This window comes from Patiria miniata, unplaced genomic scaffold, assembly GCF_015706575.1.
Source record: "Patiria miniata isolate m_02_andy unplaced genomic scaffold, ASM1570657v1 HiC_scaffold_20, whole genome shotgun sequence".
Classification (NCBI taxonomy): Eukaryota; Metazoa; Echinodermata; class Asteroidea; order Valvatida; family Asterinidae; genus Patiria; species Patiria miniata.
This window is the reverse complement of record NW_024037059.1, coordinates 26,947,160-27,067,397: the sequence shown is the minus strand read 5'-3', so window position 1 is coordinate 27,067,397 and position 120,238 is coordinate 26,947,160. Positions and strand designations below refer to the sequence as shown.

Here is a 120,238-nt window from a genome sequence, read left to right as displayed (position 1 = left end):
AAACAAAAAAGTTCAAGTAGTCTGGTTCCCAGACTCCACAAAAAGATAAAATGGATCAATTTATAGATGATGGAAAATTGTAAGGCAAGGGAACCAGTCTAGCTGGCCTGCACCCGTTCATGAACATGTAACCAATAGCAAACAAAATTTGGACTGAAAAAATGGTAAATTTGGAGCAGTAGTTGAAAAAAAGTTAGGTTTTTTTAACGGTGGTCGGCCAACCACTGTTGGAAATGTATACAAAAATACCATTTTCTTGAAAATGACTTCACACCAGGTGCCATAATTTTACAAGATGCTTGAGACTGTTATTTACCAACATCCTAGTAAGGTATTTTGTAAAAACTTGGTAGTTTTGTTTTTCGATGTTTGCAAATGTTGTATATTCCCTTTAATGTCGCTTCACACTTCTAATGGGTTAATATCAAACAAAAAAATGACAGACTGCAATGAACTAGATATCCTTCAGATATCACAATAGCAATTTTTTTTAATTTAAACAAGGTCTGATGAATACTTTTTCTAGATATGAAAACCAAGTTATTCTCAAATAAACGCATCTGTAACTGAAATATAATGGACGGATGAAAATTCTGCCCGTGAATTGTTTTCTCTCTTTTTTTAAGACAAACTTTTATTATTTATTTAAACAGTGAACAACCAAAAAGGCACTTGCTACCTTTAATTTACAGTTACAGCTTTTGTGTTAACAAAAATGTACAATTTTAGAACATTGGTGAATTGACATTCAAGTTAAAAATTATTTAATGTGTGAAATAATGAACGGATGTTAACAAATCCAGAACAGCTAACCCTTTTAAATTTACAATCACAATTTTTACAAAGCTCAGAAAAATCAGATGCTTTCTCACGGCCTCATTGAAGTATACACAGAAATGGTCTCATATTGAGGTTTGGACGGATTAATAATCAAAACTATAGAGAAACAACTGCTTAGACGTACAAGATATTTACAAGATGAACAATATTTTCCTCCATTCAGATCGGATTAAATGCATTTCATCGGAAAACAAATGGGATGTATAAAGCAAAATTGTGTCAAAATAAAGTTGTCTGAAAAATTGAAAATTTTGAGACCAACCACAGCATGTCTCTTATCAAAAACCTGAAGTTGCCTTTCATGGAAGTAGCTTGATTATGTAACCACCTTTATCGGTTTGACTGCTGGAAAAATCAAGACAAACAATCAGAGAAATCCTTTAGTATTCAAAATATCATTTTCAGAGGTTTTGAAAGATAAGTGACCCTCGGATATCAAAATATTCTGTCGTGGTTTTGTTTCCTAATTTTGTGACCTTTCTTTGAGAGCAGGATTCGGCAGTGAATGCCACACCTCCCAACCCTTCAAAATCCAACTGCATGTTTGTTGGATTCTGTTGGAGTGAGCACTGCACTAGTAAACTGATTATGCTTTACCTGGGGTCGGGCGTACCACTATAATCAGAGTCCAACAGTTTGGGTGTTGAGTTTACCATATGGTGTCGGATTTTGCAGGAGTGAGGAAGGATCCTAGTAAATCATTCAAGGGGTTAGGGTTCATATAGACCTCCCTATATGCGTTGCACTGTTCAGATTCAATCTTTCAAAATAGACGCATCTGGGGACAACAGCAGCTAATCCACCTGTGGGTTGTTCCGGAACAGATACTCCGCCTGCACAAAGGAAATTGAAACAAAGATTAATCACGGTCGGTAAATAAATCCACCGTCAAAAATAGAGAGAGGGGAAATCCTGACCCATCACCAGTATTAGCTCCAGGTATTTATGAGATACAACGCTGAAGCAGATGACTTTGACTGGAAGGATTACCAGGCATAGAGAGTTAAAGGGAATGTACATCATTGGCTTTTGCTGTAATTTTCAGAAATGGACTATTTGAGAGGTTAGTATAATAGATCAAATATTGTTACGCTGACATTTTTTAAGTTTTGTGTTCGAAAAGGTTGGAAAAACCAAGAAAAACAAAAAAATTCAAGTAGTCTGGTTCCCTGACTCCACAAAAGATAAAATGGATCAATTTATAGATGATGGAAAATATTGTAAGGCAAGGGAACCAGTCTAGCTGGCCTGCACCCGTTCATGAACATGTAACCAATAGCAAACAAAATTTGGACTGAACAAATGGTAAATTTGGAGCAGTAGTTGAAAAATAGTTAAGTTTTTCCAACGCTGGTCGGCCGACCACCGTTGGAAATGTTTACAAAAATACCATTTTCTTGAAAATGACTTCACACCAGGTGCCATAATTTTACAAGATGCTTGAGACTGTCATTTACCAACATCCTAGTAAGGTATTTCGTAAAAACTTGGTAGTTTTATTTTTCGATGTTTGCAAATGTTGTATATTCCCTTTAAGCATAAGGCTAAAACTCTTTACCCTACCAATAAAGGATTCAACTTAGCATTTTTTTAAAGTAATATCCTGAATTGACAGAAGTACTTCCAGGAAAGAGTTTTAAAATAATCCTTCTGCCAAAAAAGAACCAAATGTAATTTCATTGATGAAATATGCTGTAATATCTGTAGGAAAGATGGGAACAGGTAACTGCTGCTATATTGGATTCAAACCAGTCAGCTGACCCCAAGGTCAGTGGTTCAGTTACAAGACATCTTCAGGAGGTTGTCCCACCCACTAAACCTTGTGAAATGTTTTCTCACTAGCTCTTGGGCAGCAACGAGTATACAGTGCACTTAACATAACTCGGGTGAACGTTAACGCCCAATTTTATAACCTATTTCAGTCTAAAAGATCCCCCACCTCACGCCAACAATAACAGCGCCCTCATGCGGTCACGGGGAGGTGCCATCTTTATGCCTCACTGTCCTTTTTTAAATACCCACGGTTCCACGGTCGTACTGTTAATTACAGTACACCTTTGAATAGGGAAAGGGGTCCAAATCCATGCTACCAATTTAAGTGCTGTCTATCAATTTGGGGTGTTATAGTCAGAAAACTGTCACTTGAGCTTGCTGACAAGTCTTGTCGACAGGATGAATGATTATTCATGCCCTGCTGGCCAGCTAAACTCACTGTAAGGATTTTATTAGACAAACAACAGAGGGACTAAATTTTTTTGCTAGGATTTCAGGGTCAATAGTTCAACTCTTTTTAAAGGGGAAGGAGGAACTTGTGAAATATTATTTTTTTGGCCGAAAATGTTGGAGTAGTTAAACAAATTAAGCAAACTGGACTTTACTTTAGGGCACAATCAAACAATGGAGTGAGTGTGCTGATGTTCCACAGAGATACGCATGGCTTGACCTCTTGTGCATTCAATTTTACTGAATTAAAATAACACAAAAACACCTCGCAGTTTGCTGCCGAATGCAGAGGGTTTACATTGAGATTTCTTACCAGGAAGTCGATGGCATCATCTGGCCTGGCTTTACAGCACTCGATCAATCCCTGGGTCAAGGACGGCATGACATGCTTCATCAGGTAGTTACGCAGTGGAATGGACTGGTTCTCTAGCTGCTCTGTCTCCTGACGTTTGACCTCCTCAAGTCTCTCCGCCTGAGGGCAAAAAAAGAAGAAGTAAGAACAGAATGTTGCAATTGAAGGACTTATAATCAACAAATTAGTCACAGAGCCCGACAGCTTAAATACTGGAGCTTTGTGCATGAGTAACCCATCAACTGTGAAGAAGATAGAGAGAATAAGGGTACTAGTGGAGCACCGTTGCGTCTGTTCACCTATGCTCAGATAAAGTCTCTGATTGGTTTGTGCACATTCGAACTAGTAGTTTGTGTACTCGTTTCAAACTTTGCATGGACCAGGGTGCACATGTATTGTCCTTCCCACACTTGTCTGGATTTAATTTATGTTCCCCAAACGCAGCCAGTCCACTACAATAGCAGCTGAGCTACTTCAGCAGTAAATGCTATCGAAACTTGGATCCAAGAAATTCTGAGCATATCTCATGCATAGTGCTGAAAGTGAGCCCTCAGGTTCGGTTCGGGTTCAATTCGGGTCAGCAATTTTTATCCGAACATTAGTTCAGTTCCAGTTTGGCGGCAAATCAGAACGTCAAATTGAGTTCTTGCGGGACTATACCTCAGGTTCGGTTCGTTTCGGTTTTGCAATTTTTATCTGAACATTGGTTCAGCTCGAATTTTGCAGCAGATTAGAACATCAAATTGAGTTGCTGTGTGACGATACCTGATAATCGTCTTTGTGCGTAATAAACCTTTAGTTTACCTTAATTTGTAGGAATCATTCCCGTGCCAGAATAAACCTGGTTATGCCACACTGCCGCTGCCTTACCACGCGAAAAAAAACAAAATCATGTTTTTTACGTGCTCGAAGTGCAAAATGTTTCAGAGAGTTGAGTTCCGTATGTAAAAAACATGTCCGTATAGCCCATTTTTGTCTTACCAAAAACACATCTCAACAATTTTGACATCAAAAACCATCAGAAAATTTACCCCTTTCATATTTTTTTTCTTTCACATTGATGGAGATTAAGAGCATAAGAAGCGTTGGCAAACCAAGTCAGTACTGTTTGCCTAAAATATCCTTCTGTTTTAAGTAGAAGTAAAATTTGATAATTTTATGGTGCAAGTTTAGATTATTTTGATTGCACTGTTAAAAATACGCGACACTAAAAATTGCGTTTCTCAATATCCAAACTGAACAATTCAGTTCGGTTCGGAGTGCTATGTTCGACAAATTTTAGTTCTGTTCGGTGGTTCGGCTGTAGCTCTTCTCACACACTTGCACTGGCATGATTAAAGCATGCGTAAAGCTAAAGTATGTTCAGAATTTCATTGGCCTGAAAGCCGATATTGTCTAGGCTGGATTTGATTGGTACCCTTCACTGTCGCCGCAGTGGCTTGGCTGCACTCACCCATTCCTTCTCTCTCTGATCTCTGAGCGCTGACTCCTCTGCCTCCTGCCTCTCTCGTTCCTCTTTCTCCTCCTGCTCCTTCTTGAGTCGTTTCTCCGTCTCGGTGCGCTCCATCTCCTCGACTTCATCCGAGGTGGGGCCGTAGTTGCGGGGCTCCCCCATGATCTTGACGACCTGCTCCACGATGGTGGCGTTGTTGGGGTCCACCTCCTTGGTCATGTCTGGATTCAGGGAGGAGACATGAACAAGTTCAATCAAGGACCATTGGTCAAGTACCAGTTTATTCATGATGTTACTTACACCTGCCAATTGATAGTAACATGCAAATTTCACTAGCCAAACACTGGTCCAAACGTCACCCAAACTTCTTGGTCCTGGTTCCCTGCTGTGTGTTATGATGCACACGGCCATTGGTAACCAGCGATGCAACCATCCCCATTAGGCTGGTCACAAATAGTCAGTTAGACTAGTCCAACCATCATTGACATACCAGCATTTGATCAAAATTAAATGAATTACGGTATACAAATAAAACATGGTTTGAGGTTTGATAGTCGATATTAGCTCCCTGAGGTATTGGAAGTTGAAAACTAGTTCCCGAGGCGAAAATCCCAAACTCTAAACCATGTTTCATTTCTTTTACTATACCTCATATACATTCACAAAAATTTCATGAAGTTATGCATATGTTTCTTCTCGGCAAAATGTTGTTGTGCCCCATCTTTTCATGTAGCTGCTGCATGCTGCTAGCTAGGGCGATGTTCGCGCGTGCGCACTACCCCCGTGCGCTAGTTATACAATTGCTTCGTAAAGTGCATGCGTAGTAGACTAGCGCACTGGTAACCAATCCGTGCATATTTAACTTGTACGTGAAACATGGCCAGGGCCTATTGCACAGGGCTGCCAAGCACAGAAATTTGCGAAGTACAGACAATTCTTCCTCAGCAAAGACAGGTTACCAGCCAAAATGGCATACCATGCATATGACTGATTATCCACTGATTTTGGATAAGCAACGTTGTCTGTTTGCGAAATTGGGCCCTAAACATATTACATATAATTTCTTAGCAAAGTGCAAATACAAATGTAAATCCTTATTCCACCAATTACTAAGCAGTTACTCACCAATATGTTCAGGGTGGATCTCCAGTTCGTCAAAGTAGTTAAGCACGGTGGTGTCCTCCTCATTGACTGCCCGGTACTCCGTCAGCCGTCGGATCAAGCCTTCCTCGTTGTTGTGGGTACCAGCCACCGTATTCTCAGGGAGGTTCATGACTCGCTTCTTCAAGAAGTCGTCCGGTGCTTCCAAGGAGGCCACTAGCTCCGGCATGGTGGTCTTGTCATAGATGGGCACCTTGCTGTTCTCATCTTGCTCCTCTTCATCCTCAGCTGTTGAAAAACAAAGATGAAAAGATCAATAGTTTCATTCTTCCTTTGTAAAAGTGAACGTTGAATTTCATTGAGCACAAACAAATGTTGTGTAAGTTTCTAATAACCAGTAAACGCACGAGGACATGTAAACACGATCTGGCAATGTATATTCGCATGGCCAGGTGATGGGTTATATGATCAAGCTTTCCCAGAGTCTCCGGCGGTGGATGTGTGTGCACGTCAGTGGTTCTCATTATTTTTGTACACACCGTGTGTTGAACTTGAACTTGGCTGCTGTACACAGCCTGTCATCCTAGCAAAAATCGCTCCGTGGCGGGGCCTCAGAGTGTTGCAAAATATGAAGGTACGGTGAGAAGTATTGTACAAAAATTGCAAAGGACTCTCATGAGTTAGTGTTAGTTGTGTTTGACTTACTTTTAAAATTTGGCTGATATATCTTCTCTTTTTCAAAAATGATGTTTTTCGGCCAAAACTATTCCCAGCGTCAAGTGGTAAAAAAATGGGGCTGGACTCCCATTGGGGATCAAGTGGCTGATTATGATTGATAAAAGATGCTTCGCTGAAATTGTTTTTTTTCCTACCAAGAAATAAGGTGCCATTGCCCCTTAGTGAATTATCGCTTGCACGAAATATTGTAAAGAAAAGGTAAAGCGCTGTTGGTAGCTAACCACCAACACATTTTGTCCACATTAAGTTTTCACCCTTGCTCACCAGTTACACAAATGTATCCAGTAACAGCACGAAGAAATAAAATAATCCTCAGCACACTTGGAGGGTGTTAGGAGGGAACATTTCAAAATGATTCATGGTTCAATCAGCAGGGGTAGTAATGCTAGATTTTTAGTTGATTAACTTTTTATTATTCTAACTGGTGAAACCCCCCAACAAACTCCATGAGGTATGCTGAATCGATCAGTCACTTCCCAGTCCCCACCCCTCCCTTTTCCCCTTCCTGACATAATCCCCCTACCCCTTCCTCCCTCCTACCCCTTCCTCACCCCTTCCCCTCCCCTAGATCCTTACCAGCAAAGAGTTCCTTAGCCTGCTCCATAGTCTTAGGGAAGCCGTCAAGTATAAAGCCTTGGTTCTGGCACGGCATGGAATGAAGCTTGTCACGGTAAAAGCGAAGGATGTACTGGTCCTCGATGCGACCTAAGAAATAGTCACAAGAAAAAACCCCAGAATGATATAAATCTTGCTATTAAGTCAAACTCTGCTACAAAATTGTGTACATATCATACATCGCTTCATTCAGATCGTCTCCAGAGGGTTGAAATTCGACACAAAAACATCCAAAATAAATTTACACTAGCAATTTGTTAAAATCGTCAATTTCTTTTGACTAATTCACAAGTCTACAGTATCAAATTTGACTGTGGAAATTGCCTCTCTGTTTGGGCAAATAGAGTAAACGGTTGAAAATGTTTACAGTTTAACCATAAGTTTGCCTTCTGAGTTTCTATAATTGAAATACTTAAAAAGGGTAACCTGAAAGGGGTAATATTTCCATACAAAAAAAAATTCAAGCGCATGAGCAGATTCAGCCGTTTTGCTTGGTGTGAAAACATTCACTGGAAATACTGGACTAGTCCTTGTTTTCAAGCAAGGTTTGAATTAGACCAGTGCTTTCGAGTCCATCACAAGTACAGTAACAAGTAAATCAAAAGTCCATTCACAAGTCCAGTCACAAGTAACAAGGGATGAACAATAACAATGGAATGCCTTTGTCAAAGCTCATTTGAATAGCTTGTGATTTAAATTGGAATTGGACTACTTGTGATGGACTTGTGAGGACTTGCAGGGCCTTGTGATGGACTCGAATACAACACTAAATTAGACCGGACAAATGACCTCAAGACACATGTGTATATGAGGACAGGGAACAGCCTCGTGCTTCTGAGATCTTATGGGTTGCTGTGCACAGTGTGACAACTTTTCGTACCTGTAGATCTTATTGGTTGAGCTAACAAGCACACGCAGAATGGAGATATCCACTCCGTTCACAAGTACCCCCTCACCGGCAAAGGAAGTACAGTTGGGGGTGACCGACCGACGCCATCTTGCCTGACTGCAATTCATTTGCCGCGAAGCGCGGCCACTGCGTGTACATAGTACAAATCCCCTGGTGTACGTGCGTCACACACAAGGAAGAGTGCGCGTCAACCAGCGAAATGTCCCACCCAACGGACGTTGTTGCTAGGTAAAAGGGCGCCCTCTTTAGTCGGCGCACGGAGCCCATAGGCAATACGCACGAGTATGTATCCAAGTTGATATTTAAATTAGGTTGACCCCTTCATTAAAGGCCAACCTGACAATCCATGCATTGGCCGGTATTAGACTTTAAATGGCTGACTACAACAGTCTGCCATTTTGAGTCTGTGTTCAGACCTGGTTTGGATGAGATGCTGAGGGGAGAATGTGAAAATAGACAGGGCGTAACTAGAGGTTTCCTTAGAGGTTTTGACAATCCTGAGTTAGCCTATAGCACCCTCTTTGTTCATGCATGCACGGCTCCAAAAAAGCTTACCGTTATTGGATTCCTTGCTCTCCATGATGGCTTCCAGTAACTCCTGGTCCTCTTGTGCCTTGCCGTCATCATCTTCGTTCTCATCAGCGTCGGCTCTGGCTGCACTCTTCTCCTGTTGTTAAAATAAGTCTTAGAGGAGTGAATCTTAGAATGTTGTTTCTTAAAAAGGCCAGGGACTCAAATCCCCATCCACATGTAAGCCTAGGTGGGATTCAAACCCAGTTCACAGAGGATGGTGAGGAAGGGCCAATTTAACTTCCCAGCAAGTTGTTTCTATGAGCAGCCATGTTTTAAATAGTCAACAATTACACTTTACCTGTGATTTTTTTTTACATATTTAAATTTGATCTAATTTTCGGACTTCAAGCAAGTATTGCACATGATCAGGCACGTACACTGGGTGACAAAACAACACTCGGTGACAAGTTCCACTCAGAAGAAAAAAAAATAAAACTGATAAAGTTTTGCTTAAAAAGTCAGGGAAAGTGGCCAGGAAATGCCTCAGATTGCACCACAGAGCATCTAGAATTCAAAATGTTTCGGGGCACTTAAGCAGGCCACTCTGATGATTGAGGTATCTGCTCCCAGTTGACACTTACCAGAACTTCAATAGCTTCATCGATGACGTCTTTAATCTTGATGTGGTGCAGTTTATAATGCTTGCACAGTGCAGCCACCACACAGGTTTTGCCCACGGCAGGGGGGCCCAGGACACAACCTCGCATCGGCTGGAAAACGAAAAAATATCACCAAACGACAATTAAGAAAACTGCTTGTGGGAAAATATCTCACTGAGGAGGCAGCTACCCTGAGATAGTGCTTTGTGACAGCAAGATATTTCGCTGTAGTTATTGGTTGTTCCAAAATTAACAAAAATAACTCAACAAAGTATACAAAATCCCAGTTCGTTTATAAACAGTACTAAAAAAGTATGTAAAGTATGTCCCAAGCCAATGTGGCCCATCAGGCTGGTGTTTATCTCCGGTTTCAGTAGCATGAAACGACTGAGAATATTTATATTTCCCCTGGATTGAATGCCAGTCCATTGCAGGTTACTCCCCAGCTAATGCCGGTGCCCATTTATACTCCTGGGTGGAGAGAGGCAAGTGGGGGTGAAGTGGCTTGCCCAAGGACACAATGTATGGTCAGCAGCTGGATTTTCACAGTACCTGAGTCGGTAATTCTTGTACACTCAGAGCTATACATTAACCCTTACCCTACTAGACCCTCCAACGCATGCCAATATGTGCCTCAAGAAAATCTCCTATGTTTTTTGCATGGCCCTCCAATATCTGCCATGTCATTTCAAGGGTAACTGGACAGGCACTCCAATACATGCCACAGAGAACAATGAGAGTCCTCTGATAACAATCAAGTGCCCCCAGCTGGTCAGTATCAGGTACCCTCCAGGGCCTCCAACTCCTGCCAATTGGAGCCTTCACTGCTACAACAAAGTATCCTCCAATAAACTGCAGCTGGAGGGCATTGGCATAACCAACTGACATGCAGTAAACTACCCTCAGAGAGTAAGGGTTAAACAAATTAAAAATTAGACTGGCACATAAGACTCGCGCAAATAAGCTACTGGCTTGAGCAAATTCATACAAAAAGGTTGCCATGCAAAAAAAAAGGTTGTCCAAAAAAATAAAAAAAATAAAAAAATTAGAAGCCGATCTTGAGGTGGAACAACGTCCGCACGCATGCCGCACGCATTCTTAAAGACGATTCGCACGCACATGTTGCTAACCGTTTCGGTCAAAGGAGCCCAGAGTGCGTGCGTATTACCTGAACTTGACTCACGCCAGCCTGGTACCACCTCAGAAAACGGATGTCGCTGAATCAGTCTACAGTTAGAGTGAACACTAATAAACCCACATTGATGCATGAAAGTCTGTTCAGGACTTACCAGAAGACCCCTCGTAGCCTTAAACTCTTGGATGATCTGAGGAATGTTCTCAATGATGCCTCTCTCTGACACCCAGCGGATGTTCATGTTCTCCTTGGTGTACACGCCGTCCATCCGAAGATTGGTCAGCAGCATGTCAAAGTCTTGTTGCTAGAAATCAACAAAAAAAAACGTACATGTGTACTGCATGAATAAAATCCTAGAGGTCTTTTTACACTATCGTCTCACCTACCCGTGTTGAAATTAACACAGATCTACTGTTAGCTGAACCAGGTTGGATCGAACACCAGGCAGCTATGGCATATTGTTCACACTATTACCAATTCATACAGCAGTAATTGAATTTTTTTGCATGGTTAGAGCCTCACAACCTTATTAGTCTGGACCACAGTTGACGTTTACATCTTGTACAGTGCTGGACCAGTGTACAACCCAAGTTAGATTCCTGCCTGTGTGAAAAGGGTAGCCAAATCTCAGGGTTTGGTCAACCCAGGTTGAACACTGAGATTTTGGATAGTGTGATAAAGCAAGAGGGGAATAAATTCTTGAAAGGGGGCAATACAATACTGAATTTTATGTAAATTTGAGTAAAGAAAATGCACACCCCTCCCAGACTGTCATCAAAACCTCACTGCAAACCATATATAATGAAATGGAGGAAAAAAAACATTGCTTTTTCCAAGCCAAATTTTGAATAAAGGTGAAAAGCATGAAACAAAGTGAAATTATGACAGGTGCAAGACATATTTCCATATAATTGCCAATCAGAGTTAGAAAAATAACAAGATAAATTGTTACAATTTGATATCATTCCATGCTGTAAATGTTTTGAATCTGGAATTGTAGTGTGTGAACAACCAAGCGAAGGCACTCAAACAATATTTAGTTCACTCTGAAAGAATGTGTCACTCATGATACACATATATGGCCTGAATTAAAATTCATCCTCAACATGTTCCTGAAGATAAGTAGGAATCCATTGACAAACTCACCGAAAGCCCCTTGCTGAGCAGTGCATCCTCCTTGGTGATGTGTTTGACTTTGCCGTTACCGAGATTGGTGCTTATGCACTGGGTACACAGAAACAAAACCAGATTGTCAATTAATGATCAATTTCAACCAGTTCTTACTTTGAATTACCATTAATAATGGGTCTATGAAAGAAACTTCTAAAATAACTTAAATATGCCTTTTCCATGCATATCTGAGTTTTACCTCAAAAAATAGATTTATTTTTTCAATTGCTATTTTCTTAACAATAAATAACAGTTATTCACTTTTGAATGAGACATTGAATGAAAAACTCCACGGCCGATTAGTTAAGTTGTTTCTTCACAAAATTCACATTATTAGCTGCCAGGCAATAATTTGGTTCTCGCATGGCAAGTCTACTTGCGCACAAAATAAAAGCCGTTTTTCAGAGGGTTGCAGATGCCAAAAATCGGAATAAAGTAATTCTTTCGTTATTAAAACACAACACACAAGTTGAAAATTTGTTGAGAGAAAAAAAAAATCCATTTTCGAAGAGCACGGGGTGTGCAACTTTAAGCTTAATCTGGACTGATCATGAGGAAAAAACAGTGATTTGAGACAGGTTGACATGCCTGTGATTGACACAAATGCTCGTCCATCTACAGTCCATAAAAGACAGAGGATTTACTGTTTTAGTGGCAATTAGGCCTTTAAAACAAGAACATTCTATTAAGTTCTCCGCATGTCAACAATTATTTATTTTTTACATTAATACAGCCGTTGCAATTCAGTCACTTTCTATTATATTTGGGGCGTCTCAAAACAACTTGAAATAATGATTACATTACCTTTACAATCTCCTCCAGTGAGTTCTGAGAATCGTCTACAGCCAGTAAGTATCTGGTCTTAGGTCTTGCATCGGCAATGTTTTGGATGACACTAAACGGAGAAAATAAAGATAAAAAGACCCAATCATTCTTAGACTCCTTACCACGAACGCTAAGTATAATAAAGACCACCTCTAACTCAAGTTAAAATGTTTGTTTCTTGTCCTGCCATTTCTTTTTAAAGGCATGTGGGAACACTGGTAGTTACCTACTGATTTAAAGGGAATATACAACATTTGCAAACGTCGGAAGACAAAACTACCCTTTTTTGTACGAAAACCTTACTAGGATGTTGGTAAATGACAGTTTAAAGCATCCTGTAAAATTATGGCACCAGGTGTGAAGTCATTTTCAAGAAAATTGGTATTTTGTATAAATTTCCAACGGTGGTCGGCCGACCACCGTAGGAAAAACCTGACTATTTCTCAACTACTGCTCCAATTTACCATTTTTGTTCAGTCCAAATTTTGTTTGCTATTGGTTACATGTTCATGAACGGGTGCAGGCCAGCTAGAGTGGTTCCATTACCTTACAATTTTCTGGCATCTATAAATTGATCCATTTCATCTTTAGTGGCGTCAGGAAACCAGACTCCTCGAACGTTTTTGTTTTTCTTAGTTTTTCCAGCATTTTCGAACACAAAACTTCAATAATGTCAGTGTAACAATATTTGATCTATTATACTAACCCCTCAAATAGTTCATTTCTGAAAATTACAACAATTGCCAATGATGTACATTCCCTTTAATTAGAAAAACCTTGATCATAAGGGAAGATGGTGATGGTACCAAGTACCCTGTCGAATTATTCGCCCCAATGGTATCATTTGGAAGGAAACAATTATTATGGGAATATGGTGGTTTTAAAATCTGTGCACGCAGGCACACTTTTTTTAAAACATAAATAAGCACTGGAATCCAGCTAAGAGAACCAAAACAATTATGCATATATTTGTGTTTCTCAAAATGTATAACACATGTCCACTGAGCTTAAACTTCTTATGCACTGTACTTAAGATTTTGAGCATTTGTAGCTTCAAAGGAAAAATATGCACGGAAAGCAAATGAACCTATGTATCTTTAAAGGAGTGAATTTTCAAAGGATGAGAGAAAAAACTGCAACGAGCTATTCTTAAGTTAGGGAGCCAACATTCTGTCAGGGGAAATGTTGTTGTATTAGGTTTTTTTTTAAATGAGTTCTTGAAACGATTCATTCAAATCAATTAAAAAGTGATGTGAAATCTGCACTCACCCAGCCAGATCTTTGACATGGATAGTGGGCAGGATGTTCATGCCATTGCCAAAGCACTGAAGGGCTTCAATTTCACCGTGCCAAGCCGCCTACAAAGAAAAAAAAAAAATAACATTTGTATTTTTGGGCTAAGAATTAGTTTAATTAGAACTAAAAGTTGGTCTGCAACTAATAAATTACATAAAACAATAATTTGATTCTCATTCTATTTTTGCAGCACAAAGAGCCAAAAAAAAAAAAGAATTTAATTTACTGTATGACCCCAACAGTCTTTATTTCATTTGCTCCAGGTTAAAAAGCAATTACTTTAAAAAGTAGAATCAACTTCATTATGATTGAGATGTAAAACTTGTTTCATCAGCAACACAATTTTTGTGTGGATTACTTACGACAAACGCTGAGTGTCTTTAATATATAAGTCAGATTTGAAATTTGTAACAACTTGAAGTTACATCCGACCACTGGATTACACAACATCCACAATAAAAAAACAACACATTGACTAATGTATGTTTGACTCACCTTGTACAAATAGTGGAATATATTCTCCCCTCCGCCATAGGTAAGCCCAGAGGCGATGACGTAGGTCACAAACTTAGCTTTGTTCTGGAAGAGAAGGAAATTGAAAAATTCAGCATGGAAAGCAAGTATTCCAGATGCTACACTGTTCACTTTTCTGAATGCAAAGTTTTTATAAAATGAAGTTGACGACAACAACATCTGTATTTGTTTAATAAAAAGTCCACTATTTTATGCCTTTACCACCAACATGCAAATTAGGCAAACAGAGGATACAACTAGCTAATGAATGATTTAAAGGGAATATACATCATTGGCTTTTGCTGTAATTTTCAGAAATGAACTATTTGAGGGGTTAGTATAATAGATCAAATATTGTTACACTGACATGTTTGAAGTTTTGTGTTCGAAAATGCTGGAAAAACCAAGAAAAACAAAACTGTTTTAGTAGTCTGGTTTCCTGACTCCACTAAATATAAAATGGATCAATTTACAGATTCCGCAAAATTGTAAGGTAAGGGTACCAGTCTAGCTGGCCTGCACCCGTTCATGAACATGTAACCAATAGCGAACAAAATTTGGACTGAATTAATAGTGAATTTGGAGCAGTAGTTGAAAAATAGTTAGGTTTTTCCAACGGTGGTCAGCCGACCACCGCTGGAAATTTTTACAAAAATACCATTTTCTTGAAAATGACTTCACACCAGGTGCCATTAGTTTACAGGATGCTTTAGACTGTTATTTACCAACATCCTATTAAGGTATTTCATAAAAACTTGGTAGTTTTATTTTTCGATATTGGCAAATGTTGTATATTCCCTTTAACTTGTGGTGTAAAAAAACTAGTCTCCCAAGGTGATCCATGGAGCATTCTGTTTTCCTTGAGGTGAAGCTGAGGAAATGGAATGCTCCACGGATCACCGAGGGAGGCTAGTTTTACTTCACCACGAGATAAAGCAGTCAATATTTGTTTTATAATGTGTCATCCACAGTTTCTGCTTGATTTTAAGAGATTACTGATTAATTCAACAACAAAAAACTCCGACAAAAAATAGTACTTCTATTACTGTTTTTACAATGTGAAATAATTAGAAAATTCACTCACTTTTTTCCAAACTACCCCCTCATGAAATGTTAGAACCCAACTCTTCTGTCCATGTGAACAATACGCGCAATGCCCACACCCATATGCATGTGCATACAGACATCCGGCTGCTACATTGGTTGCCATGCGTACAGTACTTTTTCAGCCATTGTATGGTCTTTTTGGCCATTGTATAGTCTTTTTGACCATGCAAGGCAAGATGGTAAACATTGCCTATACCATGTATAGGCAATCGGCCAATCAAAATACAGAATCTGTGGGTGTGGTGTTATATGTGCTCCAGAAGTGGTCCATATGTCTAATGGTATCACCACAAAATGATTCAAGCTCTGTTGCATTGTTTGATATGACGCAAATTCAACTTATGGGCAATTCCACGGTTACTCACGTTACATTTTTGATGTACTTTTGAGTTTCCTTGGGCTGTAATTACCTTACTGAAAAGGTTTAATAACTGTTATCCCCATTGTAGATACAGTAGACCTAGACCTACCTAAGCACCAAAGATGACATCCAGAAAAATGTGTTATGTATGATAAAACAAGACGCACAAAATCGGTTACTCACGTTACATTTTCATAACGTGAGTAACCCATTTTGTGCGTCTTGTTCATCATACATAACACATTTTTCTGGATGTCATCTTTGGTGCTTAGGTAGGTCTAGGTCTACTCTATCTACCACGGAGATAACAGTTAATAAACCTTTTCAGTAAGGTAATTACAGCCCAAGGAAACTCAAAAGTACATCAAAAATGTAACGTAAGTAACCGTGGAATTGCCCTTATGACAATTGATGAGGGAACCAGATATTTTACATCAAGGGCACTCATCATCTGGCCCTCAATCACTGTTGCAAGAAAAAAAAAACCCTAAATAAACAAACAAACAAACAAACAAATGAGTTTGGCACTCACCGTCTTGCCCAACTTGATGACCAGCTTCTCAGCGCTGATGTGGGCCTTGAAGTTGGAGTGTGGCTTCCTCCGTCTGTAATCCTCCTCGGTAAATGGGATCTCGGTGTCGTCCTAGCAAAAACAAACAAAACGAAAAAGACAACAATTCAAGTTACCATTCTGTGTGAGGAGATTCCAAACTCTACAGAAGACACCTACACGTCAGACAACATTACTGCACCACATAACATGACAGTCTTTGAAAAGTTTTTAACTTCGTGAGATCTTGATGTTGGAATTTTTTTTATTAGTGTTTTTATATATTTAGTCAGTGACAAGCTGCAAACAAGTTAAATCACAGCGCTGACAGATGCGTTGAAGGCTGAGATCCACACTACTCGTAAATATTTGACAATCTGTGGCAAAAAGTTTTAAATGAGGTGGCAAACGACAAAAGATAGTGAAATCGGTCCCAATGTGGACACAACATGTCATCTTCAATTACGTAATCAGCAAGCAAAAAGGTCTCTTCTGATTGGTCACAATCTGGGGGCCGTCAGAGGTTTTTCATGTATACTTTATTGCAAGATCTGGATGCAATTGATTGACCTTCACTTACTGGATCTACTGGCTTGCTCTTGGCCCACGTCATGATGCTGGAGATCAGGACAAACATCTTGGGGGACTCAAATCGCTCCAGCTCTGCATGCAATGCTGTCAAAATACAAACATACTTTACATTTAGAAAATAGACAATCCAAAATAACCAGGGCTTAAAAAAGGGAGAAAAAAAAAACCTACCAAATCTGTACAAACAATTCCAAACTCCTTTGAATAAGGGAATAAATGTGTGCTCCGGAGGTTTTTATCACTCTGTTTAAGACCACTTAGAGTCTGGGTGCTGATAATTATCAGCACCCAGACTCTAAGTGGTCTTAAACAGAGTGATAAATACCGACGGAGCACATATTTATTCCCATTCATAAATACCTTTTCGGTAAAAAAAAATCATATAATTCGTTCAAAACATCCCGATTTTGTTCAACAAATTCACTTTATGCTTTTTGAAACATCCCTCTTGCAAAATAATGGAGTGTTCAGCTGGCGAGTAAGATGTAAACAACCCTTTTATGGAGATTGACGCGCGCGTATCATGTTCTGCGCGATGTCGCGCAGAACGCACCTGGCGCGTTGCGTTTTGAATTTAGAACTATAAAATTCTGACTCCCTGGTAGTGTTGCGCATGCCTACGTGAGGATTGTGAACGTTCAAGCAATGAAACGATAAGAGGCACTGGATTTTTAGGAGTCCACATTTTATTGTGACACTGGAAAAGTGTTTAAGACCAGCTAGCCATGTCTTTATCATCCGTTTAAGACCGGCCACGTGACGGGCTCTCGACCAATAGGAATGCATTAACTGTCTTAGGTATTTATGAATGTCTTTTAATATCTGCTGAGTTTATCCCAATGTGAAAATGGTATTGATATGCCTGCATATGCACAGTTGGAAGCCAGTTTGATATTTCAAATGTGCATGCGAACAACATCATACGACTATTTTACTTCGGGATGAACATAACAGTTGCATATGCAAGTTGTGTTTGGGACATGGTAACTGAATCCACATTCTTCAATTATTCGTGTAATCAAGAAAAAAAATGAAAACTTTCACTTCACAAAAGTTTTGAGCATAAACATGGTGCCGTCCAAAGGTTTTGAAATCCTGCACTAAAAGAAACACGTCTTTGTTTTGTTGGTACCTGCTATGATCTGCACATATAAGAACAATTTTGAAAGAAAGAAAATTGTGAAATGTTGATTTTGGAATATGCAAATGAAATGGTATCAGGTCAACTCGGACCCAAACCAAGTCGGACCCATGCCAAGTCGGACCCATGCCAACTCGGACCCACGCCAACTCGGACCCACGACCAACTCGGACCCACGACCAACTCGGACCCACGACCAACTCGGACCCACTACTAACTCGGACCCACGACCAACTCGGACCCACTACCAATTCACATGCTGGCTTTGAATTTTGTGGGTTTTTTTTACGAATCCGATTAACTTTTTATACTTTTTTGATTTAACTTTTTTGTTTAATATGGAACCTTCGTTTTTCTTGCAGTGTATGCAATGGTGTTTATGTGTTTTGTTTTTTTAAATAGAGATTAGAATAGACTTCGTTTTTATATCTTATTTATTTTATTTATTGACTTATAATGTTTACTTATATTTATTGAGTTAATAATGTTATGTTTGAAAGTGTTTATGTTTTAATGCCATACTTTCCAATTTTATTTTTCTATGAAGATCTGTTCTTAATTTGTATACTCGTTTAATACGTTGAAGTTTGGATTAAAAACGAAATAAATGCTGTTAAATTTAGCAAGATGGTGTGAACGATGTCAATTAATATGTTTTATTGAGAGTAAATAATTGGTTTAACTTTTACAGCGTAATATGTTTTAATGGAAACAATTAAAAATAATAAATAATTAATTACACTTTTAAAGCGCATTTCAATGCGCTTTACAACGACAAAAATGTTATACTGCTGCAATACAGATATGAGATAATTTACCTTACAATTACAATGAACATTTATACTAAACAGCATCACTGTCATGACTGTAATACTAATAACAGATGAGAAGTGGACAAACTTTATGAAATGAATGATTGAAAACGATGTCGAATGATTGAAAACGATGGGTCCGAGTTGGTCATGCATGGGTCCGAGTTGGTAGTGGGTCCGAGTTGGTTGTGGGTCCGAGTTGGTAGTGGGTCCGAGTTGGTCGTGGGTCCGAGTTGGTAGTGGGTCCGAGTTGGCATGGGTCCGAGTTGGTAGTGGGTCCGAGTTGGCATGGGTCCGAGTTGGCTTGGGTCCGAGTTGGTTTGGGTCCGAGTTGGATCGAAACCAATGAAATAATGAACTGGCTTTAACCAAACTGGCTGACTGTGATAATTAAGGGCCCAATGTCATGGTGTTTCGAAGCACAAGATTGTCTTCATCTGTTTTAACCCTAAAAGGGCCAGGTTATTTTGACCATCTCTCAGCCTAGGGGTGGGGGGGGGGGGTGGCGGACTCTGCCCCCCTAAGATCTCGGCCAACGAGTGATGAAAAATTTTGAAACTCGGTACATGCATAGAGCAACTCATAATTAACACACCCAAGAAATTTCATGACTATAGGTCAAAGGGTTTAGGAATTATGGCTAATTAATTATTCATATGTATGAATGGTAATTCTGCTCTGTGTACACGACATATATGGGAAAATTCAGTTTTCACGGCGCGTAGCGCCAGGAAATTTTGTGACCGTGGTCCGATTTTTATATTTTTGGTATCAAAAGATGCGCAAGGCTCGAGGCTAAAAAGTCACAACAGCTCGGGTCGCGATTTTTTTTTTAAAGCTACCGCGGAAAAAGGTGAGGGGGGGGGGGGCCGGATTCCGCCCCCCCCCGGCCTTTTTAGGGTTAAGGAGCCCGTGAGCACACTGAAAGGCACGCTTGCCTCAACCCTCAGGGTTGAAACAATAGAAATCTCCATGCGTGCCCAACCACATGCACATCAACGCTGAGAAACAATGCTTTCAAAGAGGTTAGCACAATTGTCTTCCATACTTAGCACAATTTTTCTGCTGACTGTTACCAAGCACCATGAAATTGGGCCCAGGAATCGAAATATCTTGTGATTTTGATAACGACACACTGATTAGACCTTTTACCTGAAACGGCCCAGGAGGCTTCGTCTATCTGACTAGGATCCTCATTGATGTCGTAGACTACCACGTCACATTCAGCAAGATGCTCCAACATCTGTTCTTTCTCTGGAAACTGCAGTGGAGGCGGGAGGCAAGGGGGGGGGGGGATTGAAGACATATGTTTAAAGGCTTCAGATGAAGAATGCAAATTTCTCCCCCAATAATTTTCTCACTAGATTGTAGATTTTCTAGTTATACTGGATGACAAGTCAAATCAGGAGTTTGTTCACAAAACATTTAAAAAAAAAAATCTCACTCATGTCAACAACCAAAACTAAATGTATATTTGCCTTTTATGGATCATAAACAAATGTTTAATATTAGGTTTTGCCCTTCACCGACGTATAAAACACTGTGTACTCAGTGTGTTACCTCCCGAGTGAAGTTGGAAAAAATCACTCGGGGACTCGAACCCACAACCTCCTGCTTTCTAGTGCAGACATCTTACCACTCGACCACTGAGCTTGCGGGATCTGTTGGCTGGTTCGAATCGTACGTAGCATCGGGTACCCAACATAAAAAAATGTTAGTAAACAGGACTTTACAACATATTTTGTAGGTTAGAAACTTTGATTAACTTCAGTGCAAACAAGTCAAAAAAAGTTTGTTTTGGACAATCGGACTAACAAAAACTCACACTGATGATCTCTTGCACCCAAGCAGGTTTGGGTTTGTTGGGGTTCTTGAGTGAGCCAATGATGTGGTACGTGCCCTCCTTGGGTGGGCCAACAACATCACTCTTGACTGAAGCATCATCTTCCTCCTCTTCTTCGATTTCTTCAAGTGACGCACCGACGATGCAGTTGGACAGGTACTACAAAGGAAAAAATACAGATAAGAAGTAAATAAACAAACATTTTGTTGTTACGCTCACCATTACAGAGGGAGTGAGTTCCAGCATCTAGGTCCTGCTACAGAAAAAGCTTTGTCACCTGCGTGGTGAGCCCCACTTGTGTGGCCTCAGTATTGCTCCACTGTACGTTAGGCCACATGTCTGGTCTCCCAACCTACTGAGTAGTTTAGTCCCAAACTGGCGCATATGGACTCCAGAAAGATGTCTAAATTTCTCAAAAAGTTTGAAGAAAGATTACCTAATCTACCAGGAGGGTAAAAAATGAGACATCACAGAAAACAACCGTATGCAGTGGTAAAAAAAATGCCAAAAAAAGTGCGCTAGTTTCGGACTTAACTCCTCAGTAGGTCACAAAACCAGACGGGTGGCCGAACGTACGGCGCAGCTATAGTCTTACTAACAGGCAGTGTTGTAGTACTCGGACTCGAGTACCACTCGAGTACTTTTTTGGGAGTACTCGTACTTGTACTCGAGCTCGAATGTCAAAGTACTCCTACTCGAAATGACGGTACTTGTATACGGGCAGCAAAGTACTCGTACTCGACATGTCGAAATTGTACTCGATCATCAAAGTACTCGCAGTCGAATAGCAGTACTCGGGGGGAAATGGTATAGCTTGACTTTATATACCACGGCCTTATTTTATCGATACTTTCAGTTTGAGTGGTTGATTGGCTTGTGGAGAAATGGATGTTTCCTGATTTTCCTCTGTGCTCGTCCGGACAAACACATTTAACAGCTAGCCATGAGTGGGTCTGTATATCGGTCTGACTGGGCCTGGGCCAATTACGCACAATGAAGCATTTGCCGTATGGCCGTATTCGGAAATACAAGTACTCGTACTCGTACTCGGAAGAACAGTGTTGGTACTCGTACTCGTACTCGGAAGTACGAGTACTCGTACTCAGAGACCTGTTCTTGTACTGGGAGGTACAAGTACTCGTACTCGGCAACTTAAGTACTCGGCAGAACTTGGTACTCGGAAAAAAGTACTCAACTACAACACTGCTAACTGGGGCACTAGAACTCCTTTTTTTTGACATTTAGGATGTTGGTCAGTCGTACTAGCGTCCCACTACAGAAGCATTCTTCTCAATGTTTCAATTTCCAAAGTTCACTACACAAGTTGCCAAAAATCACGCAAAATACTTGACAACAATACCTTTGAAAGCACCTACTGGCTTCTCCACATGTTAAAGACAAAGAAATGGGGCTTCAATGATACTCATGATTATTTTTTGGGTAGCATATCCGTGAAATTCAACTGCTATAGCACAGACATAACACATCGATTCATTCAAAAATGTTAGTGGCTGCGTTTTGCAACGCATTGTCTATGGACGGTCATACAAACACGAACGCGAAGCGCAGCGAACATGACCGTGACCTGCATCGATAAACAAACTCCGCATGCAGATCGGGGGATACACCAGTGACTGTTTCATGACAAGGCGTGGTACAAGAGTACGCCTGCAACATGCATAGTGCGCCTTGTCATGAAACAGACGCAGGTGTGGAGAAGCCAGTAGGTGCTTTCAAAGGTATTTTTCGTGATTTTTGGCAACTTTTGTGGTGAACTTGTGGTGAACTTGTGGTGAACTTTTGTGGTGGAAAATGAAACATTGAGAATGCTTCTGTAGTGGGGCGCTAGTACGACAGACCAACATCCGAAATGTAAAAAAAAAATGGTTCTAGCGCCCCAGTTAGTGGGACTACAGTGCAGCAACCAAGGTCGACAAGTGGGGCTACTGCGTGGTTGAATGTACGTGGTATTTTTAAGTTTTGCTCCAGTCTGAGCGGAGGCTCTGACTGTGCGGATGAAAAAAGTGGCGTCAGGATGCAACATTATTTTCTTCGGATTAGTCATCTAATGTAGAAATGAGTTGGCCAGCTAGGGCACACATGCTGGGGTGGGGGGATGACCAGCTCCCCTCCCCCCTCCACATTCAGCCATAGCCCCATACATGTGGCCAATTTACTGGACTGCCTCCGTAAATAAAGGCCACACTTCCACCATGTACAAAAACATGTCGAACTTTGTCAAATTTTGATTTTTACATTAAGGCTTAGTTTGAAGTTTATTTTTGCTTTAGAAGCATACTCATCCTCTGTAGCGCGGACGTACGTGTGCATGCACGTACTGGGCTGTTGTCTACAAGTAATGTACATGTACGTACATGTACGTACGGCGCCGCCGCACGCACGTCCAAAAATACGAGGTCATACGTCACAGACTGTTTATGCATATTCATGAGTTACAGCGCGGCCGCCATTTTGAAATCGCATGGGGGAGCATTTTCGGGACGATATTTGTGGAAGATGATGACTGAAAGTCGTCTTTTGGCCAGATGGATGAAAATATTGAGACCAAAGAACGTTTTTTCGAGTTGCTCTACGACTAAGAACCTTAACTGTGGAAATTTTTGTCCTGGATGAAAAGATAATCTCGATCAAAAGATGTAGCAAAATCGCTACATCAGTGGCCAAAAAAATTCAGTCTTTTTGGAAGCATTCAGCATCTGGCCGTACTACAGAGCTTGCGATAGTACTGTACGGCCAGACGCAGTCGGGCTAGAAGAGCAACTGTTCAACAAGAGGTCAAAAGTGTAATGACTGCATGTTTTTACTTAGTTATAAAAAAAATTTGATATTAAAGTGAAAAAGACAAGAATATTCTTTAATGATGATTTCAATTTTACCTGTTTTTGTTATATTTTATTATTTTTTAATTTAAATTAAAGAAAATAATTAAGTACAAAAACTAAAATAGTGTTCAAAAGTAAGATGTAAATTTGCGATCGAACTTGAAAATGACTGCGATCATTCTGCGCGCGTGCTCGTTTCAAGTGTTAAGATGTCTCAGTGCGGAAAGGGCATATTTTTCATCATTTTTGCCGAAAACAGACAGAATCCACCGATGTTTGTTGGGTGCACATAACGTGAGTATGTCATGAGGTATTGTACGGAGTTTAGGGGCAAACTGTGCAGCGGTTCTGTGGAAAAAAGCTTGGTTGGGATGGACGTTTTTGTACTTAATTAGTGTTTTGTGCTGACAACAATTTTGCGGGGTTCTGAACCTATGAGGCTCCACTACGTGGAGCCTCATAGTTCTAGGAGTAGACGTTGGTATGAGTCCAGTCAATCACATGAATCAGGAGGAGGTTTCGTGCTGCCTTTTTCAGATGTCTAATTTTTGTGAAATTTCATGTCGAAATTTTGATACGCAAATGGTGCAAATGAATCTGGAAATTCACGAAAAATAGACATCTGAAAAAGGCAGCACTCATTCTGATTAGCCTGAGGGTGAGTACTAAAGCAAAAGCAAACTACAAACTAAGCCTAAATGTGAAAATTTGACAAAGTTCGACATGTTTTTGTACATGGTGGAAATGTGGCCTTTATTAAAGGAGGAAATCCAGTAAATTGGCCACATTTATGGGGCTAATTCAGCCATTGCCAAGAACTCCAAACAGCAACTTGAACCTGAACTTCAGCTTTCGGTCAAAATGGAAAGCTTTTTGTGACGGTGGCACTTACTTTCCCAATATTCTTGCCGTGATAACAATCAACGTGGTTAACAAATATGCGCTTGCTGCCAATCTTTCCTGTTGTTTCTGACTCCTCTTCTGCCATTTTTCCAGCCAAAATTCGTGTTAAAATTCAACAAATTCTGCTTTCGCACGGTGGTCGTTGTGTCTTTTGCAGGTTGTGTACTTGTCGCTATGAACGTCACGTGACCATAACACGACTACGCTTTAGGCTAATGAGGGCGCTATGTATTTTTTTTGGGCTCGCTGCACTACCGTGTGCAACACATGGTGCGCAAGAACATTGTGGTACCTGTACGTCTTCAAAAAGTATTAAAAAAAATTGCCATCAATTTCACAAACTTTTATTTTAGCAAAGAGGGAATCCGGTATTTCAAGAATCAGATTCAGTGTGCCTTTTTAATGTGCTATTTAATTGTTCACCCCCTTTTAATAAAGTAGTTTTCCCATGTGCGTTCTCTGAATAAAGCAGTAGTAAAAGTTCGATCATTTTTCTCGAATTGTCAATATAAATATTCTAATTAAACTTAAAAAAACCCTTGTTTATACTTTATGTGCGTCTGCAACATCTTCAGAAGGCTTGTATTTGGATTGTTTCTGCGTCTCTGAGGCACATAATATCCGCCGGATTTGTTGGGTCGGAAAATCTCAAATTAATTCGAAATTTGTAAAATATTAATTTTAGTAAACGTGGGCGAAGTTGTTTTTTGTTTTCGTTTTTTGGGGGGTTTTTGCTCAATGACTTATTCAAATGTAAATAATTTTTTTCATTACTGGACAAAAAGTTGTATGTTGTGGGCGAACTTAAAATAGTAAAAGGAGAACAACTTAAAAATATTGAGAAAAAAATCCTGATGAGGTTTTGAATCTGATTTCAGTGACGTGTGACACAATATATGGTGACTTTATGATGCGCTCGTTGGTCATATCCGTCTTCCTCTACGCCCGATCTTCCTCCCGATCCCTTGCATGCACCGAACGTATACGCTACCATTAATCTGCACAGAAAGATTTCGATTATTCACCACACCGAGCTTTAATTCCATGTGTTGGAGATATTTTAATCTCAATAATATTTACATTACGAAACTTATACAATAAAATACACAATATGTAATTATTTACAACTATTAATACATGAATTGCTATCGTAGCAATAACAATAGAAAGCTTGCTAATTAAGCTACCATTCTCTACACAGTCATGATCTGTTCATTAAACTAAAATTCTCCAATAAAATACAGTGTCAATATCATACAATATAATCAACAATACGGTGTACTTTGTCCGCAACGGACTTGGAATCATACGAACGCCCTTTTTTTCTCATTTCACATTTATGTCCAAAGTGAATGTTTGACTTCCGACATTGATCAGTGGTGATATCCTAAAATAAACTGACCAAATTATGCTGCAAAAGGCGAACGCATTGCTAGGTCTAGCAAGTAAAGAATTTCGTTTCAAGTTCGTTCCCCGTGCTCTTCAATAAATTAGATTTTTCTTTTTATTAATAAACGTTCAAATTGTATGTTTTATTCAAACAACGAAACACCAAAACTCTTTTCCCCCTTTGTTTAAACGTCTGCAGCCCTCTGGAGGAAAAAAAAATAATGAAGAGTGCAGGTAATTGTTGATTATTTACATAAGGCTAAAAAATTAAAAAAATAGTCGGTCTCTGGTCAGACCGAAGTTCCGGAATTGATGCGGCGACGTGTTTTTTTTTTTTTTTTTTTGGGGGGGGGTGGCTTTTTTTTTCAAACTTGTATTGTACAGACAAGGTGGGTACTATTTTGCTTTTTTGTGTCCTCATTATACATTGGTGTCCTCCATAATTTGCCTTGGTGCCCTTTATCATTTGCCTTGGTGCAGTTTCCCCATTCCTTGGTGCTCCTTGGTACAAAAATTTGAGGAGGCGCGGCAATAGAGGGCGCTGTTGTAGCTTCCGAGTTAATTTGAAGGGGAAAAAAGGTTGACGCGCATAATTAAAATCGACGCGCGCGCTGACCAGAGACCGAGTATTTTTTTTTTTTTGGCCAAATGGACACCCTTAAATAATAGCATGATGCTCGTCTTTCCCAAGATGAAATGCCTTAACTGCTTTTTTCCCCTTCTTTTTCTTTAACCTCTGTTTACAGTGTACTGCAAACGGGGTGGAAACTCCGTGTAGTCAATTTCAAGAAGGAAAACAATGATGATTATTCTCGAGTAAAGTGTCTGATACAGGCTCAAACAAATGAAATGTGTTGGAACGAATTCAGCAAATCGTTTGCGCACAATTGCCTAGGAGAAAGATTTTTAAAAAATGGTGGAGGATTTCGACCGACCGCTTATGACCAGTGTTGATTGAATTTTCATTTTAAAGAAACACATTGTTCTTTGAGTGACATAAAAACTGAGAAAAGAAAACTTCAAAAGACATCAAATATTTCTTAATTTCTGATGTGTACACGGAGGTGGAAAAACAAATCAAAAGGTGAGTATCGAGTTTGTTCTAGCGGCCTCGCACCCCGTGATCCTGCGGTTTATCGCAGCGAGATGCGAAACGAAGACGCTTCAAGTCTCGAGTTCGGCACCACTAGGCCACGGCTCACCCGGCTCAAAGGGTACAAATTCACAATTATATACCTTATATCGCGCAAATGGCGCAAAAGTTGTGCAATCATTGTTTGTGAATGAATGCTGTAGAACGCCATCTATTGTTGGATTATTGCCAGTCAAAGTAATGATCGATTCGGTACAAACCAATACAGCGCCCGCTATGTAGCAAGAGTCTTGAACTTTTGACCAACCAAATTTTAACAGGGTAATAATTCGACAGTATGGCAGGGGCGGCGGAACCGCGGGGGAGGGGGGGGGGGGGGGGGGGGGGGGGGGGGGGGGGGAGGGGGGGGGGGGGGGGGCGAAGGGGCACTTGCCCCTCCCTTCCCCCGATTTTCCCAGCCAACAAAAGTGCCCCTCTCGCAGTCATTAATGTGGCCCCTGGAGATGAAAACAAAACTGCCCCTAAAATGCACGCATGAAAGCATTATGATCGCGCTTAAAAATTGTCTCCTCTCTTGTAATGCAAAAGTGCCCCTCAAGATATACACATTTACCCCTCGCGCATTAACAAGATTGTGAACCTTCTTGAGAAGGAAATCTATCACTCGAAAGCACAAACACCCCTCTCGCAATCATAAAAGTGTGCCCCTCTCGAGATAAGAAAATGACTATCAAAAACAATAGTGCTCTACTCGCCGATAACTTATCGAGATGGAAAACTGCCCCTCGAAAGCACAACTACTAGTGCCCCGCTCGCAACAAAAAACTGTGCCCCTCTCAAGATGCAAAACTGGCCTAAAAAAATAGTGCTCCTCACGCGAAAAAAATGGTCACTGAACTGTCCATCAAAAGCAACATTGCCCCTCTCGCGATAAAAAAAAATGGTCCTCTGCATAGGCCGGCCTAACTACTCAAATTCAAGGGCGGACCCAGAGAGGTTACTGCCGGGGCTGTGCCGGAGAAATGACCTGATTTGAGAACAATACGGCTATACTGCGACTATTTCCGGAATAGGCCTACACTGTAATTTTTTGAGTAAGGGAATTAAGATTTTAAAAAAGAATTGAAGCAAACTTGTTTAAAGGTGTATATCAAATTTTGTTCCGGGTAACATGTATTCCTTGCAATTTGAAAGAAAATAGTTCAACAATTGTCTCCTTTTTTACACCAACGGATGTTGCACCAACGGATGAGCAAGTGCCCCTTTTTGGTGATGCCCCCCCCCCCCCTCCGTTTGAAAAGCGTTCCGCCGCCGCTGACATATTACAAAGCGTTATCGCGATCGGCCCTTGCCTTGCAAGAACAGTCGGCGCTATGGCTAGTCAGCCATACGTACCTCACACGGGAAGTTCAGAATAGTCCCAGACGAAACGCTTATCGATTGCGCTTAAAGTACTGCTGATACGCTAAATTAAATTATGAAAACGATAAGACCGACCCTGTGGGATCCGAATCCTTGATCGATCTTAAGGTCACGGCCCCCGAGCAAGAAGCTTGAGAGTTAAGGCAAAATAAAAAAAAAACATGTTTAGCGTCCTGCCTCTTTGACAAAAAGGAAGGAGGAGGCCCTTTTTTTTTTTTTTTCTTTTCAAAATGGCCGCCCGACACATGTTTCAAGACAACGCGGCCGGGCTTTTTTCAAGATGGTTACCAGCTTTTTTCAAAATGGCCACCACTTGGACTCATTGACTATTTCCACAGCTTTATACACGGTATAAAAGTCTAAAAATACGATTTCTTTCGTCAGAGATCGTTAAAATTTATCAATTTTTGTCTTTTAAAAAAAAAAAAAAAAAAAAAAAAGGAGGCGGCCTCTAAAAAGGAAGCGGGCGGGGACGCTAAACATGTTTTTTTTTTTACTTCGCCTAACCGATGAGAAATAACAACATCTCAGCCTGGACTCACGGATGCTGGAGAATCAGCAGTCTATCAGCCGCAAGTAGGGACCAGATGTTTTAGAGTGAAAAAAAATATGCCCGGAAGAGTTCGGGAAAAAAAATTAATGCAGTAGTAACTGTCTAGGCCTATTGAATCGATTGAATAATTTCACTTTGGACGTCTTAATTCTCCTTAGGTTCTCTCGGATAAGCTGATGTACTTTGGAAACAAGAGAGGTCGGCGAGTTCATTTAATTTTTCCCGGCGTCCAATTCTCATCATACGGTAATCATCGGTTACACACGGACAATTATAGTAACCATCAGGAGCAAGAAATAGATAATGGTTATTTGTATAGAAAAATCATACCCGCCACGTCATTTTAACGGAGTTGGTAGATATCGGTTGATTTTTTTAATAATTTGTTTTAATATTTAAAATTCCGCTTCCAAAATTGTACACTTCCTTTCATCGGATTGATTTCAAGCTTTGAACAAACCAAGACAACAATGACAAAGTGCATTGACAAGTGTTGTCAAGATGACGTCATCGCAGGGCATGTGGCGTCATGTGATAATACTTTATTTTTGTTATAAGATGGATTTTTTTTTTATTAGGTTAATTTTTGTTATTATTCTAAGCATTTTGAACAACCTTTAACTTTATCAAGCACTCTAAAAGTGACTGCAAAAGGACAAACATTGGTAAAATATGCGAAAAAGCCCTATGTTCTGTTCGAACAGACATAGCTCAAGTTTTAACTCTAAGCTCTAATTTTCTGCTAAACAGCCGCTCAACTTAAGGGCGAGGGCGTCGCCCCAATGCTCAGCTGGAGGCAATCGCTAAAATATTTTCATCATTGAATGAAAAATTATCAAGGGTAAATGTTATTTTGTTCCTATCCGAACCACCCCCACCAAAAAAGAGATGGGGTAGCTAGTTGCTACATATCTCGAGTACAAGTTTTTTGGTTTAACCTCAGCTAGAGCAGCAAGGACAAGGCCGGCCGAGAAACTATATAGGCTAGGCCCTATAGTGGAGTTCCCTAACGTGGCGCACTTCGACGTTTTCCCCGACTTTCCTTATGCAGAGTTGCCAAACTTCTTTGTTGACAAACTTAAAATTCATTCAGCTAAATACTGGTACTGTTACCTTACTAAGGCTTGCTGTTTCACCTTTGTGAACAATTTCAGTGTCATGAAATTACCGTGTCCGAAATTCAAAAACGGTGGCGTCCGGAAATCGGGCACAAAATCGGCTGAGTGTTACCTAACTTGGCGCACTTCTATAAATCTCGGAAAATCCCAAGTTAACATTTAATAATTTGTTTAAAGCTGATAAATACTGATAAACCATTATTATGTCTACTTACAGACCCAACTAGAAGTCTGTCAGAAAATTATTTTCTTATTTTTGGCGCATTTTCAAAGGGTTCCTGACTGTGCACCTCGAAATAAAATCGGAAAATCACGCCAAAATACATTTCTCTGCTAACTTTGTAACGGGTAGATAAACTCACGATTTATGACCGGGAATGTTTAGAGCTTCATGGAAAAACTTTTGCTAGAGAACTTAGAGGAGCAGAATCAAAGTGCCGCGGCGCCCGGCCACGTTCGGGGCTGCCACACGTTAGGCCTATCAAGTAGACAGCTGGCAAGCAGCGCGCACGCAAATTATGAACACGTCAATTTCCTTGAATCATTGCTAGAAAAATATTTATCGTGTGTGTGACATGTCGTCGTTTCGAAATAATAAGCTAAGAATTGGAAATTGAAATAGAAACTGCTCATCCTCTGGCTGAGATTCAAGTTGTTCTGCATGCCGCACATTGTCCTGTGGGTTTAGATAGAGGTCAGGTGATGCCACGTCGTTTGATGACGTCACCTCCATCCAATGACTACACCCCCTGCGCATAAGCAATTTATTTCTTCATATTGGCAGCCATATTGGAACTTCCTGCACCTGACTACGAAATTTTCAGCCCTGAAATTCGAAGCGGCCCTACGTGAATTTTTCCGTCCACGAGTGAACGGGAAAGAGACTTATTAGATCTGGGATTACACTTGCCATGTCCACAATGAATCCCGAATAGTAAGTATGGTGAAATTGGGTTGGAAAAACGAGACTTTCTGGTGGACATTTCCGCATTCATCATCGTATGTATGTCATGTATGTGTGTGTGTGCGCGTGAATACGTGTTCAGTGGTACGTCATCATGATGGAACCGGGTCGGTACCGGTAGACCCACATGTACAAATGATGTAAAGTCAAGATACATCAAAATGTGTGGGCAAATTGCCCGGCATGATGGAACTGTTTTTGGTCGGGCACTTCGGGTGTATTTATTGGTTACAAGACCCATACCTTAATCGGAAAACATATAGGCCTATTCCTAACATTTGTATTAACTTCACCATGATCATGATTGATGATGAATGATCCATGTTCACCAGTTCACCATGTTCCTTTTGTGCTTAGCTAGTCCGAGTAACTTGGACCCAACTTATCGCCTTTTTTAACATTTGGACATGGTCTGGTGATAGTAAGGTCCAAGCTAATAGTGCGAGCTGGACAACACAATCCTGTCATTGTCCCAAAAACCAACATTTTCCAACAAAACACCATCAGATTTCACCTTCAAAACGGCCTCTAAATTACTAGATATGCCACCTGAGGTACAAGTAGACATCGATGATTAAGATGGTTGTACTGAAGTGTACTTACGATCCAGAAGAAAAGTGAAATTTCCCGTTAAATTCTGAGAGCTCCCCTCGCGATCTTGAACACGTTAAATTTCCGACTCGTGTTAATGTTTGAACGACGCGATTTCTTCTTCATGCCCAGCGTACATTCGATGGTCCCCGTATCACGAGTGCGATTCCATTACCGAGCGCGTGCGATGCATCGATTATCGAGGGGAGCTCTCGGAATTGAACGGGAAATTTCACTTTTCATCCAGATCAAAAGGAATTTGTTATTGCTTGCTTTCACTAATCTGCTCTGCATGTAGACTGGTTCCCAGTCCTTTCACTGTTTATTCTGTTAGGCACAGGAACCAGTCTACCCCTTAAGAACTATTTCATATTATTATGTTTGATTAAAAAGTGAGTAACTCTAACCCTAATCACCCTGAATCCTTCAAAATCCTCTCTGCCAAAGTGGTGGAATTTGGAGGAATGAGGTTACATGGCAAAAATGCGCTACTGATTTCGTAGGATGCACTTTGAAAAGGTCTTTGGCCAGACCTTGAGTTGTTTTTGCTCAGCCACGCATAAATATAGGCCTGGATTATGCTTGAAATCCTCCGATACTGCTCCAGGATGATTTGCTCAGCCACGCATAAATATAGGCCTGGATTATGCTTGAAATCCTCCGATACTGCTCCAGGATGTCACTGGCCGAGCCTCAACGTATTGACATTCACTGCCACAGGATTTTGCAGGATTCAGGCAGTGGTCACCCCTCCATGGACCATATTCAAGAAATAATGGAGGAATTTGCAGGATTGAGGCTGTATGCTATTTTTCCACGAGGCCAATTGGAAGATTGTGCAGGATTGAGGCTACATCCTAGCAAAAAGGCCTAGGGAGTTAGGGTTAATATTTGTACTTACAGGTACTTTACATGTTCTAACAGGTCCTCTTCTGATTGTAGGCCTCATTCATCAGATCATCATAAATACGCTTATTGAAATTAGTTGTGAACATGCTGGTGGGGTCGGCGTATCTTTGTAAATATTAGACAATAAACTAGCATTTAAACAAATTTATTTCTCAGGGTTAAATTGATAAAACTAGCACGGACAGTACATCTGAATTTCAGATGTACTTTCAGTACAACTTGTTCAAACTAACCAAATCTTCCCGTGCAAAATGAAAAGCACACATTAATTAGGTATTCTTACCAGTTCACTAACAAATGTCTTCTATGCTTGATGTGTGATGATGTCATGCATCAATAAGGTCAGTTGTCTTAAATCAACCAATTATGGTGTAGATATGTTACAGGCCTTAACTGAGACTTTGGGGTCAATTGTGACACCTGATCTGGCTTTATTGTGTGCATAATTTAATAATCACCATTAACACCGCGTATGTGCGAGGATTGCTCCTTTCAGCTTAAAAATAGTAGTACACCAGAAGTATACATAGGCCTTCATGTAGGTAATTCTCTAAATTTGGGGTCTGTTTTCTTTTTCCTGTCTCTGTTGCTGACATAGTGTGATTTTATAATTCTGATGCCCTCCTTAACGCAGTCGTCCTCCAAGAGTGATTATGAATAGCAAACCACCTGTCCAACAAATTACTCAAAGAACGTTCTTAACCCTAAACTTCCTCAATCTTCCAAAGTCATCCGGGTGGTTTTTGGAGGATTTTGGAGGATTGGGGCTGAATGCACCGTACAATTTTGGAGGATTGAGGGCACATGGGCATTCAGTACAGGTTGATTTTGGAGGATTGAGGATGAATGGTGTTTGAAGAAGAGGAGGATTTTGGAGGATTGAGGCAGTGGGTATCCTGCAAAAATGCAAAATTTTGGAGGATGTTGGAGGATTGATAATGGGGTGCAAAAAGGGCTCATAGGGTTAGGATTAATGATACTTGAAAATTACAGAGTACCAACGTAACAGGAACAATAAAAAGTCACACTTTGGACCTTAAATGTATAGAATAACTCATGTACATGTACAAGTATGTACATGTATTTAACATGTACTTAACACATGTGTATACATTCATGTGCAGGCATACACTGCGTAATGGGGAAGTTTTTTATTGTTAAGCAAATCAGGACCGAGTTACGGCACTTTCTGCTGTCCCCACAGCATTTTTGGACCCCACAAATACCTCGTTTAGACGAGTGTATGTCCCCGGAACTACGGAACAAGTACATGTATGTGTGCATTTTCATCATGCACATGTACATGTACATGTATGTAGTATTATGCATGCTTGCATACTAAAAGCCAACTTTATTATGTATGTGTGTTGTCCATCGAAAGAGCTCACAAATTGATACTGAGAATGCATATATGTGGTATGAAATGTTTGAAGTGTTCAGTGCTATAAGTCAAGTGTTTATATTGGCTTCTCTTAGGTACATATAATACCTGTACAGATGTACATGTATTTTCAACAGCTACATGTACCTGTTACTGGTTAACTTTTTTTACAAATATATCAAACCTGCTGAAAAAAATTACTGTGAAATTTATCATTTCTGCCTGGTTGTCATTCCTATTGTAGAGACTGAATTCACAGAAAAGTGGTTGGCCTTATAGCAGAGAAATCAATACCTCACGTATAAATATATTGGCAAGTTGCTTTTTTTTGCATATAAATGAAATATTAACCTCTAATTAGTGTAGGTACATTTGAAAAGATTAGTACATGTACATGAACTCAGTGAATTTACATGTAATTGGGTCCATAGGTTATGTACTGTATATTGAGTAAAAATTGACTTGTTGGTAAATTTCCAGGAATAGCTTACATACATTGTACATGTACATGTCTGCCTCTTTCAATGAACTAAAAAGCCCTACAGATTGAGATACATGTACATGTACTTTAGTGTGCTTTAGCCTGTGAGGATTGTGGTAAAATGTCATGGTCACAACTTGCCCATACATGTATGCAAAGTAGATGTAAAGCATATATGACTGCTTGAAGAGGTGTGTGTGGCTTTGGCTATGGCTCGCAGTACACACATACATGTATGTGTGTGGAAAGTGGATTCAGTCGCTTTCATAGGCGCGTGTGTAATTTTGCTATTTATAGCCAAGTTTATCAGGCACGCAACTTTTCCTCGTATCAGCCGATTTCCCCATTTTACGGCAGACAGTCTTGATCAACTTAGAATTTCCGCATTTTTTTGTGGCTTCCCAGTTCCATTCCTACATACTATTTGGAATTGAGGACTTTAAATAGATTCAAATACCGATATGTCACAAAATGTCATGAGATAAAGGAAATAGGAATTACATGTTTTCCCCACAAAATACATGTAGTTGTAGTTCCGAGTCATTCAGGCCTTGAACTTCATGTGGGATGCAGCAAGGCTGCCCCCGCTGCAACCACTGGGCTTTTTAGGCCACAGAATTTGTGTGCACACTCATACTTGATGTACTCTTTGTAGGAATTTGCCAAATCCCAAGAACAGAATCACAGTCATGCTCAATGATACATGTTTTTTTTCCTGCGAGGGAAACACATCAACATTGATATCAAGTGAACTTGTTCCTGGGAGGAATGCAGTGTCTTGAATGTCACTTTTTTATTTAACATAACTGAGTAACAGTCAATCATTGCAAACGTGCTTAACCCTTGCTAGGCATTTTTGCCAGGATGCAACCTCAATCCTGCCAAATCCTCCAATTGCCTCCATGTAAAACTTGCATACAGCCTCAATCCTGCAAAATCCTCCATTATTTCTCGAATGTGGTCCTTGGAGGAGAACCACTGCCTCAATCCTGCAAAATCCTCCAGCAATCGCTGTCAATATGTTGAGGCAGAGCCAGTGGTATCCTGGAGCAGCGCGGAGGACTTCAAGTATAATCTACAAATGTAGAGCTAAATTTAGGCATGGCTGAGCATGAACAACACAAGGTCCGGCCCAAGACCTTGGCACAGTGCATCCTCCAAACTCAGCCTCGCATTTTTGCCATATATAGGCCTACATGTACATGTAGCCTCAATCCTGCAAAATCCCCCATTTTGCATAGAGGATTTTGAAGGATTTGGGAAGGTTAGGGTTAATAACAAAATAAGTTTCAGACTGAGAAACTTTTCCAATTTTATCAGAACAGAGACAATTGACTCAACTCTCCATAGACTTTTAATACAACTGACAAAGTGGTGTCTGATTATTGGCGTTCTTCAGTGTTCTTACTATATGCCAAACCGTTCACTGCAGTCTCATCTGGTGATTGTGTTATATGGCGTTCTTATCAAAACACTTGATCTATCATGTTGCAGTATTGAGCACCTCTTATCAATCCGACACTTTTCTGGAAGGTGTCATCTCACATTGCATTACGTATTCCTTGGGAAGTCACTAGGGGATCAGGGCCATCATTGCAGTGGGATTATTAAAAGGGTTGTTTGTGAAATGTAAATTATGCGGAACTTAATTTCAATGTGGTATTGTCCTATTGAGGTTAGGTATGTACACATGTACAAAATAAGTAGTACATGTAGTTTAATCCACATACAGCTCAATTTTATAGATCATGTGCATAGCAGCCATCTTTGTGGTTCTTGTTTTAATTCCGCATGGGTAAGCACGATTACACAGTACAAATCAGAGATTAAAAAAAAATGTGGTTATCCTAATTTTCTTCAAACCGAAGAGCGGTTGACCGATTTCATCGGAAGCTTTTATTCAGTTCATAGTAATGCTGACAAAAAGTGATGGGTGAGGTGCATGCAATGCCCTCCTTGATGTGTGGGTACAGTTTGCGGGATTCAAAGACACTGAGCCTTGATAAAAAACACTCCAGAGGTGTGATGTTGAACAAAATGGGTGGGAACTCTCTATCAGTCAAATGGGCAGGCTGGTCATGAACCAAAAAGACTGGTAACAGGTGAATGCAGTTACAATCAGAGACCGTGGAGCAAATTGGAAGGAGTTCCATTAGCTTTCTTTAACTTGTGTTACCCCCAAAAATGGAAGGCTTTATTGTTTTTAAGGTTGGTTTTAAATATCCGTTTTCCAAAATCCAAAACTACATAGTGGAATTTACACCGAATAAAAAAAAAAATCAGGATTTTGATCCGAACACTAGTACACCACTTGTTTATTAATCATTACTAAATAAGAATAACAGAAACAAAAATTACCTCAACATGGCTGTTGAGTGCAAAGGGTTTATACAGACCCATGAATCATCACTGGCATCAAGATTCAGGATAATGAAAATAGAATCTGAATCAGATTTTGTTTCTGTTGGTATGTTACCATTGCTTTCATTTGACCCCATTAAAATTGATGGTTGTTGGGTGCCATTGAAAAGTTAACACACTAGACCTGTAATATGTACATTGTGAGGGCTGCTTGCATTGTCACAGGAAATCATAGACTTCGAAAAATAGAATAAAGATTGATATTTATCGTGCCACAATGTGCGTTTTGTTTTTTTAAATTTTGCAAGACACACAAGTATTGGAATAAGGCAACTTAAGATTGTTTATAGTGGAAGAAAGATCAATAATGAACCTGCTAAAAGCATTGTAAGGGTACCAGGATTTACACTGCTGTACAATAGTAATGGTACATTTTCTAATTAAAGCTGGTTCATAATCAAATGAATGCAAATCTGAGCGAATTCGACGTAGTTCAACATTCTTAGATGTATTTTATCAAAAGTTGAAAAGTGTTCAAGTCTATTGAAAAATTTACATGACATCACAAAGTCGCATTCACGTTAGACGTTTGCTAAGTATACATGGTATATGAACAAGTATATGTGTGGAGTACATGTACACGGGTATACAGTGTATCACATGACATGAGGATGCTGATCAGCCTAAGAAAGAACAGATTTAAGATACGAAAGTATAATTGTGCACATACAATAGTTGAACGTAGTCACTGCTACAATGTATCATATTCACATTTACAAACGTGTATCTTTTCTTTTGTGCTTTCTCCTCCACAGTGATTTTCTCTTCAAGCTCCTGCTGATCGGAGACTCTGGTGTTGGAAAATCCTGCTTGCTATTACGATTCGCTGTAAGTGGAATCTCTTTGACATTTTATATGAAATAGGGCTTTTCTTAACATTGACTCTAACATTGTATGTGAGGTGACTATTACGTCAATACTTTGTTGTCAATTATGTAGTTATTTTAATCTTGTCATATTTCTTTCAAGCTTTAGCTCTGATGACATTTAGCCATGGGAAAAAAAATGTGTTGTTTATTTTGGTACTTTCTAAGAACCCCATCAGCTGTGCTTCTTTAAGGCCAAAAAAAAATAAGTCGGTCTCTGGTCAGCGCGCGCGTCGATTTTAATCATGCGTGTCGATCTTTTTTTATTCCAAAATGTTCCGCGGTAGCTCCAACAGCGCCCTCTATTTCCGCACCTCCTCAATTTTGTTTACCAAAGAGCACCCAGGAATGGGCAATTGCACCAAGGCAAATGATCGAAAGCACCAAGGCAAATTATGGAGGACACCAATGTACATGAGGACACCAAAAAAGCAAAATAGTACCCACCTTGTCTGTATAATCCAAGCTTGAAGAAAAAAAAAAAGGAAAAAAAAAAAAAAAAGCCGCGTGGCCGCGTCAATTCCAGAACTTTGGTCTGACCAGAGACAGAATATTTTTTTTTTTTGGCCTAACCCTAACGTACCTGAATCCATCAAAATCCACACCCCTGTTTTGGAGGATTTGGGCGGATTCAGGATACCTCCTTATTGAAAAAGGTGGGGGATTTTGATGGATTCAGGACAGTAAGCCTAGTGGTACTGCAGGATTTTGATGGATTCAGGATACCTCCATATTGAACAGTTGGTGGACTTTGATGGATTCAGGATCTCAACAGTTTAACTCCTTGGCTATATGTTTGGTGTGTACGAGGTATACACTGGTGGATTCTGATGGACTTACTGGTGGATTCTGATAGACTCACTGGTGGATTCTGATGGGCTCAGGACACCAACATTTTTTTGCAAGACAAAATTGATGGATTTTGGCGGATTCAGGATACTTTCTAGTAAAAAGCTCAAGGGGTAGGGTTAAAGTGACTTTCGGATTGCATAACTTTCCAATTGGCCTTATTCACGAGTCAGCCATGTTGAATTGAAAGTGAAGTAAAATGTTCATTTTTGGAACTTGCGAAGAGAAATAAAAGCAAGTGCATTACTAAATAATTCAAGTCTGCTTAAATGAATAATTTAAAATTTGTAATGAAACATTACCTAGTGTTTTAAGCCAGATTTAAAAAAAAGAAAGTCAAATAAGGCTGCATAAATAGTCTGGCGCCATCCCACTCAACAGTTAACAATTTATGAAATACATTCAGGGAACACGACAAACATGGCTACCTCGTGAATAGGGTCCATTGCACTTGATAAGGCTTCACACTGGAAAAATATTTCAAAACATGGTTCACTTTTCAAATGTGGTATTGTCACATGTATTACCCATTGTCCTATGTATTTTACAGTCTGGTGAATGCAGACATTGAATATACGTGTGGTTTGTAACCAGATAAAGGAATAAAAACCGAAACACAAGAATTGAAATCTTATTGCATTATGGTCTTATTTACATTTTGGTTCATTATAATGATTATGTTGCTCTACACCTACTATCACCCAAGGATTTTTTATTTCCTGTCTGCAATGGTTTAACGTTGTACTGAAACTTACCATTCATTTCCTCCTTGTCCCTTTCCTATTACAGGATGACACTTACACAGAAAGTTACATCAGCACAATCGGTGTAGACTTTGTAAGTTTCGTTTTTATCTTGCAAGTTGCTGTATACGTGTTATGAGATATTGAAGCATTCTTTCACGCCTATTATGGTACATGTACATAAAGTGAAAGAGTGTGATGTAAACAAAATATGAGTCAATTAAGTTAAAACAGTGAAACTAATCCGTTGGAAAATTGTTAAATATACACCGTATATGCAGAAAAAGTGTTTATATTGACGCTAAATATGTGTACCATCATTTTTTTCATGTTTGAGAAGACCATCATTTTTTGTTTTGAGAGTAAACATGTGCAAGTGATAAATTTGTTGCTTGCAAATGATAAGTGATTGCATTCTAAATGTTGTTTTTTTTGTGTCAAAATTGCCATTATTCTTGACAAAGTGAAATAATTTAGTAGGCTTGGAAATGCTTGTAAATGATAAGTGATTGCATTCTAAATGTTGTTTTTTTTTGGGTCAAAATTGCAATTATTCATGACAAAGTGAAATAATTTAGTGGGCTTGGAAATGCACCAGTTATTTTAAAATCTTGGAATTCATAATAACACAAAAAGTGAGAGCGAGATACAGGAAATATATGCATCATGAGGTGTTAAAAGTCACCCTTGTTAAATGTGCTGGTACACATGGTACATTGCACATGTAAATGACCCATTTATTAATTTATTCCCGTGAAATGGTTGAAAATATTTGATGCACGTTTGGATATTGATTTTTAGTTCGATGAGAATCAAAGTGAAGACTCTTTTTTTAGTCTCCGAAAAATAGTCATTCATTCAAACATAAAGATAGGAAAACAGTTCGAAATGCGCATCGAGTCCAATGTTGCTAGCATGAAAAATATTATAGTTTGATTTTGTTGCTTGGTGCATTCATATTATGCCATGCACGATGTATGTACATTGTAACAGTTTATTATAAAACAATCTTTAGGAACATCTGTCGCATCATCATGTTGCATCATCATAATCTGATGAATTTTTGGCTTGTAGAAGAAACTGTCTGCACGTAGTGTCCCCATTCACAGCAGGTGGATTGAATTCAGAATTGAATTTACCTGTAGTATCTTGATTTGTGACCTGTTCTCTCAAAAGCAGACGATTCTGGGCAGAGGTTGAAATTGAGATAATGCCAAAAAACGCTGGGGTTGATTTTTTTTGATTTTCACATTTTTGCATATTTGTAATCCTGAACATGTCTAAAATATACTATCAAAGTTTGAAACACTAATTTGAACACTAAATATAGTATTTTTGATGATTTGTTAAGGTATATCAGTTAAAGAAATTACTGTTTTGTGACGTTTGTGGCCATTTTCTCAATTCTCTACTTTTCGACACAATGAGCTTCAAAATAGCATAATTTTTCGCAGGATTGACCCGTTTCAAAAATTAAACCACCTATTTAAAGGAAAAAGAACACATTTTAACAATATATATGCAAAAATCTCATTTTTGACCTTATGCCCAGAAAAGTATGATTTTGACAGAACAGGTCACATTTTTGAATTTCGTGTATTTAGGACACGTGTCTGGAGATATATTTGTGCGGTTTTGTCTTTCAGAGGTTTTTTTTTACCTTTCATCAATTGGAAACCAAGATATGCTTTAACAATTCAACAGTCTTACATATCTGAAATATCATGTGTTCTAATTGTGAAACAAATTGCTGTAGTCCCTTGTGCATTTGTATGCTGTGTCTGTACGCCAATTGCCTTTCCTGTGTACATGCATAAAATACCTGCTAAAGAAACTCTCTGACTTACTTTCCCCTTTCTTCTATTTGCAGAAAATCAGAACCATTGAATTAGACGGCAAAACAATCAAACTTCAAATTGTAAGTACAGATTTGCACGAAAGAGCAACAGCCATTTTAAGTCTGGATCGGCATTTGTACGATCACCATTTTGTTCTAACCGCGCTAGCAGACAACTTCTGTGCTAAACCTGTAAGCACATTATCCTTAGTGAGGGGATGTACGCATGCGCTGAAGCCAGAATTTCTCGCTAACCCGTGAAGTACGCTTATAGTAAGCACGTAATTTTCTGCTACAGTAAAGCAGGGAATTTTTGCTAACGGTAAGCCAAGCCATGAAATTGGGCCTTGATGGCACAGCCTTTCAGCTCAATCTTTCAAGGGGTGTCAAACCCAATGTAATAGTGACTACCTGGTATGCTCTACCTATCCAAAACCAGCATATCCTTTGTGATATTGAAAGATTTGTACATGATATGTGTGGATGGAGGAAGGTTCTGTAGAAATGCATTGGGAACTAAGGGTACGTTTTCACATCGTATGGTTGTGAGCACGCTTATCAATGTACATTCATGGGGGCCCACATCAGTTGTGAAAGCATTGTGCACGCTATTATTCAAAACAACTGCCACATGACAGGTTATCTGAACATAAACTGCCACAATGGTTTTGCCATTGACAGGGGCCTCCATGGATGTACAGTGTTAGCTTTTGCCATTGCGGGGGGCCTCCGTGGTTGTAAAGTGTTCGCGTATTAGAAAATTCTATACTGAAGCATGGCCCTTTCTGCCATGCTGACTGAAAAAAATGAATACAACAAGAACTTCCCACACTGTGAAAAAACTGGTGCACCCAATGAACATCTTGCCGATGCCGCTGGGAAGGCGATAGATTGTCTTCCTTTAGAACTTTTTGTCCAGCTCGCTGTACAGTATTTTGATCCTTGGGAGTGGATTTCTTCAGTTTCAACAAAAGCTGGATCAGTGGTGGTTGTCCAGCAGATAATCTCTGTGCTGTAATGGTTCATTGACGACTGCCATGCAACAGATATGCCAACTGTCCTAGTTTCATTTTGTTGTGTGTGGGACATTTTTGGGTCAATCAAATCCATCAAGAGAAGGTAGTATGTTCATCTTTTTGTGATCTAACTAATCCCTGATTATGGAAATGAATAATCAGGATTAGTTCGATGCCAAAAAAAATGATCTACCTCCTCTTAACATGCAGGATTTGTTGGGGATTTAGTGAATTTTTCTTTTAAATTTTCAAAACCGTATGGCTTCTGGATTATGGCCTGTAAGTCTGAACATACGCCAAGCTCTTCAATGACAATTTACAGTTAAACAGATAAATTTTATCCTTTGTACAAAAATATGGATAAATTAAGACACCAACAATTTCAGGGTTGATGGCTCATTTTGGTTGAGCACCAGTGTGTTCCATGGGTCCGAGTGTCAAATCCCATTTCAGTAATTTTCTGGGTTTTTTTAACCAAACTTTTGTCAAAATACAACCTTCGATTGTTTCCAACGTTTATCTCATCACCCAATAAAACAAAATATTTGATTTCAGTCACAATAGGTATGATGCGAGGAAATGTCTCAAAAAGTCGAGAGAGTTCTTCATAAAAATCAGACTTTTGTTAAATGTTGTTTGTTGTTGGTTCTGACAGTGGGATACAGCAGGCCAGGAGAGGTTCCGAACCATCACATCTAGCTACTACAGAGGTGCACATGGAATCATTGTGGTATATGATGTTACAGATCAGGTGAGAAAGACTCACACAAATGTTAATATTCAAAAAAAAAAAAACCATACTGTTAAGAGTCAGTGCTGATGGGCATTCTAGCACATGCATTAGTAATATGAGTATGGTAATTCAAATAATTTAAATTTCTAATAGTATTTTTCAGACATGTAACCAAAGAACAAAAAAGGCTAGCTAAATGACTCAACAGAAATATTCAATTGAGGTGTGCTGCATTGAGTGTGTAAATTATGGTTTAGTTTAATATCAATTTTGGTTTAGTAATCGATTTCATGCAATTAGGTGATATTGTTTTTTTTTCTCTTGTAAAGCGAAGGCACAGTTGCATGTCTGTTAGCCCTAATGATCCCCATCCAGTTAAACTCCAACACCAGAATTTGTTGGAATCTGTTGGGATGAGTACTGCACTAGTAAACTGATTATGCTTTACATGGGGTGTTGGAATTTGCAAGAGTAAGGAAGTTTCCTTGTAAATCATCCTGGGGGGTTAGGATTAATACAGCAGCAGATTTGTAATAATAACTCAAGTTAGTAAAAATAACAAGAGTTTGGGGCCACATGACATCTTCGGACTCCTAGTTGAACTAGGAATTGTACTTTCTCAATTGAAAGACAACTTTTTTTTTTTAGAAAATCCAAATCCGACCTGGGTGAAACTCAGTTTGAGTTACTGGTACACCTTGCCTACCCGTGTTCAATGAGACCCAGCTCTGCTTATGGTGTACCCTTGTTGATTTCAACACGGGTTGGCGATGCAATAGTGTAAAAAAGTCCTTGAGAATTTTCTATTTTGTGTATTGTTCTGGGTGTATTCTACTATGCAGTTTTTTTCGCCACTAGTTTAAACGTCAAAGCAACAGTGGTTGATAACTCCATTCTTTCTCCTCTCTGACCGAATCCCTTTCAGGAATCGTTCAGTAATGTGAAGCAGTGGCTACAAGAGATCGACCGCTACGCGTCAGAGAACGTCAACAAGCTACTGGTGGGCAACAAGTGTGACCTGACGACCAAGAAGGTCGTGGACTACACAACGGCAAAGGTAAGGGACTGGAGTAGACCTTGACCTAAGTCTGCTGGGTATTTTGGCTAGAACCATAGAGCTATATTAAATTACTAGAGCACTAACTCCTCATTCTTGCGCGCGGAGCACTTTGAAGCTGTCCTGTGCAACGCAACGCGCAAATAGAACATACGCAAAAAGCATCTGCAGCGGAGGGACGCGCACGCATTGCGCTGTTTGGGTAGAGCAAAATGAAATACTCATTTGCTGATCGTGCATTTCGGTTTCGGGCGTATTGGCTTCGATAATGCACCTGTATGGAATACAAATGCAGATATGCAAATAGACATACAAAATACGTACACAATTTCTAGTTCTCCATAGGTTTGTGCACAAACATGGATGCGCCCATCAGGCATCTCTTTGCACATCGAGTTAGCGCTCTAGTAATTTAAAATAGTACTATTGCTAGAACGCAACAACACATACATCGAGTGCATCAGGCTCTATCATATGACTGATCTGGATTCTCCTCAGTCCTGCAAAATCCTCCCAAGCTGCTGATTGATTTTGAAGGATACGGAGAATTAGGATATTTTTTCAGTGACATCATGTAGCATCAATCAGCTGAATGCGAATATCATGTCCCAAATGCTGTATTGTGTCATGACTCAGCAACTTTTACATGAACTTTTACACTTTTAAATTGAAATCGAGATCCAGAATGTTGTGTTTTCTCGACATATACAGTATTCACAGAGCTAACGCTTCATCGGGTTAGTTGTTAACACCAGTCTTAAGATTTTTAGTACTTTTGTTGCTTCAAAAGAAAAAAAAAATGTACCCGTGACAAATCGTCTACTCTACCTTTAAATTGGATGTGATCTGCATATCCACTAATTTAATAATTAACTTGTCTTAACTTAAGATCAGTCTGAGGGTCGTCTTATCTCATTAATGCGTGCGTAATTTGTATATCGTCTGCGAAATCGTTGCCGTTAAAGACGAGTGTCGGCCTAGAGTTATAGTTTCAAGGAAGAAAACCACTGTAAAAACAGATTTGAAAAGATTTTGATATGTGGGTAGTTTTCAACGACTGTTTCGTCAAGTGGTAAAAACAAACATGAAACAGCCATCAAATTTAGTAGTTTTGATGTGTTTTGCTTAAGATGGGTTTAGTGAAATCGGTCTTGGGACGCGTCTTGGCTAAGATCGATCTTAGAGCGGGAACTCGTCTTAAGTCCTAAGATGAGTTGCAAGAAAAGATGAGCTTCATGAAATCTGCCCCTGGTCCTTTAAATTATATTCCCGTCCACTCCTCTTGACATTGCAGGAATATGCAGATCAGCTTGACATCCCCTTCCTCGAAACAAGTGCCAAGAACGCCACGAACGTCGAGCAGGCCTTCATGACGATGGCAGCGGAGATCAAGAACCGCATGGGACCCGGCAGCGCCCCCTCCGACAGCAAACATGACAAAATCAACCCCAGCAGCACACCGGTTAAACAAGGTGGTGGGGGGTGCTGCTCTTAATTACACGAATATAGGCAGAAAACAAATAAATAAAAAACACGGGGGCTTGTACTATTATAAATAGCCTGGTTTGTCTGAGAATCATCCTAGCCTGTTGTTTTGTGTGGCACGTGCTGGAATTGTGTCCTTAAAATAGCAAACCAAAAATTGGTGATTCCTTGTTTGATGTGGCCGTCGCGTCAACTCGGATGAAATTGAGAGAATGATGTCGTCACTTATATCTTAAATTAATGTTGATTTTTTTTTTCCTTTTTCAAAGTGTACAAAAAAAATGATAAGTTCTTGTGTAAATTTGTCTTTTTACTTTTCCCGATTTGTTTTTGTTTTCTGGTCTTGGTGTATTGTTGGTACTGAGGATTTTTTGGATAATAGCTGTAGCTGCTTTTAAAGGGATTTTTTTTCAAGACTTTTTTTTGAATACATGGATTTATGCCCTGATCAAGGTGAAGTTCTTTCCTTCAAACTCTGTCTTTGTGAATAAAACCAGCTATTAATCAGACTTAATTTCATCCAAACGAGAAACTTAGAAACTACATGTATCTTAACAGAGCTAATGTGACAGACAGTTTTAAGGACACAAAACTTGCAGTGGCATTTTTAAAACGGAATGCAAATTCCCAGGTGTTTGTTTGGCATCCGGGAAGGGGGTCGTAATTTTTCTTCCCTGTCCTTTTCCTCCTGTGATACCAAATAAAAGGGATATAAATAATTGTTGCAAAGGTAAGAAGTAATTATGTCATTCCCAACCTCTGTTACTGTGCAAATCACCTGGCATTGGAACTAGCTGTAAGGAATTATTTTTTATGATTGTTGTTTGGTAGGAATTTTTGAGTGTTTGGCTTATTTTGGGGAACTCCACGTATATATCTCTATGGAAGTTGTGGCTGTCTGCATGTAATATTGTGCATTTAATATAGCAATATTTATCATTGATTGTTGAAATTTAAAATAATGGACTTGAGCTAAATGAACTATTACGTTCAGCTTAGTTCCACGTATCACCAATGAAGCTTATATCTTTTTTTTGCTTTTTTTTTGGAAATGAAAATAAGGAAGATACTTGATACTTCCATCTTTGCTGAAACTGTCAATAAATACACATTCAGCTGGCAGTGTTTGGACATGTCCAACTAATGCTTCTGAGATGATTTCAGAATATCAGCCAAAACAACAAGGATACGAATAGCACTGTGTACTGTAGGTTTATTTGCTGACTGTTGATCCCGTAAGACCATCTCTCTACGCAAAGTGAAAACTGTCCAGAAGGGAAAAAGTCTTTGGAGAGTACCTGTCGGTGGATCGGTACTCTGTCAATGTGGTCTTGGTTAATAGCATGGCTCATGGCAGTCGATCACCGGTGACTAAGCCGTAGTCTGTACAACGGGACCGGCTTGATGATGAAACGGGTCAGACAAATCTGTTCATCAGTCAGACAGTATTTGAGTCAATTTCAACTGCAGTTGTCAATAATTTTCATCGAGCATGGTCCAGCAGTTTTTTGGGGGGCAGTTGTCACTCTGATACTCCTTGGTTCCGTGGAACTCCATTGTTACTAATAATCTTGTCTTAATTTGTCTTACAGATAATAGAACTTTAGCTTAGTTTTTGGAATTAAAATGGACAGATATATCATTTATTTGCAGGTATGTTTGAACACACCCCATCTTGTCCAAATATTTTTCTTGTTGATTTTTTTTTTTGTAGAAAGTATAACGAAGTTGTATCTCATTTGTTTGTCAAAATAAACCCCAGGTTAATTATAATTTTCTCGATACCACTGAGTGTCATTTCAGTCGTCATCATTGGGCAGGCAGACCTGACTGCTGGTCACTTATAAGGGAATTGAAGGGGGAAAAAGAAAACACGTTAGGTTTGTATCAAACAGGACCAAATATAAATTGCATGGCAGTGTTTCTGAATGAGTGGACAAGTTTTAAAGAATAACATCACTATTGTCGAATGTTTGCTTCATTGAATTAACAATAACCATTTTGTTGAATCTATTGCTCTCTGTGGGTTTCTCATTTTGAAATCACAGGAATATGTTAAATTAAGTTTTACTGATTTTTTTTGTTTGGTTAATGTCTCAAAAATTATCTGATCGAATATAAAAAAAGAGAGCATGTGTTGAATTAAGAGCACAGAAGCTCTTTATTCATTATTTTATGTTAATTTGTATGAATATCTTTAAAGTATGTATTATTTAATATGTTAACCGATGTAGAACAAGTCTGTGCACTGTATGGCTGTGCAAGTCTCGTCTGGGACGTAAAAGGAGAAAAAATGCTTTCATTCCTTTTTGTATCTTTAGTATAAACAGGTTACGGGCCAGTTGATGCTTCAGGAAAATTTCAGTGTAAAGCAGATTTTTGTCAGGATAACTGCAAACTTCACGATAATTAATGACACTATCAACTTCGCTTTTGCTTTCCAGTGTAACGAGAACTTGCCTCACTACCCCTTCTCTTTGGCTCAAAAGAGAACAAGACGTTCATTTGGCCATAAAGGGTGAAGGAATACTTCTAAATGCGGACAAAAAGAGGGCAACTTTTTGTAGTGATTTGCTCTTTTTTTAACATAATAAAATTTGTCGCGGTATTCTTCCAAATAGTTTAGGATGAACATTCAGCATTTTTTAGTTACAAAAAAAGCTGGTTTCCATATCAACGTTAAGCTTCTGCAGACTACGTAGACTGCTCAGACAGTACGCGGAACTGTGCCGATCGTCTGCCAGGTAATTTGCGTCTGTCTGAGTTGTCAGCGACACTTCCGGATGAAATGTTTCCATATGTCTGCATTGCAGTTTGGGTCATGTTTGCGTTTCTTACGTCGATATGGAAACTAGGCTTAATGGTTTCCATGTTGCAGCCAGGGCTCAGGGCTCATGATTACAATAATGAAATTCCAGTACAAATCAACGACTTGGTTTTATAACCAGTGCAGGTGAATAGAATGGACTCTGCTGGTACATGTGCTGTTTTCTATACTAACTGGACTGGCTGCCACCCACTGAGTGTCCATTGCACCTTGAAGTAACACATCTACCATCTTGGATCCCCCAAATGTCATGTTCTGCAGTTGATTTTTTTTTTGTTCACTCAAAACAACTATTCCCCTAGCATTGATTATCCTTTGCATTTTGGCCAGTTCTAGGAAATAGGTTGTTTTAAATGTCAAAAGCAGGGCAGAAAATACAATGTTTATTTTCATCCCCTTAACGCTGAAGAAAAAATCCAATACCAACTACGCGTGCGTCATGGGTGTCCCAAGATGGTGGCCAGCGGCTTCAGTGTGTAGGCATTGTCAGCAAGTCCAAGGCCCAATTTCATGGCTCATGGCTCTGCTAACCACAGAATTCCGTGCTTATGATCACCATTATGTGCTAACCGCGCTTGCAGAAAAATTATGTGCTTACGCTGTCAGCACAGAATCCTTAGTTACAGGATGTACGCAAGCGCGGAAACCAAAATTCCTCGCTAACCTGTGAAACACGCTTACCATAAGCACAGAATTTTCTGCTACAGTAAGCAGGGATGAAGAACCATGAAATTAGGCCCGTATTGGTCAGTGGATGGTAACCTGTTTCAGGCAATATGAACAATGAATACACAGATTTTTTCATTCAGGCTTGGGACACATTTAAAGGGAATATACAACATTTGCAAACATTGAAAAACAAAACTACCACATTTTTAAGAAATACCTCACTAGGATGTTGGTAAATAACAGTCTAAAGCATCCTGTAAATTATGGCACCTGGTGTGAAATCATTTTCAAGAAAAGTGGTATTTTGTATAAATTTCCAACAGTGGTCGGCCGACCACCGTTGGAAAAACCTAACTATTTTTCAACTACTGCTCCAAATTTACCATTTTTTTCTCCAGTCCAAATTGTGTTTGCTATTGGTTACATGTTCGTGAATGGGTGCAGGCCAGCTAGACTGGTTTCCATACCTTACAATTTTCCGGCATCTATAAATTGATCCATTTTATCTTTAGTGGAGTCAGGGAACCAGACTACTTGTAGATTTTTGGTTTTCTTTTTTCCCCCCAGTATTTTTCGAACACAAAACTGCAAATATGTCAGTGTAACAATATTTGATCTATTATACTAACCCCCAAAATAGTTCATTTCTGAAAATTACAACAAAAGCCAATGATGTACATTCCCTTTAACATCAACAAAATTTTTTTTCTTAGATTAGTGAAGAGGAATGTGATTTTGTTTGTATTGGCGGTCAAAGCCTTTAGATTAGCCATAGCCATTCTGCTCAACCAGCTTTCAAGGATGGCACTATGGCTTACATGTTAACGTCGTCGTTCCTGTCTTGTCAGACACTTGTTGCGTGAATTTGCTGATGAAGTCCTTGTCTCGATTGTAGTGCAAGCCACATAAAAAAGAAACACAAACATGTAAATACAGAAACGCACTTTGGAAATTTTGTATCTTAGGTATTAGTGTAAGTTATGACCGTGAACTGTACTTGAATGTGGGTGGGACCAGAGGATGGGTCAAAGTTCAATTTCTTTGGTATATGGTGGTTGGGTTTTTTTTCAGGGGGGAGGGGGGGGGGGGTGGAAAAGGGGTTGGAAAACCCCTCTGGTTCTGCCCCAATTATCTACACTTGTTTACTAATTCCTGCTTAATAATTGTTTGAAATGCTCTGTTTAAACGACCCAGATTTCTTCCAAATAACATTTAACCATTTTTGGTAGCACATGGAACTACAAACAGTTGATACTTCTCCAGTTTTTAATGGGAAAAACCATTAATGCTCGGATCTATCGTCAGAGTTTATGACCGATTCCCTAGTAAGTGTGTTATTGTGCATTACTTGAAGTAATTTTTAAGCAAATTGTATTCGAGTAAATCAGCAAAACAACCAATGCGCAACTCTGTCTAGTAGTATTAAAAGGTAACAAATGGCACTTCCATACCCTTTAAACGGACTCATTATAACCATACAAGCCTGTTTTTCTTGTATTGCCTATTTCCCCAAAATGTGTTTTGTTTCGGTTCGATACCAAAGAACAAATCATAATTAACGACGAGGATAATCCTCAATTTGAAAAAATGATTTCCCAAGCACAAAGTAATAATGCTTAAAAGTCCCAGTGCATTTTTTTTTTTACATTCATGATGGTGTTGAAATTAACTGTCAAATCAAAAAGTATTTCCTCGGTCTAAGTCAATCCTAACTGTGTTTCATTCATTCCTGGCCGATTATGAATATTCATGAGGTGGTGTTTCAATATTGAACTGATGTGATATTTGTAATTCCCTACCCCCTGTAACATTGTCCATTACGTTTTGTTTTTTTGTTCACATATACCACTGGTATACATGTAGTTGTAGAAATAGTACACAGTCCCACACTAAACTATCCAACGTTCATGAGATTGTTTAATTTATATTGTGGTTAAAATTTACTGATTACAGACCTAGCTGACTGGGTTTGTCATATGTAATGCAGTCGAGTTTATATTATAATTATTATTACACTGCTGTAGTTTTGCTTTTAGTACATTAATGAATAATTGTAATAAAAAGAATTAAACGTTAGCCTTCGATCAGCGCCTGTTTGGCAGATTAAGAAAAAAAAACAAAGTAAAAATGTATGAAACCTCACATTGTAAATTAAGAAATGGTCTTGTCGAGTGGGGCTCTTAAGAACATTGCCACTTTGGAAATAAATGAGGAATGAACTTCAGAGGGGAACTAAATATCTGTCTCGGTGTATCTTTATTTTTGTAGTATTTGTTCAGTGTGAAGCTGTTGACAGCAGCCATCTTGCAGAATGTATCAACAACGTGCGAAAAATTTGCTACTTGAGTGTATCCCTTTGGAGCAAAAGCTCTGCACCTCTAAGATGGCTGCCATGAAAAGGGTCTATAGACCTATCTTTTGTTTTATAAATCTGGGGCCATCTGTTTGGCAACCATCAGTGACATAAATTTCACTTTTCAGCTGTGGTCAACAACAGATTTTGCTCCAAATGGCACTTTTACAATTACAATGAAGACAAACAAGAGATGTCATCTTCATTATCTGCTAATATTAAATTTAGTGTTGAGATTAAAGAGGTATTTTTTGTCGGAATGCTAGCTTGAAATTTCATTTTAGCAAAGTTTGGCAAAAGTATGGTTGCTATGCAGCAAAATTTAGGTCTATAAGATGAATATCTACAACGAAAGTGGCTAAGTTCTTGGATCTTCGTTGATTGAAGGGGAATACCTTGTGAGATGAACACAAGTCATTTTAAAACTACCCTCCCCCCCCTCCCCCCCACGCCTTGCAATCCTCACCCTCTTCAAAAACCCTTAACAAAACTTGTTGCTTATGTTTATGCCCAAACATTGTTTCCACCAGCCTACGGCAAAGATTTGCCCGCTCCAACTTTTCCACACTTTACCCGGTCCCCGCCCCCTCCAAATCTTGACCCAATTAGCCCATATCATGACGTGTCTTTATCACAGCCCCTCTCTCCTTTTATTATTCCATCAACTGTGTAGGGCGCCACCTTTTGACACATGTCTGGTTTCCCAACGACCATTAACGGTTTATAAACGAGGACAAGCACCATACTTATTTTCTAAAAACATACCGAGACCGGATGATTACAAAAAGTCACGTATTGCACGTCCTTGCACGTGTGTAAAAATGACATCAACATGAATATTTCCGTTATTGTTTGACAGAGAGTGAAGAGAACAACATGGTGTACGTGATGAGGCTCATGCTGCTGTGTTTTTGCTTCGTGTGTTTGCAAGATAAAGTCCTGCTCGACGCACAGAAACACAACAAAAGTGGGGCGTTGCACCGGTGTTTTTGCGAGGTGAGCCCGGTTATCCCTCCCCATTCATCAATGCAATGTTGGAAGTGTAGCCGGCTAGTTTAAAGGGCGATCGTGTATCTACGGGCCCGGTTCCTATATCCGTTTTTAAATTATTTGACAAACCAAACTAGTTAGCGACAGGTATGTCATAGATTTAAAGGGCAGGGTTTTGAATTTTTTAGGGAAATTTGGGGGTAAATTAAAAACTAGACTAAAAAGTAAAATGATGATGACAACGACAAAACGCAACACGAAAATAAAGATGGCGATCATCGCGGGGTGTACCGTGCATGCGCAAAGCGCGCTGAATCGCAAGGCACCAACTGTAATCTGCGTAGGAAAATTGTAATTTCTACCCAAGAAACTGTTCAAAAATTACAAAAAAAAGGTGTCACTATTATTAGGCATGTCAAGCTCATTGCTTAATGATAATCAGAAAGTGCTGCCTTTTTTAGATGTCTGTTTTTTGTGAAATTTCCAGATTCGTTTGCACACGTTTGCAATTTTCTGATTAGCCTATAAAGAGGGTGAGTGTGCTTCTAATTTAAGCAAAAATAAACTACAAACTAAACCTAAATGTGAAAATTAAAATTTGACAAAGTATGACATGTTTTTGTACAATGGTGGAAGTGTGGCCTTTATTTATGGAGGTAGTCCAGTAAATTGGCCACATTTATGGGGCTATAAACAGGTATGTTAATGTCATTAGAGGGCAGGGGGTTGATTGTTTTAGGGAAATTTTGGGCTAAAATGACGATGACAGCGCGGCGACAACACTCGACCCGAAAATAAAGATGGCGATCACCGCGTGATGTACCGTGAGCATGCACGGCTCGCTGAATCGCAACGCACAAACCACGCAGGAAAATCGTGATTTCTACCCAAGAATCTGTTCAAAATTGCAAAACGGGCGTCATTAGAATTGAGAAAAAGTCTGCTTTTGATTGTAAAGGTGATTTTTGAGCAATAAAAAAACATTTTTGACTCTAATTTGAGCAAAACAGGGGTCCTACACAACACGATTGCCATTTTTAATACTACATGTAAGAGAAGTCTGTTTTTTGTTGAAAGGGTAATTTTTGAGTAATAAAAACACCCTTGACTGTAATTTGATCGAAACTAAACATGGGCCTTGTACACTACACGATCGCCAGTTTTTAGCGGCTTGCTTTCAGTTTCAGTAAAAGAATATTGTTCTTTTTTTTTATTTTTAAATTGACTCCAACCATGCCAACATGTAATTACAGAGTAGTACATTTTTTTTTTGTGATTTGTGGCTCTGGAGGATTTTTTTTTTAAAGGGAAATAAAGTGCGAAATTGTAAAATGGTCTGCTTCCCATCCAGTGAATACATGTATGAAGTCACAACAGGTCGTACTATTAAGCGTCAACACAGCGTCAACACAGCGCTGCCCCTGAGGCAACATGGCTGCCGAATTCGGAGCTGCACGGAGAGCTCGAGAGCCAATTTTCTTGAACTGAAAATTGCAATTTTCAGACATTTAACCTATTGATTTTATGCCAAAATTTCGTTTTTGCCCATAGTGCACAGTTTGAACACTGCTTTTGTCAATTTAAATGCGATTTGGATTGTTGACGCTGTGTTGATGCTTCTGAAGTTCTGTGTGTGTTGATGCTGTGTTGACGCTTCTGTGTGTGTTGACACTACATGTATGTTGACTTTTTAAAGTGGGGGGGGGGGGGGGCGGATATCATATCGTTTGTTCCCTCCCTCTTTTTTTGTCCACGAATAAAAATTGTAGCCTACATAAGATTCTATAGCTCAGAATAACCAATTCAATGACTCCAAACTCAAAAATAATGTTCAAATGATAATCTTTGCTGAAAAAATGTGTAAAGTGGTCAGAAATTGTAGAATACAATTATTTTCGGGATCCCGGCACGCCATTAGGGTTTCGTGCTTCGCGCTCACATTAGTTCTGATCAAGGTATGCCCCCCCCCCCCACTTTTGAAAAGGGATTGACGCCTTTGATCATGAACAGTATGTTCAATCTTTAAAGAGCTTTTGACTTGTCAAGTGGGATGATTCTATGGTCAATTGTAGCTCGACAGGTCATTGCAAGATTTTGCAGACAAAGGGAAAAAGTACATTGTAATTTTACTGTCCAAAATTTTGGCTTTCTGTCATGTCTGTCTGTAGCAAGTAACAGAGTACCAATGTGATTTGTACACATTTTCTGCCCATTAGGGACTAATATCATTTGCGTTTTGACCTGTTAAAACCCTTTATATAGGCCTATGTCACTAATTTGCCCATATTTAAGTGTTTTACCCAGTCCAATGGGCAGAGACTATGGCACAAACTATGACCAGTTACAGTTTGTCCTCCCATCTTTAGTACCGGTTTAAACATGCACACTATGTATGTAAGAAACTAATAATAAAACAAAACAGCTCCTTTGGCATAGAATTTGAACCTTTCCCTATGCCTTAAAAGCAAAAACTCACAATAACACCTACAATTTGCAAGTTAAAACCAGGTGCCAAAATGAGTACAAAAATCAAAGATTTTAGCAACCCCCCCCCCCCCCCGTTTTTGGACCCTAAATCATGCTACATGTAAACTGCATGTACCGTACTTCCATCTCACTGTCACACCACTAAAATTAAAGATCTTGTTGTCCCCTTTAATTTGATGCCACACGTGTTGTTGTGAAACTTGTAGTTCTAAAGATATAACAAATTTCATTTTTTTAATAATTTGTCCAATTCTTCATGGAATTGCCCATGCGTAATTTTTTTTTTACTTAGTTTTCAAATATATCTGGTTTCCAAAATCCAAACTGAATTGTGGAATTCAAACCGAATTTTAAAATATCCAGATTTTAATCCCACCACTACAAAAACTACTTTTCTTTCTTTCTTTCATACAGGCGTACATTTAGTGCATTTGTATTGCAGCCTGCAACAATTTCATAGAATCTATCGTTCCACCTTTTGCAGACTTTGTGATTAACATTATGCCAATCCACCTGTAATCAAAGCAAAACACAAAACCAAACATCCCTTCTCAATTGATAAATATCATTCACATGTTTAATGAGAACTAGATTTAACATTGATTCTGTTAGAACATGTACATCTACATGTAAGCTGAGCATATTAATTAGGTAAGGTCAAAATTATATTATGGTAAAACTTTCTGAGAAAAGGCAGATTTCATTATCATTACATGTTTTTGGCTACAGGTTAATTGCTTGAACCCCCGTGTCACACAGGGTGAGTAAAAAAAACGAAACCCAAATGTCAGGACCATTTTTTAAAGTGAAGTTCTGCATGCAGCACTTTCAATATCTAGGATATGAAAGCCCAATTCGTAAGCTTTCTTTTATTTAGTACAAGAATCATTCAAATCACTCATGTACTTTTCACGTTACGGAATTTTAAACACAAACACCGTTTTAAACTTCTGTCCACCGATCACAAAAAAGGTCTCCTGACGATGACTAGAGCAGGCTAGTCAAAATGTTGAGACCAAAGACAAGTCCTGTTAGAACTTAAAGCAGGACTGTTCTTATCAGAACAAAAACTACTTAGCGAAAGTTGATAACAAGGCGGACAAGTTCTTTTCAGAACTAAATATCTTCTAAGCAGTAGTCATGGTACATGTAGTTATTACCACATGGTGTTACCGCAAACCGAAACGATACCGATACTCCACCATGCAAAGCCTCAAATCTTATAAAAAGGTAAGTGTTCTTTCAGATAACATGGCTAAACGAAAACAATTGACACACATCCCCATGTGAATTGTTTTCGTTTTGCTGAAAGAACACTTACCTTTTTTTGTGATCCGTGGACAGAACTTCAAAATGGTGTTTGTGTTTAAAATTCCGTAACGTGAAAAAGTACATGAGTGATTTGAATGATTCTTGTACTAAAAGAAAGCTTATGAATTGGGCTTCATATCCTGGAAATGCTATGCAGAACTTCACCAAAAAAAATGGTCCCGACATATGGGTTTCAATTTTTTTGACTCAACCTGTGTAGTATTGATTGAGTACAAACTGAAACTGGTTTTCCTAGGGAAACGTGGACGAATGTGATTGGACACTGATGATGATTCTATTCATTTATTTATGATTATCAAAATTTGACACTGTCCTGTCCTATGTGTAGATTGAACACGTACGTGTAGATTTAAGATTGCTTGAACAGTGCAAAATACATTTTAAGAGAGGGGCTTTGTTGCACCATTTCATTTGTGATTCGCAGAAATTAATCAACATTGATAACTTCTCAAGGATTTGTCTTTTTACAGCAGACGATATTTACTTGTCTTTTTATTTTTAGTGGAATATTGATATAAAGTTGACAGTTCTACTTGGCAGAATTTGATTGGTTGATGTAGGGTTTTTATTTGGAGCCGCTTGTCAAAAACATCTGTTCGACATTTTATTGATGAATTCAGTTTGCCCAAAGTGAAAGCTTTCATGCATTGTACTTGACAAATTGTCAATTTATCTGTTTGGTCTGCATGGTAGCTCTTTCTTTTTGAAATAAAATTGAATACATGTACATGTATAGGCCCCTATTAGTTTTACCATCTATCTGGTTTCTACAGCCTGTCCTTCGACCAAAAATATCACAATTCGGAAAAGGGAGCCCTTTGGGATTTTTAAGTTAGACCATGTCCGATTATGTTGTCTACAGCTATTATCTAGATCTTTTAACAATTGCAGGCCTGGACTTTTGTCTGAAGTCAGACTTTTTTAATCTTAGAGAAAGACATTATCAGTATAGAAAGAAATGCATCTTTCAGACCTTTCATCCAATTGTGAGAATTCTTTTTAAAATTGACAATCTCATCAATTGAATCTACCGGTATACATGTACATGTATGTGTATGCAATTGACATGAAACAAATGTCCGAACTGGTAGCTGAAGCATAAATTTGGAAGCCTGTTTCGGACATGGCCGTACTCAGAACAAAATTCTATGTGACCTTCAACACTGAACATTGGTACACATTGTACAGGTTGACCTTGCCTTTTGAATGCATTTGGGTTTGTCATATGATTTACACAGGCAGTATGAATTACCAAGATTGATCACTTTGATATTTTGAATTCATAGGCACGAAAGTGTTTCAGAAACTGTACATGTAGATGTACCGGTGCATAAAATGGATAAAATACAGCTTGTCTTTGTACACATCACAGACAGCTACACACACTTACCAGAGGCGGATCTATTAGGAAGATGTTGGGGGGGGGGGGGGGGGGGAGAGGCAGGGCTCGATTTACCCGGTGCACGCATGCACCAGTGCATGTAGATTTTTGCTTGTGCACGTAGCTTTTTTACTGAGCATGCACGACGTGCATGTAACTTTTTTAGCCACCAAAATACTCATTTCATGCATATATTTACAAATGAGTGAGAATAAGAATAAAGTTTGTTGAATACTTGACCAGATAGTGTACAAACGTGTTATTTCTTTTATATATCCATAAATTATTCCTCTCTGCAGATTCAGAGTTGGCAAGATCTCGACGTCCTGCAACCAGTCCTCCGATCATGCATGTGATTTACCACGTGATATATGCTGCGGATAAGTTGGTATCACACTGACGCTCCGGGCATTCCTTATGTCCGAATCATAAGTGTGATTCCAAATTATTAGCTGCGTTTATCACGTGGTCTCGTTATTAGCCAATCGGACGCCGCCTATCATATGCGCCACATGAAGCAGATGGGTAGCTCGGAGGGCTTCGATAACTTTGCACGCAAATGACCCTGGGTACTTGTGTCACTTGTCGGGTTAAAATCTAATTTCAACACGTTCGTATGGGTCTTCATCGACGGCAAATTTCGTCGAAATGACAATCCTGAACTCACGGGAAGGCAAATTTAGATTTCTATGTAAGTACTCAACATATGTACGAAATTATGTATGGGGGATCAATTTCGCCATGTTCGAAATGCCACAACAGCGTGGCGTTGTTTACAACGCCACGTTCACGGGTCTAGGCTTGAGCATGATTGAGTAAAAAAGGCTACATGTTTGTACTGTACTGTCTGTAGAAAGTTCGATAAATCAAAGAGAAAGAATGCCTTCAGAGAAGCAGACAGGTGTACACAGTGTAAGTCAGTTATGGTGCATGTGGGTTTTTCTTGGTGCATGTAGGTTTTTTGGTCTACTTGCACCAGTGCATGCCACTTTTTTTTTGTAAATCGAGCCCTGGGGGGGGGGGGGGGTTAACACCCCACCTTGACCCCCCTTAAAAAATCAAAATGTGCCTGCTGAACCCCCCTCTTGACAGTTTAACCCACCTCATGAGCTAAACCTGGATCCACCCTGCTGACAAGGGCGGGAAATTAGAACAAAGTTATGGGGACTTTCTCCTGTCCCCATAGCATCTTCGGTCCCCATAATACCATGGGACAACATGTGTGTAGTCCCCACAGTTACAGTTGGTTTTGTACATGACCCCAACCGCGGACGTATGCTGGGAATCGTGGACAATATTGTTCTCTTTTGTTCTCTGGTATTTTTCGTCCAAGTTTTGAAAAGATGAACACGTACACATGTGCAGGTCCTACAGTGTACAGTGTACAGATTTTGCTATTTGATGTGTGAAAAATGAATTCCATTTTTTTCCCCGTTTGAAGTTTTTGCTGACTTGTTTCATTACAACTGGATCTGAAAAGAAGATAACAGTGTTAAGTTATGGATGTCAGTGTTGATCTGCTAGTTAATTTGAGCTCTGTGGTCCAATGCTTACGGTGTTTTGACTCGCGTGCCGTGGCACGTGGGTTCGAACCCTGACGGGGAGGTGCTTTATGTGTTCTTGGGCAAGACACTTTACTACAATTGCCTCTCAGAATGCGCTGATCTCGAGCTGCAAAAACTGGTCTCATGGCCTGACGAAAAGGGGTAATAATTGTGAAATGCTTAGAGACCTTTTGTATAATGCGCTATAAGCACCATGTTATTTGTATAATTTGTTTTTTCTACAGCTGGATGGCCAAGTGGATGATTGCAATTGTAAAGTGGAATCAGTCGCCGACTTCAATAACCTCAAAATCTACGAGAGACTGCGAACCCTCCTGACCCGAAACTTCTTCAAATTCTTCAAGGTAAGAAAAATGTATTTGCTCAAGATTCAGTTGCCCTGAACTAGAAGTATATCCCATTTTTCATTGAAGGTAGGTGAAGGCCAGATGAATAGTATACAGTTTGTAGCGTGGCATGCAGGCATTATACGGTGAAGGCGCTCAGATTTCAGCTGCGATGTTCCACAATGTACAAAATGTATGTGTACATGCACCATATGTTTCCCAAAGATTTTGGAATTAGACAAAAGTATATGACAAAGTGGAATCAGTATTCCTGGAGTTTTCTCATTCAATTTAGTTGACTTATTTCTCATTCGTTTCTGTATTCCTTTCAACATTAATGCTAACTGTGCCTGCTAGTGCTACCATATGGAAAGAAAAAGTGCAGTGCGTGTACATGAATGTATATTTATGACGACAGCTTTGGTGTTGATTTGGTTATCTGCAGAGAGGGAAAAAATAGTACTATTGAATTCACCACAATTTACAAAAGGAACTCTATTATACGTGTACAAAGACACGTAACTAATGATCTTTCTGAAGTGTCTGCCAAAACAAACTATGGCTGGTGTTAAGCCATCAACAGCTGTACACGTACGTGACTTTGTCACATGACATACATGTAGTCAGCAAGTTGAGCACTTTTATAAACACACACATATCAACTCTGCGTTTACATTTAAGCAACAAAGTTGCGCGCCATTTTTGCTCATTGATTCTTGCATATTAATAAAAACATGCAACATTGCTGTGTGACAAAGTTGTTTATTTGTAAACTGACCTTTACATTGTATTTATTCCCTGATGAATCCATGAAACCCTGCAAGTGCTGGGGCGGTTTTGGGCGGTACAGGGAGTAACAGGCAGAGTGGTTTTGGGCGGTCCAGGGAGTAACAGGCAGGGCATTTTGGGGTGCTTCACTGACTAATGGGTTCATGTTATTTGATGCTCCGAGGTACATGTCATCATTTCAAAGCATAGATGTAGCATATGTGCAGATGCTATTATTAGATCATGGGACACATGTATTATAGTTAATAGTTAATAGTCTGCCATGTTACAGTTGACCAGATTCTGAATTGAACAGACCTGAGCTGCAGGCTGCAATGTAATAATGAGTTTAACCCAGCATGTAGACTGATACCACATGTATATAGTGTAATTCGCCAAACAAAATTTGAAGCCATTTTTGAGATGGTGCCACGTCTGCGTGCCCGCCGCATGCATTCTTAAAGACGAGGTGTGCATGCATTTTGGTAAACGCTATTGATTGAGGAGCCCGGAGTGGCTGCGTACTACCTGAGTGCGACTCACGTGAGCCAACTTTACCACCGCAGTGCCACCTCAGAAAATGGCTGACACTAAATTTGTCTATAGATGGGAAGAGAACACCTTAAAAAACTATGGCATCTATTGAAATTATGCATACATATGATGTAGTATCATTTTAATTATTTGTTTTTATCAAGTTAATTTAAAATGAAGTGCATTGCATTACCAGAAAAAAGAATTGACATTTTTCAATGTATACAACACTGTAGAAAAACAAAAGATCTATGCATAATTTGTTTATGTATCTGAAATAACTAAAATAAAAAATGAAAGTAAAACATCAGGAAATTATTTAAAACATAAAAAAATTGTACCAGAATTAAATGCCAGTCTCTACAATATTGTTTCTCCTCTCCTTTTGTTGAGTTGAAGAAAAATGTTGAATTGTTGCTTTTCAACAAATCTTTCTTTTTCCTGGAGTATCACAGACAGTCTGTTGTTGTCCACTGTTACAGGTGAACCTTGACAAGACGTGTCCCTTCTGGCCCGACGATGGGTCCTGTGCTCTAGAGAGCTGTGCTGTCTGCCCGTGCCCAGATGTACGTAAGCTTCTTAGTTGGAAGATTATCGATTCATCATTAGACATGTTAGAAGCTGAACTATATGTGCATAAAAATATAAACGCAGTCAAAACAATTTTAGATGATAGGGATTTGCTAAAACTGCTAAGAGTGTTTTTATATTTCATTGTTGTTTTAGAGTTTACATCCATGTATAAAACATTTATGGACTGTTTAAAATATCAACTTTCTATTAATTTGTCCATTGTTTTGTACGTTTTCCATTTTAAAATTCCCCTGAAGTTTTCACACCATTGCATCTGAGAATTTTCCTAAAACTTGTACAAAATATTGCTGTAAACCGAAATGTAATGAGGAAAGATGAAAAAAACATATGTCATGTACATTTAGTATTTAACGACAGTTAGTAGCATACAGGTTGACACTTGACAATAAGACCGTGTAATTAATACACGTCTTGTGAGATTAAATGAATGTGAAGTCATGCATTGATCATCAGAATTTAATACCCTGATACATGTATGCAGTGGTGCAGCGCGGTGAATCTTTCTTTGGAAGTGATTAAAAACCTGCCAGCAATATTCTATTATCTATTCAGTATTTAATATACAAACATGTACGTGTACATTTGAGTGTGCTTGAAAGGGTGGTTGTGAAACGAAGTGACGAAAATGTTTATTTCAGGCACGTGCATGCACTTGTTGAAATTCATTACAAAAAAAATATCTAATTGTTGGGTCACGATTTATTTATTTTATATTACACTCAGGAGTAATTCAAGTAAATCTCGTTATTTATTGACGTACAAGTATATGTACATGTACATATATGTACATGTTATTGTCTGTAAGTGGTGCAGTGCTCACTTAACAGAAGTGCTCTAAATTGCTTTCATACATGTACATGGTCTTTGCAATTAACAAATTGGTTGCTATGGTAACCAAGATACACCACCATGCAGTCAGCTTGGAGAGTGTTCTAGCATCTCTAACAAAGTAAGAACAATAAATTGGGTCTTTTTAGTAATATTTTAGAAAAGTAATATCTGTGAATACAAGTGGGTTTTTTTGTTAGCAAAATTAAATCCTTAATTAGATTCTACGTGTACAGGTCAGTAAATATTTTGTTGTAGTGGAAACTGCACGTAGGCCTACCTTTTCACTTTGCCCTATTAAGTGAGTGTACGTGTGTGTACATGTGCAATGTGCATGTATCGAATGCTTGACAGCGCACATATGTTGCACACTTAACTTTGAAATGTGCCCTAGCATAAGCCGCGTTATGGGGAAATTTCCTGTTGTCAAGAAAATGAGGACCTATTTGTGGGGACTTTTGCTGTCCCCATAGTGTCTTTGGTCCCCATAATAACTATTGCTCAACAGGTGTATGGTCCCCACAGCTATGGAACAAGATTGTGTGAACTTCGGGATGTGGACACTGTATTTCAGAGATTATCTGTTAGAAAAAGAGACACAAATGTACACATTTTCTGGGACTATGCAATTGGATATGCTGTAAACTAGCTGACATACAGGCAAACGTGCACGCTTTTTGTGTGGTATTCACGAAAGCTGTTACTGTGTCTCTAAAGATGACCCTAGGACAACCATTAAAGCTAATGTATTTATTCGTGTCAGACTTGCAAATATCGATTTTTCTTATGATGGGAATTAAGCCTACTGATGTATCATACAGGGTATCAGTTTATGCAAATAACCCTTTCTCATAGATATTCACTGGCAAAATCATATCTGACGATTAAGAATCAATAACTTGACAATAAAAGTCATGAGTTGAAGGTTTCTGTGAGGACTGCTACTCTGTGGAAATGTAGTTAAAGTGCAGTCTAAAATATATATATCCAATTATATGCTTTGAACTATTTTCCCCCTATATTTTAAAAGAATTATGATTGATCGATTATTAAGTTGACGATTTTTTTTTCTTTTTATCTTTCCCACAGGACCAAGTACCCTGTGGTCTGAAAGACAAAGAAGAAATATCTCATGGAAAAGAAAAGGTAAGTCGTGAAAAAATGATTCAGAAAAAATCTAAAACTTTATGTTTGGAGTTGAATTAAATGAAATGAATTATGTAAATAAAAAAATGAAATGAAACATGTAGATACCGTAGTACAGTGTGCTTTAGATGCCACACTTCATGAACCTGTACATGTATGTCCCATGTTTGCTTTTCCAAAATTACATGTAGTCCTCAGATTTCTGTGTTTGATTACAATACGTTATGCCCCTTTACTAGGTTTTGTTGATATATTGGTATAGTTTCAATCAGTTTTTTTCTTGTGACATGTATTGTACTGTGCACGATACCGTATACACACTCTTGACTGTTGCTACCAAACACATCCGCCTAGATATCTCAAAACAATTCCTGAGATCCCGAGAACACAATGACCAACACAAAAGAAGGGGGGAGGGGGTTCCCCTATATCACATATCTTGCTTCAAATAAGTATTATGATGTTGAATTTGCTGTAGACATATAGCACCAATGAAAATTACAAAAAAAATATTAAGAAAGGAGGCATTTCCAAGAAACTTATTCAGATCTGGTACCAAGGCTCACATGCAGTTCTTGAATATGTGAAGAAAGTCTAGGCTTGTCCTTCTGGATCACTGGTTGTCGGTCATGTGTAGTGTTTCTAGACAGATTTTTCTAACTCAGACCTGGGATCAAATAGCAAACTCAGGAATCATGGAGGCTCTCAGTTTCCCGACAAGAGAGACCCAGACTCATTATTGGGTCAATTGTTTATTACTGAACATCAAACAACAATAATATGAGGCCAAGTGTATGAGTATAAAGGCATATAGAATCATTTGCATTTATCCCAAAATCAAAAAGCTGACTTGGATTAAAGTTTGTACTGGTAATAGACACCCCGTGAAATTATTCCGTCTGGCTTTCTGTCATTCAGAAGAAATCAAGACATGTAGGTGATTTCCAAAGATCAGTAAATGGACTGATTTTTGGAAATATAGAGTGTAATCGATAAAAACGTATTTCGTCATCAAAAGGTTGTGCATGGTTTTAATTGTGCTCTTGAAATGTGAAACTTCAACAGGTTAGGTTTTCAACACTCTTCTTTGGATTTTGAGTGATGTTATTATTGTAAACGATCAAAAATGCTTGAATAAGCAAATGATCCTATATGCCATTAAGTGTGATCATTTAATTAAGGCTGTTTAATTATCATTAGCTGAGAAGGGGAGATGAATCCAACTTATATATTTGCTGCCTTGGATAAAAGTACATGTTCTGCAACCCTCTATAAACTGGTGTTCAGATGTTATTTTACTGGTATTGGCTAAACCCTGTGCAGTACTTAAAGGAGCCGGAAGCAGGGGGGAATGCTGATGGGTCATGTGACTCGCGGAGCGATGAGGAAATCCGTCTGAGTGCCCTAGACACCACCATCAGCAAGGAGAGCGAGGCTGCCTTCAAGACGTGGATGGAGCACGACGACAACTCTGCAGATTTCTGTGAGCTAGATGGTATGTCACAGTAAAGAAAAAAAACTGTAAAAATTGGCACCAGCCAAAATGTTATTATTTGTACAGCCTCGACTCCATTGGCCACGTGCGCGTTCCCTCACTAACCCTTGGCCATGTAAAATGCGTCAACAACCCTTATTGACTATTCAGAGCCTACTGTGTGCCTATTTCGAAGACTGCACGCCCGATATGCGCTCGCGTTATCTTCTGCACGTCACGTCACGTACGGACATTTTTTTTCAAGACTGCGCAATGCATGAGGATATGGATTCTGTAAATCTTGTGTTTTGCTCTCAAAAACCCTGTATCTTGTCTTGTAAAGGGACGACAGAGGTATGTACATTTAATAAAATCCTTGCTCTATAACGCGAGGTTGAAATCTCATGCTTGAAAGGATTGATTCTACCAAAAAAATTTTTCAAAATTTTAAGCACTGCGTCAAGTGTTAAACACATTGACTGCTGTCCTTATTTTAATATGCCAAATAGTGCCACATTTAAACTACACAATTCCAGGGGTTTTAGATCGCGCAATGCATGATGGGAACCAACATGGCGCAGCAAGATCGTGCTCATGGAAACAAGGTTGTGTTATGTATATTTCTTGTGACTGGTCTCAGCTTTGCTGAGCATATATAAATTGGCTTTGCAGCATTTGCTGCTAAGCACAGAAAATATTTGCTTAGTAAATACAGGTTACCAGCCACAGTGCCATAAAGTGTGTTTTGCTTGTGACTGGTTCCCAGCTGAGTTCTGCTTAGTGCATAAATTGCTAAGCAATATTTTCTGCTGAGCGGCTTGCCTGTCGATCACAAGTCCATCACAAACCAATCACAAACCAATCACAGGCAATCACAAGTCCATCACAGCATCAAATCACAAGTAAGGTAGCAAGTAACAGGGGACAAACATTGTCCTCTAAGCGGCTTGCCTGTTAATCACAAGTCCATCACAAGTCCATCACAAGCCAATCATAGGGCCATCATAAGTCATTTATAAGTTCATTACGAATCCATCACAAGTCAATCAGAAGCCAGTCACAGGTCACTCACAAGTCAACCACAAGCCAATCACAAGTCACTCACAAGTCAACCACAAGCCAATCACAAGTCACTTACAAGTCAACCGCAAGCCAATCACAAGTCACTCACAAGTCAACCGCAAGCCAATCACAAGTCACTTACAAGTCACCCACAAGCCAATCACAAGTCACTCACAAGTCAACCGCAAGCCAATCACAAGTCACTCACAAGTCATCCACAAGCCAATCACAAGTCACTCACAAGTCAATCACAAGCCAATCACAAGTCACTCACAAGTCAATCACAAGCCAATCACAAGTCACTCACAAGTCAATCACAAGTCTATCACAACATCAGATCACAAGTCAGGTAGCACGAAACAGGGGCAAATTACACTTCCAAAGGAATGCCTTTGTAAACAGCTCTTTTCAATAGCTTGACTTGAGATTGGACTTGCAAGTGACTTGTGCTGACGCATGCAGACTTGACTACAACACTCGTCCTTTATTTTGCATTTCCTGGACAAAAGCATTTAACTTTCTCGATGTTCACTTGGTGTCCACAGATGAACAGTCGGTTGGCATGCAGTACGTAGACATGACCCTAAACCCAGAGAGATATACTGGCTACAAAGGGGAGTCAGCCTGGCGGATCTGGAACAGCATTTACAATGAGAACTGTTTCAAGTAAGCACCATGACTACATTTAGGGACCACATAGCCTTGGTCAAGGCGTTCAACGATAGTGTCTGATGATGGATCGTCGGCTGCTAACATTTAAACAGTAGCCGCGCTTTGCTCTCACACATACTGTACTAAGTGCAAACAGCGACCTCACGCGGCTAGGCTACAATATGCAAAGCAGGTCATGCTGGTCCAAAGCCTAGGAGTAACGTTCGCGTTGGCCTGTCTTTTTCGGGCAATTTTTGTTATTTTGTGGCTGGATTTATATTCAGTTGTGTTTGGTCTGCGGACTCCAAACTTGTTGGAGAATGCAGCCACACTATCCAGCTCTCTGTCCATGTAACATATGAGCCTCCAAGACCAAGTAATGAATAATAATCGCATCTTTTTTCGCATATGAGGTCGTCGCTGGAAAATCAGTGACAAAATAAAGAAAAACATAAGCCAAGGAGAACGGTTGTTCCAAGGTGTTTGACCAACACCAACTGATTTGTATATTGTAGCTAAGCCACGTGAGGTCGCTGTTCGTGCTTCGTACAGTTCTCGTGTGAGTGCATAGCGTGCGTCTACAGTAATGCCGGCCATCCATCATCGGACACTATCGTTGAACGCCTTGACCAAAGCTAAAGAAACCACTTCTCAGTGCCCTTTCACACTATCCCAAATCTCTGTGCTGGACACTGGTCAAACTCAGAGATTTTTACACCCCCACCCATTTCTGGCTAGGAAGAGTACAACACGGCTTCTGCATGGGTCCAACACTCTACTCAAGAAGAATTATCAGTTGAGAGGCTTTACCTTGGTAGAAAATCAAAAATCCATGCTTGACCCCTGTTCAAGTGTATAAAGTGAAAGGTATGCCTTGCCTTTCCATTTTGATTGAAGCTGGTTCTTCCCATGTTGAATCAATGTTGATTTCAACACGGGTAGGCGAGACAATAGTGTTGAAAGGCCTGTTTTGTTGTTAGGATCCTTGATGATTAATTGTTGCACTTTTGGGTTCTGTTTCAAAAGGATGGTTCCATCTAGTAAGGAGACGTCTGTGACAGTGTTTGTGATGATGGTTATCTTAGGTCAAAATGTTGTTGATAATGGTTATTGTTGTTCAGTTTTAAAACAGCAGTCATTGATAGTACTTTTGACCTTTGGCCAAGTGTATAAAAAGAAGAGAATGCCCTAATCAATAAAATGCAGGAGTAAAGGGTGTAACCGAAATAAAAGCGAAAAATGCGCAATTTTTGTAAATGTGATCCCCTTACACCTGTCTGACTTGATAATATGGAACACTTTTAGAAGCATTATTTTTAATTCTCACTCCGTGCCCCTTCCAAAAATCCCCTTGAAGACCGGTTGACACATGCCAATTTTTGATATCACGGCAAGTATCTACAGTGTTCGTTTGTAGTTTGTACAGGTGAACACATTTCAACCGTGGTGGAGTTTGCTGTAAATGCTTTTGTGACATGCAAGCATCCTCATGAACTGTCCTAGAGAAAATGTTCATTCTGGATTTAGCTTCACTTGTCTTTTTTTCTGTCTTTGACAGACCCGACCAACCTGCCAACTCGGAGGGGTACAAGTCGCTGCTCACAGACAAGTCTGTCCGAGGTAATGGCCTCCAAGGTGCTAGCTGCATCCATCTTTATATAGTTCCCTGAAGTGTTGATTTCCAAAGGAACCCTCGTTGGTGCCAGAGTATCCATTTGCTGGCAGATGTTAGACTGCGTCTGAATTACTGCAGCCACTGCCATAGGCTGCAGCCACTGTCATAGGCGCGTGTGTAATTTTCAACTGTAGCCAAGTAATTCAGAAAAGCCTTAAAGCTACAGTCCATCATTTATAATTTGTGCATTTTGTTCGTTTGAAGCAACAAAAGAGTTCAAAATCTAATGAAGGATACTGAGCAACTAACCTAATGAAGTTTCAGCTAAGCTTCAGCTGTACATTCCGAGAAAAACAGCATTCTAAGATCTCAATTTCAAATCAAAAGTTACTGAATCATGTTTTGAATTGTTTTGAATTGCAGCTATACGCGACGTTGCGCACTGATCCGACGAATTACAACAACCGCGCGCGCGTGTGCGTCGTTCCAATACTTGTGCGCGCTGCGCTGAATAACAAAACGAACTACTAATTTAAATTTTCCTACGGTGCTTCTTAAGAATCACCGTTGGAAATGCCTTCTTTCGTTGATTAATTCAAAATGACAGCTTCCCAGAAAGAATAATTTCACAGGGAGTTTAGTTCCCTTACTATCTTTTAACCAAGTTTGTTTTTCAACAATAATTACGCCAGTTACTTTTCGGATGGCTGCAAATGATGGACTATAGCTTTAAGTCTTGCAACAATTGCCACTACTGCTATCATAGTAGGGCCTAAATCAGACAAAGAGTTACCCACACATGTTACTTGTGTTAACCTATGGCTCTGTGCACTATGTCAGGCTCCAGTGGTGGAAAATGCCAAAAAAAAAACCACCCCAAAACCCCAAAACCAATATTGTTAATAGGCTAAGCACCATGTTGATCTTGCAGTTGTGCCCATGTGTAATCTGTCTGAAGTACCAAGGCTGTGTTGAGGGTTGACTTGAGGAAAAGTCAGTAGACAGTTGTGTTTTGTCTTTTGGCGCCCGCTTGTGATGGACCTATAGTGTTTCATGTTAGTTATCGTTTGCTGGCTTTGACATGTCTAGCGACTTGACTGATAGGATTTTGGACGGATATTCATTTATGTGCTCATGAGATGCATGTGCATTACGTTTCAATGTGCTGCTAAGTCAACAAACAGAGGAGGGGGAGGGGGCCTCTTTTGGTGTTTTTTTTTCCTTACCAATTTATTCACATTTCCTCAAGCTGTACAGTTAAGGGAATTAGAATCGAGTAAACAGATAGTCATCTACATTCCTTTTCTGTTTAATTACTCAAAAAGATACTATAAAAAGACACTTCCTGGGCAAGCCGCAATTTTTTTTTTGGGGGGGGGGGGGGCACCTTGGGGAGCCCCCAGGGCCCCCCTCGGCTACGCCCCTACCCCTCTCCTCCCCATTTTTTCAACACTTCAGTTGCTGGTTGATTCCTCGGTCCTTGTCCCCAATTTTCCATTGCTAAAATTATGAAATTGTTTGACAGTTTTATGTAGTAATTTCAAGGACTAACTTTTCGTTTCAGTTACCATTTGATATTTAAAGGGAATGTACAACGTTTGCTTTTGCTGCAATTTTCAGAAATAGATGGATTTGGAGGATTAGTATGTGACTTGTTTCACGTTTTGGGCTTGTAGATGCTGGAAAAACAAAGAAAACCATTCATGTTCTTGCAGTCTGGTTCCCTGACCCCACTAAAGATGAAACAGAGAATTTATAGACTTTGGGGAATTGTAAGGTCAGAGAATCAGTCTAGCAGGCTTGTACCCCTTCACAGGTGTGTAATCAATTGTAAAGGAAACGCGGCATAACTAATTATGAAAAATTAGGAGCAGTTTTTGAAGAAGAAAAAGTTTTCTCCAACGCTGGTGGGCCGACCAGCGTTGGAAAAATACCATATTTCTTGAAAATGTCAGCACACCAGGAGCCACAATTTTACAGAATGCTTTAGACTCATTCCCTAGCAATCCAGTAAGGTATTTTCTGATAATTTGATCATTTTGTTTTGTGATGTTTGCAAATGTTGTATCTTCCCTTTAAATTAATCTGCTGCATGACTTCTTAATTTCTGATAAACTATCATTTTTGATTTGGTTCATGATTAAGCCTTTTTTTTTCAATTTTCCCATTTTTACAATTTTCTCATTTTTACAATTTTTCCCATTTTTACAATTTTCCCATTGCACGTCATAACACCATCATTTCCCCAAAGATAGTAGGTAATCACCAAAAAGAAAAACACTGCAAGTAAAAAAAAAACCCAAAAAACCAAAAAAACATACATGTAAGAAAAATCGCCAATGGTAGTTTTTGTGAAACAAACGTTTGAAGTTTCTCCCTTTAATAGCGAGCAGACCACAAGATGAAGGGCTAAATGTTTTTGAGAAATGCGTGTAGTTGAGGTCAAGTCCATCACATGTCATATCACAAGTAAGGTCACAAGTAATAGGGCTTAAAATGCCTTTGGCACAGTTGATGAGAATAGCATGTGACTTGACTTGAGATTGAGTGACTTGTGATTGACGTGTGATAACTTACGTGCGATGGAAAGAATAATTTTGTTTGGTAAAGAATAGAATGTTCCATTCCACTCCATCTGTCACCTCAGGAAATTGTTCTTATCATTGCAGTCATAAACACTCATTATTTGTACAGCTGTTGATCTGAGCCCCTGTCTAATTTACTTGGCTATGTCTAGCAGTAACACACGTGTCTGTGGGATGTGGCTTCAGCCGCTTCCATAGCCACGAGTGTGAGTGCAAACCATTGCGAAGTAATGCAGATGTGGCCCAGGTAGCAAGCCTGTGCATTCTTTCATACATGAGTGGATTAGAACCCCCCCTACTGCAAGCCCCCCCTGCTTTGGCTAAGCTTTGTTTTATTTAACCCACCTAACATTTTAATCCCCATCTTTAATTTCTCCCCTGTTGCCCTCATCTGATACCCCGCAGTTTCCAAATACTTGAAAGGTAAAAAATAGTCCCAAAACCATCGCCATCCATTGTGCTACATGTATTCAAAGATTTGTGCATTTTGCAGTAGAGCAGTTAGATGTTAGCTTGACTGGTTGCAAAGCATGCTTGTTGTAAAGTTTAAGGCTCACAAAAATAAAAAAAGAAAAAAGAAAGAAAAAAGAAAAAGAAAAGAAGATAATAATAAAAAAAAACAACCCAAGGCCCTTGTTCAGGTCTTAATGTTTTGATGGATATCTGTTTAGCTTAGCCAATAGATAACTTGAGTTGTCTAACAAAGTACGGCTGTCCACAAACAAGGTTAAGGACATGTAGATCGCCTTGAAATAACGTCATCATTTTCAAGAAGGTTTAAGGACTTCAGTGACACTTGAAGTTAAATCATGATTGGTGTTTCTTCACGGCAGATGACACTCTTTCTCTGCTGTAAAAGCTGCCCGTAAAAAGGGAAAATAATAGTATAAAAACCAGCAACTTTAGATGAGTGCTATTATGAGTGTAATTTTGTGAGCCTACTTGTTTTTAGAAAGGGTCTGAGACTTCTCCTAGTTCATATCCCTTGCATGTTATTTCCAATAATAACGCAGCCATTTTTTAGTAGGAAATTTAAGCTTGTTTTGACAAAAGCTTTCATGTGCATTGTGCTATACTGCGCTCCATGGCTACCCAGATATAATTCCATACATGGATCATGAAAAATGCAAGGCATGCAAACATGAGTTTTTTAAACTTCAGTTTTTGTTTTGTCCTGAACTATATCTTGCATCCTGTGAATGGAGGACACAAAATTAGTTAAGTACCTTGTATTTCTTTAATCTTCCAATACGTGATAGCCTGTGACATCTTGGACATGTACCCTGATGCAACACATAGACTTGCTGTGTCTCTGTAACAGGCACCAGTCTTTTTTTCGTTGATACTCCAATAAGAGGACCTTCACAGGTTTAATACATTTCTTTAATCTTCCAATACGTGATAGCCTCCGACATCTTGGACATGTACCCTGATACAACAAATAGACTTGCAGTGTCCCTGTAACAGGCACCAGTCTTTTTTTCATTGATACTCCAATAAGATGACCTTCACAGGTTTGATTTAAACAAAAAGGCTGCCGCATGATTCCAGTTTGTGAACTGTGTTTGTTGTCCATAGTACTGAAATGTAAAAATAGTGGTCTTCCCTTGTGAGGAATGTGTGCAATCTGTTGAAGTTGTCTTTAGAAAAAAAAATCTGTGTAAATGCTGAAAACTTTATAGTCTGTCATTCTTTATGTACGCTGAGGTATGTAGTTTTTAGTTTTAGTTAAATTTGTGTGTACGTAAGTCATAAACAAACCCAGTTATTGTCAGCATACTTACAGTTTGACTTCACTTTAACAGACCAGGGTCTTCGGTATATATGCATTTGCATTCCAGAAAGAAACCGTTTCAACTTGCTGTCCTAATTTCTTCTTTGATATCTTTTGACAGAAATGTGTCTGGAAAAGAGGGTGTTTTATCGGCTTGTATCAGGTCTCCATAGCAGTATCAACATACATCTCTGTGCTAATTATCTCTTATCTGGTATGTATTGTTTATAAATATGAAACAATGGAGAAACACCAAATTAAACGTAATTGGGCTGTCTGTTGGGTGATAATGAACACAGAACAGCTGATTCTTTATAATCCTAAGTGGCTGAGAGGAGACCATGCTAGGTTCACACATATAGGTTAGTGCATGAATTTTGCACTTTTGCCTGAAATAGACCCCTCCCATAGATGGCCATCTTCGTAGGAAAATTACACCTGCATGTTCAACGCTATCAGGTGTGTGTGCGCACAGTGTGCAAAATGTTCCAAACATGTGCACATGTTGCTCAAAATTTCTTCGAAATACGACGCGGCCAATGCGTGTCACAAAAATTTGACGCCCAAAATGCCGATGCACGTGGTAATCTGTAGGAAGCGCCATCAGCCGTCATCATCAGAGGGAGACCTATAGTGTGGGCCCTAATTTTTCTTGGGAATAATGCCAGACCAAGCACTATAGAATTCATAATTTTGGACTAATTTAGGAGCAGTACCCATTGCTACATCAGATTTGAACCAGACAGCCAACCCCGGCAAGCTCGGTGGTTGAGTGGTAAGACATCTCTCTGCACTGCTAAGCAGGAGGTTATGGGTTAGAGTCCTACCCTAGTAAGCTCGATTTTTTTTCTTGTAAGCATTTAGACAGCACTAAGCATACACCATATATGAAATTATATCTGGGAAGGACAAAACACACAATATTGAAGTGTCTTCTCTCTTTTTTTTTTTTATTCAAGGTGGACTATTTGGGGTGGAAACCTGGGGGCTCAACGTGAATGAGTTCAAGAAGAGATTTGACCCCGAGACCACAGACGGAGAGGGCCCGATACGACTAAAGAATCTGTACTTCACCTATCTTGTGGTACTGCGAGCTATCGCAAAGGCTGCCCCGTTGTTTGAACAAGAGACGTTTTATACTGGTTGGTGTCTATGGAAAATCTCCACAAATTCAGAAAAACTGTCAGAAAGGTTTAACAAGCTTGGAAATAAACAAGAGCATGCTTTTGTACGTAGTTGGGCTTGACCTGAAAGATTGACAGCTTTTGTCAGCACACCGGTCTTCTGGTTTGTGCCTTTAAGCTTTAATGTGTACCTCGCCAAGGTTAAAGTAATTCAGTTTTAGGCAATGTAGGGCAATGATTCAATGATTAGGTCATCTTTTTTGACAGGTGAAGATAAAGAAGATGAACGGTTACAAGATGATGTCATAGATGTCCTGCACACTATTAAACAGTTCTCCAATCACTTCAATGAGAGTACTATGTTTCAGGGAGACAAGCTGCAGGCCAAGAGGTTGAAGGTAGGTAATAGTCAATGTGCAATGAATAGCATGTGAATAGCTTGTGACTTGACTTGTGATTGTCTAATGATTAACTTGTGATTGACTTATGATTAACTTGTGATTGTTTTATGATTAAAGGGAATGTACATCATTGGCTTTTGCTGTAATTTTCAGAAATGAACTATTTGAGGGGTCAATATAATAGATCAAATATTGTTACACTGACATGTTTTGAAGTTTTGTGTTCGAAAATGCTGGAAAAACCAAGAAAAACAAAAATGTTCAAGTAGTCTGGTACCCAGACTCCACTAAAGATGAAATGGATCAATTTATAGATGCCGAAAAATTGTAAGGTAAGGGAACCAGTCCAGCTGGCCTGCACCCGTTCATGAACATATAACCAATAGCAAACACAATTTGGACTGAAACAAATGGGTAATTTGGAGCAGTAGTTGGAAAATAGTTAGGTTTTTCCTACGGTGGTCGGCCGACCACCGTTGGAAATGTATACAAAAATACAATTTTCTTGAAAATGACTTCACAACAGGTGCCATAATTTTACAGGATGCTTTAGACTGTCATTTACCAACATCCCAGTAAGGTATTTCGTAAAAACTTGGTAATTTTATTTTTCGATGTTTTCAAATGTTGTATTTTCCCTTTAACTTGTGATTGATTTATTATTGACTTGAGATCACTAATTTCATTTCTGTCATTTCATTTCATCACGTGCATATATACACAACAATGAAATTCTGAGAAATGGTGTTGTTTCATTACTGACTAATCTTGAATGACACTTTCCTCAAATTTGTTTTACTCATGATTATGATTATTTTCAAAATCACAGCTCGTTTATTGGAATACTGTCCCCTCATTTGTTTTTGTGCTAAATATGATATTGACCACACCCCCCCCCTCCACTCTCCACCCTCCACCCCAGACATTGATTACACTCTAGTATCTAGCATTGAGTGTTTTTCTTCTCCATTTGTAGGACGAATTTCGGAATCACTTCTTGAATATCTCACGCATCATGGACTGCGTCGGCTGTGACAAGTGCAAACTGTGGGGCAAACTGCAAGTAAGTATATTTTCTTCACGGTTGTTAGTTTAACTTAATGTCCTCAGGTTGCCTTTTTGTAAAAACTTACTACTTTGTGAATGAATGGTTAAGAAAATACTTCTTTCTAATAAACTGCTTAGTGCTTTTTGTCTGGACGAAAAGTGACCTTTGAAGTTTGGTTTATATGATGGGGTGAGCTAAACTTTTACATTTCACCGATTGCACTAAGAACTGTTGGTTCATTGGTAAGACCTCTGCACTGGTAGGCAGAGGTGTTGAGGTTCAAATCCCACCTGGGCTAGCTTGTGAATTCTTTCTCATAAATCTTGGGAAGGCACTTAGTATACAGTGTTTATAATAGTTATCCCATGAGAACGAGTGGAACACTGAATAACGTAGTGTGTCTGTGTCCAACATATCACGAGCCCAAATTTAATGACCGACATTTTTCGTGTTGCACAAGCGCGAGTGGGATAACGAATTTATCTTCAAGCAGACTTGATGCGCAGTAAGTTAGTTAAGATGGAATACGCACCGTGTGCTGTATAGCGGCTTCATATTACACGTGCGTGCAGCTCGGATGACGCATGCATCTTAGAATAGCGTAATACGCAGAGAGCGGTACAGACCGTGTTACATGGGATAACGTAGCACGGTTTGGTACCATGGATCAACCAATCAGCATTGAGGATTGAAGTTTTCTTGAAGATAATATGTGATGCGATCAAGCTAAATGAGTCGTTTGTCGGGAACTTTCATTTGGAGATTCAGGCCAAAATAGGGCCACTTCATCACATCACTTTATCACATCTCTGGGTGTTCCGACTTCCATGATTTTTGAACTAAAGATGGTATCAGCATGCGGTTTTCACAGCAGTAATGCTGAGATTGTGCTCTTTTCAAATCTGTAACATTTGATCGCATCACATACATGACATATATCATTGATGGTCAAAAGCCAATATTCCAAGTTTACATCATCCTTATAATCCCATAACAAGTCATGGTGCAGTGGACCAGCCAACATTTGGATAAATTCAAGATAATTACACAATTTGCATGCAACGGGTTGTAACAATTGATGTTCAATAGTGCATCATACAAAAAAGAAACATTTTCCTTTTATATAACTAACTTTTTTTCAGATCCAAGGATTAGGAACTGCTCTGAAGATTCTCTTTTCAAGTCCGGAAAGTCTCAGCTTGCGTCGTCAGGAAATTGTGGCCCTATTTAATGGATTCGGCAGGTAACTATGAGTTCTTTGCTCCTCTCTCTTCTTCAGACATCAGATCCACTCGCGTTGTGTCAGTTATTATATTGTTTGCTTGACTGTCTCCAGTGGGCGAGAACTTTCAGTGGCCGGAATTTTTTTACAAAACAAAAAAAAGTAAGATTTTTTTGAAATGCATATTTTAAGAGGCTGTGGTTACTGGAGTCAATTATCTCATAGGATTTTGGAAGAAATAATAAAAAACCAAACCATACAGGGTGTATAAAAAAAAGGAAACCCTGATGTAAATGTAAATTACAAAAAATCTGATAAATATTTTCAAACAAGTTGAAGATCATGTGAAACACCAATGTATCCTCTTTCCAATGATACCTTGATTGTGTGTCTGTGGCCACGGATGACTGAGCATTCATTGTTTAACTGACAAGGGTCAAAACCTGTTATGAGCCAAGTTTTACCTGGCTAAGATTGCTGGCTGGTTTGTTATGCAACGGTTGAAATAGACCATGCAAAGGTTTAAATGGATGTGCAGAGACTTGTGTGGAAAGAGATGGTGGCCACGTTGAAGGCATTGGGCCAGGAGGGGTCAACTTCAGCAATGAGAGTGGTTTAATCACTTTGTGTCCAAATTGAATAATTGTTTAAGAAAAGGATGTCTTTCGTGAATGAAGCCGTTCCTTGTGCCGAGAATACCAGTTACCCTTTTGCACAAACTTGGCCCAGTGCAGGTTTTGACCCTTGACAGAATAACAACGAATGCTCAGTCATCCGTGGCCACAGACACACATTCGAGGTATCATTGGAAAGAGGACACATTGGTGTTTCACATGATCTTTAACTTTTTTGAAATTATTTATTTGATTTTATGTAATTCACATTTACATCTGGGTTTCCTTTTTTGATACACCCTGTATAGTAATGGCATATAAAAAGTTTGCACTATTCTTACACTTAAATAGCAATAGACTGCTTCATTAGGGCCAGTCAACTTTGCCCAAACATGTGTGTCTCTCCAATGTCACTTACATTGTCTCTTACAATGTCAGTAAGCGTATTTCACTGCTTAGCAAGGAATTTGGCTTTTGCGCATGTGTACATCCCGTAACTAAGGATTCTGTGCTTACAGTGTTAGCGTAGCATTTTTCTGCTGTTAGCAAAAAGTGGTGATCGTAAGCGCGTAATTACGTGTTCAGCAGAGCCAAGAAATTGGGCCCTGATCCATTAGTTATTGAAGTTCTCAACTGCTTTATTCTTCCATATTTTGACAAGCTTGGCATTCAGTCAGAGGACCAGAGTTTCAGTGAAGAAAAATCCTTGCCATCAACTTTGCAAACATGGACCAATTGTGTTCTGGACAATTCAAAAGATCATATATTTAAAGGAAGAGTAGATCATTTGCAGAGATCCTAAAAGTAACTGACACAATTATTGTTGAAAAGCTTACTTGGTTTAAAGATAGTAATGGCACTAAACTCCCTGGGAAATTATTCTTTCTGCCATGCTGTCATTTTGAAGAAAAACAATAAAGAAGGTCATTTTCCAAAGACGTGTCAAGTGACGAATTTTTGGAAATTTCCGTTAGTAGTTGGTTTGTAATTTAGTGAATAGGTGTGGGCAAGTGCTATCATTTGTCAGTAGTAGCTGCAATTGGCTGAATGAGTGTCCCGGACGCTGATTTCGGGCGCAATTCAAAACTTGACTTGGCAACTTTTGATCGAAACCGAGATCCTAGAATATCGTTTTCTCGGAATATACAGCATTCACAGAGCTCAAACTTCATCAGGTTAGTTTTTAAGCACCCGTCTTGGATTTTGAGCATGTTTATTGCGTTAAACAAAACAAAAAAATGCACAAATCACAAACGATCGACTCTACCTTTAAGTGCACATAGAAATAGTTTGCATGTCTTTCCCTGCGAAGCAGGTTTGCAGAACATTTTAAATACCATCTCAGCTCCCTAGGGAGTATACCTATGGATGCTGCTTTTATCTGCACAAGGGCGCATTCAAACACTACAACAAATTTGTTCCGTATAACATGTTCCCATTAGGCTTTGTGGACACAATGGGGGGGGGAGGGGGGGGGCACTATTCGATTTAGACGAATTCTTTTATACTCGCCCGATGATGCCGGTGATGCCCTTCTTTTAGTGTCCCCCATATCTGAAAAGGGGTAATTAACCAGTAAGGTAAGCAATGAAGTGCCTTGCCCAAGGACGCATGCACCATAACCTCGTTAGCTGGTAAGCATTACATCAGCAGTTCCAGCTGCTTTGATTGCTCAATTTTCCAAAGCCGACGCAGCGAGAGGTAAAGCTATTTAGCCCAACATTTATAAGATGCATCAAGTAAATGTTCCTAGCCCAACAGACACATTTCATACAAGCAGCCAAGGTGAGGTTACCAATGCTTGGCTTTTTTATGAAACTTGAGAGACCTTTTCTGTTGTCAAGCCTTAACACAATTGAGTACACTCACGTCTTTGGTGTCAGTGTTAATTTGAAATTCTTTTTCTGGTAGGGTTGGGTGGCTGCAGATCAGAATCAAATGGATTCATTTCCAAACTCGGAATCAGAAATTTGACTCCATTATTTTTATCAGACTAGTTTAGCTCCCCAATGAATAGATTCAAGACACTGTAAATGACCTTATCTATAATAAATCAGTGCTAATATTGGTGAAGTTTTGGAGGTTCTTGGGTTGGAGACGATCCAAAATGGAATTGTAACTCCTGGAAAAAAATTGGAATCAATCCCCCGTAAAGTAAGAGTCGCCCAAGCCTATTTGCGAGCATCCACTTGAGATTTGAAAAAAAAAAAAATCTGCAGTGTAATTGAGTTGCAAGCTGCTGCCTGAGTAGGTGCCGCTTTGCGAAGTGCTTCCTTTTTGTGCATTCGCTTCTTCTCTTTAACTGTTACTGAACTGACTAAACAAAGAGTTTTTCTTTCCACCTTTCAGTTGCCTTTTCCAAGAGGACGTTGAAGAGAGTCCTTTTGAGACCTTAGAAAGCTTTGAGAGTCTTGCACTGACAGACTAATTTAAAGTTTGCTGAAAAATATTTAAGACTCTAAAAGCTTTCTAAGGTCTCAAAAGGACTTCCTTCAAGGTCCTCTCAGAAAAGGCGGTTGAAAGGTTGAAAGAAAAACTCTGTGTTTAGTCTAGCCGTTAGTAGGCATCCTTAAAATATTCTTGCATCCTAACTTCCAACGTGTCGTTCAAAATGAAAAAGCCAGTATCTAGTTAAAGGGAATATACATCATTTGCTTTTGCTGTAATTTTCAGAAATGGATGGAATTGGGGGGTTGGAAATATAAAGCAAATATAGCTACACTGACTTTTTGGAGGTTTTGGGTTCGAAAATGCTATAAAAACCAAGAAAAACGATCATTTTCCTGTAGTCTGGTTCCCTGACTCCATATAAGAAGAAACAGAGCAGTTTACATACATTGGGGAATTGTAAGGTCAGGGAACCAGTCTAGCTGGCTCGTACCCGTTCATAGGTTTGTAATCGATTGCAAACAAGTGCAATGGTCAATTGGGGCCAGTATTTGAAAAAAAGCCAGTTGTTTCCAACGCTGATCGGCCGATCAGCGTTGGAAATTGATACAAAAATACCACTTTTCTTGAAAATGACAGTATACCAGGTGCCATAATTTTACAGGATGCTTTAGACTGTCATTTACCAACATCCTGTTAAGGTATTTCGCAAAAACTTGGTAGTTTTATTTTTCGATGTTTACAAATGTTGTATATTCCCTTTAAATTACATCTGAAGATCTGCCTCATTGCAAAAATAGATTGGATCATCCTAAAATAGTTGATTTTACTGTGAGTAATAAAGAATCCAATAATGAACTGGAGAAAAGGAACACAGTGACGCAATGGATTTGTGGTGATTTGAAGGTTGAGACCATAATCTTTTTGTATGCAGGGAAGTGGGTTGCAACGATTTTGTCATTAAGATGTTCTTTTGTCATTTCTAGACCTTGTTATATAGCATGGCCTAGATAGATCAAATCCATTAATCCAGTTTTCTTTAATACAAACTCGTACAAACAAGCCAGAAGTTATGTGGGTTTGTAAAATATATTTGACAGTGCTATGCTGGCTAGGGGGAAGAACATGTTGAAACTGTATGAAACTGATTCCTGTTGAAATAAAAATAAATCAAAAAAAATCTAGAAAAGAGGATCCTTATAGTGGGGCAAATAGGGGAAATATTTGGGAAAATTGTGCCTTTGATGATACAAGCATGGCAGTTGGCAAACAGTCAGAGTATATCTTAAGAAAGATATATGGCCATAGGGCCATCGTAGATTTATCCTTTGAAAAAACATAGGTAGAATAACAAGCAATTTTCAAAATGGTTGCCATTGTTTGTTATTCTACCTTTATTTGTTTCAAAGGACAAATCTGCGATGGCCCTATAGCCAAATGTCTTTCTCATGACATACTCTGACTGTGTGCCAAATGCCATGCTTTTATAATCAAAGGCACAATCTCATCATCTATCTGCCGTACTGTTATGGATAGTTTAAGTTTATTTTGGCTTGTGAAATGGACAGTTTTGTGTCAACTTACCCTCGGGGTCATTAGGAAAATAATTGTAGTAGTAAGAAGCCTGCAGACTAATAGGGCAAAACATTTCCCATTAGTAACGACTCTTAATTGAGGTCATCAAATTAGCCGACAAGCAACTTGATCATTTGCTGTTAGCCTTATTCAAGTCATCACAGGGACCTTCTGAATCACTTTTGATGAGGAATCAAGCTGTCACGGAGGGATCAGTTAGTGACAGGACTGTAGGCCTCATAGTGTGAACGTCACTTCCAATAAAATGCTATATTGTGCTATAATGTGCCAAAGTGAATATGCTGGCAGGCATTCTCTTTCCCGACAGAAATCTAATCAAACCAAAAACAAAAAGTTAGAAACGGAACATTTTGAAAATAAATTCATCAAATTGATATATTCCAAACAATAATTACAACCCCTTTCTTGAGAGAAACAGAAATTAAATCACACCCAACTTAGAATTTACATGTACAGTGACTCGGACCTGACTCAAGTCACATTGACAGTAGGACTTAAAAGAGTAGGACTCAAGCTCAGATCTGACTAGTATGACTCAGATTTGATACCGAGTACTCCTTACAGTGAGTCGCATATTCTTTACGAACAATTAGGCCTATGTGTTAAAAATATAGAAAGCAAAATAATTCTGATGACTCGGAATTCCAACTGAGACTTGACTCAAGAAACTCAAACCCCGACTCAGATTTTGACCCTAGTCATGCTAGTGGCTTAACACTCAGACTCGACCCTAGTGGCTCAAGACCCAGACGCTGTCTCGCCACTTTGACCCAACTGCAGCTCTGGTTCTCCGTTGATATTTTGCCCGCAAGGGAGCCAGACTTATCGCTCTAACCATTTATCTTTTTTGTGTGTGATTTCCCAACACAGACTCTCAAGCAGCATTTACGAGGTTCGAGAATTCCAGGCATTGCTCAGTGGAGACACAGCAGACAAGGAAAAGATGCCCTCCTCAAAGTCTCCTTTCCTCTGATGCAAACTTCTTTGAAATACGTCACTGTGAAATTCCTTATAAAAATGAACTGTTGCAATGCGGGACATATTTTTTAACACCTAAGAGAGTCATGGCACACAGGGCAAAGGGTACCATACGTAACCTTTCCGCATTACCAATATCACATTCGCTTTTAACAAACCTAAAAGGTGACCGTTTTACTGTAAACAAAAAGTATGAAAGCTTTTGTAAAATGTTACATCCCAACTGAAGCCACCATCCCAACTATAGTTGAGACTGACCGAACTATATATTGGGGCTATTCTAACTGTAGTTGGGACAGTCCCAACTATAGTTAGGTCCATTGCTATAGTTGGGGTGTAACGCAAAACATTATTAAAGTCAGTCGGGTATTTCCATTGCGTGTGCCCACATCATCTTTGGCATTTTCCTTTTTGGGATTCGCAGTTTGCCTTATGCATGCATTTTATTATTTTATTAATCATTTCTTGCAATGAAACCCACAGGATTCCTTAAAAGCGCCCTAGGCACTGTAGCTCGCAAGCGTGAAGAAACCTGTAGAGAGGAGACAATGAGAAGAAATTACAGTTTTTAGAGGTGGGAGGAAAAGCCCAGATGAACATTCTGGGGGAAACCCACGGAATCATGTAGGGACTGAAAACACAATCCACATATTGGCCCAGGCGGGATTCGAACCCGGGTCATAGTGGTGATTCGAACCCGGGTCATAGTGGTGATTCGAACCCGGGTCATAGTGGTGGAAGGCGAGGAAAGTACCGCTACGCCAACCTGACTCCCTAATCATAGTAGCTACCAACGAACTTTGAGAAAAGTTTGAGTTCTGAAGTAATTTAGTAAATTTTAAAAACTCTGGAGCTTATTTGTTGTGATGAAATTCCCTGTGGATCCTGATAATGTCACGTACATGTACAGCATACGCTGCTGAGGTCCCTTCACTGAACACTATACATGAACTTTTTGGTGGCTCCATAGATCTTGCGATGGTATTTTTTCGATGGTCAGTGAGTTGCCCATTTGACTGCTGGGATATGCCGTTTTTCACACCTGAGGGTGCTATGCACCCCGAGGTGGTTAAAAATGGCATATCACACGTCGCAGCAGTCAACAATTGTTTTGTTATATCGTGCCACTAAGTCAAAAATATCAATTGTTGTAACTTACCATGTGAGAAATAAATGAAATCTTTGCGATGTAAACCTTTGATAACTGCAGGCTTTCCTGCCAGACATGAAACGGTTGCAGTTTTCAGTCACGAGCGCGCAGGCAGGTACGGTGCTACACGCGCGTGCTCAACACGCGCAATTTATATGCAGCGCATGTGGAACCCAGTGTATGCATTTCTACAGACTGGACTCGTGGCCGTTCTAGACCAATGAAATCACAGTAGCCAAGCACACGGAATAACAAACAACATTGTGCACCAGCTCATCTATGCTCTGAATTAATGCCAACTTTGGATTAAGTTGTAAACTATTTTTGTGTGTCTTTGCTGAGTTTCATTGAGATGGTTGTACGTCTTATGTTGTATCATTTGTTTTGGAGATTTGTGCAATTAAATTCACAACTTTCTGTTTGTTTTATGATAAACTTTTTCTGTCGTTTTTGGGGGGTTATTTTCATCTGTCCATTACAAGGCAACATTACTTTCTTTACAAAGATGAAAGTGGCTTTTTGAGTAAAAAGTCAAAGTCAAATGACATTAGTCACATTTACTCACAAATTACTCAGGATTCATGATTTTGCCCGGAGTTTGACTTGTAACTTTTAATTTTTGAGCTGATGTAGTACATCTTTTTTTTCTTTTCTTTTTTACAAAGTTATGTTTTTATTTTATACCAAAGGAATGGTACAACTGGTAGAGAAAATAAGCCAATCATAGGATCTCTTAAATAGCTCTACGTGTTTCTTTAGTTCTTTCATTTAGAGTATGTATCTGCTAAATCAATATATATCTGCTGTTAATGTTTTGGTTTCATATCTGATATTTAATGCTAGGCCTCTTTTTCTTTAGTCTATGGAATATGGCCATGCACAGCAAGGGTCTATGATATGCGTGCAGATTCGGTGATTAATTACGCAAAACAAGACTACATCTTGACCTCCAGATTCGGACCAATCAGCTGGAACCTTCTATATCGGTTTTTCGGTAACCTGTTTTGTATTACAACAAGCATGGCAGCCAAATTGACCAATCAACGGCTTAGTCCACATTTCTGATTGAAATGACATCTCAATTTCTAAAGTCGACTCGGATTGGCTGGCGGGCGGGCATAACATTGGAACGCTCACATATATCAGACATTCGTTGTGTGGCTCTGCACACATGAGTGTATGATCCTTAGACTATGTTTGTTTAAGATGGAGGAAGAACACGCCCCAGTGTTTTCTGGAGGGACAGTTTGCCAGGGCAGTCTTTTGTTCCCCCAGTGGGAGTAGGATACCAAAGTAGAACATCCCTGAAACTATCAGTGACATTATGCATTGTACAGGAATACAGTTTGTGTATATTTTTGTGTACAAGTTACTGCTTCATGTACATGTACTTACATAATTTATGTGGTATTGTTGGCCAGTGGTGGTATTTATTTATTTGGAAATGGTGTTAATATACATGCGACTCTGCATATTCCCCTAAATGCCATAAATGTGAATTTCAGGACATTTTATTATTTGAATTGTTCATCATTTGTTTGATTTTTTTTTTTAAATAAAGGATTACATTGAAGAAAACCACTGTACAGTCAGCAGTCAGAACCAACAATCAGTGATTTTGTTTTTAGCAATTGATGTCTCCATTCCTTATTTTCTATTGCAATAAAGGATGGGGACTGCCGGAAAAGTATTTTTATGAGTAGACTGAGAATAATTTATGGCTTTTTAATAGCGCCCTCGAACAAAGACATTGAAAACTGTGGATAAGGCCCCCAAAAAGTCTCCGGTTTCTGGTATGGAGCTTGCCCAAAAAGTGGTGCGGCGACGCGGCCTTTTTTTTTTACCTGACTTTTTTGCTTCAAATGTCGGCTGATGACTGCAAATGGTGCCCGACAAAGCTTAGTGCAAATATATGGGAGTCCAGAGAGACCACATAAAGCTTATTCTCGATCGTAACCCCATCTAAAAACACGTTAAAATTGTGCAGCAGCAGGATTCCAGTCAAACCAGTGAGTTTGGCGGTTTTGAGACATCATCTTTCATTGATTTTTTTTTTTTTTCATTTTGCGGACGCGCATGGCTACGGCGACGCGCGCGCATACCAGAAACCGTAGACTTTTTTTTTGGCCTGAGCCAGGATGGCACAGTTGGTAGGTGCGGTGGTCCGGAGGTTGCAGATTCAAACCCCGCTCCATTCATTTTTGTTGTTGTAAGTTTTATTAAAAATAATTAAGAGTAATATCCAAAGTCACTTGAAATCACATTATTGATATGCAGTACGTCAGTGACTGAAGACAAAAACTTGCGTAAGCAACAAATATGTCAGACCCTGAAGTCGCGGAGCTTGTTACATGGCTTGAGAAATTTCAAATTTTCCCCCTTTAAAGGGAATGTACATCATTGGCTTTTGCTGTAATTTTCAGAAACGAACTATTTGAGGGGTTGATATAATAGATCAAATATTGTTACACTGACATGTTTTGAAGTTTTGTGTTCGAAAATGCGGGAAAAACCAAATAAAACAAAAATGTTCAAGTAGTCTGCCAGACTCCACTAAAGATGAAATAAATTGTAAGGTAAGGGAACCGGTCCAGCTGGCCTGCACCCGTTCATGAACATGTAACCAATAGCAAACACAATTTGGACTGAAACAAATGGGTAATTTGGTCGACACAGACTCGTCTTTTAAAAGCACTGGCAGTGGCGTAACTAGGGGGGGGGGGAGAAACGGGGGACACGTGCCCCCCCCCCCCCCAGCGGATATTCGTGCCTCCCAGGTGCCCCCTGTTTGCAATCTTAAATTGAAAAAACATATACGTCATTTGCCTTTATTGCGCCCCCCCCGAAACTTTTATGCACCCCCTGCTCTCCCCCCCCCCCAAGATTAACCCTAGTTGCGCCACTGCATTTGAGTGAAAATTTTAATCCTTTCGCGGAGTTCCGACAAGTAGAATTTTGAACCAATTACTTGAAGTCTACATGCATGATGCAAACATAACAGTGATGAGGTAACTTTGAAAGAAGTCTGCTTGTTGCCCCTGCTGTCAATGATGCACTGTCAGTATAAACTCCCAAAAGAGCATCGATTAGAATTAGGGACAGCGTTGCCTTCTCTTTCGTTAATCAACTTTCTCTTTTCCTTCTGTTTAATATTGCACAAACCTGCGGAAGGGAAGCAATGATTAGACTATGCACTTGGTGTGCAGCACTGATTAAAAACTGTCGTTTCACTTCTTTTCATGGTTAATTATTAAGAAAAGTACTTTGATGATTACTGTGTCTATCACGCAGGAATATTGGCCATATTAGTTGGATATCGCGTGATTATATTTCTATTGCCATGACAACCACTTACATCTGTCAGCCTGGGTACTATAATCATCGCAAAGTTGGTTTTATCAGGGACTGATGTCGATCTAACATAAATTTCAAAATGTTTGAATAAACGTCGTGGTTCAATTGTTTTTTCAAACGTCGCGGTAGTTTAACTTTTCAAACGTCGTACTTTAACTTTTCTCAGACATCGTACGTCAACTTCCAAACGTCGTGGTTCAATTTTGCAAACGTCGCAGTTCAACTTCTCAAACGTCGTATTCAAGGGTCTATGATCATGCACAACAATTTTGTGTATTATTTATTGTGTATAACAAGTTAATACTTCATTGTACTTTTGTTATGTGGTATTGTTGGCCCTTAGAAGTGGTGGTGTTAATATACATGTGACTCTGCATAATCTCCTAATTGCCATACATATGAATTTCAGGACATTTTATTGTTTGAAATTTTCTTCGTTTGTTCGATTTTATTTAGTAGGGATAACATTGAAACCTCACTCACTACAGTCAGCAGTCAAAACAAGAATTATCAGTGATATTTATTTTGTCTTGGTTCCTTTTTTTGGTATTGATATTGTGATAAAGGCCGGGGGACTGCGGAATGAATTTTTTTGATGAGTAGAATGAGTAATTTATGGCGTCTGACTAGCACCCCTTAAACAAAGACATCGATTTTTTTTGATGAATAGAATGAGTAATTTATGGCGTCTGACTAGCACCCCTTGAACAAAGACATCGACAAACTGTGGTACATGCCAGCATAACTCAGTTGGTAGAGCACCGGAATCAATGGCAATTCGGAAGTCAATTTTATAATTTAATTTTCACGAGTAATGCCTTCCATTCTCCATTTTGCTGAATTCGCTATCAAATTATTGATGTGCAGTACGTCAGTAACAGAAGACAAAAACTTTTGTACATGCAACGAAACGTAAGACGCTCGATTCAACTCGAAAACTGCCTTTAAGAAGGCGCGGAGCTTGTTTAACGTGCTTGAGAAACTTGCGATTTAATGAAAAACTTCGCATGGGTTACTTAATTGCGATCCCCCCCCGTGATAAGCGCATGTCAGTCTTTGTACGCCTTGTAACCCTGACATCTACGGTGGAGCCAAGAGGAATTTCTGCTCTGCTTTTAAATAAATTATTTCCACGACAGTAGACATAATGACTTCTTCTTGCAAACGTGATCTAATTGCAGGCGTGAAAATGTCTTAACAATGTTCGACTTTTGAGGCGGGTGCGATCAGGTTCGTGCGAAAACCTGCAAGATGAAGCTATGTGTAGGCCTAGATGCGTTTGTGAGATCTCCACAAGGTCTTTTCCTAAAATGGTCTATTTTTACAATCGATTTCTGAGAAATTTTAGCCGAAGGAGGTCAGGCTTTAACAATACTTGAAGACCAAAAGTGAAAGTTGAGCCAAACTACACCGCCTACACTTCAGACTCACAAAAGTGCAGAGAGCCCAAAACAGAGATGGGTCATATCTAAAAATACCAAACTGGAACATTTTTTTTTATGAATAAAAATGCAGTTTTCACTTTCTACTACTTTCTACTAGTGACTCTGAATTTGAACATTTTGGCAACTTTCTTCAAATATTAAGCCAACATCTCAAGTCTCATAGACTAGTCTCTGTTACATTGAATGAAAGATTGCGCACTTTACGATTATTCAATGTTTCCTCACCAAGCAACTTAGAAGCTTCCTAACAATTCAGTAATTTATGCATTCAAAACAGGAATATGTACCGGTACCGGTATGTATATCTGTACATGCAAGTGGACACTGACATTTTTGCCGGAAACTGGAGATACATAAATAAAGGAAAAGTATACGATGTACACACATGGTGTCCATACATGTATGTTATTCACATTGTAAGAACAGTCTGAAATCAGGCAATTTGCAGGAGGACTTATGCTTTAACAATGCTTGAAGACCAATAATGACGTTTCGGAAACGGGTGTATGAGACTCGGTATGCTGCCTTTCACGCGCTGCAGCAAAAAAAAAAAAAAAAAAAAAAATCGGTTTCTTTCGCAAAACGGTTTATAGCATATAAACCGTTTTTGCGAAATTTCTAGCGTATAGTGTCTAGTAACTTGGGGCGAGCAAGCTTCGGCGGTAGTCTAAGACACTCCATGGTCAAATTATATGCTATGAACCGTTTTGCGAAAGAAACCGATTTTTTTTGGCTGCAGCGCGTGAAAGGCGTTATCCCGAGTCTTTCCATATACAGCCATTTCGGAAACGTCATGATTGGTCTTCAAGCATTGACGGAAAACAATCAAAAACACCTTTGCAAAATTTGGAGTTAATGGTGCTCGTCGACGCTGAGTTTCGACGACGTCTTCAAATTAAATTTTTTGTTTACCCATACTCATTCATTAGACTATATGCTATGTAAATACGTGGTCAGGTAAATTTGAGGAAGGCTGTTTTTTTCCCTGTGGTCAATAATAAAGTCCACGCACTGTCAATATAAAACTCCCGAAAGATGCATCGATCGGAAGGGACGGACGATAGGTTAATCTTTTCTGTTCTTTCGCTTGCGATTTGCAACATTTATGTTTTATTCCAATGCTTTATTGGGACGTCTGCAACACTCTGAAAAGAGGACGTTTGTTTTGGGCACAACATTTAATCAACATCCGTCTTGCGAGCAGACTGGCTCCCGGTCCGTAAATTATCGATACTGATTGTGGGGCGGGGACCAACCTACCCCGCGAGAACGGAATGATTGTCTGCAGTGGCGTAGCCAGGCATTTGTCACTGGGGGGCGCTGGGGGGGGGGGGGAGGGGGCTGGAACATTTCATGGGGGGGGGGGGAGCGTCATGTAGATCAATGATAATTTTTTTAGAAACTCAAAATCTCAGTGGGCGACTGGGGGGCGACAAGGTTTCATGGGGGCTGTGCCCCCCCCCCCGTGGCTACGCCCCTGATTGTCTGGCAGCCAATAATTCAGAATTGTAAAGTTATAATCCAATAAAATAACAATAAAATGTCTTCAGTCGATGACTCATTCAAAAATGAATAACTTCTGTATTGCTAGAACAAATGTGGAAGGAAAGGAACGAGCAGACTACAGCATCAATTTAAAAAATGGTTGATTTCATTTCTCTACTTGTTAATTATTATTATGTGAGACAGTTTATGACAAATATTGATTCGCGAGTCAATGTCCAATTTGAGAATGAAATAATAGAAAACGTAAAGGAATACAAATACTTTGGTCAATCCCTAAAGATGAAAGAAGAAAATACTCACAACAATAAATGCAGAATGGGGTCTATTCAGACGTCATAAAGAAATCTTATTTGACAGAAAACTACCAATATCATTGAAGAAGAGAGTATTCGACCATACTTCCAACGATTACTTATGGATGCCAAATATGGACAGTTACCAAGTAAATACAATGAATTGTCGACCACCCAGAGAGCACTAGCAATGCAATGAAAGATGTTGTAAATTACACTCCAAGACCGGATACCCAATAAAATAATCGGGGAAAAAAACAAAGTAAAAGACATCGCCAAAGATGTCAACACAATGAAATGGAAATGGGCAGGACATTATAGCCAGGATGACAGACAACAGATGGACAATAAGAACAACAGAATGACAACCCAGAACAGGAAAAAGATCTAGAGGCAGACCACATAAAAGATATGGAGATGACATATCAAAGTTGGTTGGGGGGGGGGGGGGGGGACATGGACAGGGACAGCAAAGGAAAGAACAACCCGGATGGGTCTTCCAGAGGGCTACATCCTGCAGTGGATAGACGACGCATATAGGTAAAGAAAAAGGAGGCAGTTTACCCATTCCTATTGGTTAGCGTTACGTGGGTGTTTCTAAACCGCCGGTAAAACACCGCCGCTGCGATCTGCGCATAGTGTTCCGTAGGCCCTAGGCCCCAGTGTTCCGTAGGACCTATACTAGCCCTATAGGCACCGGTATACCAAGTTTATATTGATGCTATAAGCTGCACTAATAGTGCTTGGCCGGTATTAAACAAGTACGTTTAAAACCGGCTAGAGGCCTGGTCACGGATAATGACCCTCGCCGAACGTAGGCCTACCTGTTTAAAAACCGGCCAAGCGCATGTGCATATTAGATTACTACGCCACTAGATATGATTATTTATAGCTTTCGCTCAAAACTTTCTAAACTTGAGCGCGCCATATAGCGCAACGTTAAAAACCACTTTTTAAAACTGTATAAAGACCTGCAAATGCCAACAAGCAAATTTATTTGTTACAGGACATTATATTCCTTTAACTTTCGTTCGGAAAAGAAAATCGAAATTTTGAAAAAGCACGTATACCATATTTAAAGAAAAGTACTTTGATGATTACTATGAATATCTATAGCACGTGGTAATATGAGCTATTAAACGATCCGACCAAGCTACGTAGTTGGATATCGTATGATACTTCTATTGCCATGGCAACCACTAACATTCTGTCCGCGGCGTGGTTGTTATAATCAGTTTTATCAGGGACTGATACCAATCTAGCATAATGCTCCAAATTAAATTACTAGAGAATAAATTCACTGCATGAAGACCACAACAACATTTACACACAATTTTACATTCGGCGAACAATTTGTAGGCTATGAAGAAAACATACATTGCCGCCAGTGCTTTCCTACATAATTTGTTTTTGTTTTAAATAAAGAACACACTTGACACAACCCCTTATTCTACAAAGATAAATATACACATTTAAGTGATTTGCTCGCATATCAAGTGCAAAGTTACAAAAATTTGATTTTGAAAACAAAGTTTTTTTTATCTTGTTTATATGCACAGGGTTTGATCATGTCAATAAGAGACTTGTTCTGCTTTTAACATTGCATCAAAATACGTTTGGTATGTTTAAAATAACTGACCATTAAAACTGCAGTCCTCGAAATTTTGTGTATGTACTAATTTAGATCCGTGCAATGAAGTCATAAACGAAAGAGCCAGTTTTCAATATGTCAGATTTAAGCAGCCCATATTAAGCATATAAGTAGTTATTTTATATTGATGGATATTGGAAATTGCGAGTTGGAGTTGTTTTTAGCCTGTGCTTGTGCGTAAAGAGTGGAATAATCATGGGTTCATCTCTGTCTCCATGGTCGCGTGGGAAGGCTCCGACTCGCGCCGAAACAGCATCTTCATGGCCCGCTTGAACTGCTTGTATTTGATGGCGTAGATGAGTGGGTTGACACACGAGTTGATGGCAACTAGAGCGACTGATACGACGTATAGGGGACTGGAGAAATCCAGTTGCCAACCAAGATTGAAGAGGAAGAAGATGACCTCGTTGGGTGTCCAGCAAACCACATAAGCCCCTGCGATGATCACCAGGGTGGCCATGGTGTTGAGCCGGGCGCGACGGAGTGGGTCGTGCGGTAGACGAGGCTCCAACACCCGGTTGGGGTCATGATTTGAGGATGTCTCCCCCGTGGTAGCCTGACTTGGCACGAAGACACCGACGCGTGCTGAGCTCCGCCTCAACTCCAGGATGATACTTACATAAGCAAAGACCATGAAGACGAAAGGGAGCGCATACTGCAGGCAGATGATGAGGAGGCCCAGCACGCTAGCCCCGGGGATGTTCACGGGGACGCAGTGGTCGTCCACCGGAGCAAAAATGGCACCGCCGTATATAGCCACCAAGACCCCGATCAGCCAAGACGCCGCGATCATCACCCCTGGCACTAGGCGCTCGTGAGCAAACATCGCCCGGTATCTGAACGGGTACACGATGGCGAAGTATCGCTCGAATGTAAGCATGACCAGGCTGAATGTAGAAGCCGAGTACGACAGCCAAAGGAGGGCATCCGAGACCCAAACCCGGCACAAGAAGGCGCCGGCCGGACCGGAAGGCAAGGGGTCCGGCACCGGGACGTTGCTGCCGAGAATCAGCAACAAACAACCGAGGAAATCCACGATGGCTTGGTTGAAGATAAACAGGTTGGTAATGGTGTGCATGGACTTGGCAAAATAAATGACAATGCAGACGAGACCATTGCCTAAGATACCAATCAGGCCCACGGTGGTCTTGGTGATACGGAGAGAAATAATCGGCTCCATGTTTGGAAAGAGTCTTCTTGGATACAATGTGGAATCAACTAAGAAACAAACACTTTTAAGCCATTATGAGCCAAAGACGAAACATCTGCAGATCGTCTGCAGAGATGAAACCAAAATGTCAATCTCCGAGTGTCATTGTCACTGACATTTTTGAGTGACATGTGTATTCCCTCACGAGTTGGTCTAGACTCAATGTTAGTCCAATTGTGATGGCTCCGTCGATTACGTTGGCCTATATATACCATCTTTAATGGAATGACTCGGAAATGTATTAGATGCGATCTTGCATAACTTTCTTAAATTACATCCAGAGACGCTTTCCAAAGAGGCAATGACATAATGTACGCATGCGTATTAAGAGTCACGGGCACATAAATATTCATTGTTTGACATTATCAAAGGAAAACCCCTCGCTCCGACCCGCCCCCAAGAGTCTTGAGAGGTTTAATATACCTTATAAATTTGCGTTGCAGGTATCCGAGAAAGTGCTTTTTTATGGCGTTCTAAAACGGACATAATGTTCCAAAACGAACACGCAAACGTCGTGGTTCAATTAATAGACTGTCAAACGTCGTGGTTCAACTTTCAAACGTCGTGTTCATTCTTCAAACGTCGTGGTTCAATTTTCAAACGTTGTGCTTATATTTTGTGTGAACCAAATCGGTCCTAACCCAACTTGGTCCGAGTTATCAACTGGGTCTCGAGTAAACTCGGCGTCGGAAAAAATGTACGTTAAAATAGACACAATGTAGCTCACATTGGAGTGATGGTCAACTCGCTCACTGACCAACTAGCTATTTTCCCGGTACTCGCCTCGGCCAATTTTATGTCCCTTACTACCTCGCCCCCGGCCAATTCGCCCCCTACAAGACCTGAACCTGAATTCAAGGTGGCGCCCTTTATTTATAACATTAATGACGTGAATAAATCGTTGTCAAGCCGAATTTCGACTTTTGAGTAAAAACAATAGGCATACACCAGCTGTTCCTGCATATCTCGAACAAAGTTTACATTTCGTTGGTTATTATAATTTTTTAAGAGAAATGTACGGTTGTGAAGTAATATCACTTGGGGCTCCTTACGATTTAGCCTACACATTTCGTTTGTCAAAGCTGGGAAAAAGAAAAGTGAAAGGGAATTAAGAAGAATTTCATCCTCGATACTTTCATATAGCCTTTACCATAAACTTCACCATGCCAAGGGCAAGCTGCCGGATGACCTTTTAATAATTCCACCAATAACACACCAGCAAATATGTCCCCTAGACAATAGCGACCGACGTGTTTTTGTACAATCCCGGGGGTTCGGGTACACTAGGTAGGCTTAAGTTGTACTGTCGGCCCACGTCTGTTTTGGTTCCGTGACTTGGAGGTAAAAAAAGCTTTGTAAGTAGGCCGATATTCACTGGTATGGTGCCGTACAACAAAGTAAAGGCCTACGGTTATAATGGCCGGACCCGCACCTGTGTGCGATAACAATAACCGTGCATTCCAGAAAGGGTTCAACGTACATCTACCGAAACAAGTTACCGAACAACAGGTACCGAGTTGTCAACTGTTAACCAATCAAATTACTTTTCTCACGGTTGAGCTGTTACAGCATTCCTCTCATCTCCCTCGTTACAGTTACAGTTCTATATTCCTGCAAAGGTGCTGTACTTTTATTTTCTGAAATCAGCCGTTAATACAAGGTGAGTTTAACCTAAATTGCGCTTTAAAAACACGAATCGTCCTATTCGATATTGATGCATTGTATTTACTTATCACATCGTACGAAACTTATAATTGAATAAAACTGTTTTTATACCGGGTATGTTGAGGTGAGCAAGGTGGAAGGCATCACATCAATTACGACTTGTTTACGAGAAATCTCGGCATTGGTATTGACAAAATGATTTGACTGACACAATCATGACAATGGCGACATTGCACGTGGGCTTATCTCACCTCGAGCTTGTGATAATTCTTTAGATGAACGTTTGTGTCTGCATGAACCAAAAGTGCGTGCATGGTGTTGCATGCTCCTATCTGCACTGTTTCGAGTTCACAGAAAGCAATTCAAGGACATTGAATTAAAACTGATGCATTCAATAATGTGTTTGTTAGTTTAAGTCTCGTACATGTGTTTTTCTACTTTTGGGCAAATGAATACATGACTTAGATGTAACGAGTTTAACATTATGTCAGGGGCTTCGTAATGAAACCAATGATGAACTAAATACTTTCCACTTCTTTTCAAACAGTAACCCCCCCCCCAAAGTTACAAAGTCCCGATTTTGTCATTTCCAACTCTGATTTGTTTCATTTTGATCATAATCCTTCAGCTTATATTGGCTATCGGTGAATCGATACTACATGGTACATGTAGTATACAAGCAACAGTATATAGGCCTACATGTTCCGGGCAGTGCGCAACAGAGTACTGCTATAGTACTGTGCCCAGGCCTTTTAATATTGCATGTACTTGTGCATTCTACCGAAACGGGAAGTATTTCTTTAACTGGCACTGATTGTACAACTTCATAATTATTGTTAACGGGGCACAAAATAAAATATGCGAACTTTTTGTTGTTGGTCAAAGCGGACTTGTTGAAGGTTCGGCTCAGTGGATACAGCACACGGGAAAAAACAGAGAAAACGTCTGCACCATTTTTAGGGGTCTCGCGAATTCCGTTGCTCAACGCGGGGCCATATCGTAAGTCCTACGCCTCATTAGTCCGAAATTTCGGAATTATGAGGCGTCGGACTTAGGCCAAAAAAAAAAGTCTCCGGTTTCTGGTATGCGCACGCGTCGCCGTAGCCATGCGCGTCGGCAAAATGAAAAAGTTTTTTTTTTCAATGAAAGATGTCTCAAAACCGCCAAACTCACTGGTTTGACTGGAATCCTGCTGCTGCACAATTTTAACGTGTTTTTAGATTGGGTTATGGTCGAGAATAAGCTTTATGTGGCCTCTCTGGACTCCCATATATTTGCACTAAGTTTAGTCGGGCACCATTTGCAGTCATCAGCCGACATTTAAAGCAAAAAAATCAGGTAAAAAAAAAAAAGCCGCGTCGCCGCACCACTTTTTGGGAAAGCTCCATACCAGAAACCGGACCCTTTTTTTTTTGGCCTTTATTTGGTTGGTGATGACATTTTGTCGGACTTGTGAGGCGTCGGACCTATGAGGCGTCGGACTTATGCGCGGACCCCGGCGCTAAGACACGTAAAAAATATGCCCATAACACGGGCACATTTTCTTAAGTCAACTTCAAGGATTGTTTCTTCAGAATGATATAATTTCAGGCGGAATAATTTCAAAGGGTTAATTGGTACAAGTCCCATGAGCAAGGATTTTCTCGTTGAAACGGTAGGTCCGTTCCGGGTAATTACCTCCGCCAAGGAGGTTATGTTTTCATCGGCGTTGGTTGGTTGGAAGTGGTCTGTTAACAAGACAACTCAAAAAATTATGGTCGCCGGCAGTGCGTGACATTTTTTTTTTACGGATGGTCCTTGGTACAAGTACAAATCGATTAGATTTTGGAAGTGATCCGGATCTGGATGCAGGATTTTTTTAAAGGATTCTTCACCATTTATGCGAGTATTTCTTTTGGGTGTACTGACAATATGGCGGGGAATTGTTAAGCCTTGGAGGAGATTTCGCTCTCTGAGTGCTTTCTAGTGCCTTTGAGACAAACAGGGTTCACAACAAAACGTTATGACTTGAATTCCGACCGAAAGGACAAGCCTCAGGATTTCGACGACAAAAAACGACCAAATAATGGAGGTGTGGTACTATCTCTGTAGCGACGCCATTATAGACTTGAATTCCGACCGAGCTAGACGAAGTAACAAAAAGGCAACGAAACTGACGTTTTAATGATGTGTGTTTTTCTGATTCCCAAATGCAGACCCAAAATGTACGGAGTTTCATCCAAATCCACGGCCGAGAAGAAGGCCGTCATCAAGAACGCAGACATGCCTGACGACATGCAGTCCGACGCCGTGGACTGCGCTACACAGGCCATGGAAAGGTTCAACATAGAGAAAGACATCGCTGCTTTCATCAAGAAAGAGTTCGACAAGAAGTACACCACCACCTGGCACTGCATCGTGGGTAAAAACTTCGGCAGTTACGTCACGCACGAGACCAAGAACTTCATCTATTTCTACATGGGACAGGTGGCCATACTGCTGTACAAATCGGGATAATTTTTAAGTTCTGGATAACATCTGATTCTGGTCTTGAGCTGCAGCTAGGCTCATCCGCCATCTTAGAACACTGACGGACACAATGCAGGTGCAATTGGGTCCACAGCAAACCAATTCAGATTGGCTTTGAAATGGAGACTATACATTCAAGGATGCAGCAAAGAGAAGCCAGGACTTGTTGAGAAATGCGCCGCTACGTCATCAGCATGCATCCCCGGAGTCCAAACATGATATAGCCTACATAATAAAGCTATCTTGCAGAAGTTATCCTTAGCTCCCTGTGCGGAATCGCAATAGTCTGGACCCCTTGCATAGAGCGCCCTCAGTGAGGACAAGTTTTTGTTCCACTGTAAAGCTTTTGCTCAGAAGTCAAAGACATTAGGATCTCCCAATCTGGGTCGTACACGCGCGCGCAACACTTATTACTAGCGCCCATTGGATAAACACTCAAGTTGCGTTAACTTCCGGTTCCAATGGTTCCAATGCTGCTTAATTTGCAGTGGGCGTGGTTTAAACTGAAGTGACGTCACACTAACGAGCTGGTTAGACCTTATGCGTTGCAGGTGTCTCAGAGGGTATTCTTTATTTCAATTAATTAATAAACAATTAATCAATGCACAATCTCATGCCTATCCTATAGCGATACAAAACAATTGCCCTTTAACCCCGCCTCAACGCGCAAGGTCTATACCAAATCGCCATCATGATGCCCTTGCATAAAGCGATCTCACTGAGGGCATTGACTTTGTTCCTTTGTTCCGCTGTGTCACAAGTAACAAAAGCTGTCCCCAGTGGGGGCGCTCTGTGCAAGGGGTCTATTGGAACGGAAACGAGGATGCACTTGGAAGACACAGACTCTCTCGCGTCGTTACTGTGAACTTGGCTCACTGATTACTTCATTTGGCTGGTCTTTTTTTTCTTCATAATGTCACTATGCAAAGCGTATAAAAAGCGTGTAAATTATGTATTTCAATGGCGGCTGGTTCGGTGAGGTAAACATGTTGGTGCTTTGTTTGAAAAATTACTTATTAAAGTTGCTCGTCATTTTTTCCTAACGATTGTTTAATTTGTATGTTTTGTTTTTAACTAAAAAAACACTTCTTTTATTCCAATTTTGGGCGTCTGCAAAATTAACCCTCTGAAAAGGCGCTTCATTTTGCGCACAAAATGAATGTGCCCTATAATGGAGCCGAATTGTTGCCTGGCAGCCAATAATTCGACTTTTGTGAAGAAATAATTCAATAACTAAACGTTTGTGGATTGTTTTTTCGTTCCATGCCTCAAAAGTGAATAACTTTCATATTGCTGGGAAAATAGCATTGAAAACAAATCTAGTTTTCGAGGTGAAACTCGAAAAAAATACGGGAACACATCTTTTAGATGGCTCACTTATTACTTCATTGTATTTGCTGGTCTTTCTTTAACTCCACGATGCCAAGGTTTTGAATATAGCGTGTAAATGATGTCATTCAATTTATAATGGCTGGGTCAGTGAGGTAAACATTTGGTCCTTTTTTTGAACAATAAATAAGTGATTAAAAACTGGAAAAGCAAAAACCGTTTCAGACAGGCGTGTCAGAGCCGCGCCGAGCTGTATTGAGAGGGACTGAAGTCGACCCAGATACAACTGGGTTTCAAACAGGTGAAATTTATGATCTATTTTTTTTATTTTTTTAAATTTTTTTATCAATGTTTTGACCCAGGAGTCGTTTGGATCGAGGATCGACTGCAACAGTCGATCTTTCGCATGGAGTTCAAACGGCGAACACTTTTCTTTTCTTCGGAATAATTAAGATCGGCGCGACTGTGAAACGTCAGACTGAGTCGGGTGCCATTTCGCGATTATAATATCCCACGCATGTCAGACTGAACGTTTTGGTATAAATATAAATTGTTATTCACACCAGAAGCATAACTGGGTTCAAGTTTCGGGGGGTGGGGGGGGGGGGGGGGGGGGGAGGGCCAATTAGGGGACTTTATTTCCAGGAGGGGCACTCAATGGTTTTTAACGAAAAAAAAAGCTTATTTTTGCCTCTTCCGTGCAAATGCTGAGAGAGAAATTGGTGGGGGGGGGGGGGGGGGGGAACTGTCCTCGAGCAAGGGGGCGTGTCCCCATCACGCACCACCCCGCCTCCTAATAGTAACGCCACTTCACGTTATCACGTAGGTTTTGCATGCAACCGTGGCGAAATTTAGCGCCCAAACAAATCAGTTTATACTTCAGGATTTTTTTCAACGTGTTTTTTTTGTTCTTTTCTTAATATAAGCAATTAATGATTCGCCTGGTGCTTGTTGCATAATGTGATCCCTGCTGTAAATGTCATATTTTAACGCCTTATGTAATTTAGACAAATAATTATTAATCTTTTCCTATTTTGGTCGGAAGATTGTTACCTTCCTTTTTGTCAATATATCCTTCGATATATATACTTTAATGTGTAATGAATTTGTTTACTAAAGTTTGTTGGTTTCTAAATGGGATATTTACACATATCAAGTAAGATGGGTCTTGTAAAGTTAAACCTGTGAAAAATAAAAAAAACCTGGTTCGATCTGTAAATAAATGACAGTAGTACATGTATTGACACATGGATTGTCCATTTTAATGCATGATAAAGTACATTATCCGCTAAAAAAGTTTGATGTCTTTAGAAGTGAAAAGTGGGGCAAGGTGGCCTAGGGTTATGGTTCGTGACTCATGATCAGAGGGTCAGGGTTCGATTCCAGCTGCTGGCCATTATGTAGAGTCCTTTGGCAAGCCACTTCATCCCACTTGCCTCTCTCCACCCAGGAGTATAAATGGGTACTTACTTGCATTAGCTGGGGAGTAACCTGCGATGGACTAGCATCCCGTCCAAGGGGAAAGTAATATTTCCAGTCGTTTCATGCCACTGAAACCGGAGATAAACGCCGGTGTCACATGAAAATCCGACTCCTATGAAAATCGGACCTCTATTTCCCTATTATTGGTTGATCCCTCGCACGTGACAGGTCACTCTCCCGAAACGATCCTAAAAATAGCGTAGTATCGTACTCACGCGTGCACAGTACTACCAATGAGTCCACATTTCACGGAGTCGGATATTCACGCTACACCGGCCTGATGGGCCACATTGGCTCGTGACAGACTTTACTTAGTAGAAGCACTTCTTTTATGACCGGAAAAGAAAAGATCGTCTTGCATGTATGATCGATGGCACATATGAAACCTATACTTTTCGTAAATGTTCATTTCCACCTTCTGGATACTGTAACGTGCCGAGCAGGCTGGGGCGTGGCGGGGCTAATTAAGGATGAGAACGTACTGTTCACATTATTTTTGAGGAAACAATCCGTAAAAACAAATTATCGTTTTATTTGTAAAGGCGTGATACTGTTGAAATAGTAGTGACGGAGTTGAAAATCTGTATATCTGTCCAAATACAAATCGTAGAAGTCAGGCGCGGATCCAGAGGGGGACGAAACACCCCCCCCCCCCACCGGTCAGACACACACGAAAAATAAATAATTTTTAATCAAATTAAATAATAACACGGTCCGCCTGTCCTCAATAATCGGATATAAATATCTAAGGTGCCCGGACCCCCCCCCCGCAAAAAATCCTGGACCCGCCCCTGAACGCACCCGATAGCTAAAAAAAGCCTGCATAATAATAGTGTTCACTGTTGCGTAACTCTAAGTACATTTAGCACAAGATGTTTAATTTCCCGTCGTCAAATACCAACGGTACCTTAGCTTAATCGGTAAGCTCTGCGGCTGGTACTGTCCGTGAGTTCCAGGTTGGCGTCTTCGTACAGGTTCAGGGCATGTGGTCCACTCGGAGGATCAGGGCTTAGGGTGCCGCCCTGTTCCTCCCTTAGCTCTTTGCTTTTACATGGCGCCTGGCCCTCCGGGGTTACATGGATGGACAGGGAAGGAAGTGTGTATTGGCCGGGAAGACCGAGATCCCAGAAGAGAACTAAGGGGTTGGCTGGGGCATTGTTATGGCTCAGACCGATCCCTGAAAGCTTGGCTAGCACATAACTTTTTGATTTTTTTTGAATCCTCTATTTTTTTTAAAAACTTTGCTTTAGTTGGATATTTACATCTGCCCGGCAGGTCTCTGGTAGTATGTAAAAAGGAATCAAAGGTATACGTCGTGAATCTATGAATATTAAATAATTGATTATTATCAAAATTAAGTTTCGTTCGATCAATATGACTACGGTAACCGTTCATTTTACGTCAATTGGTAAATTTTGTAGAAGTTAAAAAGAATCCAAAATAATTCGCCCAAACTTTTGGCCTCAGAAAAACAAAAAGTTTTTTTTTTTAATGCTTGACATCGACATGAGCTGATTTTTTTGGTTCAATTAATTAATTTGGATTTTCGAATTAAGAGCGGGATGCTCGGATCCTTATTCGTTTTGAATAGTGTGCGCAATTTCAGAACTGGAGCGCGCAATTTAAAACCAACTTTTCAAACAGTGTAAAGGCCTGCAAACTAGCTGGATATTTTTGTTCCTACTTTCCCGATATCTTTGGCGCCTATTTTACCCAGTAGCGCACCCCAGATTTAGCTTGGGGGGGGGGGGGGGGTTCACAATTTTTGGGGTTTTTTTTCAAACAAATTGGGTGTTCTTTTTTCGGAGGGGGAATATTTTGAAGTTGAAATTTAACAACCTCTACGAGTGGGAGGGGTCAACCCCCCCCCCTCCTTGGGTGCGCCGCTAATTTCATCCACCTTTTGCCAGTGGCACAGCGGTAGAGGGGTGTTTGCAGAGTGGCAAATTGCAAACTGCTAGCTACAGATTTTAAGAGCGAGCCAGGCGTGGACGTGCGAAGAAAAATCGGGCCGGAGACATTGGCCGGTCGTAAAAGCTTGTCTCGTCAGTCGGCAGAAATGATGAAGAGCGCCACCAACTGCCAAAGAGTGTCTGTGAGTGTCCGCTTTCAACACTGCCCATATAGGTGCAATGAATTGCCATAGAATCCAATGATAAATTTCCCCACTTTAGAAATTCAAGAAAATAATCACAATTTGCTCTCTATAAGGTGTTCGAGACATGCATTAAAATTAAAGCTTAGTTTGATCGTCTTTCTATTTTTCCTCATTTTTTTGGTAATAATCTGATCGTAAGTTGGGAGAAATTTCCATCCGAATATGATCACCCATCGCCATTTAGAAAAACGGCGCCTACACTCCAATGCAAAATAGAGCGCTTTTAGAGCCCCAATTTCATGCGAATTGCTCAGAAATACAAGCTCACGTTCCTGTGCACGGCTTCCATCCTCACTGTTTACGAACCCTCAAGTGCATGGCCCACAATATGCTCAAGTACTGAAGAATTTGAGGGAATGCAAATCGTGATTTGGCCGGCGTATGCTACTTCGGACCCATTTTATTGCCTCAACCCTTTTAAACAGCCGCAGCTATAATTTTGTCTTTTAAGGCCAAACAAAAAAATAAGTCGGTCAGCGCGCGCGTCGATTTTAATCATGCGCGTCGACCTTTTCCCCCCCCCCAAAAATGTTCCCCGGTAGCTCCAACAGCGCCCTCTATTTCCGCACCTCCTCAATTTTTTTTTACCAAAGAGCACCAAAGAATGGGAAATTGCACCAAGGCAAATGATCGCAAGCACCAAGGCAAATTATGGAGGACACCAATGAACATGAGGACACTAAAAAAGCAAAATAGTACCTACCTTGTCTGTACCATCCAAGTTTGAAGAAAAGAAAAAAAAGCAAAAAAAAAAAAAGCCACGTGGCCGCGTCAATTCCGGAACTTTGGCCTGACCAGAGAACGAATATTTTTTTGTTGTTGCCTGAAACTGGTTTAAAAAAAAAAAATTCTGTCAAAGTTTGCCGCAAATCGGCTAAAACAGTCACTCTGTTACTGGGTTGCGCCCTCCAGCGTGAGGGACACAACACGTTTCTGATCTTTCGCTCGTAACCCCCGCCCTGCAAACAGGGCGGGGGGGGGGGGGGGGGGGGACGAGCGAAGTTCCCGATCCTGCCAATGGTCTCTCCCGACGACTTCTTTTTTTTTGCCGTTGAGGGGATAGGTCCATATAAACGTACATGTACACAGGAAAAATTAAATTGGAAGACAGGACACACATAATTGCAAGAAAAGTTTTTTATTTTAAAGCAAGATCTGTGAAATCACTGCACGTACCGCAACTAAAAATACTCTATTAAAAACTAGGCCATCAGCCTGAGGGTTTGGTCGGTATCAAATCAGGGCACAAATGATTATAGTGAGCATGCGCAAGGTATACCGCCCCTAGAGTGGTAACAAGCATTTTGATGGACATTTTGAAGAAAAAAAACACGGTGATATAATAAACACAAAAACTCCTGCCACCCTGCAATGCTATCACATATTTTCCAACTCCGGAGGTGTATACCTTGCCAAAAATCGCTATGACGATTATTCCCCTCATTTGATACCGGTTGCCAACATTTTGGACCGAGGCTGATGGCCTAAACCCTCTGCCACGGCTGTGTTTGCTGAACATTAGTCCAATGGAAAGGCAGTGGCCGATTTTAAATACACAACTTCAATATTATATATTCATTATTTTTTCCTTCAGAGTTCAGACAGCTTTCTCCAGAAGAAACCGATTCAGACGTTTAATAGATTGGACACATGCAAATTTTTTTTCACATTTTGACACAAAAGTGACATCTGTGTGTAAAAAAGCTACAGGGTTTCAAGCAATTTCAAGTTTATTTCGACGGCAGTTATTAATACAACAGTGTACACAAGTCAACAATAATGTACAGAACATAAAAGTCGGGTGTGGACAAAATTGGAAAATTAGGGCTAAAATCTGATAAAGAATCCAGTCACAAGTGTGTCGAGCAATTTACAGCAGAGAAGAATTGATTTCGATTCTAATTGTGAACATCAAGTAATAAGTTACTTCTTTTTATAGCAAACAAGACCCCAGCATCACAGAGCACTGGAAGCGGCCTTCTTGTACATGTAGGTATTTCACATTATGTACAAAAATCATGCTACATGTAATTTGACATTAGTTACATTTCAATCATAGTAATACTTGTACATTGCCAATATCGAGACAAACACATTGTTTGTTTCCCAAAATAAATATTACGGCAAAATCACATCTGTATACGAAACAGATTTTCAATGCAATTAATGGTATAATGATGAAACAAATAATTTACATCGTTTTTTGTAGATTAATCTGTTAACAATTTGATAAATTTATGTCTTGATTTATCTAAATATAAATATACCGCAGTAACCGCAGCAACCTAACGGTATATTGAAAAACACGGATTCAGTTTTCACAGAAAACGACCAGCAGAGGGCGGTGTTTAGAACTGTGGTAGACACTGGCACACCCATTGATCCCCATTAGTAAGGCCAAAAAAAAAAATAAGTCGGTCTCTGGTCAGCGCGCGCGTCGATTTTAAGCATGCGCGTCAATCTTTTTTTTTTCCAAAATGTTCCGCGGTAGCTCCAACAGCGCCCTCTATTTCTGCACCTCCTCAATTTTTTTTTTACCAAAGAGCACCAAGGAATGGGAAACTGCACCAAGGCAAATGATCGAAAGCACCAAGGCAAATTATGGAGGCCACCAATGTACATGAGGACACCAAAAAAGCAAAATAGTACCCATCTTGTCTGTACAATCCAAGCTGAAGAAAAAAAAAAAAAAGGAAAAAAAAAAAAAAAAAAAGCCGCGTGGCCGCGTCAATTCCGGAACTTTGGTCTGACCAGAGACCGAATATTTTTTTTTTTGGCCTAATGGAGATTACTAAAGGAGATCAAGGGGCATGCAATCGACCACAACATTCATATACACGTGATTTACACGAGGAAGGTATATGGAAAATCAATAGGAATTACAATGGGGGTTCCCCTTTTCGAATGGGAATAATTTCCCAAGCTGTTGCATACACAACAATTAAACCCCAGTTCTTGAAGGCCTAGTTCTCGAAGGCCTAGTAATATATGAAAATAATTGTGCACATGTAGGCCCATGAATAAAACTTTCACAAATAAAACCACTGCCAAAACAGTGTTGTGTAAAATATAAGTTGGCTATTTATGATTCAACAATGGGTTGAAGTTATATTTGCTCAAATTAACCTCAAAACTCTGCAGAGCAATTCTGCTTCACCATTTTAATGAAATTCCTTCATGTATACCAAATTTTAACACAATTTTTAATTTTTTTTAGTAAGATTTCTGCTTGAGACTGATTGGCTTTCTTGTACTTTCTAAACTTTCTTTAGAATTTTTTTGACTTTAGCACCAGGACAGTTTGTTCAAGGAGCTGAACCATAGCAAGTATGTACATGTACACAGCAAATTACAATACACACAGACTTGCTTGAAGATAGCAGCTGTATAGACTTTGGCTCCAAAATGAATTACTTTGAAAATTCCAAAAATACCAGAGCTAATGTCCCGCCATTATACTGAATAAAGTTGATAAAAAGACACTTCATCTGGGAATTTTTTGTTTAAAATATAACTGAATGCAGTAAGTTCTTTTTGGAAATATATGTATGTGCGTAAGTTTAATTGTGATTTTTTTTTTTGCCTTTAAAACTTTTTTTCTTTTGCTGTAGAAGAGAATGTGAATTCATTTGATTTTATTACGTGAAGAATTTTCAACTTTGTCATTTATTTTTCTACTTATTTTGAAGATATGATTTTAACAATCCCAGGTACACAATTAAAAAGCACACTATCCAACAACATTGTATTGGGCCCACATGTCCTAAGAATGGGACGCAATCTTTTAGATATTTCCTATTGAACTCTTGTCTTTTGTTTTGGCTCTCTAATAATCACTACAGATTACGGTGTGGTATTTCAACTCCATTCAAGGAGGCAAAACAATAAGGAAACACTTAAAACAATATTGGCCTCTGTGAGGTACATCACTAAACCCCTTGAGTGATTTACTAGGAGCCTTCCTCACTCATGCAAAATCCAATACCATATGTTAAACTCAACACCTAAACTGTTGGACTCTGATTATTGGTGGTGTGCCTTACCCCATTCAAAGCATGATCAGTTTACTAGTGCAGTACTCACTCCAACAGATTCCAACAAAAACATGCAGTTGGATTTTGAAGGGTTGGGGTGGTTAGGTTCTGAAAGACTTTTGGCCGATTTTCAGCCCAACAGCTTGAACCATCACAGCTACAATAAACCCTGTGCATGAGGTAGGTAATGTACACCAGGGAGTGGGCGGGCCGTCACCGCGTTATGGGGAAGCGTTTTTATTGTTAGGGAAATCAGGATTGAGTTATGGGGATTTTTGGCTGTCCCCACAGCGTCTTCGGTCCCCATAGTACCATGGGACAACTCGTGTGTAGTCCCCACAGTTACGGAACAAGCTTGTGTGAACATGTCTGTGTGGACCCATGCACATCAAAGACCAAACCATTTGACAAACTCAACTAGTTAATACCAATTTGAATGGCTGAAATGCTTAAGTGAAGTGAACAAATTTGAAGGAAGGATTACAGGGCCCAAAGCAGGAAAGAATATGGGTCATTCTATAAATTTGGGGTTCACTTTTTCCTGTACCTTTTACATCTGACTTTCTATAATTCTGACGCACTCCTTAATGCAGTCATCCTCCAAAAGTGATTATGAATAACAAACTACCTACCCAACAAATAAAAAATCATTTGAGGTCATTCTTAAAGATACTTGAATGGCAAATTACAAAATACCAAAGTAACAACTAACAGGCACAGGAAATAATTGCGTCACACTTTGGCTCCTAAATTTATAAAATGACGTGTATGTACGTTGAGCTCTGTATGTCCTCATTATTCAATTTACATCATCAATACTTGCATCGTCATTATTACTATACAACAGATTTATACTCATTCATTATTACACTATGAAGTTTACGTGAATGGGACAGATAAAAACATCAACTCACAGCATACACACAAAGCAGAATTTATGCAGAGAAATTTTAGACATACGATTTCGGGACGAAAGTATGACCTCACTTGTAAAATGACCTGGTCAAATTCAAGTTGATCTAAAAGTGCAGGAAGTCCATACTGGGTTTTGAAGTCTGAGGCAAAGCAAACATTTGCAGTGCTCTTGTCTTTAGTTGTAATAATTATCCGAGTTTTGATGAATGCTGGCAGGTAGAATGCCCACAAAGTATTGTTTTGAAATTCTGCCAAAAGAAAGGTTTGAAGTCACACAGCCCTCTCTTCTTTCATTTTGAGAGCTCAACGTTTTTCTTGAAGAAACTGATTTTATTCCACAAACAGACAAAACAGCAGCATTTTCGTACACCAAATAAAATGACACAAGTGTGAAGGCCTGTTTATGCTTAACGCGAAAGCGAATTTGATGTAAGGAAACATTCGCGAAATTCGCCGCAGTTGAATGCTGTTCAACTTCTGCGAAATCACAACGCGAAAACTTGCCATCATGTCACAAGTTTGTGTTCACATTCACTTTCGCACTGACTATGAAATGGCCTTTATGCTCTCAGCAAAAGGTGCTGATGGAAAGAAAACATACAATGAAAAACAGAGCCTAAATATTTGCCTTGGTAGAGGCATTACATGTATGTTTTTCTTTAGAATTTAAGGTTCCAGCTGTAAGCACCTATACCATTTTTGATTTCAATGGGAACACATGCGATTTGTTACCAACATGGAAAGTGTTTACATAGTCAAGGTGTTTGTGGTACTGTGATGGAACACAAGTCGTAATAAGTTGTCAGAAGTCAATCCATGGGTAATTTAGTCCCAAATCACATCACAAGCTATTCAAATGATCTGTGACAAAGGCACTCCGTTTTTAGTGTTACTTGTGAGTTGTGACTGGGCTTGTGAAATGACTTGTGATATTCTTATGACCGGACTTGTGATGTACTTGTGATCCATCACAAGTTCCTCGACTACAAAACTGGAAATGGATGTTCCCATACACCCAATTTACGCCACTTTTTTTTTTTTTTTTACCTCAACCAAAGTTTGAGCCGTAGAGCATCCACACCGTTGAGATAATACCGGAAGAGCCTTTTGTCTCGTAGAAAGCCGAGGTTCTCGTACAGTCTTAGAGCCGGCTTGTTGGTAATCTCTGTCTCTAGAACAACCTTGAATCCGGGAAGACATTGGAATGAAATCATTAGAAATGATCAAGAAGGGATCATAAGTATAGGATTTTCCAGTTCTCAAACTTCAAAATCACACATGCATGTAACCGGCACTGAAAATGCTACAGGGTTACATAGACAGCTTACTTAAAATAGGCCTCTTACGGCATTCTTGAAATTGCACAGGCTCCAATCCTTCTTTAATTTTCAATTTTTACTTTAATTTTTCTGCTTAAATTTTTGGACTATCGAAAAAAATTATGACAAATGAAAGATAAAAACCAGAAAATAGGACACAAGGTTTGAAATTATATGCTCTGTTCTTAAATGCCCCTCCCCCTCCCTGGGTAAAAAAAAAGATCTTAGAACTTCTGTTTCCATTTTCCTCCGTCTGATAAGTGTCTGTACAGCTCCATGTATATCAGGCAAGTAAAACAGGCACAATTTAACATTAAAAAACCCTCCAAGAAAATGTAATGGACCAATAAATTTTGAGCTGTCCAATACCGAGTGTCAAATTCCTTCATAACTTACAATGAAAAATGTGAAAAATGTGACAGTGAAAAATCTGACTGAGTATTGTCACTGATTGCGGTACGCGCTGGTCCATATGATTCAAATTGGCTATCCTCCCCCGAAAATCTCAGGAATTTTTTTGTCATGATTTCTGCCCAAGTAGGCAGAAGATAATGGGATTTGAGTCCGATCCGAGTAAACTTGTGAATCATAAGACATAGGAAAGGGCATACAGTGCTCATAATTTCCTTTTTTCATTTTTGTTCAGACAAAATGATAAATGTTTACAGTGTCTGACTCATGAGTGACAGTGCGTAATGTACATGGGTTCGAATCCCGACAGGGGAAGCATGGTGTGTGTGTTCTTGGGCAAGACACTTTACTACAATTGCCTTTCTGCACCCAGGAACATAAATACAATGTAGGTACCTGTGAAGGTAGAGACCACTCAGATCAGACGGTTCTGATCTCCAACTTCTCCGGAAAACAGGTCTTATGGCCTGATGAACAGGTGTAATAGGCCTAATTGTGTAGCGCTTTCAGACATTGGTTTTGAATCGCTATTCATGTATACGCACCATATTCTAAATACCACATTATTAAATCATCAAAAAACTGGCAAGTTGGTCCATATACGGGTTGGATAAAAAAACCCCGAAACTGAGATATTATTGCTAATTGGAACAGAAGTAGGGCACATGTGAATCAAAGGGAGATATCTTCTGTTAGGGTTGAATCTCCTCTTTAAAATGACACCCTGATCATGTCATTACATTCACGGTTGACTGAGCAGTGACCAATTTTATGAAAAGGTCTATATAGAGAATTGCGCCACTTTTCAATTGTGGTTTTTGTGGTGTCATTGGTCACAGAGTTAAAAGGCTATCGTTGCCAATCAAGGCTGGTGGGGGGAAAAAAGAGATTTCATCATGAAAAGTGGCGCAACTCTCTAAATAGATCCTTTCATAAAATTGGTTAAGTGCTCAGTCAACCGTGAATGTAAGGACATGATCAGGGTGTCATTTTAAAGAGGATATTCAACCCTTACAGAAGATATCTCCCTTTGATTCACATGTGCCCTACTTCTGTTCCAATTAGCAATAATATCTTGGTTTCGTTTTTTTTTAATCCGACCCTGTATAGAGCCTACTTGTAAGAGTTTCATTCAAGAAGTCAATGTTCCATGTCTTTCCATCACCAGAGTCTGATAATATTCTAACAAGTGAATGTACTATGTAGGAACATTGAGACATGCTTTAACAGATCCCTGATAATCTGGCTTCCACCTACAAGGAAATCAGGCATTTCCTCTTCAATACTTGATGCCAACACTTGATCTTAGGTCAGGCCAAAAAAAAAAATTGCATTAAAAAAATGAGGACAGAGTACACGTGCTGCCCGACATTTCTTCAAGGCTATTCTCTAGAGAACACTCAAGAGAATTGTTGTTGGCACTGGCAAGCGCAAAGCTGTACGCTTGTAAACTGACATGAATGTTCATTTGACAGTTTAAAGGTAGAGTACATCATTTGCAGCTATCCAAAAAGTACTGACCAAATTGTTGTTGCAAAGCTTATTTGGTTTAAAGATATTAATGGCATTAAACTCCCTGTGAAATTGTTCCTTCTGACATGCTGTCACTTTGAAGAAAACAACAAAAGAAGGTCATTTCCAAAGATGAGTCATGTGAGGCATTCAATTTTGGGGAATTTCCATTAGTAGTTGGTTTGTAATTGGGCAAATCCGCGAATGGGTGCACACAAGTGTTGACACAACGCATATGCGCGTAGTTGCTATTATTCGTCGGTTCAGTTCACGACATCATGTAGATCGGTTGAATGAGAATGTGTTCCGGATGGGATTTCAGGCACAATTCAAAATATGACTCAGCAACTTTTGAATTGAAATCGAGATCTTCGAATATTTTTTTTCTAAAAATACACAGCATTCACAGAGCTAAAACTTCATCAGGTTAGTTGTTAAGCACCCGTCTTTAGATTTTGAGCACTTTTGTTGCTTCAAACGAAACAAATGCACAAACAAAAAATGATCTACTCTACATTTAAAGCACTTAGGTTATAACAGCACTTGTGAACCATTGGTTTTACACCAATCTTGTAACAATCTAGAGTGTATTGTTTACCTCATCACACTCTCCCCTGACCATGGCACGGATGGCTTTCTTCACCAGACTTGAGCCTGTATTAAAAAAAAAAAAACACCCCAAAACAAATTAAAGCGATCCTCATTGATTTAGTTCTCATACAAAGTTTGACAGAAGAGTGGCCCGTGTAAATGACCGTGATGTCACTGAAGTGTGCTTTGTTTAGCGCTTAGTGTATTTCCAGTTAAACTTAGAAGGCCGATAGACAGACAGTGATCAGAAACAAAGCTGAGATCATTTAGAGTGAAATTGATATTTTGAGATGAAGATATGAAATTACCTTCAAATGAACCAAATATCAGTTTTGAATACAACTGTAACGGAATTCTTGGTTGAGTTGGGCAAAACAGTCCATGAATGGGGAGAAATCACATAGATGTAGAGTGTGAAAAAAACACACGAGCCCTTAAACAGATTATGCAGAATGGAAATCGATTGCAACTAATGTTGTGCATTGGGTCGGGTTGACCAGGCCAAACTGACCCGAAACATTATAGATATATACATGTATACTGAATGTGAATCGAAACCGATCTGAACTCCCCGAATCTGACCCGACCCGGCCTCGACAAAAATTCAAGGAAACCGACCCCCCAAAAACCTGCATGTCTAGCTTGGGCAACTGTGTCCGTTTTTTTGGGTCTCAGCTTACAGGCGTCACGCAAAAATCTTCATCTCTCAGAAACTGAATCATTCCATGTTGACTCAAGGACTGACTCGGCGAGTCACTTGTCACATGTGAACCAGACTGCTTGTAGGCTGGCGAAGTGAGCCGGGCAGTGCTATTGTATAGGATTAACCCATAATGTCATATGCTAACTCTTGCCCACTGTACAGACAACTTGCATGACAATACTTCCAGTGAATAGCTACTCTGAATCAGTTGAATAGAATTGTGTACATTCTGACTTAAAGGGAAAATACAACATTTGCAAACATCGAAAAATAAAATGACCAAGTTTTTACGAAATACCTTACAGGATGTTGGTAAATGACAGTCTAAAGCATCCTGTAAAATTATGGCACCTGGTGTGAAGTCATTTTCAAGAAAATTGTATTTTTGTTTACATTTCCAACGGTGGTCGGCCGACCACCGTAGGATAAACCTAACTATTTTTCACTACTGCTCCAAATTTACAATTTTTTCAGTCCAATTTTGTTTGCTTATTGGTTTTATGTTCATGAATGGGTGCAGGTCAGCTGGACTGGTTCCCTTAGCGTACAATTTTCCGGCATCTGTAAATTGATCCATTTCATCTTCAGTGGAGTCAGGGAACCAGACTACTTGAACATTTTTGTTTTTCTTGGTTTTCCAGCATTTTCGAAAACAAAACTTCAAACATGGCAGTGTAACAATAATTTGATCTATTATACTAACCCCTCAAATAGTTCATTTCTGAAAATTAAAGCATTAAGCCAATGATGTACATTCCCTTTAAGACTGGACTGGGACCAACTATACTAGGCTTGCCTAGTCTGCAAGTTTAGGCTGAGTAAAAAAATAAATCAGTTTCTTGTCGCCACCTGCTTTCTTTTTTTCCATGCCGCCTACTTTTTAATTCAATTTTTAAAATTCTTTTAAAATTCATACATTTGCAAGAGGGTAATGGCTCCTTTGGACACAATTTTGTATCAGCAAAATTTTTGAGAAAATCGAAGAACCCGTCCGCCATCTTGGAAAATCTGCCATCTTGGGACCGAAAAGGGACCGCCTCCTTGATTTTTTTTCAAATATGCCGGATGAGAACTGCTTATTATTTTTTACTCGGCCTTATAGTTCTTGTTGTCATGTCTCCATTTCAACTCTGCCACGAAGTGTCTGTTTTTGACAGAACGCGTCACATATCTGGGTCGTTCTATAAATTTATGGTCCACTTTTTCCTGTCCCTTCGGTTCTATAATTCTGATGCACTCCCTAAGGCCAAAAAAAAAAGTCTCCGGTTTCTGGTATGTGCGCGCGTCGCCGTAGCCATGCGCGTCGGCAAAATGATAAAGTTTTTTTTTCAATGAAAGATGATGTCTCAAAACCGCCAAACTCACTGGTTTGACTGGAATCCTGCTGCTGCACAATGTTAGATTGGGTTATGGTTGAGAATAAGCTTTATGTGGCCTCTCTGGACTCCCATATTTTTGCACTAAGTTTAGTCGGGCACCATTTGTAGTCAACAGCCGACATTTGAAGCAAAAAAATCAGGTAAAAAAAAAAAAAAGCCGTGTCGCCGCACCACTTTTTGGGCAAGCTCCATACCAGAAAACGGAGACTTTTTTTTTTGGCCTAATGCAGTCATTTTCCAAGCGTAATTATGAACATAGCAGACTACCTACCCAGCAAATTAAAAAAAAATTTGAAGTCACTCTAAATGATACTTGAATGGCAAATTAAAAAGTATCAAGGTAACAAGGACAGGAAAAATGTCAACACTTTGGACCCTCAATTTATAGAATGATCCATCCGGGCTTGGTCCCCTCTGACCTCTGACCCATGGAGGGTCATGATTTGCTCTGACTTGAACCCCGGATCACACCAGACACTGTTGAGGGATCCAATTGGCCCGGCAAGAACTCTCACCAATTTGAAGCTTCCTGTAGTGTTCATCCACCGCCAGCATGGCTATGTAGCCACGTCGCGCCATCTTCTTGTGGACATCCAGCTTGCACACTATCGCCCCTACGCACTTGTCTTGGTGCATTGCCTGGGAAAGGGGGGGGGGGGGGTGGATAGGGGGTGAAATGGAAAAAAAATGTATCTTGAAAGAGTGAATTACTATAATTCAGTGAAGGATGACTGGCTGACATTTGAATTAATCATTCTAGAAGTGTCAGCAAAAAAAGAAAAAAAAAACAGGAAACAAATTCCCCTATTCAGGCTTCTCCATCATTTCTGTCCTTACAAAAACAGGATATGTACAGAAAATGAGGCAGCAATATGTTTTGGCTCAAGAAGTAAAATCAAAGAAAAATCGTGAAGTTACCGATACATCATTGTCAATAATCTGGGATTTTATTTTTTGTTCCATATCTTTCGTGACAGGTTTGAACTGGATTCTGTATTTTCATATCACTTTATTTAAAAATGTTATCAAATTTTAATGAAGTTCATGAAAATTTCTCTAAATTGACAGTTGAAACTAAACACCGAAATCAGCCATGCTGTCCAAAAAAAAAAATATGCAAATTTCCTCTTTATAAAAAACTCAGTATTGAAGACATTACTTGGTATGTATATTTACTCTATGTTAATGAACAATGATTGCATTATGGACATGTATGTATTTATTTTTAAATTTTGTTTTATAGGGGACTTATGTATATATTTTTGTTTGACGTTTAAGTTGAAAATGGCATGAATTATTTTGGTCATTAACAATCCACTGTTTTTAAAATAGCTATGAGTTGCTACATGTAATTTCAAAATAGCAATTAAATTTCGAAAATATATGCAAGTCTCATTTTTGTTTTCGTTTTACAAATGATTCAATAGTTCATTTAGACATAGACATGTTGAAATGTGTTCAAGGAAGAACCCAACAGTTGCTATGTAGGTGCAATAACTTATTACACTCCTCTTAAAAAGAATTCAGAAAAATATAATGAAGAAATGACAAAAAGGATGTTTGTTCATTAATGGGGCAAAAAAAACCACATGTTGCTAGACGTAAGTGCATATTGGAATAAACACATGATAACTTGGAAGCACAAAAGTTTTCGATTGCTGTGCCTGCTCAGCAATGCGTGTCTCTTGCCCTGTGAACAAGATGGCACATATTACTGTGAAAGTAGGTGTACTTATTGGAAGGCGACCTAGTAAAATACTTTTGGTTGTACTATTATACTCACCAAAAAACAAAGTTGAGGCCAGTTATGAATAAAGTAACGATATGTGTAAATTGAGTACGGCTCAGACAAATCTTTTGTGATGAGCCTCATTATGTCTGGCATCTGGACTTCCGACTTGTACGGCATAAGGGTGACTGGGTGATCATCAGGACCTGTCTCAGTCTGAATGTGTATCGTGTTGATATCGCTGTCGTTGGGCGGACAGGGAGGCACTGTGTACTGGTTGTTATGGCAACCGAGAACAAAGTCAGAGAGGGAGGCTGGAAGCTCCTCTAATTCTGCATCGTCGAGATCACCAGCCACTGCTGGTCCGATGACGCCAAAGGACTGCTCCATCCCTGCAAGTAAATCAGCACACGCTGCTCCCTGCTCAGAACAGGCTGATGCCTCCGACTTGCTTTTCTCCGTTGATGACGAAAAGTCCATCTTTTGGGCATCATCACTTTCCAGGCAAATATTCTCAACCATTTTTGTCAGATCAGTTAAAGGTTCACTCATTTTCTCATCACAATTGCAGGTCACGTTTCCCGAGTTTTCTCCAGAATGGCACGGGACGTTAGGATTCTCAAGTGTCTCTGATTTTACGGCCTTTGTACAAGGGCTACCAACAACGTGTTCATCAGTTTTCAGCAATGCTTCATCCACATGGCAATCACAACAACCATTTGTCATTCCATGGTCGGAAGCAGCTTCTGCCCCTTTGGCCATGTTCGTCTTTCGCTTCATTATTTTTTTCGGTGTGTCTGTTTTTGTGTCTTTATCAACAATTTTTGCATCAGGGGTACCTAAATGACAAATTTCGTTCGTATTTTTGTCGCTGCAGGAGCAGCCTTTGGCACCAACCGTTGCAGGTCCTTTTTCACTCAAGCATTCATTCGTCGACAAACAATTCACCATGGATTCATGATCATGACTTTCTGTGTTGTCATGATTTATATGTTGATTAATCTTACTTAGGCTACCTCCTCCAACTTGGCAAATGAAATTCCCCCCACTTTTCCCGTCCCCTGTACTAGAATGGTTGTCTTCTTCCGTACTTCCAGCATCAGGGCCGTTTATCACGTTCAGTTTCCCTGCCGGTTCGCGCGGCGTCTTCACAGCGCACACGCTAACCCCACGACTGGGATCAGCCGACGGATTGCTAGTCGTTGTTGCCGTTGCTAAATCTACGCCTCCAGACCCAGACATATTTGCGGCGATTGCTTGCCAACGCTGACCTCAATTTCGACGTCCCGTTTTACTGCATTTCCACATAGGTGCAGCTTCTTTCCAAACTACGTTTGGGTATCTGCCTTGGGCGACCCTTAGAGGAAATTCTTAGCATGCACGAATGTTAGTTAAGTTGTTCCGACATCAACCAGCATCAGCAGTGCTGGCTACCATTTTTCTGTACGCGCATGTCACTGATAATATCCCAGCAAGCCATGCGAAAGCTTTAACTTCCGGGTTAAGTTCCTTGTGTTCTGTTTGTTTTTGTAAACTTAACCAAGTCAGCTGTCTTTACTTGTTGTTTGCAACTAAACTGCAGTGCTTCTGGAAGTGTAAAGTTAGTGCCAAACAAACTAGGCAATCGGTAAGAAAAAATACTAACACAATCGAGCAGTCACCTTTAACTAACCCTGCTCCTCCGACTAAGTTAGAATTTTTTTAGTGATGATGAAAGTTTGTGCAAACGTAGACAACTTAAACAAGTCATGCAAGCAAGTGTTGGAGAGTTTAATATACGCAGTGGCTATTGTTACGGCAGCCGTAACGCATTTCCCATTTTCTATCGTTACGGTAGACTGCAACCTGGCAACTTTTATAAAAAAACATGACAAGAAAATATAAAATTAGAAGGAAAAAAGTGAATTTGAACTTTATGAAATTCGGACTTTATTTCCCTTTTAAAAAAATCCTCCAAAGCCTCAGGTTAGAAAAGGAAAAAAATTCGAGTGCAAAACTGAGATCCGAACCCGCAACCTCGCGGTGCAAAATCCTACCCTCTATCGGCTGAGCTGGCGCACTGCTCGATAAAACGTGTGGAAACAAATAATTATATACCTGCGTGCGTACCAAAAAAATATCGTAGAGGGCGCTAAACAACGAGTGCCGTAACGATAGCCACTTCGTTTAATATAACTTCAAGTTACATGTAAATGATGTAGTTTACTCGCGGAGGAAGGAACTCTTTTAATTTTATTAGTGGTCATTGTACATTTAAAAAACGTCACTGTTAATTTTATAAATACTAATGAAACTAATAAATATGAGAACAGCATTTTTTCCTTCATTTATCATTAATAATATTCCATTTTGAGAACCACAGATTTTACTCAATTACATGTGAACCGTTCACTGAGTGAACGATTTTTATTTTTTATATAATATGAGACCCTATATGTTATGAAATATACATCAAATGGTAATACCAATGCTATGGCCCAAGGTTTCGGTTAAACATCTAGAGTTGTGTTTGATTTTCTTACACAGAGATTTGCAACACCTTGTGTAAAGAAAGGATGACGGACAAACCTTCATTTCCAAATGCTGAGAGTCGCAAGTTGTGTTGGGCAGCCAGGGATGACTACTTCAAGTGCCTAAACAATAACAGTGGAGACGAGACGAAATGTGCACAGAAGAGACAGGGCTTTGACGAGCACTGCTCTAAGACTTGGGTGAGTGGGTGGAACCAGCCGGATTTGGAGGGGGGGGGGTGTTTCGTGGGTATGTAGTCCATTTCAAATAAATGGCAATATCTTGAATATACCATGATAGCACCCTTTACCGCCACAGTGGTGTGACCGCACCTGCCAGGATCAGTCAGGGAGCAGAATCAAATTCCATTCTTGGTCTAAGAAAAATGAATAGCAAGCTCAGTCCTCTTAAGGGAAATGAAGATAAGGCAGCCGCAGGGTGTTATGAGTTTTTTTTTCTGAAGTAGGAAAAAGTAGATTGATTCAGAACTGGAGGTATTTCAAATGAGTAACACAGTCAAATTGTTTTAAAGCTAAACTTCGACCAAATCCGTTTTGGCGAGATTTGTTAAATTTCATCAGGACTTGTAGCTACTGATTTCAATAAAATTTACCAAAATTCGATATCATGTTTACATGTAGTATATTTGAAATGAATTAATGTGCACAGAAAAGGCAATCCAAGTTCTGTGAGTATACGTGCTCATCAATAAAACACAGAAAGGAGAAAAAAAAGTTCTGTGAGCATGTCTCAAAAAAGTAGGCGGAGCCAGACTGAAATGAAAGGGTGTATTCTTGCATAAATTAGTAATCATCTTATTTACATCAAATTATTAAAAACCTAATTTGAAATATGTACGTTTTGCTGTTTTTACTTCTTCAAATATTCAGATGACTGTGATCAAACAACATGTACCGTTTCATCTCTGGTATTATTTGTTATTCTTTCAGGTCAAATATTTCATCCGGAGAAGAGACTTTTTGAAGTACAAAGATGAGGTTCAGGAGAAAGGGTTTATTCCCACAGAAGATGAGGAAAAGACATAACCCACAGTTGGTAACCAAACGCCGATGGATACATCCTGTGCTTGAACTGCAGGTGTCAGAGCAAACTTGCAGACTCGCAGTCGTGGATTGTAACATCAGAACAGTGCTTATGATGAGTGTTTGTTCAATTTGGACCGGATGTGATGCAAAGAGCCTGAATCATTGAAAACAAACAAGATAATACAGAGGATACTGCTGTCACACATCAGGACTGCATTCCCTTAGAAAAACAACTTGACGTCATTCTCAAACACAAATTCTGTCCCTTTTTTGGAAAAGGGTAATTTAAAGTATGAGTGTATTGTAATATTTTTAAAACTCCATTTCAAATGATAGTAATGCTCTGGCATTATCATGGAACATGGACTTCACTTTTATACTGAAGTATGCAACTTGTGATAATTTCTGAACCCTGTCCAATTTATGATGTATGTTTTACACTACAGTCGATACAGATAATGTTGAAAAATTATGGTTTTGAATATTATGTCCATTAAGGAAAATTGGTGCAAAGCATTGGTGATTATTACGACCTTGAACTTGATCATCAAAAACACTAGAGGCTATAGGCAATCTAATGAAGTGTACCATAGTCGACTGCAAATAGACTTTATGCCCAGCATCCATCTTAGAAGGTGTTCTTTGATATTCTAATTCTGTAACAATAAATGAACCTAATTTGTATTCATGATTATCAGATCGGCACTGCCGCCCTCCTTAAGACGCCCGTAGGCGTAAGATCTATATGGCCCCTGAACATGAATATTATACTCCGTTACACTATAAGTCTAAACCGTGGTTTACATGTAAATGTATATATATCAGATTTAAATGATGCTTTTGACAGTAAATAAGTTGGTCCTGGCAAAACTACAAGGCCAAAAAAAAAAAAATACTCCGGTCTCTGGTCAGCGCGCGCGTCGATTTTAACCATGCGCGTCAACCTTTTTTTCTTTCTTCAAATTAACACGGAAGCTACAACAGCGCCCTCTATTGCCGCACCTCCTCAAATTTTTGTACCAAGGAGCACCAAGGAATGGGGAAATTGCACCAAGGCAAATGATAAAGGGCACCAAGGCAAATTATGGAGACAACACCAATGTATAATGAGGGCACAAAAAAGCAAAGTACCCACCTTGTCTGTACAATTCAAGCTTAAAAAAACAACAAAAAACCGCGTCGCCGCATCAATTCCGGAACTTCGGTCTGACCGGAGACCGATTATTATTATTTTTTTTTGGCTTAATACTTTGTAATATGAAATAAATAAGAGTAGCTGTTAAAAGCAACCAAAACCCATGGTTTAATACACTTGTGAAGTAAATTATATTGTATTGTAGTCCGTCAATTTTTGTAATCCTTTCCCCACTTTTCTATATTATCTTAAGTGAAAAACTATGAAATTATAGTCTCATGACTTTTGAGTTTTGACTGAGTCTGAAAAAAAGCAAAGAACCGTTTACTAACCTCGTTAAAATATGTACTCGTGAAATATGATTAAACATTTCTAGATCTCTTGTTGGAATGGTATGGCTGGGAAAAAAAAGAGAACTGAAAATTGTTGGCCGAACAGTTAGGCCTATGTGCCGCCCTCTGACGACAGTTTGAGTTCGAAGTTGGTCGTTCGCTCGTACCCCCGCCCTGCAAACAGGACGCTGGGATAGCCTGATGAATTTACGCTCTGATTGGATAGATTTTCTGTGACCTGTGACCTGCAAGTCATCACGGCCACGACCCTGCAAGGTTTGAAACTCTTTCATTCCCATTCATAAATGTGTATTTTCGTTGAAAACCGTAATAATGTCGGAAAATCTACAAAACTTATCTGTTTTGTAAATTTTGAATTCCCATCAAAGCTTGCTCTAGTCCATGTATGGACAGATTTGTTGATTAATTAGGCAAGACCCCGCCTCTTGACCTCCTAGATTTTGACCAATCAGCGGGCGCTTTCTATATCGGGTCTTCGGTCATTCAGCCGTTGCGCGTCATAAGATTAAAAAAAAACTGTTTACGGCGTTCTGTATCATGTTACGCAAATGCGCGCCCGGCCGGCTGTTTTTGTATTACAAAACACTGTATTCGAATTGACAAAATCACAGTTTAGTCCTGATTTGGGAATGAAATGACGTCACGATTTTTCCGATTTGCTTGCGCGCGGTTTGCATAAATCTGCATGTCTAGACATATCAGACGTTTCAGGAGTTGGCTCCGTGGATAACGGGTGATACTCAGACTTCACTTGCTCGGGCTCCGTTTCGAATTCACGAAGGGTCAAATTGCATATTATGCGATGCTCAAAATGTGTCCACATGGTCCACAATGAAAAACAAATTACATCCGGTACAGAATGTGTACATTTCTATGAGAAGGTTTTCGGATAGCATTTGCGCCAACCGCGGTCTTAAACAGCGGTCTTAAACAGCTGCAGCCGGATGTCTTTATACATAGGTCATGATAAATTACCCAGAATGCCACCCACACTTTCTTAACAAGATACTGTGAAGCTCATCAGCGTGTCCCAGCGCCCTGTTTGCAAGGCGGGGGCGGGGGGGGGGGGGGGGGTACGAGCGAAAGTTCAATTGTCGATGCTGTATTTGTGAGAT

General features: G+C 39.7%; 7 protein-coding genes across 7 annotated transcripts; 4 read left to right on the top strand and 3 right to left on the bottom strand.

Moving 5' to 3' along the window:
• Positions 1 to 455: 455 nt before the first annotated feature.
• Positions 456 to 24,693, bottom strand: LOC119728399 (adenylate kinase 7-like). Its single transcript, XM_038200622.1, has 17 exons — positions 24,484 to 24,693; positions 20,731 to 20,907; positions 20,058 to 20,166; positions 16,942 to 17,036; positions 16,344 to 16,454; positions 14,326 to 14,409; positions 13,804 to 13,892; positions 12,514 to 12,604; positions 11,686 to 11,763; positions 10,694 to 10,843; positions 9,387 to 9,515; positions 8,788 to 8,899; positions 7,284 to 7,412; positions 5,994 to 6,257; positions 4,869 to 5,089; positions 3,377 to 3,535; positions 456 to 1,673 (listed from the first exon to the last, which is right to left on the bottom strand). Exons 1-17 carry the CDS (start codon positions 24,577 to 24,579, stop codon positions 1,635 to 1,637), a joined length of 2,133 nt encoding a protein of 710 aa, XP_038056550.1. The 5' UTR covers positions 24,580 to 24,693; the 3' UTR covers positions 456 to 1,634.
• Positions 24,694 to 30,826: 6,133 nt separating this feature from the next.
• LOC119728398 (ras-related protein ORAB-1) lies at positions 30,827 to 47,186 on the top strand. Its single transcript, XM_038200621.1, has 7 exons — positions 30,827 to 31,003; positions 37,572 to 37,644; positions 39,321 to 39,368; positions 41,145 to 41,192; positions 42,783 to 42,878; positions 43,786 to 43,917; positions 45,212 to 47,186. Exons 1-7 carry the CDS (start codon positions 30,981 to 30,983, stop codon positions 45,410 to 45,412), a joined length of 621 nt encoding a protein of 206 aa, XP_038056549.1. The 5' UTR covers positions 30,827 to 30,980; the 3' UTR covers positions 45,413 to 47,186.
• A 4,800-nt stretch (positions 47,187 to 51,986) lies between these two features.
• On the top strand, positions 51,987 to 82,313 carry LOC119728575 (ERO1-like protein beta). Its single transcript, XM_038200865.1, has 13 exons — positions 51,987 to 52,247; positions 59,231 to 59,350; positions 61,117 to 61,200; positions 63,146 to 63,202; positions 64,526 to 64,697; positions 66,284 to 66,404; positions 67,948 to 68,009; positions 72,485 to 72,577; positions 73,323 to 73,505; positions 73,755 to 73,885; positions 74,865 to 74,951; positions 76,079 to 76,179; positions 81,627 to 82,313. The coding sequence occupies exons 1-13, from the start codon at positions 52,128 to 52,130 to the stop codon at positions 81,727 to 81,729; spliced, it is 1,434 nt and encodes a 477-aa protein (XP_038056793.1). The 5' UTR covers positions 51,987 to 52,127; the 3' UTR covers positions 81,730 to 82,313.
• An 8,854-nt stretch (positions 82,314 to 91,167) lies between these two features.
• Positions 91,168 to 92,506, bottom strand: LOC119729381 (beta-3 adrenergic receptor-like). The gene has a single exon (XM_038202003.1). The coding sequence runs from the start codon at positions 92,311 to 92,313 to the stop codon at positions 91,327 to 91,329; it is 987 nt and encodes a 328-aa protein (XP_038057931.1). The 5' UTR covers positions 92,314 to 92,506; the 3' UTR covers positions 91,168 to 91,326.
• Positions 92,507 to 93,900: 1,394 nt separating this feature from the next.
• Positions 93,901 to 96,635, top strand: LOC119729382 (dynein light chain LC6, flagellar outer arm-like). Its single transcript, XM_038202004.1, has 2 exons — positions 93,901 to 94,003; positions 96,204 to 96,635. The coding sequence occupies exon 2, from the start codon at positions 96,211 to 96,213 to the stop codon at positions 96,502 to 96,504; it is 294 nt and encodes a 97-aa protein (XP_038057932.1). The 5' UTR covers positions 93,901 to 94,003; positions 96,204 to 96,210; the 3' UTR covers positions 96,505 to 96,635.
• An 8,387-nt stretch (positions 96,636 to 105,022) lies between these two features.
• On the bottom strand, positions 105,023 to 115,705 carry LOC119728395. Its single transcript, XM_038200619.1, has 4 exons — positions 114,133 to 115,705; positions 112,865 to 112,988; positions 110,275 to 110,330; positions 105,023 to 107,615 (listed from the first exon to the last, which is right to left on the bottom strand). Exons 1-4 carry the CDS (start codon positions 115,318 to 115,320, stop codon positions 107,478 to 107,480), a joined length of 1,506 nt encoding a protein of 501 aa, XP_038056547.1. The 5' UTR covers positions 115,321 to 115,705; the 3' UTR covers positions 105,023 to 107,477.
• An 899-nt stretch (positions 115,706 to 116,604) lies between these two features.
• Positions 116,605 to 118,528, top strand: LOC119728397 (cytochrome c oxidase assembly factor 6 homolog). The gene is made up of 2 exons (XM_038200620.1): positions 116,605 to 116,789; positions 117,540 to 118,528. Exons 1-2 carry the CDS (start codon positions 116,634 to 116,636, stop codon positions 117,633 to 117,635), a joined length of 252 nt encoding a protein of 83 aa, XP_038056548.1. The 5' UTR covers positions 116,605 to 116,633; the 3' UTR covers positions 117,636 to 118,528.
• The last annotated feature ends 1,710 nt before the right edge of the window (positions 118,529 to 120,238 follow it).

Coding starts and splice junctions, on each gene's coding strand:
- LOC119728399 (XM_038200622.1), bottom strand. CDS start 24,579: ATGGCAGAAGAGGAGTCAGAAACAACAGGAAAGATTGGCAGCAAGCGC. Junction 20,167..20,730: donor GGGTGCAAGAGATCATCAGT/GTGAGTTTTTGT, acceptor CCTCCACTGCAG/TTTCCAGAGAAAGAACAGAT. Junction 10,844..11,685: donor TGCTCAGCAAGGGGCTTTCG/GTGAGTTTGTCA, acceptor GTTGATTTCTAG/CAACAAGACTTTGACATGCT.
- LOC119728398 (XM_038200621.1), top strand. CDS start 30,981: ATGTCCACAATGAATCCCGAATA. Junction 39,369..41,144: donor GCACAATCGGTGTAGACTTT/GTAAGTTTCGTT, acceptor TTCTATTTGCAG/AAAATCAGAACCATTGAATT. Junction 42,879..43,785: donor TATATGATGTTACAGATCAG/GTGAGAAAGACT, acceptor AATCCCTTTCAG/GAATCGTTCAGTAATGTGAA.
- LOC119728575 (XM_038200865.1), top strand. CDS start 52,128: ATGGTGTACGTGATGAGGCTCATGCTGCTGTGTTTTTGCTTCGTGTGT. Junction 73,506..73,754: donor ACAAGAGACGTTTTATACTG/GTTGGTGTCTAT, acceptor CTTTTTTGACAG/GTGAAGATAAAGAAGATGAA. Junction 73,886..74,864: donor TGCAGGCCAAGAGGTTGAAG/GTAGGTAATAGT, acceptor CTCCATTTGTAG/GACGAATTTCGGAATCACTT.
- LOC119729381 (XM_038202003.1), bottom strand. CDS start 92,313: ATGGAGCCGATTATTTCTCTCCGTATCACCAAGACCACCGTGGGCCTG.
- LOC119729382 (XM_038202004.1), top strand. CDS start 96,211: ATGTACGGAGTTTCATCCAAATCCACGGCCGAGAAGAAGGCCGTCATC.
- LOC119728395 (XM_038200619.1), bottom strand. CDS start 115,320: ATGTCTGGGTCTGGAGGCGTAGATTTAGCAACGGCAACAACGACTAGC. Junction 112,989..114,132: donor GGCCTCAACTTTGTTTTTTG/GTGAGTATAATA, acceptor CCCCTTTCCCAG/GCAATGCACCAAGACAAGTG. Junction 110,331..112,864: donor CTACAGGAAGCTTCAAATTG/GTGAGAGTTCTT, acceptor TTTTTAATACAG/GCTCAAGTCTGGTGAAGAAA.
- LOC119728397 (XM_038200620.1), top strand. CDS start 116,634: ATGACGGACAAACCTTCATTTCCAAATGCTGAGAGTCGCAAGTTGTGT. Junction 116,790..117,539: donor AGCACTGCTCTAAGACTTGG/GTGAGTGGGTGG, acceptor TTATTCTTTCAG/GTCAAATATTTCATCCGGAG.